We start from the raw sequence: 144,179 nt of genomic DNA, 5'->3' as shown, positions 1-144,179 counted from the left end.
AAGTCTTTTATGGGCTAAGTGTGTTTAACTTGTAACATAAACACAACTAGATAGGCAATATATTTAACCCACTAGCTAGGCTTACTTAGTTAGCAGCTTGCCTTCTTGTAGATGGCTAGGTGTTATTTCAGGCTTACATGCAGTAAGTCCAATGGGCAGCGTTTTAAATCACTAGCTAGCCTTGATTATTTAGCTTGCCCTTTATTTTAAGAGCTAACTGTGTTTAAAAAGTATATTTGTGTTTCTAGCCACAAAGCTGGGTGGAGTTGGGAGAGTGAGTGCTAAAGAAGAGCCTACACTGGCAGGTTGTTCCTAATGTGTGCTCTCAGTAGTATTTCAGTGAGTGGTGTGGAGAAAATAAAGGGGGAGTTGCGAAAGTGCAACAGAGAGAGAGACGAGAGCTTCACAGCGAGGGATGAGCTGAACTCGGTGTGTAGTGTGTGTGTGTGTTGGTACATGTGTCTGTGCAAGAGTGCTGAAAAGTGCTTGTTTTTGAGCATTCCTCATTTTGGTTCTCATTACCTAAGAACATTCCACAATCAGGTGATGAAAACTGAACAGCACACAAGTAAAACAACAAACAGCCAGCTAACAATCAGGGGAAATTTGTGTGCGCCATCGATATTTCTTCATGGATATAAAGCTCATATCTCTATAGTTAATTTCCATGGACTTGTTTAACATGGTGAAATTCCACAGTGGAACTCAGGTTATCATCTACATGATTAAATTTTAATAATGTTCTTGACTCACCTCTTCATATTTTCGGTCGGCCTCTTCAGCGATGTGCTTGGCTTCCTTTAGCTGCATCTCCTGTATCTCCATTTTCTCCTCATCCTTCATTGCACGGTTCTCAATCACCTTCATGCCTCTGGTGGACACAGAAAACCAATGATGATGTCACTGACCTCAGAGCTAATGCCTTTACGTATCTTCCAAAGAGCCACTGACTTCCAACCTTCAGTAATGTAAGGCTGGAATCTTCTGTAAAACTGTAAAGGTTATTCCAATATATCAAACCCAAAAAATAGTTTCTTCAGGGATATAGATCCAAAGGAATTTTTCTGAAATCTTTTTATATGAAATGCTACAATACAGGGTTTCCTATTTCAAAAAGTGGAACCCAATAACTAAGCAAGATGTGTAAACTATTCAAAGAACAAACAAGGGATCCATGTAAGAAGGTACACTGTCTATGCAAGAAGCCACCAGCTTATTTTGTTGCAATATTTTCAGCAATATAATAAAATGCGAATGCAAAATTGATTCTATGTCGAGACGACAACAACAACAACAACAGAATAAATGCATGCAGCTCATCATGCCATGGGGCACTTCTCAATCTTTTCACCTCTCGCTCTCATCTGCTGCTTTCTCAGCTTCCTCCAGTTTTTGCAGTGCAGTGCCCAGCCTCTCCTGCGCCCGGTCCAACTCCTCCTCCACCAGCTGGATCCTGCGGTTCAGAGCTGCCACATCGGCTTCAGCCTGAAAACATAGAATCAGAGGTCAGGACTTTGATAGATCACAATGTGATGAGAGCAAATAGACAATAGTGTGCCTATTCCCTTCTAAGAGAACATTTTACCTTACTAATACTAAGTGAAACCATTCTGCTGAAATGGCAGCAACAGTTTTATATGAAAATTTTAGTGTATCTTTGTTAAATAGCCACAATTTTCAGAATCCTTCCCTAGCAAGCAACAGATGAAAGCTAGAGTTGAGTTGAGTTTAGTCCATGGCTAGGGGTTGTGCTGTAAAACATGCTCCGGTGGAATAGTGGCTTCAAACAAAGGAAGGCTGATTGATACATAAGTGTAAAAACTTATTTTTAGCTAGTTTGAAGCTAGAAAGGGTTACACAAATAGTCTTACATTTATCTGGGGATATTCAGGCTGTTGTCAAAAATAAATGCACAAAGCAGTCAGTTAGCTAGCTACCCTACTTATACAGCCCAATATTAATTATTAACATCATAAAATGTTAATGTTTCATTGCACCTTTAATTTTCACATTTTATACCAGTGATGTGTCATTTTAGCAATTGAGAATACAGTCAATATCAGTCCTGTCACACTTTAGTGACGCTGTAGTGAAAATGTCACTCCTCTTTAAACTGAGATTTGGTATTGGCTGATGTTTCCTCAATTCTCTTCACCTTCAGTTCCTACCTTCATTTACTTCCCATTTAACACTGTTTGGTGTGGAATAATAAACAAATGAACTGAAAAAAAGGTAAACAGGCCACACCCACAGGAGCCAAATTGGTTCTTGTTTGTGTGAATACACTGTAAAGCAGTGTCCTTCAAATCCTCCTCCTTCATATCCTATAGTATCATCAATAAACAAAAGACAAACAAGGCACTCTGCCTCTATTTTATGTATAGTAAAAAGCAAACAAAAGAAATATTTACTCTCTCAATGAGCCCCGCTCTCAGAGAGCCTGTCAAACAAAGCTTCTCCTAGAGAAAAGGACACAACGGAGCCTCTGTGGCAATTTTCTGTCTGCAGGCAGCCCCAAGCCAACGTAAACAATCAGACACTTCCTACTCTAATCATTAGCATATAATTACACACAGAATGGTTCAGCATGGTTGAATTGTGCATGCACACTGCTACACTGTCAGAAAGATATGACAATTTGACAGCCGGATTATTGCCAGCCGTTGAAAAAGCAATAAAGAGCCAAAGAAATCAGATATCCCATGGAATCCCATCTTCAAGCTCCTCACAAGTTCCCTCAACTTTTCAATGTTAGCTTATTTTTTGTAGATGTTACATAAATCTATCATTAAACTAACTCTGTTTTCCAAATGGAGCAGCACCACCATTGTTTTGCTGTCAGTTTGTTAGCATACCTAAATATAGTGTTACATTGTGTACCATAAAAAAAGTTTTCACATATCATGATATGGTCATTTTTGTCATATTGCTCACTTATATTGAAAAGTCAGACTCATTGTGTCTGCATGTAATCTTGCAAGCCAGATTTCCAAATTTCACTAAAGAGTCTGGTACTTTTTGTCACTAAATATGGCCTAGGGTCACCTACTTTAACAAAAAAGGTGTTCAACCAATAAACATTCAACCAAGGCTCTGAAAAACTCATCATGCTATAGTGCTTGAGAGTTTGTTTTATCCATTCCAGTGTAATGAAATACAGAACCAGATTATTAAAACTTTGACTTCCCCTAAAGGCAGAGCCCACAAATTTGGCAGGTGTCTTCAGTATTCTCTTCAAAACAGATACTTTAGCTAAAAACACTTGCAAAAATGCAAAAAAACAAAACTGTGTTGGTTTTACATTTTATCTGGACGCACAGTCAGAATACTTATGGGTGATTCACAGTGGAAGGCTGGAAATAATTTGAAATGTGTATAACAATCATTCAGAATGAACATGAACACACAAGGTGGGGAAGATGAGGAAGCTGGTGACAAAGAGAGGTGGAGAAAAAAAGGCACACAGGAAATCGACGCACTCTACATCCTCTACCCTCTACATCCATGTCCCGCCCTTCTTCCCTCTCAGGGTCAGAACACTCCTTTCCTTAGTCACTGCGTTCCCCTGATGTCTGGGAATGCATGCCTTATATGGTAAAACACACACACACTGGTGAATGACCGCAGTGGAGGGCCAGGAAGACATGAGTGCAATCGGTAGGGAAAAAAACCTGCTAAATGGAGCCATGTGTGTCCGACACAATATGAGCAGAAGAGATGAGATTGGGGAATAGTGATCGGGTTGCGGCACACAGCAGAGCTTTTTTCCCACATGCCCACAGTGACAGGGTGAGATGGACTCGCTGAACTCTTCAGCTATGATATTATTATAATATACTCTCATTTATACCACAGCAGCTCTGCCAGTATTGCCTTCAGCAAATTATAGGTTTATATTAATGTGCTTAAGGCCTTTCACAGATGTTCCACAACATGAAATGTACCTATAAGCACACAAAAATACTATGTGTCATTCTTTGATGAATTAAAATTGTAACCATTGGCAAGTTGCTGTGGCATAAGAAGAATATAACACTGATATACAACACTGTATGAAAACATATCAACTTTGTGATGGTAATAATATCTCACACTGTATATAACTGCCCCAATTCTTTTCCTATAACAACACGGCCAAATGTGTTTTTTTTTTCCTTACTTAGCCTAGCTTAACTTGACATTAAAGCCTGCCTCAAAGTGAATTTATTTTATTTTTGCTGTGAGGTTCGCACACATTAATCACTTGTTCCTGCAGGTTATTTAATATGTGATATTAATCCCAAAATGGTGATTTTGGAACAATTTCAAAGCCAAATACATTTTAAGACAACAGTCTATACACTTTAAATGGATTGTGTCACAATATAATATTTCAGTACACCAAAAATCACAAAATCACGTATTTAGACTAATATTTTTTCTTTCAACCCCAAAATTAATTTATTTATCCTATAACTGTTTGGAAAACATCCAATGATTTCTAACATACAACTCAGCCTATAAACTTTAGGCCCCTCCTACTATCTGATTCTGATGCTGATGTAAATTAACACCAACCTGTTCTGAGGAAGACAATGGTTGGATATATGTCTGTTTTTTTAGCTCTGTGACCTCCATTTTTCCATGTTTATAGACAACATTTTATCAGAAGCCACTTCAGCAAGTCCAAGAACACCTCAGCATGATCCAAGGTGACACATGTGTATGTATGGTTTAGACATGCACCACAATGTTATACTGGAGGCTGCTATTTTGCACACAGTGCATCTCCATGATGGTAGGATTGTTTCTGAAGCTTTGGGGGTCCTCAATGACGTCCCAAATTTAAAAAATAAATCCTGCATTTTTACAGGGCCCCCTGGTGGTTTGGAGGTCTTACACAACTACTTATAGAACTTACACTAGCTTCTACAACTACAAACAGCCTTGGGTAATGTAAATGCTTACACAAGCTTATGAAAGATTAGCCATATCCTCACAGGTCACAAGTCACAAGAGGAGAAGTTCTGATGAAGTGAATGTCAAAACTGTGAAGTCAGCAATTATTTATACTTTGGTATTTTGTGTCTAATAACAGCAACCTAATTAAATTGGAACATAACCTAGCAATATTCACAAAACTCACATCTCCATCCATGTAAATGAACCTTCATTTAAGTTCAGGCCAACTTCCTGCCTATCTGTGTGCTGATCTGGGTGCACAGGAAGCGCAGATGTGGAACAGGAATGACATCCTGAATCAGCTCCTGAGGGAACACCACTGTCCAAAATGGGACAAAGGCAGCTCAGTGGTGTGATATTCACCTTTAAAAGCCTTTAATCATACCATAACCCTTAGACCTTACCTTTCAGACTTTTAGCCAGATTTAGTTTTCAGAGTAGAAGTTTTAATAACCTCAAATGTTTTCTATATATCCTGTCAAATTAGTGAGGACTGTGAACATTTAGGAATATGCCAAATCATTCTGAACTTCCATATATGGACATACACGGACACACCCACTCTGAGCTTCTGTCATTTCTATATAAGGACTCTTGACACATCTACATTTCATATGCAGTCAAATTCAGTGTTCAAATTGTGTGAATATAGTTAACATACAATAGACAATATAGTTAAAGTCATGTATGTGGACAGTGGTAAGACAGAATGATAACGATGGTCAGAAATATCAACACAAACCACATAAAAACACACTGTAAATACACTCAGCATCATCATTGTTTCACAACTTACGAACTCTGAAATATCAGATTATTTTTATTGAAGCGTCACACCTGGATCACATATCACACTGCACAGTGATAGCCTGACATCGTAACTCCAACAAACATTTACAGATGTGATTTGGGAGACGATTTGAACAAGGAGACAATACTTTTCTACTTCCTATGCAAGTCCTGTGCCTACTCCGTATGTCTAACATGTCCATTTCTATTTCTTTTATGTAAGTCCTTTAACTGAGGCACACTCTTTGTAGTGTCCAACAGGTAGCCGTTTGCAACTAGCATCCTTCTCCCTATGCAAGAGACAGGACACAACTCAGCAGTTGAGAGATTAAAGGCCTTGTACTAGGACCCAACAGTGGCAGCTTGTTGATGCTGGGATTTATACTCGTTATGTTCCACTAATCACTAATTTCAAGTGCCTCAACAACTGGTCTCCCACACCCTATATCCTGAAGAACTGCTGATCAAGGGAGAGATCTACAAGATGACTAGTACTATGGCACTGACAGCCTCATTAGCATGATACTTGAGTTCCGTATGGTTCTCTAGGAACCACCAAACCTAGGAAATAACGCCTTATCGCAATATAAATGTTTCTACGATGCTGTGATAAAGTTAAAACCAACCAGCAGCTTTTTTGGAAAGTCACAAGTGCTATCATGAAGAATAGTATCTAGATGTGGGAGTGGAGGAGGGTGCATCCTGTCTTCCCTTTGCTCTGTTTAAATATTTTAATGGAATTCTTGGACATTTTTTAAAGGAACAAAAACTGCCACTGAATAGAAGGAAATGATTTTAAGATTATTTAATCCATTGAACACCATCAGCTCTTTGTCTCTACCCTGCAGGACAGAAGTCGTAGTGGACATCCTGTCTGCACCCTTCACAGGAAATAATGATACGTGCACACCACTCATTCACGCTTACTTCCTATAAACACAACTTCAGCAAGCTCTGGGAAGTTTTGCATTCTTTCAACATGAATCATGGTTATACAGTTATAAAATATCAGATTTGGAGTACAGTGAGGAAGTACACGAAAAAACTAGAACTCCTTTCAAAGATGCAGAAACCTAACAGTGGTTCGTTCGAGTCCAAAAGGGTGGTTCCTAGTAGAACCTACAACACTAGAACCACTAATGCCCCAAAGAACCTTTGAGGAACCATTTGTACAGACCTGAAACTGGAAATAAAGAAGAAAACAGTGTAAAGGAGCTCAGAAGAAGGAAAAGGACGCGAATCGCGTATTCATCGCTCACGTTTTCACGTTGCTGCCGTTCCAGCTCGAGCTCTCTCTGTAAACTCAGCGCGCGCTCCTCCGCGCCGTCCGCCTGCGCGTGAAGAGCCTGGATTTTTCTCTTTACCGCGTCCAAAGACATTGCACCTGCCATTTTGTGTTTTTTAATATGTTTTGATACAAAAAAACGAATAATAAAAACGAACCTAACTAATAAATAAATAATTCACAGTCTATTAAAAAAATACAACCCTGAAAAAGTCTATTAAACTGAACTTGGATGCGCGTGCAAGTGATAGCTAATGGGTAAAACTTGACAGGAATGAGACTTCTTCTTATGTCCTTCCAGATTCCGTGCGAAGTACAAAAAGCACAAAAATATAAAAGGGTAGGAGTCTGTTAGGACACAGTTCCTGTCTCTCTGGGTTTTTAGGAATGTAACGGGTGACTACGCACTGAATCCAGCCATAAAAAACGGCTGGAAACGGAAAGCCTGCTTCCAAACGTCACCGCGAAGGTCCAATAGAAACCTTGCATTAGTGAATACATTAAGCATGGGCGGGGCTAACACGTGGGCTAGTAACTGATGTCCGTCCAGTAGGGATTTAAACACCAGGCTATAATGTAATTTATCGACCGTATAATGATCTCAAGTCAACCTTTAGCACATTTGTAATGTATTCAGAACAGTATCTATAATTTAAAAGTAAAATAATAGTGCAGAGAAAAAGAATGTATGGCAGAGCATCACAGACTTTAACCTAAAGGTGCAGCTTTTCCTCTTACTTTTAGAACTCTGATACAGAAGTCTCCATCTAAAAATGTTTATCATATCAACAATCACACACATTGTAATACACCAATAATGGATTACAATGAATTGAATGATATATTAGTTTAGTATTAGTTGATTTAATGATATATGTCTCCCTGAAACAAACCACACTGGGAGAAGATGTGATCCAGTGTTTTGTATACTGTGATGTTAACTCATAGTTTTAGAGATGTTTACCTCTCTGCTTAAGAGCAACCGGAGTCAGGGGGCATTGATTTGATTACACACAGGAGTGTGGCCTTTTTCGTTTGTTTTGGCTGGATTCTTGGAATTCCTGGGCTGCTGTGCTATACGTCCCCTCTCGCACCCCCTATTGCTCTTTACGCTTATCAGTAACAGGCATGCAAAAAAGCCCTGCTCATCCCCCCATGTCAAAAGGTTTGTTTGCTGTGGGGAATTTCTTTCCTCTTTCTTCCTCTTTTGCAGTTGGGAATTCAGATGTATAATTAGTTTATGGTTTTGCCTAATCCATGACATGTGGCATAGAGGACTGAAACAGACTTCTAGGGCCAAGTTACAAAGAAAGTACTGGAAACAGCAGTGATTTCTGACTCTTTAGGCTTCACTGCAAAGTGTTGTTTTTTTTTTAATAAAACACAAGAGTGTTATAGTTAGTAATATGGTTAGTATGCGCTAGAACACTGTGGCCACATACAAAAAATGCAGGATTTTTCTGTGAAAGGCACTTTACAGAAATTCCAGGCTTCTGTTAAAGCAATCTATTGCCTGCTGCAACCTTCAGCTAAACAGTGCACAATTAGACACTGAATATAAACAAGGCAAGTGAAATGGAACTGCATTATGCAAACTGTCCCTACACATGTTCTTAATCACTGAAGTGCATCTCATTTTACATATTTACATAATCAGACTCTTTAAAGAAGACTTACTGCTCACATCTATGTTAATATATCCAAACTTGCATGTGAGGATTAGCAGGAACACACTACAATGAGCTTCTGTAAACAGTCAGACTCATGATCAGGGCCAGCTGGAATAAATGTGCTAGCATGGCTAAGTCCTCTCGTTGTTTTAAGGGAATATTACAGTAAAATGAGACACTTATTTGCAGTTAAAAAAAACGTCACAGGATTGGTCTGAGAAATCGTTCAATTCAGTCATTTAGATTTCTCGCTTTACAGTGTCATACCTGTTTTTAAGTTTAGTAATTAGTAGATAATGTAAGATTTCATAGTACATTTCTGGCCATAGTTAGGAAAAAAAATAATTGTTCAAGATATAACAAACATTTTGACATTTTAACACTTTTGGACCCGTAGAATGATGTGACTCTACTGGTGAGTCGATCCAAAAGTGTCGAAATTCCTATCACACAAGTCCTCGGTTTTGTGATATTCGGAGCTCATCTATAGTGATTTGAGGACAGGAATGTATTACACACAGCGCTTTGCACGCTGACATACATCTGATCAAAGCCGGCTCACAGCTGGTAGTGCAGGAGCCATCACTGAATCATTCACTGAGCATGAAATCGGTGTTCATTTTAACCCACATCCATTACCAGCTGTGGAATCAAAGATGAGCAATGTGACGTGAGCTTTCAGTCATATGACTTGCCTCAACATGTATTTATAGATAGATAGATAGACAGACAGACAGACAGATAGACAGACAGACAGATAGATAGATAGATAGATAGATAGATAGATAGATAGATAGATAGATAGATAGATAGATAGATAGATAGATAGATAGATAGATAGATATTTTATTCAGCACATGTATTCTCAAACTGATGCTTCCTGGAAGTTTAAATATTGTGTAATATAACATAATACAGTGAACGGCCTCCAACTGGTTGCTTCCAGCTTTGATTTATTGATAGCCATTCCTTTAAGAGCCCAAATTCTCTGTACCACTGTAATCAAGACATTATTTAAAATATATTTCACACTTTATTGCAAAATGTGCCTAAACCTTTGGATTTTTTAAGTTTTGTCCTCTCAGTCGAAATAAGGATCTCACTCACATCAGCAGCTTTCTTCTCAGAAAGTTCCAGTTTGTCCTGGGCATCCTTCAAGGCCTCAGAATACTTGTCCAGTTCATCTTCAGTCTGCTTCAGCTTTTTCTGCAGGCTGATCAGCTCATCGTCTAACTGGAAGACAGACAACACAATAATATGGAGAATTATTAATATTTTTTAAAACTTGAATCCATGTTTAGTTAGTGCTTATAAGAAATTCCTCAGGAAAATAAATATTGTGATTCAAAAAATGCCATGTAAATGTCATGGAAAATCTGTGATATACAATTTTCAAAAACTTTCTTGCCCTTTAGAAAAATACTTCACATACTATAAAGATCATTGACTACGGTATGTACAAATATTCATATTTACCATGTGTCACCATGTCTGGGAAGTTTTATAATTAAATAAAAAAAAAAATAGGGAACCATCTATTGACAGATTTGGATTGTGCTATAAAATAGGGGTCCTGAAACTTTTAGCAGTCACTGACCCCTTTAACTGTAAAATACATTCCATAAATCACCTCAATACAGATTTATTTTATGAGCATGTCTTATTCTCTATGGCTCATTATTCACATGTGGAAGGCAGAATATATTCACAAATAAAATCTCAGAGCACTTTGCTCTCTGTATATAGTATAGCATTTCACAAATTATGTTCTTCTAAATCTTCAAATGAGTGCTTTTAAGATTTCAATATTATTCCTGACGTTCCAAACCCTGCATATTATTAGGAGCTGAACATGATGTTCACACATATGCACATATTTTTTAATACACTCCTACTCTCCCTGTGGCCTCTGAGACTCTGGCCCTTCTGTTTAGATCATTAGAGGTAAAATGAAGTTAATGGGGATCTCAGTGATCTTCTGGTAGGGTCATGGGCCAACTAATGATCTAGTAAACTGTAAAACCTTTTTTAATACATACTGAAAGGGAGGTTATGACAGATTAATAAGCAACACAAGTGAGAACATTCCACTGAAACACTCATTTCCATTCAACAGGAGAGCAAAAACAGGTCTAGCACATCTGTGAGCTGATAATATGCCTTATTTTTAGCCCAGGTTAACAACTGCTGGCATGCAGTGTTCACAAACACTCTTCGCTAATCTGAGTCTAATCAGTTCACTTGCGTTCCTGTGGCGCTGCACAAGAACCTGCCAAGATTCCAGGCAGCCAATGGAGTCGCTCACTCAGGGGTGCACTCAGTAGTCTGGAATGTTGAGTGGTTTATGTCCACCAATTTGTAAAGAAATTAGTGAATTTAGTGTGTTAGACTTCTTTATACCACAGCGCTGTTGAATTTGGTCAGAAAGTGTTGAAGAATTTCAGCTCTGATAGTACTGTAGTTCCAGCTCTAATTAAAATATGTTTATATGAATGAATTATAAACTTCAATAACAGCTTATTCACATGGATTGTATGGCAGACACTCCACATAAGCCCAGGCTGATAATATACTGATTATAATAAATAAACTGTTTTTTGTGAAAAGATGTTTATATTATATTTGTGGAAGAAGCTGGTGTGTTTATTATTTTGGAAATATTCATTGTAATTGGTATAAGAGGAATAAAACATACTGGGATGTGCTGTTCTAGGAAAACAGTACACTCTATCATGGATTATTTTCCTATAAGAGTACAATCCATCATGCTCTTATGGAGCATCCTTGCCTGGATTTTTCACTACAGTTTGTTTGCTCTTTTCACCATTGAAGAATATAGTGAATGTTTTTCATGTTGCTTTCTACCTGTTAAGTGCTACAGTTACACAGTGGAAATGTTTTTCAGGGTAATGCCACTATGGATTTATTCTACACCAAATATCCCACCTACACAAGTAGAATCCCCTCTATCCATACCTGCTTACACTTCTCCTCAGCAGCTTTCTGTTCAGTCTCGGCCTGCTCCGCCCTGTCAATGGCATTCTCCTTGTCCAGTTTCAGCATCTGCATCTTCTTCTTGATGGCTTCCATGATGATGATCTGACTTCAGCTTAGCCCAGCGATAAATAAAAAAGTCAAAGCAGATCCTCAGGTACAGAGCGAGGAGAGAGGAGGATAGCTGCAGACTCGGTGCTGAAGCAGACCACAATGCCTGATCTTGCCGTCCTGAATCTTACCAGACACAGTGTTAAGCCCCCTCCCTTTTCCAGCTCCCTGACTCCATATCAGCCCACTTGGATGGAGGAATGACTTGGACCAGAATCATTCACAGCAGCTCAAATCCCTTCTCCTTATTTGGAGCTGTTGTATTTGCCTTAAAAAAAGTGATAGAGTGTGTGTGTGTGTGTGCGAGAAAGGACCTGCTTCCAAATTTAACCCTGTGCAAGAACACAGTGTGGCTGTGAAGGTTACAACACACATCAGTAAGATAATATGATTTGGAACATTTGGTTCAGCAGATAATTGAAGGTATAGATTGTTGAGCTGGACAGCTTTGGTTACTGTTAATCTCTCAAAGGTTGCTATAATGTAATGTTATGAATTCTCAGAAAAGTTTAATGAAGCTGTCCTTTTCAGTAATTGAAGTATTTTCTTTAATGGACACACTAAAATTACTTCATTATACAAGTCCAGACTCAAGTTTTTATTAGATTGCTTCAATACAAGATATCAGTAATTAATATTTAGTTGGAGAAATTCTAGTTCTAGATATTCACTCATTCATTCATTCATTCATTCATTCATTCATTCATTCATTCATTCATTCATCTTCAGTAATCGATTTATCCTGGTCATTGTCATCTGGTCATCTGTCCCATGAACAATGAGAGTAATGACACTTAATCTCAAACCACCAAGCAAGCAAAACCTTGTTGTAAACAAATATGAATAAATACATTTGAATACTTTCCACCTGTTAAAAATTTGTTCTAAACTAATGCAATATAGATACAAACAGTACTTATTCTTATTCTTTCCTTCTTTTAAGAAGTTTGTCATAAAGGTTTACAAGGAATCTGGTTGAGGCTACAGGTGTACTTCAGAACTGTTGCAGAACACCAAAAGGTCGCACAAGTACAAGGTTTTTATTTTCATGTAGGCACTATTGAATGGTCAGTTATGAAGTTTGCAGGATCATCAAGATCACACTTGTTGATGCAGCAGGTTTTTTTCTGCATTCAGTTATGACATGTTGACATTTCTAACCAATCTTTTTTTCCAGAGGTTTCCAGTGTTGGTGGTATAGTATTAAAGTTTAATAGTTTAAATAAACCTTCCAGTTTAGACTAAGCCCAATGCAGGGGTTAAATCCATATCTGCAATCTAAAATAAACAAATGGCTAGATAAAAACAGAGTTCATATACAAACACAGAGGTGAAGTTGCAAAGCAGTTCAGCTTTCTGCCTGATTTTGGCCTTAAACTACTTTATCAACAACAGCGGCAAAGACAGAGCACACTTCCATAACTGCCTGTATATGCACTTTCTTATCTTCAGTCAGAACAAAATTTGACCAATTCTTTCCACAGCTGAGAGTGTAGCAGGTGATTTATTACATTTCTTTACATGAATAGCAAAACTGACGGTTCACATCTGTAAGTGCAAGTGACCCATATCTGTCTGTATTGAGAGCACTGTCCCCCAAACTGCCCCACATGCACGCATTGATTTCTTAGGCAATTGTTTTAAACATTATTTGATTGTAGAATCAAGACAGTGGCTCGTGTCTTATTTAAAAGGACCAGCTTTTGTTTTCGACAAAAGCCTTATACTTATACTTCTTATTTACATTTCACATTTTTTAGATAAAGAAGCAGGCATGTAAGCACCCAGAAGCTGCTTTGACCTTAAGCACTGAGACTAATTCACTTTATGATGTTGACAGTGCCTTGCAGACAAAAACTATCTGTCCTCACTTGTCCTCTCCGAGTGGTGAATGAGCTCATCTTACACCTAGGAATGTCATGACGTCGTCTCAGCTGAACACCTGAAGTTTGACCACACCTCCGTTAGTCACACATGACAAACTCACAGCCCTCAGGCATGTACAGGTGTGTGGGAGCATTGTTTTTTCCTATACTGTGCAAAGGAGGGCAAAAGTCTAATGATGTATTCTGATATTTGTGCTAGTCATTAATGTAGTAAGGAAACTGGTAAGCAGGCATGTGGGTGCTGTCTCAGTAATTAGCACAAATAGTCACAATGGGCTGTACTGTTAGGCTGAGTTAGAGACTTAAGTTAAACGGTTGTGTTAGTGTGTGAATCTCAGTCAGCTTCCTAGTTCAGTAGTCAGGGCACTAATCAAAGAGTCAGTCATTTTAAAGGCTGTCTCAATTGCAAAATCTTCCTGTTTACATTATATACTGATTCACCATTTAGGGAGCTACACATGTAGTTCACACCTGCAAGTTGCCAGATTTATCTTGAGTAGAAGTTTCGGGTTTGTCACTAACATCTAGACTGCAGCCTTCATATTCATTCTAGTTTTGAATAAGTTATCAGCTGTTCAACTATTGCAGTCCTGAGCCTATTGCAGCAATTCCAGTTCTAAGCCATCATAGCAAAACTAAATGGATAAACAATTACAATCCTAGTTGTAATGATCACATTAAACCATGCAAATGTTTAACACTCTGTTTACATGTCACATGGTTGGCAAATTATTTGCACTAGTCTTTAGAAAGGCTTAGGGGTTAAATACCAAGAATGCCAGAAGACCACAGATGGATTCTTGATTAAGGCTTTTTTAACAATTTTGGATAAAAAAGTCTGCAAAATAGACATTTATAAATTAAAAAATAAAAACCCATAAACAAACCATAATGCTCTGAGTCTTCAGCATATAATCAGTGAGTGACCAGAAAATTTTAAACAAGAACCCTGGCATCACCACATGATCTTTCAGCTATGTAGCTATACCTTTTACTGTGTGTACTGTGGCTGTTTTTTAATCACTGGTCTCATAACACTGACACGTCGACATGTCAGCATCTAAAGCACTTAATACACAAATATTAATATTGCAAATATTAACGCTGTGTCACTTTAGAATAACAATAAATACACAGTAGATTCTGTTGGTTTAAGAAATGTGGCTTAGTGAAATGCTGGAGATAAGAGAAAAGAGAGAGGGGGAGAGAGAGATAGAGAGAGAGACAGAGAGAGAGAGAGAGAGAGAGAGAGAGCAAAGTGAGGAAAAAAAGAAGATAGTAGTAAAGAAAAAAGGGATAGTAGAAACAGTAGAGAGAGAGAGAGAGAGAGAGAGAGAGAGAGAGAGAGATGGTTCCTCCCACAGGAAACACAGTGTTGGTTCACTCTGGCCTTTTATGGTAATAAAAACACTCTCCTGGAAAAGCATGCCGGTGTGAGACAAGAGCTGACTGACAGAGCTCTCTCTCTCTCTCTCTCTCTCTCTCTCACAGACACACACACACACACACCTATACCTATTAATTTTCCTCTGCTGTAGTGCCAGTCACAGGGTCCTTTATGTGTGATTCATAAGTGTAGTTAATCCTGTTCAGCAACTGAGCAGAAAACAAATTATTATTTTAAAATAAAGATTACAGATTACTATACACTATTTCTAGATCACTAATATCACAATTATTCACCAGCTTATTTAGGAGCAAAAAATTTTTATTACATTCCAGCATTTCAACTAATTTTTCACACATTTATTTGTACTCCTGTACAATGACAATAAAGCGTTCTATTCTGTTCTATTCATTTTAAATTAACAGATTAGACAATACATAACTATAACACTGTAATATCAGCCAAAGTGATGGTTAAAACATATAAAGACACTGATACGTATTTAAACTAGCTTGCAAACTAGTACAAATAGACTAACAAGCAATCATACTACCATTACTAATGCAGTATCATGTCTGCTGTAAACACACAAACAAATGGACATACTACCGTAAATACTAGAGTAGCATGAGCCATGTGAATACACTCACAATTAGACCAACTACTGCAACTGCTGGAGTAGCTAACAAACGTTATATTTACAAGTGGAGCTTTGGCAACAATTTTCATAACTACGCTTCTAACTTTCTATCATGACAGGAGGAACACTTATTGATTTTATTGATTAATGATTGGTAATGTTATTCATTTTCTAACTACATTTTTGTCAATCAGGCCACTAGCTTATATGTAGAAGTCCAGGAATGTAACAAAAAAAAAACCCTGACGTGTGTAACCAGTTGACATTAGAGACAACCTTTTAAATTTAAGGAGATCATGAGTTTGTATCTAGAAGATTCTGTAGCCATCCATGGCCAATACCCCAGGAGCTAAACCATGCTCTGTTGGTAGGAGGGGCATGCTCTCTCTCCACTGTCCTACTGTGTTACACTGCACTGTAACACAACATGAGCAGCAGTTTCAACTCATGTGGTGGTTTGGTTCACATGTCTTGAAGGCAGCACATGTTTGCTCCATTGGCAGGTAACCAATTTGGTGAGAAAATTTGGAAGCATTATTATCACAATTAAAACACAATTAATCTAACTGCTGATTAATGACACCGGTAGGCTATTGGTTATATCTGTGGGTGTTTGTGTGTGTGTGTGTGTGTGTGTGTGTGTGTGTGTGTGTGCGCGCACATGTGTGCTGAAGCAGCAGAACTCCACCATCTAACAACAAAGCAAAGGCTCCCAAATGTAGAAGTAAAAGCCCAGCCTAATATTTAAACAAACAAGTATCCTCTTTATTAAAAACAGGTTTTCTTTTGCTTGTATGAGTGAGAGTAATTTTCGGCACACAGCATAAATTAAAATAATATAAAACAAGCTGAAATAATAGAAAATGAAATATAGTGCAGCCTACAAGCCACGTCTGCTCCGAGTCAGACAGTCCTGCTGAGCTATATAGACAGACACAAATAACATGTTCCTTCAGTTCACCACTTGAGAAATCCAACAAACTCAACCCAGTAAGGAGACAAGAGAGTGAATGAAGAAACCATTCGACATGCTAGTTCCAGTGGGCAGCTTTATTAAAAAAAGAAATACTCTGGTTTGGGATGTGAACTCAATAGTTAGACTCATAACTCCCATAATGATACATAATTAGTGTATTAAAATATCCGGTTGACATTTTGTGTAAAATTGACTCCATTGAATCCATTTTTCTGGATGTTCTGCCTGTCTGTGTGGATTTCCTCTGGGTTCTGCAGTCTACTCCCACCTCCCAGAAGCATGCTGATAGATGGATGAGCTATGCTAGATGACCTCTTGGTGTGAATGTGTGTGTGGATTGTGTCCTCTGCAACCCTGATCAGGATAAAGCATTTACTGAAGATGAATAAATCACATTCACAAAGGGAAATCTAAACTTCATTCACTATAACGTTTAGTACCTTATGTTATACATTGTTGTTATTACTTCATAATGCATTGTTATGCTAGATTATTTGACCATTTGTGTTAGTTGTGTTAATGTCTAATGTCTATGAAATGCAACATACTAAAGCTTTGACTTACTAAAGGTTTATGTGTGAAAAAATTTAGTAGCAACTCAAATGCATCAAAACATGTAATCTGATTATAAATCGTATGAAACTAAACGTTGTTTCATTTCACTATGTACTGCGTCAGCTATATGTGGTTGAAATGACAATAAAGCTTCTTGAATCTTGAATCTTGAATTATGGTGGATTGCACATCTTTCACATATGAGGAATACAACTCAACAAGGCATGCTATAGGAAAATTAGCAACACAGTGTACATGGAGTAAATGTTACCACATTGAAGTTGATTATTTTTTGAAGACAGGACAACTTTTTTTTCATTACATATGTTTATTTAGTTTTTTTAACCATATGTGGATCATCAGAACATGTTTCTAAACATTGTTTCTAAGCACAGTTTAATTAGTGTGTAAAAAAATTGCAAAACCCACCAAATATTTGTTCTCTACTCCACCAGTTAAGGTTTTGAAGACTTTCACAATACTTTCTGATGGTTGACATGGGGCATTGTGTCTTAGCTGTTATCACGTTTGCCTTGTGCCTCTGGTGGATGGGGGTTTGATTGCTATGTATTTCCCATTCACTGTGTACTCCAGATTTCCTCACCTAGTCCAAGGACATGTGTTTTAGGCTGATTGGCAGCTCTAAATTTTCCATAGTGTGTGCGTGTGCCCTGTGGTGGATTGGCAGCCCTTCCAGGGTCTACCCTGCCATGATGTATTAAAGCAGAAGTATACAACTTTGAAGCTTTGTAAATTAAGAGACCTCTCTGGTAGAAACATGTTACTGCAACTACTAAAGAGAACAATTTGCAGAGAGGATTAATCTAATTATCACAAGAACAAAATCAACACATACTAAAAGAGTATTAAAGTATTCAGATTCATGAACAAAGTTTCTTTTGTGGATATAATTATCTGCATCCATTATTGGCATCTACTCAACATTTACAGATACATTGCAGATATGGCAATCATGCTGCACAGCAGGTGAAAGTTTTATCCTAAGGTTAATACTCAGATATTTACAGCATTTGGCAGACGCCATTATCCAGAGCAACTTTTATCCAAAGCAACTTTTATCAGAGTAACAGAAAAAATGTCATGTTTAGCAAACTAGCAGAATGGACTTACAGTTCTTGTACATTTATAACAGTAATATTTTGTTTTTGTCTAGTTAAAAAAATTAAGTGTGACCAGTGTTTTAGGAACATTGCTAAGCAAACCATCACATGTTCAGGCATTGCAGAAACATTATATTACTATATGTCATAGTTCTTAGACCTTTACAAACACCTGCCCAAACACATACTGTTAGCAAACTAGCTGCCTAATGTTGGCTAGCTAGTTAAAAAATACAGACACACAAACTGGAGAGATAAACATAGACAAAGAAAGTGAGCTGGATTTAATAGGCTGACACTTGCCATAGTACAATATTAAACAGTTTAATGAATATCAGAAACACAAAACACCAGTTAAAACATCAGGAGCAATTAAAGAGTTGCTGTGTTGTGATGTGTGACATCTACAGCTACCAACAGCACCATCTTGTGATTAGTGCTGTGACTTTACACATGCAGTATTGGCTTTTATAGCATGGTGCTGTTGAAGTGGTGATCCTGATAGGTCAGAAGGTGTAAGATTCATCGTCTATAACAGCAGCTGGGACAATTATGTAGCACACAGGTTTATATTAATGTGCTCTTTATGCATCATCATTTCTGTACTCACTTACACAGTAACTTGTATGTTGGACATTCTACATAAATTAAGGCTAATAAACTTTTTTTAAAAAAAAAAAAGAAGAAGAAAGAAAAACATAAAATTGTTTATGGAAGGATTCTCTAGTGTCAGTGCTTTTTTACATTCAGAGTTAAATGCAAGAAGAATTAAGGTTTTTAAATGCAAGAAGAATTAATGGTTATTTGGTTTTCCATTAAAGTTTCAGCCCTTTTTAGATGCTAACAAGCTTTAATTTTTCAACAAACCATTAATGAACTTGTGCATTACATCAACTCATCAATTTTTTGGCAGACACACTGATGAAAGGAGATTACTTGTGTCTAAACGCTTGGATATAATTATTATTATTATTTAATATTATATTGGATATAATTATTTATTATATAATAATTATTATTTTTAATGTTTTGCTCTTAAACTGAAAGTTTCTCATAGGTTTTTGGTAAGTTAGATTAGTTTTATACATAACCCCTGGTCTGAACCTAAAATAGTATTTAGTATTGTATAATATGACCAGCAGATGGCACAGTGACATGGATGATAAAAATCTCAGCCACACTGCTTGTCCAGACAGGCACTGTCTAAATAAAATAAGCAAGAACAGCTTTGACAAACAAAGTGAAACAATCAAAGTGACAGAGAAACTAATGAATTCATCCAGTTAAAGGTGCATCATAAATAAATCAGTGTATAATGTTTGATATTTTTTATATAAATAAAGATACACCTTTACACTGGAGAAGACTAGAACAGTGTGGTCCTGTGTTTTAGTGATTAAGAAGAACACTTTAAGAAATCAAGAATGCTTAACTACCCATCTCCCTTTTTCCCTTAAGAGCATTCTTATAAATGTAAGTGTAAATCCTGAAATCTCATTCTTTTTCACTATTTTCTGTTGTTCTCGTGTAAGTATCACACATGCATGTGTTTTTGTGTACACCTTTGAAGGAAACCCTGATGTTCAGTTGTAATAGTTTGAGTTTTAGGGTTCACAACAACTTCTTACATCCAGATTTTATCAACAAAAGAATATAAATGCAATCATCAATCAAAAGTAATGATGTACTGAAGGATTATGGGTAAAACAACTGAAATTTTGTAGAAAGGCCACATCTGAAAGTCCACCTACTTCCTGATTATTTAACATACTGACATCTTCTAACCAGAATGGAGAATTCGACAGCGCTGTGGTATAAGGCAAAAAAAGATATCTTTACGATACATGATTTTACTGAGGTTTTGTGCTTGCAAAGTTAAATTATTTCACCAAACATGTGCTATATGTTTATCTGGAGAGGGCGGTGCATCAGTTTCTTGGTAAGTAAATTGCTTATCTTTTGGTTCCAAATGCATGCGATTCTCTGCTTGGTGACTGAAATGTACGATGCATATGATAAGATTACTAAAAAGTAAGCTCCTTCTGCCATTTGAATTTGTTTCAAATACACTACCAGTCAGAAGTTTGGACACACCTTTTAATTCAATGTTTTTTGTTTAGGGATTTATTTTCTACATTCTAGAACAATACTGGAGATTTCAAAACTATGAAATAACACACATGGACTTAAGTAATCCATATGTAATGACAACAAAAAACAGTCAGTTGTTATTTTAACACACGAAGGTCAGGTGTTCTGGAATAGTTCTTGCAAGAACAGTATTGTCAAGTGCATTTGCAAAACCCATCAAGCACCATGATGAAACTGGCTCACATGAAGACCATCCCAGGAAAGCAAGACCAAAATTTACCTCTGCTGCAGAGGAGAAGTTCATTTAGAGTTACCAGCCTCAGAAATCACCAAGTAACAGCACCTCAGATTAGAGCCGTTATGAAGGCTTTACAGAGCATCAGTAGCAGACATATCTCAATATCAACTGTTCAAACGACATTATTGTGTATTTCTGCCGCCTTCAGCATTGTTTTACAATGTAGAAAGAAATAAACATCAGGAAAGACCATGGAATTAGAAGGTGTGTCCAAACTTTTGACTGGTAGTGTATATGCTAGTATATGTATATGTAGTGTATAGTGTATATTATCTGTTTGCAAAGTAACCTGCAGGAACTGTTGCACACCTCCACCTCTGATGTCAGAGCAAGTGCTACTGTGGGTCAAAGAACTCAGGCTGACCGGAGAAGTGGCATGAAAAAAAAAATTAATAGGATCTTCCCACCATGTGTTCATATTAAGTGGAGAATGTAAGTGAGATCTCTAGCGTGTCAGAGAGGTTAAAATGAAGGACTGGACTCCATAACAATCCAGCTCCCAGGGTGCCAACATAAAGAAAACAAAGCTATGCAAACATCCTGATTGGATTTCCAAAGAATCCATGCACTTGAAGACATTGGCTGTGGGAAATGAGGGAACAATACAGAAGCCGGAGCTGGACTGCGATGGGGGGGGTAGATGTTTGTAAAGAGGCCATTTACCAGCAACAATAGGAATTATGAACCATCCGATGGATGGCATTGTGAAACGGAAGGAGGGGAAGGTGAACTTGTGGTCCCCTGTGTGTTGCTACCAAGGATGATGAAGTTGGGCAACAGATCATGCAGAACAAGATTCCAGCTCCTTCACACAATGGCTCACGCATGATCAGTGTATGATTTTATCACTACATGCATACTAAGCATTTTTTTTTTTGCTTGTTTAACTGATTTATTTTGCACAGCTCTATGCAGAGTCACTGTTACCACCCTGAAATCATATACTCAGGTTATTTTCTTATAACAGCACACCATGAAGTGTTTAATAGATCTTATTTTTTTTAACTTGTTTTAACTAAATAATGTTGTGGAATGTCTGTAGAAATAATCTCCACAGGTAGCAGGCCTATGTATCAATATTATTTTTGGAATTTCTTGTTTGCATTTACAGTTTTAACAATGACATTTCTACACCTTCCTTCCTTTGTTGTGGGTTATTTTTGACACTTTTGTAGACCTTGTATGACCCCCTAACTTCAAAAACATTCATTGTTGAAAAATGTGGCCGCATTTCAATTCTATTTGATGTATTTTGTGATTTTTAACAGTAGGCATTGCTACAAATAGCTATAAAGAAATCCGGACATAGATTTAAATCTATAATTAACAAGCCAGAGACCACAGTGGCGAGCAGATTTCCTCTGAAACAACATAAGAAGGAACCATGAAAAGAACCAGACTTTGGGTATTGGTTCTCTTCTGAGTGACACAACACAGAACTTACTTTGGCCAAAATGAATATTTTAAGTTTTAAAAAAGAGGACATGTCTGCTGAAAACTTGCTCTCTTGCATGTCACTGTATATTTATAAGCCTCATTTTGATGCTTAAAATAAATTTTTCTGGAAAAAAGCAAGGGGATTTTCTAACATGGCTGCTGCTGGACCAGGGCCTGTAAGAAGCCTGTCTTTGTGTGTGTAACGTCAGGCCGTGAGAAACATGTGGCTGAGCAGATGTGGCATTTCTAACAGAGGGGGTTCTGCTGTGAAGAGTAGAACAAGTGTGGGGCACAAAAAGGGAATTTCTCAAACACACACATATATGCATGCATACACATACACACACACACACAGTACATAAATCATAGACCTCATGGACAGGCGTGTGATGAGGTGATTCTCGAGGCCTGTGTCCTTTCTCTTTGTGACTCTCTCTCTCTCTGATACTTTTACATCCCTAAAGATTTTTGATTATTTTAAAATGGTTGAATAGTCAGGACAGCTGGATTTGAGTTGTAAACCTGAAGACTATTATTACAAAAGATTATAAAACAGGCACTGGATCTGAGCCTGAAAGACACCGTCAGCACCAGAAGGTTCATAAATTATCCCATTTTAAACACCCTAAAACGCAGTGTCTATTTACCACCAGGTAAAATGATAATTTATCCACAAACAAATATTTAGATCCTAAAAACATAAAAAACAAAAAGTGTGAAATGAAATATCATTATACATTTAAACTTATTACATCCACACAATTTTTTTTTCTTATTAGCATAAAATCCTGGTTTTGTTTAAACAATATTATATTTATGCAAAAATTTTTGAATGCTAATATTATTTGAATGATAATATTAACCAGTCTGCTAATATTATCCCTCTAACATCAGCCATTTCACAAGCAACCTAGCTAACATAAGAGTGGCTAGTATATTTTCTAATGAAAGCCAGTAGAAATGGGAAGAAAATTTAAAGTTAGCTCAATAAGTTAGCTCATTTAGATGAACAAATGTATTGTTTTATTAAATGGTTAGACACGTTTGCTAGCAGGCTAGCTAACATTTGGAGTTGTAGAGCATTGTGTAATTGAAGCCTGTAGCCTTTTTACCAAACCATTTTAGTAAAATAATTAATTATTTTATTAAAATTGATGGCCAAGTTTTCAAGTAAACATTGGGGTTATTGTGTTTCAGTAGCCATATTTGTCAGTAAGCTAGCTAATTTTTAAAACTATTTTATTGCATATTGAAAACAGATAAACACATTTGTTAGCAAGCTAGATGATATTACGTAACCTATTAGCACATTAAAAACAGCTACCTGGCTATCTAACTAGCTTTAATTTGTCCCAGCCTGACATGAGTGTTGATTAAGATGTTCATATCCTCAGTTATTTATTTAACATAGTCACACATTTAAATATAACATTCTCATAACTGCCATTTTGGTTAATGCTAACATTTGTGAAGTAGCTAGCTTAGCATACAGTCAAAAAGTTTCTGTGACATATTTTGCTTAAATATCAACACATACTATCAGACTCAGTATCTGAGTGGAGGTAACCATTTTTAGGATTATTTTCTGAAGGAATACTTTAAACTGCTAATCATTACCACAGGTACCACATGTTGCAATCCTCTTGGGTGTGTCGTCCTGCAATAGCTGCTTCAGGTTTAAAAGTTTAAAGGTTTCCCACCATGCCTGATTAAAGTAATGACCCCAACATACAGAAAGCTGTGCACTACAGAGACTGGACAAGTGTTTCTGATTATGCTGTCCAACAGCTTTCCACAGAAATGACAGAGGAGTCGATTGCCTTCAAAGTCGAGCAGCTGTTTCTTAAAATGGCACCCTATTGTTTAGCTACAAATTCTAGGCAGTTGCATGCACATTTCTGTGAGATGATATTCAGAGACTAGTTTCTTACTTCACCTATCAAAATGAGGTTTATCTTCTAACCAAAAATGTAGCAAATCAGATATATTTGTAAGAAAGGTATAAAATTTTATTAAACGTTAAATTTGTTTAGCTAGCTTATTATCAAGCCTATATTCTGGTTTTAATTACAATTTAATATACTAGCGACTCTTACGTTATTTTCTTATGTATATGTGCACACTGTTTCAGCTAACATTGCCAACACCTCCTTGTGTAATGGTTATAGATTTGTGGTAATAGATTTGTGATGGTTTGCTTTACCACACTGTGGGCCCATTTTATATCTATTTTAGAGCAGTGTAAATGAAATATGAAGTTTTAGGGAATGGTCAATCGTGGCATCATTCAGCTACAAGGACCTGAATTCCCAACAAATCTAAACTTGAACAGATAAGACAGCAGGAATGAGACTTAATAAGCATCGCTGTTATCGTCATCGTCTGTTGCTATATTCACTTTATATATATATGTCATATCAATTTGTAATGAGACAGCTAGCTAACAGCATTCAGCTACTTTGTATTGTTAGAATTATTAGCATGCTAGGGAATAAAGCTGATGAATTGAATTCTTAAATCTTGAGGGTTTCTCAGGTAACATAACAAGCTCCATTTGTTGTCTTATTAACCTAACGAAAAAGAACAAAATGTGTCTAACTGTATTACATAACATAGCATCAAAGCTGCAGTGCAGAGATAAAGAAGCAACTGTCACACAAATGTAGCCAGGTTTGCTAGCGAGCAAGTTAACATTAGGACTACTAATACTGTATATTGTGAAATAAATCTAGAGACACATATGTGAAATGAATATTCATTTTATTAAATTAATTTTTTAGGGAGCTGTGTTCATGAACAGTGATAAATTGCATGTGGCCAGTGCCACGTTGTTTTAAACACTAAAGTGGTGGGTTTTGGTTTCAGTAAACAAAGCTAATTAACATCCTACTATATATATATATATCAGCAGATACCTCTGTAGTACATAATTACTGTCATGTTCCTTTGCTGAGTGTGCACTTTGTATACGACTGGTCATCAGAGCAATCACTGAGGAAGAATTGCTCACTCCGGGACTCTGGGGTTTTGCAGCCAGACGCAGTTACGCCACTCACAGTTGCCAACGACTGTACATCTCATATCCACAGGGAAGTATTGCAATGCTAATGTTTCAAAATAGCATTGCCTTCCTAGTAAGTCAGTCTCTCTCTCTCTCTCTCTCTCTCTCTCTCACACACACACACACACACACACACCTGCCAGACATCTCAGGGGAATTACATACAGTATCCAGGGTTAGTGATTTCCCCAATCTGTTAAGTCTTAACTGTGAACCATGTGGACTGCCGAAAAGGTTCAAACAGATGTTTTTTATTTGCCCCACTTAAAAATGTTAGTTTCGGCTAGGCTGTGTTTAAAAAAAATAAAAGTCTTTTATTACCAAACCAATGCTGGTGTTTATGGTGTTGTTTATAGATCATGCTGTTTAGATCAGTAGCATTAATATGTAATGAAGCTTGATTATGAATGTTTACTGTCAATAAACGATAGCCGTAAATCTGACTGAATGGATGGTCTGGCTATATTGGGTACAGTTTAAAGATGCTGATCAGGCTGAAACTGTTCCTGTGATCCTGCTTGTGTTGGCTGGAAACCATGACTACTTTTCTTACTCTCTTGAACGTGATGTCTCATTATTAGAAAGAGAGAATTCTTGCTGTTTGCTACATGCTGGCTAAGAAAGTGTGTGGTTAGTATTTGTGGTCATAGTTGCTTGCCCAAACTATGTTTAGCTTAGACCTTACAAGCCTGAAGAGGAGTAATGCATAGGGTAGAAACTGCAATGAGCAAATATACAGGGTTTTTCTCTAACCACCAGGCATTTGCAGAAAAAGATGTCACTTGTATTTTTAGTTAAGATGTGGACACTAGATTAGGAAAGTTTACTCTCTAATTTAGTAGGGACTTTCTCCTTAATTTAGGAGAATTAAAGACTTAATTTCACAAGTTAGAGCTCCCCTCTCATATGAAAGCTGGCTGCCCACCTTTGAGAGACAAGGCTATCCAAAGTAGCCTCAGAGTCATGTGAAGTCACTCAACCATATCTTTTTGAACTGCTGATCATGCTGTGTCATGTTGCAGCATAGCACAATTGGGGGTAAGTGCTATCTACACGTGAATACAGTTGCTCATGTCTGGCTAATGTCACTGTGATTGACAGCAGAGAGAGAATGAGCCACTACTCCCACCCAGAGAGCACAGACTCACAGCCAATGATGGCTGCAGCATCACTGCAATTTGATCTCGCAACCTCCTGAGAATAAAGCAAACACTTTTCATATAATTGATTGTTAAAATGAGTTTAATTGAAAATTAAAATTAAAAATTGTTAAAATGAGTTAAAATTGAGTACCTGGGTGGTATAGTCCACTCTTAAAAACATTTCTTCCTTCTACAGAAGAACCCTTAAAGCTTCTGTGTAGAAGCCTACACCAGAGGAAGCCTACACACTTTCAAAAGCCTCAATTATCCAAAACCAACCATTAAAATTCCCTAAAGAACTAATGTATTTTGAGGACATTCCAAAATATTGAATGTAACAGTAGAGAGATAAAAATGTATGATTTGCCATTGTTAAATAAATAAGAAAAATTGTAATTGTTGGCAAATGGCTTTGGTGTAAGAGAATTAAAACATTCTGGGAAATGTTGTTTTATGTAAGCAATGAAGGATAGTGATTTCAATGCTTAAAGCTCAATGGTTAAGTCTCTGGGTTACTGATTGGAAGGTCAGGGGTTCAAGTCTCAGCACTGCTAAGCTGCCACTGTTTGGCCTTTGAGCAAGGCTCTTAAACCTGTCTGCTCCAGTGGTGCTGTATCATGTCTGACCCTGTGCTCTGACCCCAGCTGGGATAGGCAAAGAAAAAAAATCACTGTGCTGTTATGTATATGTAACAAAAAAGCTATTTATTCTATTAAACTAAGGAGTGGTAACACTTTAACTTACACTGGGACCAATCAAATGCCAGAGCATTGATTAATTTATGTTATTTTATACATAATATGCCTCAAGTGTGTTATTCATTAATTAATGAATAATGGTAAGATGTACCAAAGTGCAATTCATAAAACATGAGTCATGATATGTACTTGGAGGGTGTCACTCAAAATGTAAGTAGTTAAAGCAGTGAAAATGTTTTGGATTTTTATGGGGATGTACATGAGAATGTGTTCCTTTTCAAATTTTTTACAAGTACCCAGAAATTATAATATAACATTACATATAAAATAACAAAATACAATACTGTAGTTACTTTCCAGTTTGACTGAGTACAATGCAAACTAAAATAAGTCCTCTCTCATTAATCTGAGACTTCAGTACAACAATATTAAGCTTTTTAGTGCATATTTCAGGCATTGTATTTGCACACACAGTCTATTCAAACATATGGCTCTGATCAAACTTTCCCCAGTGTCTAAGTGTATGTGTGCACGCATGTTCAGTTACATAATACCTCTCGTGGTATGCAGTCAAACTGGTGAATGGTCAGAGTAGAAAACCCCCACATGCTCATATAACAACCCCTATAACCCCCACCTCTCACAGGGCCTTGATCAGGGTGGGGTTAAAATGTCTTGACGGTGCAGTGTTCCTATGCTCTGCTCACCACTGTCTGACCAATCAGCTTCAGTGTCTTCTCACACACCCATTGACCTGCTCCCCAAACTCAGAAACTGAGCTCTATGACATTCTTCTTTCTCAGTGCCAAGATTTGGACATGCTCCTCACTACAGATCAGCATTCACACTGCAGTCACCGCCACTTTCTCTGCTCCTGCTGGGAGATGGTGCTTTTCTTTTTTCGCACAAGCCAAACTGTGACATGATCACTTCAGTAAAGAGCGTAAAACCAAGCAAAAAATCTGGTATGAGAGGTTTTTTAGATTATTTAGATTTAGAGTATCCATTTAGCAGGATAAACAGGATAAACTAGACAAACAGGGCTGATTTTATCTCATGCTGATTCACCTTAGATGCATATGCTAATGTTTGTGAAGCACAAATTAATGAATCACAGTAAATAAGCTATTTAACTATATTATTGCAATGTAATAATGTAGCACACACACACACACAAAATGAGTCACAAATGCGAGTCTCTCTTTCTCGATGTGTGTGTGCGCGTGTGTGTCGAACAGATTGCTTCATATAAATACTCCACCTCTGTATTTATTTATTTATTTATTTATTTATTTAAACGAATAAGTTTCAATCATTACACGCCTCCTAATAGTGAATTTATTAAAAGACTGGTAGGGGTGGGCGTCGTGGTTTTTGTTGCTTATACTCCGCCCATCCCCGCCAGTAGGGCCAATAATGTAACAGCTAATTTGCATACGGACCAATAGAAAGAGAATGTTTTGCATACGAGATCCCGCTTGAAGCATAAAGACGCGCTAATAGCGGTGACTCTTTCAAACTAGTGGAAGTCCTCAAAGCGCACGAGACATCCACGCTCAGTCCTTCCACCCGGACCAAAGTAACTTTAATTTGCAATTTTCATTTTTAAAAATAAAATCCGAGTAAATATTTAGCACTTATCTTGAAGGGAATATGGGAAAAGAAAACCTTGTTTTGCACATCATCTGGATGTATTTTTTGAGTCTTTCTTCCAGTCTTTCAACCACAGTTACTCCAACAGTGGAAACAAGCACATTCAGTAAGTATTAATGACTCTGATTTTATTGTTGCATTTTATTATTGATCATTTCCTTCAGATTGAAGCAACACTGGTTTAGAGAAAAGGTGCCACCTCTTGCTGGCTGTTGTTAATGTAAACTGAGTGAAATGAAGGGAGGTGCTCAGATTAAATGAAAAGGCTGTGGAGCCCACAGTGCTGAGACAGTGTGCTGGGCCTCTGCACAGACTCTATGAGTTTACAGAAATGCAAGCAAGAATATAAATCGAAACATTATGAATCTGCTTAAAAGAAGTAGATTCACAATCACAGATTCTTAGAAGGTAATGCAACCCGATGTTCTATTTTTATTTTTGCTTTATTGCATGATTTTTGTCACCTTTTTTGTATTGCTTCATTATCCAGGGTTATCTTAGGTGTTAAGCCATCACAAGTGTGTTTGTGCTATTATTGTTGCAGTTCTATTTTAAATTATTGGTAAACCAAATAATTTTGATGGCTGGAAGAACTCATATGCATCCAAGGAAAGTTTTTTTTTTTAAAAATGTTTATTTTGCCATTTGAAAGTGCATTGCATGACTAAACCATTTTAAAGTCTTTAAGCCTCTAAATATTGTTTATCAACTTGTATTTAAGTAGGCAACATCACAACCAACTCTACAGACTGGATGGTGGAATTCAGTGACATTGAGTCCAAATTTGCTTTGAGAACAATCGAAGAACCGGAAGATGATCTATGCTACATCGTTCCTGGCCAGCGGGACACCATTAAAGAGTGCAATTTCAATCCAGACACCAAGACATTTATAGTTATTCATGGTTGGACGGTAAGTGCATTAATTCATTAAGTGCTTTAAAGCAAAGTGAATATGAAGGTGTTTCCCATACGCTGATCACCTTATCTTTGTTCAGGTCACTGGTATGTATGAGAGTTGGGTTTCCAAACTGGTGACAGCTCTTTATGAACGTGAGCCAACGGCCAACGTCGTTGTGGTGGACTGGCTTGTCCGGGCACAGCAACATTACCCAACCTCGGCTGCCTACACCAAGCTTGTGGGCCGCGATGTGGCCAAGTTTGTCAACTGGATGCAGGTCAGAGACTAAGCTCAGACTCTAAATATCAGTACAAAAGTTTGCATCTCCCTGCATATCTCTGAATGTTGCATAAATCTTCATAAATAACATGTATGTCCTTACTTCTGCCCTTATAGCCACCTACAAACACTTCCTGCTTTTATTTCTTCTCAGTTGTAATATCTGCTATCCATATTTTAAAATCAAATTCTGATGGTTGTGCTAGGATGTATGTGTATATATGTATGTTTAAGATGTATATATTAAATGTTGATATGTTTATTAAATTTGATATATTTTATAAAAGAAAAAAATGAGCTGGAAAGGTGAAAAATATTTATTAAAATAAAATATTTTGTAATTTTAAAAAACAAATTTTAAAATTTTACAATTTTAAAGTATGAAAATTTAAATATCAATTCAGATACTGTCTCGAATTTTGTAATTAATTTGAAAAGATAATCACTCAGCCCTAGATGTTTTGAATTGTGCATATTGTTCAGAATTACCATATATTGTTCATTTTAGCATGTTTTTTTGTATAGTGTACACTCACTTAAAAAAAGATACTAAACCTTACCTTTTCTTAACACTTGGCCAACGGTAAACGGTACATCTTTTATGTCTTTTGCATGTATCATTTACAAAGAAAGATGCTAAAAGGTACTCTAAAAGGCAATTATGGTCCAATTAAATCTGTTTGAATGGTACACTATAGCCACATTATCAAGTGAAAGATACTGTAGGTATTAAAGTTACAATAGAAAAGGGTGCAACCCTAGCAACAAGAACAGGTATCATTTTTTTTTTCTGAAAGTGTAGAGACAATTTTCTATTTTTCTATTCAAAAGATAGACAGCACAAATATGTGCATAATATACTGTAAGGTACACCCATATATATCATTTGTGATTAAAGCATCTTTCTTTTCAATAAAACTCTTGATTTGGTCATTTCTTGCTGACAGGCTGAGCTGGAGTATCCATGGGAAAATATTCACCTGCTGGGTTACAGTTTGGGTGCTCATGTAGCCGGGATTGCAGGACTCCTTACAAGAGACAAAGTCAGCAGGATCACAGGTAATTCCTCAACATGCATCTGTCCTGCTGGCTTAAACTGAGGTTTTAATTCTGCTGGGTTGTTTACACCTTTCTTAAAGTCATTATTAGACTAGAAACAGCTCATTGTTGGTTGTAGGAGGATATATTAACAAGAGTGAAGTCCTGAGGGGACTTAAACACCCAGAAGCAGTTAATAGGATCAAATGTAAAATCCTCATTTTCATTAGTGCTTACATTTTCTGTTAATTTCACTGCAGTTAACATTATGTTTTATGATGAATATTTGTATATATATATTATATTACATTTTATTACACATTGTTGTTTTGATAAATCATCACAAAAAAGTGAAAGTCATGCATGCTGATGTAATTTAGCCTGTTTTATTATGACAGTTATGCGCATGGTATTACTATTATTAATTTCCAAGCTTTTTTTGTTTCTGTTTGTCCAGGCATGGATCCAGCCGGCCCAAGCTTTGAGTATGCTGATGCCCAGAGCACTCTTTCCCCAGATGATGCCCAGTTTGTTGACGTGCTCCACACCAACACACGCGGCTCTCCGGACCGCAGCATTGGCATCCAGAGACCTGTGGGCCATGTGGACTTCTACCCCAATGGAGGGACATTCCAGCCTGGATGTGATCTGCAGAACACCATGATGATGGTGGCTACCACAGGGTTGAGAAGTGCGTTCCCTTATTTATACAACAAATAATTTACAGAAGCCAAACATGATAATTATGTAATCCTAAAATGCATTCTTTGACCCAAATTAGAGTGTTAAATACAAAAGCTGCAAATAGTCACACACAGATATTTTGGCATAAATAGAATGTCAGCATTACAGTACATTGTGTAGATTTATGGGTGTAAATTTTTGTGAGAGTGGGTAGGATTGGTCAAACTTTCTGTGTGAGTGGGACGAATTGATCAAATTCTCTGAAGGATTTGGGAGGATTGGTAAACGTTTTTTGTGTGAGTGGGAGGAATTGGTCATAATTTCTGTGGGAGTGAGTGAGATTGGTCAGGTTTGTGAAAATCTAAATTCTAGTCCCAATTTTTAGGCCAGTATTGCTCAAATTATACAATACATAGTGTATAGTAGTGGCTAACATGCAACACCTTGCCACTGCCACATTTTAACAGAAAAATGAAGTAATGAACTAATTTCTGTTTGTTGTATTCACTAGACATGGACCAGATTGTGAAATGTTCCCATGAGCGCTCCATTCACCTCTTCATCGACTCCCTGGTCAACATGAAGCAGCAAAGCATGGCGTATCGCTGCAGCTCCAAGGAGAGCTTCAACAAGGGTGTGTGTCTGAGCTGCCGTAAGAACCGCTGCAACAAGGTGGGCTACGAGATCAACAAGGTGCGCAGCCGCCGGAGCAGCAAGATGTACATGAAGACCAGAGAGATGATGCCTTACAAAGGTAAAACATTAGCCATGTCACTTTAGTTAAAACAAAAAAACCATATCTTTAGTACAAGAGGAAATCATTGCTTTATTCATTTTAATGTGCTATTACAAAATGAAAAAAGTTAAAAATCTAGCTTTAAAAAAAACAGGAGGCTATATCCTGAGCAGATTAGGTCATTTTTAGAACTTTGTTTTGTGCTGTTATTAGTATTATTACAAAGGACTGGTTGGAATGAGGATCAGTAGTATGTCTTATGATAATAAAAGGATTGTTTTACAACAGTAGCACCTGTGTCACTACAATAATGGCTGCAGGCCAGCAGACATTTCCTTTCAAGATAAAGCTGATTACTCTCCGTCCCTGACGGAATTTTCCATGCCTATTTTATTTTTCTCAGAAATTCTATTTTAATCCCATACAGTTTTCCACTACCAAGTTAAAGTCCATTTCTTCAGCAAGAGCCAGATAAGCTATACAGATCAGCCCATGAAGATTTCCCTCTATGGCTACTCTGGAGAGAAGGAGAACATCCCTTACATTATGTAAGTTGGATTCATCAGATCAGATGCAGCGCGTGGATGTTTGTTGATGGTGGTTTCATGGTGTGTGTGTGATTGTGTGTGTTTGATGTGTCCATGCAGGCCTGCTTTGAAAACCAACACCACCATCTCCTTCTTACTCACCACGGATGTGGACATTGGCGAGCTACTGATGGTGAAGCTGATCTGGGAGAAGGACACCATTATCAGCTGGCCCTGGTGGAACCCGGACACTTTCCACATTCGCAAGATGCGCATCAAATCTGGGGAAACACAGTCCAGGTGATTAAAATGGGAATAGTAGGGGTGGAGCATAATTAATATTTATGATATGGTTATATGTATGATATAGCATGTACTAGGTAAAATTTTGAGAACAATCAGGACTTAAAAGGAGCAAGTGTTAGTTCCAGCAGAGGTGTGGCCTCTGTGACTGTCAGTCCATATAAAGAAGGTGTGGCCTCTGTGCACAGAGGCAAAACCTCTGTGCTTATCAGTTACAGTGAAGGAGTCATGGCTTCCTTCTTAGTCAGTCTTGCTGAAATGGCATGGCTTCTGTTTTGGTTAATCCCACAGAAGGGGACAGTTTGTTTGGTACGGAAATATGATGTAATGCCTCATATTGTATTGTTAATTAGAGAACTTCTTTTCCCTGATCGCCTGTGGATTTCTGAAAATCCCATTGTGTAGATGTTCCCTTGTATAGCTGTACACACCCCTAATATATTGCAATATGTTTTCACAATTTCAGAGTGCTCTTCACTGCCAAGGAAGGTGAGTTCTCCTACCTCACCCGTGGAGGGGAAGCTGCCGTGTTTGTGAAAGACAAAGAAGCTCAGTCAAGCCGCAAAAGTGAAAGGTAACCTTTTGTGATTTATTTCCAAACTTACTGTAATGCAGCAGCATCACGACGGATGCATTTACTACCAGAAATGTTTCATTATGTAATGAAGCTTATATAAAATATTAATCAGTTGAAACTTTATAGTATAATATGATGTCTTTGACTTTGACAGATTGCACAAGTTGAAGATGCATGGCAGCTCATTCAAAAATGATGCCTTAGACGCTTAAAGGGACCCTCGCTCATCCACCATTTTGCCAGAAACTGAGGGAAACCTGCTGAAACAAGACTGGGAGAGAGACGGCGCAGTTTCTGTACATTCTGAACCGAGCGAGATGCTGAATTGTAGCAATTATGTGACCTTCACCCATAAGCACATCCTGTAAGGAATTTTTTACTTATGATAACCTTTAACTGCTGAGCAGTTTAAAAGAAAAGCCTAATTTCTGATTACCGCTCAGTATTATTGATTAGCTAATCTGGCCACTGGAGCTCAGAGTAGAGCCAGAACCTGGACCCTGACCACTTCTTATTGGCTGTAAATAGGCATGTGCATGTTCAACAAACATGAATGAAATGCTGCTTGAGGTTTGTTTGTGGTAGAAAACTCTGACCAATGAGACCAGCAATGATGTTGTGATTTAGTGATGGGAAAATCATGCACATGCCTAGATGCTAAATATTTCTTTAAATGAAAGATAAGGAGTCCTTTATTGTTATGCAATATATATGTACGTACATGTAAGTAAACTGTTACACTGTTATAATGTGTGTATTGAATTTCTGTCAGCTTTGGTCAAACTGAAGCGAAAGTAATAAACAACATAGGGCAAAATGGGCATCATGCAGGGCTATACTCAGCTCACAGGGGCTTTGTAAGTCACTCATTGACTGACGGACTCACTGAGTCACTTACTGACTGATTGACTTATTAACTGACTGACTGGTTTCCTTTTCCTGGGTCACTGACTGACTCAGGACTAAATGATTGACTCACTAATTCACTGCCTGATTGACTCAACTGTCATTGACAGACTGACTCACTGACCAGCTCTAAAGGTGATTTCCTCGATGAACTAGCTCCCTTCATCAGGAAAATCAAGCAGGATGTTTATGTCTTATTATCTGCCTACATAGAAATCAAACACTGCGTGTCCTTGTTCACTGTCAAGTACTTGATAGTGCCATGTTGAGGTAGTTTATAATGATGTAACGCTAGGCTATGTGTATATCGTGGTAAAATTTTTATAGAATAGACGTACAGCACTCAAAAATTCAGAGAAGCACTGTAAAAGCCTTTATTCTACCTAGCAGATTAATGCTGTAGATTTAAAAATCTTCATGGCAGGAATTAAGCAGTCCAATTTTTACCATAGTATTTAAACAGTCATAATATGCTGACCACTTGCTAGCACGGGACCAAATACTCTGTTGGCTGAATCTATATACAGAACTAATCAGTGTAAATATGTGTAATTGTTCTGTATTTGGAAATGTGTAAATTTAAGTTGTTTTTGTGTCTGTCTTTAAGTTACTGTGTTTGGCACAGGTCACTTTATAGGCTTAGATTATTTTCCTGTTCGATCCATTCATCACTTAATGTTCACTCAGTGATCACTCAAGACCTAAAATCTATTTCTGTATATAAGTGTTGAAGCATGCAAAAGTATAGGTTTTGATTCATTTTCAGTATTCAATCGTACACTTAATCTTGCCTTATAATGTGATCATCTGCCAGATTGTTGTGAATTAAAGGAATTCTGAACATCTTTCTGAACACTTCATGATTGTGGATAAAATAGTTAAATCTACACAATTCAGCTGTGCTGTTATAGTTTCCAACATGCACCAGAAACCTAGCCCAGAGGAAATCAAAAATGAAATAGGTCGTGTGAAAAACAATTCCCCCACAGGAGCCATTAATACAACAGGATTATTTATTAACTGTATATATTTGTATATTAGCTTTGTATAAACAATGTATACTCTTGGGATTATTCATCATTTTAATATGCAATGCACTGCATAAATATATTTTAATAAAGAGTATGTTGCATTATAACTGTCTAAATCTCTGTCTTTATGAGTTTTGAGATGAAATTTTAAAGCAATTTATGATTTAGTCTGAATTGATGACAAAAATAAACTGAAGGAAGTTTATAGGATTAAAAAGATGGCTAATATAACATATATAAGACTGAAGATTGCTGATAAATGTGGGAATGAGTTCAAATGTAGGAAAATACACAGACATAACTTAAATGTTCAATGACTGTTTAACCCTCTGAGGTAAATTTTTAGATACCTGTATTGCTAGTGTCACTGTGACTTACAGGGGAGAGATGTCCTGCCCATTCAGTGTCACTACGTACCCTGGGCTTGTTTGCTCTCTTGGACACACTGTCAGAAATGGTTGTGCTATTAACAGAATTTGAACTCCAATATCTCAATGATAAGGCAAGCACATTATTTGTTTAACCATTCTGATGCCCCCAGATTTTTTTTTAAACAAATGCCATGAAACAAATGCCTTGAAATTCTCTGCTTTATCCAGATGTCTCGTCTGTTCAGAGTCTGTAATGTTAGTTAAAATGGTTATTTGAAGCACCATTCAAGTGCATCCACACTTCAAATTGTCTTTGGAAACAAGGGGCTGGGGGGGGTGAATATCCTTACTTTACGTTTTTCAGATTTCAGTTTTTTTAAACAGGTGTTTGTTTACTGCAATTGTGGGAACATTTAGTCTCAGATTAATCTGAAACTGTAAACAAACCACACATGCATATGGTGTTGTAAAATTTGCCTTTTATTTATCCCCAATCCTTCAGTCTTGTTGGTGGAAAAACAGATTTCCTCAAAAAACAGGAGGTAATTCTTGGCATGAATCCATGGCACATGTCTTTTATTAGGCTCTCTTAATGGAATTCCTGGAAATCCTGGCAAGTTAAGGAGTATTCTGGACTCTTCTCAGGCCCTGGCAAGACTTGATGTTCGAGTTAGAAACAAAAGCTCTAAAAAGGCCACTTGCTCTATGTCTGATTATACACACACACACACACACCAGTGCACAGCCACCTAACAACAATAGCATCAACAGTGTGACTCAACTGCATGTGATATAAACACAGTTGAAATTACATAGTGATTCCTCTGAGCTTGTTTTTCCGTGCTCTGGGCTGCTTTTCAAGGAAAAGAGGAAACTTGCTTTGGTAATGAAATGAGTCTATTGAAGCATTTTAATTCAGAGAGCACCTCCATTGATATGTGCATGTTTAAAAATGGAAATTTGAAAAAGGGAAATTGTTATATAATATTTAGAATTACTGCTAATTTCAAGGCAATTTGATCTAATTTTGATTTGATCTGATCATATTATTTTTTTCACTCTTAGTTCTGTGCTTGGCCCCTTTTTTATTATGGAGCATGTAGTATTATTTTGGCAGGTTACACTATCCTCCATCCTCAAAACAATGTACTTAGTCCAAAAAGTATTTAAATGATGAAATAATTCTTGTTATAGCAATACAGCATGCCATTATAGATCCATCTGGCACTGGCATCCTGACTCAGAGGATTTGTATTACTAAAAACCTTTTATTTTGTATTTTAAGTCTTCTAAAATCACTTCTATACTTTTAAGCCTGTTAGGCTGTAGAGAAGCACACATGCTCCCCAGGTCAAGAGTGTGTGCTTCTCTGGCACTTTGAAGTGTCTGATTTATTGTCTTCTTCAGGTCATATTATAGATCCAGATTTCTGAACCGCAGCTGAGTGTGCATGACATCACAGGTCATGCAAGGACCAAAAACAAGCACTTTCCAGGCTGTTCTTTGAGGTGCAGGATGTCCCCTTGAAAGGTTATTTAATCACTTCAAAGTATTTATTGTAAAATGTCATGAAACAGGCAGAGGGCAATAACTCTGCTGACCAAAGCAAGTGTTTTACTAGCACTAAAGGCTGTGTTTGAATCTTTTATGGATGGATTATACCTGAGTGGACATGCATTTTTTTCTGGCTCTGGCTTGCTCTGTGGTTTATTTATACATTTCTAAGAAGATGTGACAGAGCTAATGAATCCTAAAATTGCCTTTATAAAAACAATTAGCATGTGGATATAAGAAGTGGTCAAAAGTATCTTACATCAAAATTAATTATGAAAGGAATAAAACCTGTGGAGGTCATGTGTTCCAGGAAAATAATGAAGAACATAGTGGTGTGATAAAGCAGTGTTACTGTTACCACCCCAAAACAGGGTTTTACTCCTCTTATACCCCAGCAATTTTTCTGTTTAAACACATTTGTGTTTGTTAAACACATTATCTCACTTGTGAATGAAGTGAATGGAAAAAAACAGCTTCTCATTTTACTGAAAAACTACAGATTATAAACTCCTCTGTCCTAGTGACTTTTCTGTGTCTGAAAACTTAAAATTCTAGCTTTACATTTGACTGTTACAAAACCCTGATGATAGAGACTCATTCCAACGATGCTAAATAAACATCCCTCCACAGGAAACAATTAACCCAAGGAGTAAACAACACACCAGTGCTACCCTCTCTATCACCAAGCTGTTCAGATATTCTTTCAATTAATCTGAAATGTGTGTCCATATGCCTTTATAACTCATTCATCAGCAAGGGCATATCCAAACATGTTGAGGCGCAGAAGGGGGCAGAATAACACTGTGGCACAGTATGCCGTGTTTATTTACAGAAAAAAAGAGCTGAATTTTTCATAATATATTTTTTGTGGTGCAAATTGAATGGTCACATAATAATTTAAATAACTGATCTCATAGCTGGTGTTACATTAAATCTGCGAAATTGTACAAAAACAATTGGTGGGTTGATGGGTAAATTTGATTGACTTTATTCACTAAGTTGGGTTTAAGGTTGCACTGTAACTCTATAACTAGCAAACCTAGTAGTTTTACTGGCTAAGATAAATTACCCCTAGTAGTGAGTAAGCATCTGAACATGTGTGTACATGGTGTCCTGCAGTGAACTAGCATTATTCCCATCCAGGGTTTATTCTCACCTCATGACTAGGGTTCATGGGAAAGCCACAGATCTACCATGACCTTTATCAGGATACTTACTGAAGTGTTTTTCATATAAAATAAAAGTGACTCATTATATATCTTAGTCAATGCTGTGTTGATAGATAGATAGATAGATAGATAGATAGATAGATAGATAGATAGATAGATAGATAGATAGACAGACAGACAGACAGACAGCTAGATAGATAGATAGATAGATAGATAGATAGATAGATAGATAGATAGACAGACAGACAGACAGACAGCTAGATAGATAGATAGATAGATAGATAGATAGATAGACAGACAGACAGACAGACAGCTAGATAGATAGATAGATAGATAGATAGATAGATAGATAGATAGATAGATAGATAGATAGATAGATAGATAGATAGATAGATAGATAGATAGATAGATAGATAGATAGATAGATAGATAGATAGATAGATACTATCACAGTATATACAAAAAAAAAGCCGAGAAACATATTCAGACTCAGACTCGATCGCAAAGCTGACCTGGGATCAGCGTGAAGTAACACACAGGCTACAGTACAGTCTTGTTGAGCCACGCCCACCACCTGTACGACAGCCAATAGGATCCAAGAACAGTCAGGTAGCTGTCAAGCCCGCGACTCATTACTGTGGTTACTATTTCCTCGTTTACTTTCGTCTTATTCATTCAGTCTGTGGAGGAACTCCAGGAGGAATAATAATTTAAAAAATCACATATCCAAATGCGCAAAAATTAAGAAATGAATTAAGAAATGTTTCGCCCATTCAAATGTCTCTTCTGTGTCTTCTGCCTCGCAGCTCTGGAGGGACAATCATACACTCTCAGTCTCCAGGGTAAGTGCACAACACACTATGGTCATATTTATTAATGCAGTCTCTCCATTCCAGTCAAATAAATTCTTTCCATATCTGGAATGTAATAAAATGCATTTATCTCCTACATTTTGAACTGTAATACCTTGTGAAATTCATAACAGGACTGGAGCAGTGTATCGTTTTTAATCTTTACATGTGCAGAAATGTAAACATAAACTCACATACTCGGGTGTTCTCATGCGACTTACATCCGAGGAAACCCCTTCCAGAGTAACACCATTATCAAAACTCTCTCATAATCAGGAACAAATTGAATTTCATTAACAGAGCAAACCTGTACCATCATATTTATTTATTATTATCTATTATATCTATTAGAGCCTTTTAGGTTTCTAGAATTATTCCTGTAATTATTCTGATATAGATTGTGTATCATATTAACATCATTTGGTTTTAAAATTGGAGCTGGATTATTTGAGTGACCAGTCAATTAGGATTATGTTAGTATTAGACAATTAAATAATAACCGAAACATAACATCAGGTACTCCTGTGATATATATCATGGACCCCAGGGATGGCAGTTCATCACAGGGCATCATGCTCTCCTAGGAGTTTGTCACCATTTAGTGTTACCAATTTACCTACCGTCATGTTTTGGGAGGTGTAAAGAAACCCCCCTGGGGAGAATATTAAAATCTAAGGACCCTGGAGCTCTAAGCCAGCAATGCTGCCCTCTGCACCAAAGCCCTTTTTCTGAACTTCTTCCCAAATAGCTTCTTATCTGAAAGATAAACCTTCAGCATTCCAACACATTTATGACCTACCTTTTTCCCATTCTTTCACAGATAACATCTTGGAGCCCCTCAAGAGCCTTCTTCTCCAAAGAAAGCCTGGCAAAGCCTATTCCAAATTTTCCCTAAGGATACCATCGTTGCCTGATGAAGACATCTGTTACATTGTGCCAGGAAAATCTGAAACCTTGCACAACTGCAATTTCAACAGTACAACAAAAACCTTTCTGGTCATACATGGATGGACGGTAACTGCTTTTGAAACCAGTCTAATGTTAATCCTTTATTTAAACTTGAGCAGTTCTAATTGATGTGTAATCTCACACTTGCTAGGTGAGTGGGTTGTTTGAGAGCTGGGTGGCCAAACTGGTAGCCGCACTATATGACAGAGAGAAAGATGCCAACGTGGTAGTGGTGGACTGGCTGGACATAGCTCAGAATCACTATGCTGTAGCGGCACATAAAACTCAAGAGGTGGGACAAGAGGTTGGTCGCTTCATTGAATGGATAGAGGTATGATTTCATAAAGCGCTCAGTACGCTTTCCAAAAACACTTTCATAGGAACACACAAGTTTGATATGGAGCATTAAATAAAACGAAATGGATTAGACAGACAGAAGTTGTAAAAAAAAAAAAGCAGGATACTTTGTCATGCCAGAGTAGTTTGTTATTCAGTGAGGATAAATTGAATGTACATTAAGGGGATATTGAGAGAATATTGAGAATACATTTAAGATTCATGGAGGGCACATTGAAGGTACATTAAGAGTAAACTGAGAGTGCACTGATGGTTTATTGAGAGTACATTGAGAGCGCATTGAGGGTACATTGATGGTGCATTGACAGTATGTTGAGAGTGCATTGCAGATGCTCATGAGATACATTTGGACATAAGAGTTACTCTCATTTACTGAAGGCTATAGTCATGTCACATGAATCTGTCACAAGACCAAACTTGATTTTTGTTACAGCTGACTTCTAAAAAGGCACACCTTTATGTAATAATGCGCACACACCCTTTAAATAAGCCTTTACTTCCTTATATTAAGTATGTGCATGTCATTTCTCTGCTGTTTATATTCCCTGTCTAGTTGATTTGACCTTTGTTCATTTCCGTATTGTCCGTACTTCCTGTTCCTTGCTGATTAGCTGAATTTCTGCCTGTTCCTCTTTTGATAATTGCCTTGTTGCTTTGGTTTGTCTACTTTGGAGGGCTGAATCTGCACCTGTGTCCTTTTGCCTGCCTTCACATGGTGGCACATCTTTCACTATATTCAGGTTCATCACTGTGTCTAGCACCTTTCTAACTATGATTCTCCTACAGCAACCTGCATGATTCTGAGTGTCTGGTTTCACTGTTTGTTTCACTTGACTCTTCCTGTTGATTTTTACAAGAACAAATGAGAAGTTCATTCTTAGATTGTCAAGATGCATCTTCCCCATTTCTTTCAACAGTGGTTAAATCCAATTCTATATTACAAATTCAAAAAATTAATAATCTATCATCATATTTGTCATTCTTTCACTTCACTGTCCACTATGTATCCCGTGTTTGTCCTTTGTACTCTTTTCAATTGTCTTAGACATTCCATAGTAACAACATCAGATATTGTCTAGCTTGTTTGTGTGTGTGTTTGAGTGAGGGTGGCAGGTTGGAGTGGTGTTAGTCATTTGTTTTCCGATATTTAAAATTATACCTGTTGCTATAAAACATAAATAAAATGATAAAATGACTAACTTCAGTTAATGCAAGAGACTTATTTGTCCTCACCCAAATGTTAATGCTGGATTTTCATCTCCATTTTCCATTGTCTTATTTTCCACCGTCCAATTAGAGGAGACTGGGAGAGAATAATCATACTTCTAAAACAGAAAAATATAATACAGAATAGTAGTAAAATTAGTCTTATAATTACAGATAAGATTTTACAAATCTAGTGCAAAAGCTTTAAATATAAAAAGTAATCATTGCAATTGTTTATTTTAAATATTTCTTAAAACCAAAAAGTATGAATGTAGAGTAAGGATGGATGATGTCAGTTCTGTGTTAACTATGCCCGTATCCCAAAAACAAGGAGACAGCCAGTGTTCCTCTGGAGAAGATTCATCTAATTGGCTACAACCTTGGTGCTCACATTGCTGGAATCGCAGGCAGTAGTGGCACCAAAAAAGTTGGAAGAATAACAGGTAGATGTTTATCTCAATTCTATAAACAAGGAACAGCATTGGAAATGTATTAGTTATGATCCCAAACCAGCTAATTTATATAAGATCCAGAAGATGTCGTTTGGGATTTTTGCAGGTCTTGATCCAGCAGGACCAGATTTTGAAGGAGTCCATGCACACCGCCGGCTTTCTCCAGATGATGCCCATTTTGTGGACGTTCTTCACACTTTCTCAGGAGGAACTCTGGGCCTCAGCATTGGTATCGAACAACCAGTTGGCCATGTGGACATCTACCCCAATGGAGGAAGCTTCCAACCTGGCTGTAACCTGCGAGGAGCCCACGAGAACCTGGCGTATTATGGATTGCTTGGTAAGAATTCAAATTGCGATGTTGAAAAACAAAAGGGCTTGCTCTCAGTTCCTGTTCATCTCAGTGAAGTAGGTTTTATTCGTGACATTTTATGTGGATCCTCAGTCTGTACTTTATTCCATTTCTCCCCAGCAATGAATGATGTCATCAAGTGTGAGCATGAGAGATCAGTTCACCTGTTTATTGACTCACTCCTAAATGGTGCAGAGGCCAGTAAAGCTTACAGCTGTGGGAGTAACACGATGTTTGAGCGTGGAGTGTGTCTCAGATGTCATAAGAACCGATGCAATACGGTGGGCTATGATGCCAGGATGGTTCACAAACCCCACAGCATGAAAATGTTCACCAAGACCCGAGCTTCTATGCCATATAGAGGTCAGTAACCAAAATTCCTCAGGTTATATTTATTTGTTTGGCAAATTGAAGTCAATCCAAGCCAAATATGGCATCCCTAGGTTTCAGTATAATTGGAGCATTTCAACCAGAAATTATTATCAAACATAGCATAAGCCCACAACATAAGCCGTCTAGTTGACTGTCTTAACATTGACATAAATGTTACTGTTTCTTTAGAAGCAGCTATGTAAATTTACATTAAAATCAGATTACTTTTTTTGTCTTTACTTAGGATATGCATGCTTAAATCTATTGTTAGTGGTTGCATTATGTAAATTTTCTTGTTAGCAGGACACTAGCTAACAGTCTAACATTAGCATTGGACACAAATACTGTTCTTTAAGAATTAGCTAGGTTTGTTGTCCAATTCTGTTGTCTTGAAAAGAGCCTTGCGGAATCTTTTGTAAACCAGCGTAGCTAAGCTTCTTGAATTGGTTACGGTTATTTTTCTTTGCACAGTTCATCATTATCAGCTGAAGATACACTTCACAACAAAGACAAATCAATCTGTGACAGAATTCATGGTAGCTGTTTCCCTTTATGGCAGCAATGGCAATGCAGAAAATCTCCATCTTAATGTGTAGGTAACTTCTATTATCATCCATTAAATCATTTTTATACAGCCATGATTAGCTTGTTAGTAACTACTCAGCTTCCTGTTTCTTATGTAGAAATGGAGAAATTGGCACAAGCACAACACATTCCTTCCTCTTGGTTACAGAGGAAGATATCGGTGAACTGCTGATGCTTAAGTTAAAAGTGGAGGACTCGTCCTCGCTGCTCAACATGATGTGGCCCTGGTGGAATCGAGATTCTCCTGAACTTCATGTCCAAAAAATTAGCATTTGGATCGGGGAGATGCAAAAAAAGTATGCTTGCTCACTTTTATAAATACATAATATTCACAATACACTGGTTTATAGCTAATATTAACAATGCTGCTTCTTCTATGCTTTTAATGCTAAGTGTAATGCAGTATAATTTTAGCAATACATATTATTTTTTTTGTAATTTTACAACTCATCTCTTGATGTTACTGATAAGTCTGTTTTGTTATTCACATTTTGCCTTTTTGTCAAAGCTAAGTCATAGCATGTTCTAGTTCATGCTTTGCATTCATATTTGCTAGTGCTCTCAGGGTGATCATCAATAAGTTTGTGATGTGATTTTTGCTGAAACTTTGCTTTTTTTTTCTCACCAGAATGATATTTTGCTCAAAAGATCTCCGAAATACAAATCTGCAAACATCTGAGGTGATTTTTGTAAAGTGCAAAAGCACATGGACTAGATCGTCTCTGAGGTAAGATTACCACCAGCATTTTATACACAATCTGCAGCACTGATGATTTTTTTCATTCAGTACTGTAATAAATCTTTAAATCATTTTTTTTCTCTGCAGACACAAGTATAGCAGCCAATGAGATGACAAAATGTAACCCCTTGGGATGAAGCACTTGAATTATTATTTATTCTGATCTTATTTATTTACTTCTGTATTTGCAGTTAAACCTGCTGTTATGTAATCTTTTATATTATTGTACTGAATTATTGTAATATATTTAAAGCAACATTTTTTTTTTACAAGCGCTTCAGTTTTAACACGTGGTTGTTTGATGCATAATAAAACGGTACAAATTTCTGTGCTGGAGTTTTAGTAAAGGCCAAAGACAGGAAGCTTCATATTACACAGCATTGCTGTGCTCTGCTCCTGAACACAGAGAAGCTTCAGCTCAAACCAGATGTACCAGAGATGACGTGGTCCAAAGACCTCAGATATTACACTAAGATAGATATTAGGTTCAATTATATTAGATTAATCATTGGATATGGCATTCGGATAAATTCGATTATATATTATTCATTCATTATATATTACATTAGGTTTATATTAGATCAGATATTAGATTATGTTAAATGAGATATTACATAATATTAAATTGTATTTGATGTTAAATTTGATATTAGAATTAGAATATAGTGTAATATCTAACTAAGCTAATATTGAATTGAATCAAATTGATAATCTGTCCCAATGTCAATTTTAATACCAGATTAAACATCACATATAATTTAATTTATTATAAATTATACGTATTTAGATTCAATTAGATTTCTATTTTTGCTTCAGTATTAGATTTGATCAGGAGTGTCCAATCTTATACGCAAAGGGCCAGTGTGGGTGCAGGTTTTCATTCCATCCAAGTGCCCCTTTGCGGATAAGAGCAGACACTCCTGGATTAGGTTAGATATTAGGGTAGATTATGCATATGATTAGATTCGTTATTAAATTTGATATTAGGTTACATTAGATTAGATTAGGGTGGTGTAGTAAATCTGGGGGAGCAGCAGCTGTGAATGGGTGCTTTATTGTACAATTCATTGAACATGTAGCTAAGTTTATATTGATTTTTACATAGTGAAATCTTTAAAAATGAGATCTTATGTAGTTTAAAGCTTTGCATTTTAGGTACTTAATGTTTTTACTGCATTCAAAATGGCATCTCAGATTGTACTAAATGCCTTTGTTCCAATATTTAATGTAAAATGTACATGTTTATAAGGCCCATGGGAGCAAAATTAGATTACGGGTGTAGACTCCATGAGCAGTTCTTTGAAAAGTTTTTTAACTTCCTAATATAATTTTGGTACTCTGATCGTTTCTGGAGGTGACTGTAGAACCCTAAACCACTCCCAGATGTCTTTCTTGTTTCCGTTTCTTGTCTTATCTTTACTTGAAGGCACAGAATGTATTGAACTATTTTGAAATATTACTTTAACCATAAATAACCTAATAAATAACCATAATAAAGTAATCTGACCCTAGCTGATAGTGTAGAACTCTGCTAACCCTGCAAGAAGCTCAACTGAATGTTAAATGTGTGATGTTTTCCACTTTTAAACTATGAACTACTTTCTAGTTCATATTTTTTTTAGTATAATGTTGTAAGCAATGCTTGTATAAAATGAAGCATTGTAATATGTAAAAAAAAAAAAAAAAAAGCAACTCAACCAATCACCAAATAAATCACATCTCTTTAATGACATATATTGCAATTATTTAATCAGCCATAATCAATTTAACAAAAAATTGTATAAAAAATTTTATGTATAAAAACTGCACAGTTTAAAATCGATGTGGAATACAGAATTGTCAGTGTTCATGCAGAATGCACATACAGCTCTGAATGCTACTCTGTCTTTGAAATACTGAGTTATTTATAAAGCTGTACTCTGTATTTTGCTGTGATAACCTCAGAAGGGCGATACGATCCACAGGCTGCTGAATACAGCACAAAGTCCACAAACTCCACAAAAGTACAAATTACTTACTTTTCCATTACTACAATTTACAATTTGAAGAGTTTATATTACTAAAATTAAGAAGGGGATTTCACGTCTGATATTTCTTAGCTCTTGGACCCCCCCACCCTCCCACCCCCCTCTGTGTACAACGTTATCAAAAGCAATCAAAAGCTATTCAAATGAACCGTGGCAAAAATAAGAGTTCACAGTTCAGAATATCACAGAATAAAACATGAAGTTTTATGAATAATCAATTGATCATTATGCTAAACTACTTAGCAAACATTAGCTACCTAGCTTTATACGTGCCATTTTAAATTTTCAATAAAAAAAATGTCTATTCTGTGTCTGTTTCCTCTTGCTTTTAGCTGCGTAAAGTACTTTGAATTGTGTTTGTGTATGTAATGTGCTATATAAATAAACCTGCTATGGTTGCCTAGCTAGGCTGTCGTTACTTAGCACTGCCTGAAGTAAACTACCTCTGGTTTAAACTTTTTGCAGTTTGAATTCTGATTGGTCAAAAGGTAACTAAGTGAAATGCAAATGTGAGAGAGTTAGATACAAAATTAAACATCAGTGCTTATAATGAGCATGAGCAGAGAAACTCAAATATACTGTCAACTGTATAACAGCAGTGTGCTTGTATTAGCATTTTTATTGTCCAGCATGTTTCTAGCTCGGTTATTGCGTCGTCTCTTTTTCATCGGCTCTCTTAGGAGTGCGTCCAAACAAACAGACAGTGCCACCCATTAGTGCTGAGACTCCCAGGATACCCAGCAGGATCGCCCACCAGTAGGCCTGTCAAACACAGCACAGCAAATACAGATTAATATCAAACAATGATGATTGTCTAATCTTAGTGACTAAAAGTGAAGCAATTCTAGTGATCTGAAATGGCCACCTGCATAATGTACAACTACACTGTAAATTGTTTCCCTGTTTTTAGATAACTCAGGGTCCTACTGTCTGCCAAAACACACATCAGAAAATACTGTGGATTTGGTTCGGGGCAGATATTTATTAATATTGTCTGGTTCCTCTCAAGGTTTCTTCCTCATATCATCTCAGGGAGATTTTCCTTGCCACTGTTACCTCAGTCACGCTCATTAGGGATAAATAATATCAATAATTGAATTTTAAATTTTTATTCTGTATTTTTATATTTCTGTGAAACTACTTTGAGACAATTTCCATTGTTAAAAGCACTATACATATATAAAATTGAACTGAATTTATTTAGAATTTTATTTTGGCTCTATTGTAGCTCTATTGCAAAGCTTTGTGTTTTGGCTCATCAACTACATTTATACCTACAAATTGTGTAAATTGTAGTTCTTATGGATAATAATACAAAACAATGCTTTGTAGTGCGATACACTTCTAAAGCAAATCAAACCTTCATCCAGTCTGCAAGGTCATCATACTCGTGCAGTTTGAGGTGGAAATTTTTCAGTCTGGCGATGGGGCCGTCTGCGTCCAACAGACGACATGTCTGAAAGTGATCGCAGTAGCCCTGGCTTTTGTAGCATGGAGATCCAGGCAACAATGCCACCTGCTTTCCCTTAAAGTACGTTGAGAGCACAGAGGAACTGGTGCTTTCGCATGTGTTGGGGTTTCCTAATCACAAAAGATGAGTGATAAGTAATAACATTAAGACATTAAGACTATTATTAATGATCAGGGGTGGAAAATACTTGAGTAAATGTACTTCACTATACTTAAGTAGTATTTTATGTAAGAATTCTACTTAAGTATTATCCAATTTGAATACCAAATACCAAATTTTGCATATTTACCTGAGAAAAGCATACTTTTCACTCAAAATGTCCAAAATGGCATGATATTTCTTTTCATTTTCTCTTGCCTGGCTGCTATTTTGTCTGATTATTATTGTTTTTCCTTTAAATTTTTTTTAAAAATTTTAAAAAAGAAATCCAATTAACATAATTTTTGTCAAAAAACAAGCCCTTTCCACAAAAGAATCCAAAAATGTAAATGCTGGTTAAATAACTTCCAGTGAGCAGATGTAACTTCGAGTGACGAACACCTCCATTATTAATACCTTTGCTCACAGTGGAAAGATTTTTCACATCTTCCCATTTTTAGCAATAAGACAAACCTTCAAGGATGTGTGCAGAATTGTTGGAGAGCCGCTCAACCACACAATTACATTTTGTTAATTTTTGATCATTTAATATTTACTTTACTCCCAAGTTAGTTGAAATGTCAAAAGGTCACACCTTTTGACTTTTAAATTTTGACTTTATACCTATACTTTAATTGAGTATGATATTTATATAGCCCAAGCTTTTACTTAAGTTAACTTACTATCCCCATGCCTGTTATATGGAAATTAATAACCTTTTCTGTATGCAGCCAGTGAACATGCTGAATTTGTCTAAAAGCGGTATAAGAAGCTTGTTTAAAAAAATGGGTGAAGTTTTCAAAATGCATTTTTTAGAAATATGTACAGCGCAAACTTGTAATACTTGACAGAAGTTGCACTTTGACTTTTAGGAGCTTATTTTACTGTCCAGTGTCAAAACTTCAAGTGTCTGTACATAGCACCTAGACATCAATTACAAGCAAGATGAGAGTAACTATTCCACAACAAAAAACAGATGCTTCTCGTCTTATTCTGCTTGAAGCATTAAACAGGGTTCATAGTGTTTACCTCTCTGCTGGCAGCACATATGACATTTTTCTTTCTTGTTCTCCCCTGGACAGTCGCACTGTTCCAGGCCATGTAGCACACACAGAGAGCGTGAACATTCCTATGCAACACAAGCAAAAACAACAATATAAACTCACAAATGCCAGACTAGCTATAACTTTTTCATCAATCCAAACAGTTCTCCATGTTCTATAATTCCCATTTTCCAGACCATTAGACCCCCTCTAAAAAGCCATATATTCCAAATTCACACTCTGTATTTCTTGAATAGTCAATATTTACAACCTTCCTTTGCACTCTACTGGATTTTACTGAAAACCACAATAAAACAAAACAGGATAATGGTGGTTTAAGGACGCATTTGGTCTATCAAACATATTTAGAGTCTGGACACAGACTAAGACGTGACATAATGCTGGACACACCCCGTTATGACAAACCCGTGTGCCCAGACTGCACATTGTCATATTTGGCTTGGCATCAGGTTGAGGACATGTGGCAGAGGTTCCTGTACACATGCTCTTCATCCGACACTCTGAGTCCTCCTCACACAGCAGTCCAGAGGTTTTGAAGGCACATCCAGAGCTGCAGCACATACCCTGACTAGGACTGAAGGGAAGGAAAAAACATAATAATAATAATATAACAACATAATACAACACAAAATAAGAGTTTAATGGAAATCAGAAGCATTTCTTAGTTCACATAGATTTCTTTCTTGCTCAGATTTTCTTATGCTACAATATTAATCCAAAACCAAAATGGTAGTTTTGACTAGTAGTCAACTCTAGCTAGCGTTGCTCAGATATCCAATGTAAAGCAGGTAGGAATAAAACCTGAGGGTTAAGTGATGAACTGTTTAAAAGAAATGCTGAACAAAATGCTACATGAAGGTTATGTGTGAATCAGCCGATGAGACGGAAGGAATACCAGCCTGCATTGTTTGTTAGGTTTCAGATGACACTGAATTCCTATTGGCTCCTTTGAACTGTAGCAACACGGATCACTTGCATTGAGTCCTACATCACATTCCTCTCCTTTCTCCAAAATCCGGTTTCCACAGATTGGCTGATCACTGACTGGTGAGTGATAACACGCGCACACACACACACACACACACACACACACACACACACATACACACACACACAGTTTAGGCAACTTCTTTTTAAGCTGATAATTTGTAGACATTTAAAAAAAAAAGTTTTGTGGATCAAAATAGTACGTCCTTGCTCATTTGCATTCTGGACATAGCCTATGAGTATCACAAGAAAAAAAACAGTTGGTTATGTAGTTATCTAGAAAAGATTGAATGCAATCTTAATATCTTAATTATGTTATAATAGTGAGGAGTAATTATTTCTTCTGACTAACACGGCTTCCTTTTTTTGGTTTTGTTGTTGCATTTACTGTCCTGTTTCCTAATTTGTTGTGGATTTTCTGAATTTTTTTTCTGAATTTTTCTGAAATTTCAAAATTTGCTGTTATGATTTAGAATATAAATTTATTTTTGCATTTCCAAATTTGTTAATTTGCTGTCGTATTTCTGAATTGGTTTTCATGAGCCAGAGTTTGAGTTTGTATTCACTATCACATTTTTGCAGTTATATTTCCAGATTTTATGTCATTGCTCTGAATTTGCTGTTTTGAATTTTCTGATTGTGTTTCATGTTTCATCTGGTGGAATTTCTGATTTTGCGCTTGTGTTTTTGGTTTGTCTTTTTTTTTTCTTCACATAAAGGCCAACAGATTCAGATTGTAAACTAAGACATGTGCAGACAAATCATCAAGATCCAGAATGGGCCCTATAAACGTTTGACTCATTGTTTAATTGTCAGACACGTAACAAGTTGAATCAAGTGTGTCAGAGTAATGAATGATACACAGAAATATGCAGAGATGTGGCCCTCCAGGTGTTAGAGAGCCCATCCCTGATCTAGCCACTTCTCCTGACGTGTTGAGTTTCATATCTCACCTACAAAACAATTGTCCTTCTTGATCTTCAACAAACGGCTCATGTGCCGAAGGCTACACGGCGAGAAACGATCGCTGTTCTCTTTCACCTCGTCTGTAGCTTGTGGGAACATCAGGAAATATCCTTTCCCTTCAGTGATTGCCAGATCACCACAATCTGAGCCTTCATCATGCTAACATGCAAATGCAGAGACAGTGAATGTGACTGAAGCATGACGGAGAGCGGGTAGATACAGTGCAGCTGCAAATCACAGGGTTATATTAATGTTCAAATATGTTATATAGCTATATGTGTATATATATATATATATATATATATATATATATATATATATATTATTTAATATTATAGGCTACTTTGTCTAGATTTATTATATGAAATCCCAGTTAATTCCAGTAAATATATATATATATATATATATATATATATATATATATATATATATATATATATATATATATATATATATATATACACATATAGCTATATAACATATTTGAACATTAATATAACCCTGTGATTTGCAGCTGCACTGTATCTACCCGCTCTCCGAAATTATCAGTTATGAAATTAACTGGGATTTCATATAATAAATTGTCTAATAGTGTTAGTCTTATATATATATATATATATATATATATATATATATATATATATATATATATATATATATATATATATAAGACTAACACTATTAGACAATTTATTATATGAAATCCCAGTTAATTCCAGTAAATATATATATATATATATATATATATTTACTGGAATTAACTGGGATTTCATATAATAAATCTAGACAAAGTAGCCTATAATATTAAAGTGAAATTATAAATGAGTATAGTTTGCATTTTATTATTATTATTATTATTATTATTATCATCATTATTATTATTGCTGTTGCCATTTTTTTTTTTATTATTTATGTATATGGTGTTGACCTTCATGTAAGTGAAGTGATCTTAGTATAAATACACCGGTTCCTGGACCGAGTGTTTTTTTTTTAAAACAATAAACCATCAGCATAATGACAAGGGGTTGATGACCAATGAGATATCAAAACAAAATTCTGGAAAAGTACCAATCATTTAGGGTTAGGAGTTAATTATATTTATACTGAGACAAGACCTCACAGGGAGGAATAAGAGAACTGGGTCACAGAGAAACATCCTCATATAAATCATAGGTGAAATCTTCTGATCCTCTCCACACTTAGAAGTCATGTCTGGAAACAGTTACACATCAGTTCTGCATGCTGTCTAACTACTGACATAAGTACCTTAATTTATATGGACCCTGAGACAGCAGGGTAAGATTTAGCAAAGAAGGCATAGAAAGAATCTGAGGCCTGCTCAGAAGCGTGAACAGCACAGGGGTTGATGACGCAGGTACAGTTGAAAAGCATTTCAGCAGCTGGGGAAAAAGGTCACATCACAGAACAGTGGACACACAAAGGGCACATGACAAAGCACCTAAATGGCCTTTAACCCAGCACCTCATTCCAGGTCCTTTTCCTACACCCTGAAAGTACCAGATATTCAGGCGACATTAACATGGAACTGCATTACCCCAATCTGCGGACTCCTGCTCTGTTTTTAAACATAGAAGGCTTAGAAAAGGCATAGAGAAGGCATAGAAAATGGAAAAGTTCTACTTAAGCTCATGGTTCTCAAAGTGGGATCCAAGAGGCATAGAGTCATACTTCTTATAATTATAGATCACTTGAATGAGTTTAATCTGACTCTCAATAAATCACAAACAACTCAACTCAAAAATAATGTCTAGTTGAACCTTTAATTAAATTACAGACCTGTTCTGTTGCACACATTTCAGTAATGAACTAATTTAATCTGTAACAGCATGACTGCACTAGATTGGAAACCCCCATCCTGAAGAACCGTAAAGTTCTGGTCATTCACTGATTGATGGTGAGAAGGTTTTGAACTCACAGGAGCTCCCACGCTGTGGCCAAGCTCATGAGCAAAGGTCAGCTGGACGAACTTGGGCAGAAGGTAACGTCCAAAGTTCTTCAGTGTTATCAGACCAGTGTTCAAGCTGGATGTCTGACCATCCTGTGTTTGTATGGGTTTGGAACAGATCCCACCCCAGTTATCTACAGAAAACAGAGAAGAAGAAAGGAGGAATGAAGCTGCTGAATAGCAATCCCCATTCCTTCACGCATGACACAATTATATTTAAACGCTGGATGATACAGCCTACTGTACTGTACAAAAGCAATAACTCAGTTTGCAGAACTCAGGAGGGAGCTTCGACTTGGATTTTTTTTTTATGATTGTTCTTTCTCTCATCATTTTTGGCAATGTTCTTGGCAAAACAATTTTATTTTAGTGCAATGCAGTTGGAGATTTAGGACTTTCTGTCAAAGAAACAGATCAGGTGACAGGTCCAGGAAGAACTGAGAAGGACATAGATCCAGCAATTCTTCTCTCACAAGCATTTCCTTTGTATATGAAATAAAACCAAATATATAAAGCCATCCAGAAATCTACCACAGATCACTAACAAATGGCCTTTAATATTTTACACAGCACCATTCAGTGATGTCATCCCTCCTGAAGGGGCTTCGAGGGGGTCTAATGTGTGATTTATCACAAGTTGGAGTCACAGTTATTGATCTGGTTTTATGATAATGAATGCTAACTGATTCACTAATTTATATATGTTGGGGGTCAGGTAGTCTGTAATCCAGGATTACTTCCATTATTATTTTACAGACTTGAGCCACCCAAATAAGGCAGTCAGTCAGGATTACCAGGGCTTCATGGCCATAGCTCCTCATAAGCCTGACAATCCTAACAAACCCCCACTCCAATTTCAACACAATTTTTTTATTCAGTATTTATTTTTTTATTCTACTCCACAATACCATTGAATTGGTTTGTAAGTGATAACATAAGCTATCTTGTTTCACAGACCTTCCACAGCATTAAATCTAATGCTAAGAGCACAAAACATATTAGTTTAATCTGTAATTAAATTAATATGGAAATATAATCATTAGAATTTTTTCCTGGAACTATAATCATGGGAAAATTGCTTGGTTATCATAAGAGGAATGATCACTGATAGAGCTTAAATATAAAGCCAGGTGTGTTGGACCTAAACTCTGTTGGATGGAATATCTACTGCAATGTAGTTAGGCTTTCATGAGCTGATGAAAAAATATGTTTTACTCATGCTTTGCAGAAAACAAATAGAAATTAAAATATCCTTAGTTACAATATAATATTACAATAACATCTGGACTAAACGTTAGCATGATGTACTTTATTAGACATTAGACTTCATTCAGCATAATTGTTTCCCTCTGTACTGTAAATCGATCATAATGTTTTGATAAACAAGTGCATATTAGTCACAGGTTTGGAAAGCATACCTACTTAATAATATAATATATATATATATATATATATATATATATATATATATATATATATATATATATATATATATATATATATATATATATATATATATATATATATAGTTTTATTTTGGTTTGTTTGAACTCTACCAGTGTATTAAAAATTAATACTTGTACAGCTACTTAATCATATTTCCACAAAATATATATTTTAAATTATTACTTATTACCTATTAAAACTTATTACTTATTACTTATTAAAAAATATTATTATTAAAAATAATAATAATAATATTATTATTTAAAAAAACAAAACAAAAAAAACAAACCCTGCACTATTGCTAGTTCCAAATCTCATAGGTTTTCTCTTGTCTTATTCAGCCAGTGACAGTATACTATTTATCAATCATATGAGCTCAGAATGAGATCCCTAGATGGTATGGACTCTGTCTAATTTAGGAAAAAAAAATAGATGAAATTTTTGCTAATTTGCTTGTTTTCTTTGCTAATGCCATGTTAGACTAGCAGCAATTCTAATAACCAATGTGATCAGCTAGGCAGCAAGTGAAACTCTAACTACTGATAAATATTGGTGACTTACAGGATATTTGACTTCTGACTAATTCATTGGCAAACAATTTAGGGTTAGTCATGCATATGAGACAGCAAACTTACAAAGACTGAATCATGCTTTCAGATAATATTATAGATCAGGCGTAGTTCCTTTAAAATTATTTTTATATAAGTATTATAAGAATTTAGTTCCTGCATTAAAAAAATACATTATCTTTCAATAAAAGAAATGTTAACATTTTACTATTTAATACTTGAGTACATTTTAAAGTAGCAAACTTTTGAATTTATTTTAATTCTAATTATTTATAGTATAATTTCTCTGTACTTTTCCCATACATTGTTATCAAATAGTTATCTTGCTCAATGTGTATGATATTTTATATTATGCTACTCATCTCAGAAGACCTTGCTGACTATTTTGAACCAATAACTATTGGGATATACATAAAAATAAAAATAAAAACATTTATATAACCAAAGAATAATAAGAACAACAACTATGAAGCAGTTTATATGAGACACTGAAGGTCGAATGCATCTGTCACATTGCCTGGTTTACCCCCTTTCTATACCCCCTTGGCCACTTCTTCAAAAGCATTCATACGACTCTGTACCAGTTGCCTAAGAGGGACAGCTGGGCAGCTTGTGAATGCTCTTCTGTACCAACACTATTCCTGGAAAGTACAGAATCTGGTCTGCTCCATGTTCCATGCTCTTTAACAAGCCAGAGTAGACATAAACAAGATGATGGATTGCATCACTTTCATGTAAAACTTGTACAGATTCACAGAAATGTGTGCTCATAAGACAGGGAGCTGATGGCAGGCTGACAGTATTGGAAGTGGTACAAATTCAGGAGAGTTTTCTGTATTCCTGCCCAATTGACTATTTCTCTGTTATAAATGTGACCTCAATTCATTAATGAAGCAAATTTAACATGAGATGACAGGAGAACAGTGTGAGGCCTGAGTAAGGGTTTTGGCAAGGCCACTTTCCTCCCACAGAGGTCACATCTCTTTGCTCTGTTATATCTAGCTCTGTTTCTTACACAAAGATATGTTTGACTAAAAACAAACAACCAACCCTAGTGAGGGACATGTAGACCTTATACATATGATCCCATCATGTGTAGTATAGCAACAAGCATTGGTGTAACTTAAGCTGAGAATGTGATCCAACACTGCTTGAAAAAGTGTCTGAAAACATTACTGCCGTTAGTATAATAGTTAGAAAACGAAACTGAACCATTCCTAAAAATACCAGTTTAGCCCTCTACCCGACTGTTTTAATGTTTTATTTCTCACATACCACAACAAAAAGTCATTTATTAAAGAACAGCATGTCAAATGTTTTACATGCTTTTAGCTAAATTTATTGTTGTGCAACATCCGTAAATATGGGTTTTCACAGACATTTTAGCAGCTGTGCACATCATATATATCATTCCCTGGGCAACCTCTCTGCAAATTCTCTCAAAGTTTATAGGACAGCTTTAACTTTAAACCACAAAGTATAGCTCCTTTATCCTGAAGACTTTTCCTAAAGTTACAGCTTTAAGTCTGACTGTTACAATGGAGACTCCTTCTGTCAATGTTAAGTGAACGTCCCTTTACAGAAAACTTCACCAAGGATTACACATGTTGTTTCTGTGGAGCATCTGTCATACAAGTCCATGTGTAAACCGTTAGCTGTGAAGGGTCACACTAGGACAAGTTTTGTGATCTCTGATGACATAAATATGCTCTAGTGTCTTAAAGGAACTGTCCCAGTTACTGCCTGCTTTGGAAACCAAAAGAACCAACCATATATTGCATCAGATTTAAAATAAAATCACCTTAACTGGTCTCCAACAAATTACCTACATAATGTCTATAAGCTATTTTGAAAATTCAACAATGTTTCTGCAATCTGCCTGGTGAGAGGAAACGAAATCCTCAAAGATGTTTGCGATTCAGTGACTTTTCAAAGCCATTGCCACAGCAGGAGGGAACTTTACAACAGTTTCATCTAAGGATATCATCATGCTGGGATAAAAAAAAAAAAAATCTAAAAATTGCCACATTCCACTTATATGAGTCAATGATGTGTGAATAATAGCTGCTTAAAAACTGTTGGAAGAAAAACAGAGTGTTTCTACTGAGACTCAGATTTATATCTCAGTGAACTATACGGTATTTAGGTAATGTTGCAAGGCAGTTTGCAGAGAAGTAAGTGTGTTCATTTGTCTGCATATATCTTAAACTTGCATTCTCAAACCGATATTATATAATTATAAAAAGATATCTAATTGAATATGGAGCACAACAAAAACATAGAGATAACTCAGACAAACTTCTGTTCCTGATTGTGGTCATAAGCTCTTTGTAAGTCAGCATGAAACGGCAAAGCGTAAATAAGTCCCAATGCTCATACCAAAGCCATGAGGGGCTTTTGTTGTGGTGTAGGCATTGTTCATGGGAGGTCGACGAGTTTACATTCCAGTGCCAACCCAGATTAGTTCAGTTTATTTATCCACAACACAAAATCCAACAGTTCTTCCATGTGATGTGTGGATCATATGTTTGATTACTGAACCAAGAAAAAGTAATGACAAAATCTCTGGATGAAAAATAAGGTTATTACACATTTTGTGCATAACCTGTCCATGTCAGTCTATCACCATGGAGACTAATCCGACATGAGGAATGCGCTCATTCCATTGTTTTTTGTTTCTGGTTTAAATTTGGGAAAGGGGGAGGCAGAGATGGTGGGTCAGGTCGCATACTTTTCTCAACACGTCACCATTTGTGATGGCTCACGCCCCTGTTTTCATCCAATCTCGTCTCACGCAGCTGACAACAACAATGATTGCCTGAGTTGATTATCACCTCCTGCTAAGACGAAACACAGCAGGCATTGTCATTGATCTGTACAGCAGAACAACGGAACAAAATCTGAAACACCACAGGAACGTGATCAGGGTCAAAATTTTTTACGCCTTTCACACTGCAGAAATGGGTAATGCTTAAAATATCAGAGTGTATACAACACCTGCTCATTTTTAATCTCCATTATATTATGTTTCCTTTCTTATATAAACTACTCACTAACTGACATCATATTAAACGTGCACATGTACATTATGAGATCCTTAGCAAGAATTTTGTCTACTTATTGAAAAATTGCTTTTTATTTTTTTACCAGCCTCAAAACAGAAGATATCTCTATTCCATAATTTATTTTTCCTGTTTTTCCTTGCATATTTCTTACATATTTCTTTTCACATTTAATACAATGTCTATCCTATTCTCATTATTTTATATGTTGCTGACTATTTACATAAAAATTGTATTTCTAAAAAAGAATTCTAGGATATTATATATAGTAATTAAGAAGACAGTAATTCATATTATATATACTGTAATTAATTAACAGCCAAATGTGAAATGAAACCTTAAATTAGCATAATTTACCCAAATACATAAATAAAGACCATGAGATATCAAAGCTTTGGTCTTAATCTAATTCCCAAAAGACAAATCAGTAAATGAAAAAAGCAAAACCTTTTCCCCATTTTTGGTAACCTATTACAAGTTAATTGCTGCAGAATGTCCCATCCCTGACAGCACAGATACCCTAACTGCAGATGAAAAAATGCTCAAAATTCACAGTGCAAATCATAACTCAAAGCTTAAACGAACTCATTGACTTGGATGGAACTGCCATTCTCTGTTGTTGAGTTATATTACAACATTTAATTTCGTTTCTATCACTGTTATAATAAGTTTATGTCACATTCATTCATTCTTCAGGATCTAATGGACAGATCAGATGATATGTGGATGCATGAAATAAGGTATGAGATGAGTAGATAAACATAAATAAGAACACAAAGGATTTTCTGACAAAGGCTCGACTTCAGAAGTAGGAGTGGAAAATGAACTGAGGATGTCAAGACTTGGCATGCTGATAATGGTCTCCCAAATACCAAAATAACCCCCAAGGAAGGCTCAAAAAGACTTTAGAGAAAGTAGACAGTGATCCCAACACAGTGAATGTAGACAAACCAGGGTTTATACAGAGCATCTGGCTAACATGTTTAATAATGTTGCATGAATAGGATATTTCCGTAATCAGCTAAGTAGGAAGTCTATATGGGCCGTTTATCTGAACTTTACATCATGCCTGCTGTTTTGCCTAGAACGCCCCTTGTCACACCAGTTTGCAGGAGGAAATGTGTTATGATGGTGGATGATGTTATCAGCTCGCACTGTTTTTTATATGAAGTCACCTCAGGAACAGCTATAGACAAAAGGAACATTCCAGAAACTTTTCCACATTGAACCCTAATCAGCATCTGCAAGCAAAGGCATACTATATAGTGTGGAATTCTCCCACGATCCATTATCTTAAATCAGAATGCTATTGTAATGCAGTAGAGGATCAGACACCACAGAAAATATAATTTCTTAGATTTAATATTTACAATCAATCTCTGCATTGAATATTGAAGTTAAATATTTGGACTAGTCACGATCGTATGCATATTAAGTTAAGTAAGTAGCCTTTATTTGTCACATATACATTACTGCACAGTGAAATTCTTTCTTTGCATATCCCATTCTTGGAGGTTTGGGGTCAGAGTGCAGGGTCAGCCATGATGCAGCGCCCCTGGAGTTAAGGGGGGTTTGGGGGCTTTGCTCAAGGGCCCAGCGGTGGCAGCTTGGCGGTGCAGGGGCCAACTATATTCATATAGTTATTAGTAAGAATGCAGGAGCATGTGATGTTATGGGGACTGGAGTAATGAATAAGGAATGCGATTATGTGAGGATGAGTTTTATGTTTGACCAATTTAATCTGAATGTCCAGAAATTTTAATCTGACTGGTAACTCTGTCAGAATCTATCATCAGAGGTCATTAAAAAAATATATTACTCATTTGTAATCAAACAGGGTGGATAATTATTTTAACTATATCTGGTGAGAAAAATAATAACTGTATAAAACTTTGTGTCTATTTTTTACTGTCTGTGCAGACAATGACATATAATGTTGATAGAAAATGAGTAAATGTATTACACCAGTGGATAAGGTGTGCATTGTATGTTATCTTCAGCAACTAAAGCATCCTTGCACAGGCAAATGTAAAATTGTTGATCAACTTTCTTGTACTCACAAACCATTCTTCTCACTGTCAATTCAATTTTTTAACCAGAAAAGTTAAATCTTGTTAATTAAAATCTGCTATGGTAAGTCGTTGTTGCTATGGTAACACTGACACTAAACCTCGCTCCCTGTATGCACATATGCATTCTGCCCAGTTTAGGATCCATATAAACCATGGGGCTTTGCATTTAAAGTGCCAGTGTGGCTGGAGGTGTTCATGCTAGCCGAAAAGGAGATGCAAGTGATGCTTGAATGGAGACCAAGCTAAAATAACTAAACAGGTTGAATCAGATGTGGTTCCTGGATGAAATAAAAGGCTGCAGCCACACCAGTGCCTTTGTGGATAAGACTGTTGACCCCTGATATCAACAATTTATTTGGAATCTGCAACAGGAATGAATTCATTCAGATCGGTAAAAAAAATCTTTGCATGTAAATACACTATGTTTCAAATCCTGTTGGAGATTATCAAACAAAAATTGAAAAGTTAATTTGCTAATTGAGAGTGCGGAGAATCTTTCCTATTCTAAGACCAAATGCTAAATAAATAGCCTTTGTGAAAATTTGCATCATGAGCTCCTGATACTTGGATCATTTGGATCATGAGTTCCTGATACTTTTAAGTAACTGAACAAATCTCACCAGGCTTTCCCTCCCAGGCCAGACCGAGGATGCCATTGAAGTCACGGTTGGTCAGCAGGTAGGACAGGCAGTAGTTTCCCCAGTTCATTTCTGAATAAAGACTCAGCAGCTTCTCAGGGCCAATGAAAGTCTCCTGGAGTGGGTCATCTGGGTTTTTTTCTAAAACAAACTTAAAAATAATACTTTTATGCTTTTATCCATGGCTATGACTAGTGGAATCGTTTACGTTTGTTGTTAAAGGAACTGAACAAAGCAGCTTATGTAGATTTTTGTGAAATAAACATGAGAAGAAATCTTACCTTCATCGATTTCACTTTGAAGTTAATTACGTCAATCCCATCAAACTCAGCCTTCTGAAATATATTGTTTACTTCTTTCATGTATGATGCAACCTGTGAAAAGTGTGAAATGTTCAAGTATAGGCACAGAACTATAGAAATACACAGTAAGCCCTAATATCACTAAAGACCTGAAAAACAATATAACCTCTTATTTATTTATTTATACGGTCATACAGATGGTCAGAAAGTGTCATACAATATAGAGGTTTCCAAATATGTGGGCAGGTGTCCTTAATAAACTGAGTTAAATCAGATTTAGAAAATTGACTTGATTTAGTAAATTGAATTGATTTAGTAAATTATTAATAAGCCTGGAGTCATACGTATAAGGTCAACTGTAAAGAGTAAAATGTTAACTGTAAGAGTAATAATATGAATGAAGGCTATGTTATTGTTGTACCAGACCAGTGACAGAGGTAAACAAACTACTGTAATACAGACTGAGCCAGTGATCGGGCACGGAGCCCATAAATGAGCTTTGATCTGATATTATTAGAATAGAAATAGACTTACATAATGTCCAAACCAAAAATAATACACGGATAAGTGACCTCATGTGGTGTGAAAACAGTTAAAGGGATCCAAATGCAACATTCCCAGTCACAACGGAGTGTACCGGTCTTATCTTTAGCATACAAACATCACCTGACGTCCGATTTTTGTGTGATTTAGTTGAGAGAACACTGAGTTCCCAGAATCCCGAGGAAGTGGGGGGTAATGAACTTGGCAGAACTTGAGAGAGCTTTATGTTCTCCACCCACCAATTCTAAGAGCCTCTTCATGTAATCAATAAAGAAAGCACTATACAGTGCAAGGTGAGGAGAAATGTACACAGAAATATATAAAATACCATAAAATATTCAGTTTTAACTGGAAGAACAGTTTATCTTTAGCACCCTATAAAGGTTGAATTTGGGTTGAATGACCTGTGTGTATTGGATTTCTGGATTCACCTGGGCAACGACGGCCTCGATGCTGCCAAACCGCTGATAGAACAAATAGTCCACATGCAGATGGAGAAGACAGCTAGTTTTGGACTGGTCTACTGTACGTTTTGACCTGGGCACTGGTTCATCCTGCAGGGTTGACAGAGGGGTTAATATAAAACAAGCAGGACAAGGGAACTGTCCACATCTGTTTATACAATATCCAAAAATGATCAAAAAATACAGTGGAATGTACAGGCCACCTGATGAGAGGGTTTGTTTTTGTCATTAAAATACTCCAGAAACAATGGCTTTTATACATTGGAATGACCGCATAGCCCATTCATGAACAATAACTGCTGTTAACATCATTAGCATCTGACAAAACCATACCTTTAGTTCAAGGTATGACAATATATTATGATTAAAACCTGGAAATTTATCAATTAAATGTAAAGAATGAATTCCAAAGGCTAAGGAAACAAATTTCTAATTCTCCCTAATGCTATATATAGATGTTTTGCCAGGCAAGTGATCAAGCACAGATTATCATGGAGGGAAAAGTGATTTTAAAAATTGTTCCTGCACACAGCAAATTGAGACACAGTGTAGCTTGACTCTCACAAACCAGATGTTAAAAGCACTTGAGGCTAAGACTAGGACCAATCATTGTTATTTTGATGGTTGGCTAAAATATCTAGGTTGAGTTTAAGGGTGCGTTCTGCATGACACTAAAAACTTAAACATTAACTAAGGTGCAGTTTTTGAGCCTAGGTGATGTAAGAAATGTTTGGAGAGGAAACAGGTTTTGTAGAATTTTAGTCTAATAATAATAATTTACAGGATTGTCCAGAATAGATAAAGTTTTCATTTTACACGAAAAAGCAGTTATGACCATGTAGAGTTAGATTTAAACTTAAAGATTATTACTAAATATATTTTTTTATCTGTTTTTGTTTTTTTCCTTTTTGGCTGACATGTAATTGTTGTTCAACAAAAATGTCATGGCAATGTGAAAAAAGATTGATCAGACAAAAAGTGTGCATACAGAAGGACAGCACATTTATAGCTAGTCTACAAAGAACCCCGAACATTCCCAAGGTTCATGGGTGGAGATATTGAGGTTAAGTCTATGTCCTGATTTCTTGATGAAGCTGATTAAACTTGGCTATGAAAACACCCAGGATGGGAGTGGAGTCAGTGGAGTGAAACAGTCTGAATATAGTGTGTGTTTATATGTGTGTGTGACGGTGACATCATGTCTGACCTGTCTGAGGCGCTGGAAAAGACTCTGCAGCCGGTCTGTACCACAGAATCCAGCACGGCCACCTACCATCGGTACGTCATCTGCAGACACACACACACACACTTAAACTGTTAAACTGCAAAGTAACCATGGACTTAAAATAAGTCAAAATGGGTCTCTGAGGCAGGAGGACAACTTGGTCTTGGACATTTTTTACTACTGAAAAGGAAAATGATCCAGTATTATGAGATTTTTGTTGAAAGTTGGGTGTGAAGTAGATTTACTGCTTAACTATTTTGGTGTAAAAAGATGGTACCAAGGTAGTTAGGTTTAGAAACTAATATTACTGATAGGTTCTTTAAAGCAAGAAGAAATGCATAAAACAAATTCTACACTATGGGTGTAACACCTCACTATCTGCATCTGTGTCTGTTTACTGCTCCACATATCTGTATCTTTAATAGGATTTTAAACGGAAGTAGGTATGCGTGAAGTTTTTGAGCTCTACCAGATGTCATCTGAAACTTTCTTACAAGCTCATAAAGGTAGAAATAAAATAGAAAAACATTAGACATTGTATTAAAACGTTATAGTGTTATGATTGGGCTTATATGCAGACAGAAGATAATCCCATGCCAAATATACTTAGAGACATCAGGGTTATTATGGAATCTGCAGTTGTATTGTCAGCTGAACATGGCTCAATTTTAAGCAAACACATTTATGGCTTTCAGGACATTTTGAACTCCAATAAATTGCCAACACGTAACCAACCATATCTAATAATTGATTCATTTTTGGACCTTCACTAACCCATCTGTAACCTCGTCCTACATCATGCCTAAGAGTTTGATAAAGCAGCTTTGTTTTGGCAGAAAGATTGTGCTGGATGAAAGCGGAAAATGTGAGCCAGCGTTCATTTGCTATCTGCAGTTTCTCAACTGTATCACAGTCTTTGGGCTTTCTGAGGAATGTTTCAGCTCGGAGCATACAGACACTGATTGCAGTGATCCAGAATGAACTTCAGTCCTGGAATGTTGCTTTGTTGGAAATTGTTGCTTTAAAGAATGTCGCTTTTAACTAAAACAGATCATAGACTTTGTAGATAATAGATCAATTGACATTGGCCCTAATGTACACTGATGACAGACATTTTAATGGACTTTCAGCAACCTGTTATGTATTATCTAATACTACATCAGTGCTTACACACACTGAGAAATGAATCATTATATGTATATGAATAACCCTTTTACAAAACTAAAGACAAATCCAAATCTTTTGTCGTGATCTGGTTAAGGATTTTACACAAAGTGTATAAGAGACAATATTGTGCATGTAAATAAAGTCAAAAAGCATGATTAAGCTTGTTTTTTGTTTGCACACAATTAAAAATATTTTAATTTGATTGATATTTTGCTTGTTTTATTCACTAGCAGTTATTTAATTCATTTAACTGTCTATTTCAGTCACATCCTCACAATCCCATTCTGACTACATAAATGACATCAGCTCCTCCTGAAGGCCCACGACAATAAAGTTCCAAATAAGCAGATGGCAATACCGCATATCGTCCACCCCAGTGTTGTGGTCTTCAGTCACAAATTTGCAGACTTGACATAATTTTAAAAAATACTTGCAACTTGGCATTGACATTTGAAACAATGATTTAAGACTCCATTTGGACTCAAGCCCTTTGACCTGGAAAGTGTTGATACATTTTCAAAACCAAAAATGAAAAATTCTACGTCATATAAATGTGTACTAAATCAAATCACTCATTCCCTGATGATTGAGGCACTTGCAGTAACGATACTCACAAAGATTGTGTTGTTTGCAAAACATGTAGAACCTGTGGTTCAAGAATATTAGAGGCAAAAGCAACAACTTAAAAAAAAAACAACAACAAAAATCAGCATTTTCTTCACAAAGCTGATCCCAAAGCAAAGCCAAATAAAACTCAGATTGATGGATACCCTTAATGAAGGTAATCTACACCTCATTTAATTTCAAGTAAAATATTACATTTTTATAGCCAATGTTATTCATTTTGTGATGAACATTAAAGATTTGTATAAATATAGTACAATAATTATTACTCTGGCCTTAAATTTGGTAAAGAGCACATTAAAACTTGAAACCTGTAATTCGGAAGTTGAATTGGATTTATCAGTCTTGACTTGGGACTTGACCTCAGACTTAAATAGCAAGTCATCTCCCAATCCCTGCTATCCAAATGACAGCACCCCATTCTGAATACCCAAACAATGCTGTCCCATGCTGATTGCCCCAAATGACAATGAGCCATCCTGATTACCTAATCAGCAAGAACACATCCTGAGCAGACAACAATAACCTATTCTTAATACCCAAATGACAATGTCCCATTTTTACTACTCAATCGGCAACATGTGATCCCCATTAGCAATATTCTGATAATGCTATACTGTTATATACTATACTGATTACCCAGTCAGCAATGCACCATCCCAACAACCCAAATCTCCCGATCCTGACTACCCAAATGACAAAACCTATCCCAATGACCCAAATAGCAAACCCCATTATGAATTTCAACATGACTCCACAGTACAGAACTCCCAGTCTTGACCAAAATGATAGTAATTAATTCTGACAACCTGACATCCCTCTCGACAATGGCTCACTTGCCCAAAGATTTTAAATTTTAAATACATTATTAAAATAATAAAAAATATTATTTAAATATTAAATACATGCTGTTCCTCTCCCAGCTGACCGTGATGCAATAGAGAGTCTGTGTGATCAGATCACACCACCCAAATGTACAGCAACCAGCCAGAAGAAATTTCACTATACTAACGAGGCAGGAGTGTGAGTAAATGGCGCAGAAGGATCTGTCCCTTTGATCTGGAAAGTGGGACACAGCATGAGAGGGTAACTCTCAGCCACTGACCCATTTATAGAAATGACTTCCAGACCATGGCTTAAGGCTGCAGGCCTCTGCATGAGGGGATCAAGACACACAATCAGTGAAAACTGGAAAACCTAGAAAATAACCCCAGCTTTTCCCTGTGCAGAGGAACAGTGGAAATGAAAACAGCATACAGTATATCCATCATCAGAATCTTAAATTGTTGGCTAGAAAAGTTGGCCCTTAGATTTTCAGTACTGACAACATAGTTGCAGGATTTAAACCAAAAATGCTAATGTGGCTATTATTGATCCAAAACTATTATGGTATTGTGTTTAAAGTAAATCCAAGAAGTCTTGATTGAAAGAAAGAAAGAAAGAAAGAAAGAAAGAAAGAAAGAAAGAAAGAACAGTAGTAACCAAATTTAACCAAATGAGAAAAGACTATGATGAATTATGACATGAATCTTTCTCAAAATAATGTGAGCTAATTCTAGCATTAAACCTGGGTCTGCGAAAACCGACTGACTCAGAGAAGAAAAACGCAGCGATCTGTGTAATTTAATTAACCCCATGTGAAGTAGTAAAGGAATGGAACATGATTAGAGTTTGTCTCAGTGAACATGTTGAATCTGGTGTTCCAGAGGCAGCACTGTGTGAAAGCTAAATGACTCCTTGCAGGCCTCGTGATCAAGTTGTATTCCTTCCGTACATGCCAGAAACCTTGCAAGTTTTTCCATCTGGAGATTTCAAGGATGTGTATACATTAATGCTGGTCTGTTCAAGGACACTTGGAGATTCATTTCAGCATCATGTGCTCTTCAAGTGAACAGGTTCATAAAGTTATACATTAAACTATAGGCTTTATAGGGTCTCTTAATGAACATGCAAAAACGGAGATGATTAAAAGTGTTTAATGTGTACATGTTTTATGTAATGTATAAGTAACTAGCCGGAGCCTGGGAAATGCCCGAGGGTAACCTTCATGCAGTGCTGGTGTAACTGCAATCACATGACTGAGTATGACCATGACGGCTCACACGCTCAAGTCATTGTTTACCTTCAGATATACAGTATTACAGAGTTACATTTCAGCACACGCAACATGGAAGGTGAATCTAACATAAATCCACACACACACACACACACACACACACACAGACTCAATTATTTCCCTTGGGAGGCTCTTACACTGATGTACTGTAATAATTATTAATTAAACAACAACATTCTGCATATATTAACTATAAACTTTATATAATCAATTTAACATGTAGGATCTTTACAGAACATTTACAGAACTTGCTTTGATAATATCCCCGATAACACTGTTATAGAGTTTAGCACTGATATAAGAAAAACACCATCAATGGCTGAGCTGCAATTTATTCTAGGAATTAACAGTAAACCTTCTGATCAAAGCTGAACAAAGTGCTCAAGATTAGTTAGAGAAGATCAGTACACCATGCCAAGCAGCTACTTAAAGCTAAACTACATCTAAATCAAACCCAAATGTCCAGGCCAGGTCAAAAGTGTTTGAAATACGTATACATATCCCTGTGGGAACATTTAGCCCCCCACCAACATCTACAAGCATAACAGCCCCCAAATCCCCCCAACCCACAGCCAATGTCTTGAAACTCTAAACCTGTATTGTAAAAATATACAATATTCTGACACAATACAATATATATAATTATATATATAAGCTAAAAATCACTGAATTTGTATAAAGTAACTGATTTTGTCTTTTGGTTTTAAACATTTCCGAACGTAAAATCATATTTTATGTTTATTCATTTGAACGATTGTTTTATCCAAAGATCTGAGCAGCTGAGAGGTGAAGGTCTTGCTCATGGGGAACATGTGTGTTGGCTCTGTGATAGTAATTACATTTGAACAACAGATCAATAAAGCAAACTCTAAACTGCTGAGCTACAATGCTCTTGGATGCAAAGTAATAAAATCGACACAATTATTCATTTACACTTGATGCAGTTAATCAGCCAAAATGTTTGTCTGAAGTCTTTTTCTTCAGTTTTGGAATGGAGCTATGAGAGTGATAAGTACACTATATTGCCAAAAGTATTCGCTCACCTGCCTTGACTCGCATATGAACTTAAGTGACATCCCATTCCTAATCCATAGGGTTCAGTATGACGTCGGTCCACCCTTTGCAGCTATAACAGCTTCAACTCTTCTGGGAAGGCTGTCCACAAGGTTTAGGAGTGTGTTTATGGGAATTTTTGATCATTCTTCCAGAAGCGCATTTGTGAGGTCACACACTGATGTTGGACGAGAAGGCCTGGCTCTCAGTCTCCGTTCTAATTCATCCCAAAGGTGTTCTATCGGGTTGAGGTCAGGACTCTGTGCAGGCCAGTCAAGTTCATCCACACCAGACTCTGTCATCCATGTCTTTATGGACCTTGCTTTGTGCACTGGTGCACAGTCATGTTGGAAGAGGAAGGGGCCAGCTCCAAACTGTTCCCACAAAGTTGGGAGCATGGAATTGTCCAAACTGTCTTGGTATGCTGAAGCATTCAGAGTTCCTTTCACTGGAACTAAGGGGCCAAGCCCAGCTCCTGAAAAACAACCCCACACCATAATCTCCCCTCCACCAAACTTTACACTTGGCACAATGCACTCAGACAAGTACCGTTCTCCTGGCAACCGCCAAACCCAGACTCGTCCATCAGATTGCCAAATGGAGAAGCGCGATTCGTCACTCCAGAGAACGCGTCTCCACTGCTCTAGAGTCCAGTGGCGGCGTGCTTTACACCACTGCATCCAACGCTTTGCATTGCACTTGGTGATGTATGGCTTGGATGCAGCTGCTCGGCCATGGAAACCCATTCCATGAAGCTCTCTGCACACTGTTCTTGAGCTAATCTGAAGGCCACATGAAGTTTGGAGGTCTGTAGCGATTGACTCTGCAGAAAGTTGGCGACCTCTTCGCACTATGCGCCTCAGCATCCGCTGACCCCGCTCCGTCAGTTTACGTGGCCTACCACTTCGTGGCTGAGTTGCTGTCGTTCCCAAACACTTCCACGTTCTTATAATACAGCTGACAGTTGACTGTAGAATATTTAGGAGCGAGGAAATTTCACGACTGGATTTGTTGCAAAGGTGGCATCCTATCACAGTTCCACGCTGGAATTCACTGAGCTCCTGAGAGCGACCCATTCTTTCACAAATGTTTGTAAAAACAGTCTGCATGCCTAGGTGCTTGATTTTATACACTTGTGACCATGGAAGTGATTGGAACACCTGATTCTGATTATTTGGATGGGTGCGCGAATACTTTTGGCAATATAGTGTATGTTTCAAAAGGAACAAACATGTATTAGAAGACACTAGATAGTGGCATAGACTAAGTCACTGAATCATTATGATCATTAACATATCAGAAAGATATTAGACCAGTTATTAGTCATTGGGTACAAAGGTGAACAGGGATTGGCCCTCAGGAACAATGAAGATGGAGGGTTGGGTTTTTTTTTTTTTAAACAGTGGTGATTAGTGATTGTCTTCAGGTATAACAGTGATCAGTAATTGGTCACTGGAATCAATGGACATACTGCACTTTTTTATATTACTAGCTAATAAATTCATGACGTCCACTTCTGTCCAGTACAAAACTCAAGCAAACAACACTAACAATATCTTGGCTCATCACAGTAACGGTTTCTAAACCAAGACAATAAACTAATAACTTACCGATATCATCCTCATGGTAGATGACAGAGTGATTATCTGTTGACTCAGATGTGTACCTCTGCATGGGTTCCACGTAGAAAGTCCCATTGGAGGTTTTGATGGAGCCTTCGAACTGGCCCTTGAGGATTGACCCCTGGCATGAAGATCCGACCTCGTCTTTGTGGTAGAGCACAATACAGAGTGTTTAGGACATTAGGATAATTACAGCATTTATAAAGTCAAACAAATTTAGGTCAAGCTTAGGGAAAAAAATGTAAAGAATCCCAGGAATCATTTAGTGAATGATCATATATGACAAGAAGGCTCACTGTGGGGAGAACTGAAATTGTGAGTGGGGAACTGAAGAAACACTGGACTACATGTGCCACAGAATTGTGAAAATATTCAAATTTCACTTGTTGCTAAAATTGTGGCTCCATGTCACACACCATTAATGGTCAGCTGTCGCTTTGCCAGTGTGAACCTTTACTGCAATCTTGACTGCTTATTTAATATAGAAAATGAGCATGTATCCTTTGCTGTACCTTCGAGCACTCCTGAATATATGTGAGACAGGTCGCCTTTCCGTGACTGGTTGCTGGACAGGACGTTGAAATCTTCAGCAAATCCATCAAAGTCTGGCTTTAGTTGTAATCGGAAAACCCTAAAATAAACCACAGATTTAAGAAACAGAATTCAGCAGGAGTTTTGGCAGTGTCAGAGGAAAAAGTACCTACCTATGAAAAGCTTCAAAGTCCAGATGCAGGACCTGGGTTTCTGGATCGAGATGACGTCTTACTCGCTGATGCTGCTGCAGTAGTGCTGTTCTGTCATAAGAGAGGCTCTCATAGTACTTTACATACCGCCGGATATCCCTGAAGTCCTCTGGAAATTGGGAATTATCATTGTATTCCCATTTAAAACAAGGTTGCATGTGAAAAAATATCTGAGGAGTTTCAGTGAAATTAACCAGCTGTTTTAAATAAACATCTCCTTAATGAAATCTTCACAATATCAATGAATTTGTGTTTTACTGTGTTAAATAATAACATTTTTAAAATGTATTTATATGTATATATTGCTATGGAAGTCTTGGTGTATGTTGGTAAGCATACACCTGCGATTTGATTTAGAGTGAGAACTAGAAAAGCAATCACATCCCAACCAGTCAGAATCAAGAATACAACAGCACTGTGGTGTCAATGTGTACTATATAATATAAAAATGATAGAAATAATATCAGACCATATTAGAACAGAAAGCATATCTGTGGAAGGCGTGCTCAGACAGGCCACCCAGTGCTAACCGCTCCAGTTTGTGCCGAGCCCCTTTCCAACCCTAACAGCTATGAAAAACATTATCACCTGAGAATATGAGACCAAAGGCAGCGGCCGTACCTGCACAGTATCCCTTTAGAGCCAGGCAAATGATAAACACACAGATCTTCAGAGTGTTCAGAGCTTCAGAGGCCATGTTGCTTCTCATATTCGAGTGATTGTCTGCAAATGCAATGGAAAAGAATGTATGTACTTCCACAAGCCTCAGCAACACACACACATTCACACACAGGCAGATTCAGACATGCTGATGACATCATGGCAGGGTTCAAAATATTTAATTATTCTATTTGTGTCACTTGAAACTTATAGTTAAAGAGAACAAATTCAATTAAAGCAATCAGATATTAAGTTCATAACAGGACAGGTTCAGACCTTTAATCTCTGAGCTACTAATAATTAGTTTATTATTCTATCAACATGCTGATATAGTGGATAGCATGTGAAGGTGAACTTCAGTATGTTATGCACTGAAATGAACATGTGAACTCCAGTCATGACTAATATGTAAATATTAAAATAACCTTGAACCCTACATGTTAAAAGAAACAGATAATGCATGAAAACATCATGTGGAAATAATACCTCATGGCCTACATGCCAGAAATAAACAGATGAGAAAAAACATGAAAAATTAAATTGTAAATAAAATGAATTGGGAAAAATTACATATGGATTTCAAGCCTCATGACCGTCAGGTCAAAAACGAACACGCAAAAAATAAACAAACCGTGGTAAAAAAAAAAAAAAAATTATATGGAAAATTTATAAAATAAATAAAAATAAATAAATAAATAAATAATTAAATAAGTCATGGCTCATCAAAAAAAATTATTGCTGAGAATTATTTATGATATTGTGGTAGCATTTATGCACACCATGATATTTCTGACAAGCAGCAAATCTAGGTGAAAAATTTATACAGGTGTTATGTAGATAAATGGTCATGGTTCTGGATCATAACACTGTTATTTCATAACAATTACAATTTGAGCTTGAATGCCAAAATGTATAATATTCATCCTGTGTTTTCATATAAAACTCCTTGAGATGCTTGTTCCTGGGAAGCAAGCCAGCTTCTTATCTCCATAGTTTTTATTCGGGTTTTACTACAGGAAACGACTACAAGCTCAAGGCCGGAGAACAGGTGGGAGCCGATTTCTAACAGGGTCACGATGATCTCCAAACTGCATCCACCAGCATTTTCAAATTTCCCCAAATCAAACCCCATTTTTGTGAGAGATTTTCTTATTGTTATTTCAGGCATACCTTTGTAAAGGTTATGCAAACTGTTATATACAATTCAATTCAATGTTCTTTATATTGTCCATTTAAAAACAGATATTTTCACAATGCACCTTTACAGGAAATAAATAAATTCAGGATAAATATTATACATTTTATCCCTAATTGCCAAAGCAGAGGTGAGGGTACAAAGGGAAAAAAGTTTTTTTGAAAGATATCTGTAGAGGAACAAGACTCAAAAGGGAACCCATCCTCATCTGTGTGACACCAGATAGTGTGAAAAATTCTCTTCTATAACTTCTGTTTGTTCTATATCTTCTATGTGATCAAAAGTGTAATTATGTAACCAGGAAATTCATTCTAGTTTTAACATGAAGTTTCTCTTGTTAAAGTTATTAACTGTTCACTGATGGAGACTCGAGTGCAAAACTTTCCATAGCAATTGCAGTGCAAAGCCATGTATGTTTCAGTAATTCACATGCACGGTGTTAGGAGCTTCCTCACCCACTGAACCTTTGTCTAATTACAGATCTTTTCTTATATAGTGGGTCTCTGACTCTTAGATACTTTCCTTCCTGCACGTTTGTTAAGATGTAACACAACCTCTCACACATGAAAAAAAGAAAAGAAAAGATGGATGGGTTCACTAAATGGGAGCGTTTGGCAAAGCTCTTATAAAGTAATACAGACTATCACTTTAGGAAGAATTATAGCTTGATTCTGCATTACAGCTGTTTAATGTCACAGACTGTATATTTCCTTTCCATCATAATGACAGAAAAATGAGTGTGCAAGTGGAAGTGTCCTGTAAACCCCACAGTGAGAATATAATTATATACAGTCATAGGAATGTAAACCTGATCTCAGCTCCACCCCACTAATATCCTGCACCACTCTGATTGGCTCACAAGAAACAGCCTGATCTCGAAGCATGACATAATCAGAGAGCCCCTCCTATGCTACTCGAGGTTACTCGAGCATTCCACACGGCCAGCTGGATAATGAGTTCCATTCGGAGGGTCAGGAAGACACGACCTGAAAACATTTAGAGCTGAAATCACATCTCGGTCTTGAGCAACAGCAGCCATCAGAACCCTTACTCAACTAACTTTGCAACAGGATCATTTTTCAGTTTTAATCTAAGAACTTGTGTCAGATTACTGCAAAGCTGACCCTAGTCACATATTGCCAAAAGTGGAGGAAAGAGTCAACAAAGGCTTCTAACTTCTAAATCCTTCTTACCTTTAATCTGTTTAAGAATTAAAAATTAAAAGAAATTAAAAGTGGAATTAGAATTATAACACATTGTGTTCATTCTTTCATCTGAAATAAGTGCTTTATCCTATAGGGGTCACAGAGAGCCCAAAGACAGTCCCAGGAAGAGTGAGTATACACTCTGAATGACACACACACACACACACACACACACACGTACATTCATAACTTATGGCAGTTTAGAGTCACCAATTCCCCATGGGAGAAAACCCCCAAAGCAGACCCACCTGGCCATAATACAACCCACTACATCACTCCAGTAGCACAGATCCTGTTCAAATCTACATATCGTTAAAGATGTCTTTATAATCTCTGAGAAAATAGGTTTTGTGGTATTTTTTAAGTATAAAGGCGGTACAGGAAACCTTATATAAGTTTTCTGCATCAAAATCAGCTCAGGTACCTTAAAACAGACTGTTCTGTCATGAACTGAAAAAACACACACTCTAAAATAGAGTTTAAAATGCAAAACATCAAAACAGACAACATATATTCACAGTGATTAAATTTGTAGCACAGGTAAAGACCACAGACATCTCATGGTCATGTTGACCTACTAATGACAAGACACAAACAAGCTCTACAGCAAGTCCAAAGAACCAGTGGCAGTAAAATGAGGCTTGCACAGCTCTCATGAGTCATGGAATTGTGATGAGCTCGTGTCCATCATGAAGACAGTCCCCATCTTTATAGCATGGTGAATAGATTGATTACTTCCAAAATCATATCCTGTCACAATGCTAGTTATAACTGTGCTGTAAATAATTCAAACCAGTGATAACCAAGTGCTTAAGGCGCAAAGAAAAAAAAAACCTTTAGTAAGACATGTTCATTGTGTCTCACTTGAATAGAAATGTTTACTAAATAAAGAAATTATTTCCTGAAGTACTGCTGTTGAAAATAGAATTCCATGTTATAAACAATTAAAGATGCAACAGTGATTTTAGTGAATTAAGCCGATAAGCATCTTTTCTAAGGTGGCAGATAAAGACAAGTGCAGCTACATCTGCATTTTGAAGGTCATTTGAGACTTTTTCTGTTTGCCTTGCACAAAGTGCGTCACTCCAGAGAGGGCAGCTAATCAAAAGACGGAGCTCAAGGTCACAAAATAAAGCAGGGGGGGGGGGGATTTGTGTGGTTATGTACACACAAAAAAGTCCGGACATCCTGAATCAGTTATCTGTTTACTCCGTTTCAAAATAATGACATTTTAAGAGATTCTCTGGGATAAACTGACTGCTTTTTGAGCCAGAGAAGTGACAGATAAGCAGTTGCTATTACTATTATTGGTGAAAGCTCTGAGACTCTTCATTAAAACGCCACACAAGCTATTCAAGCAAAAATAATAAGAAATCTATTCATCATTTCATATGTATACAAACACATACCAAACCAGCCAAAGCATGTTTTATGAAACAACTTTATTCACTCATCAAACCAAAGAGACAAAAACTGAGCATGCACACACAATCACGACTGTAAGAAGAAGTGTTACTGGAGTTGTCCTGAGGAAATAAGAACAACACAACAGCGCCATCTGTCAACACAACAAATGAAATTCACTTCACTACAAGGGGTTGAGGAATAATTCCACACAATCTGAACTAAAAGAAAAATCATGTCTGGAACCATTTAAATAAAACAAAAACGTGAAGACTTCACTGAAACTTGCCTTATCTGAGCACGATTTCAGCTTTACACAACATTCCTGAGCATTAGAAAAAGCAAGACATTCTAAAAAATTGTGAACCTGAAAGGGGGGGAGGGGAAGAAAAACCATAAAACATGACACTGTACTTTGTAATAGTTTAGTCTGTCTTTATATGGCAAACAAAAAGCATCTTTAAAAAGCTGAACAAATTTACAAAGCTTTAGAAGCTATATACAAGCTGTGAGATCACAATTAAGTACAAAAAAGGCTGATAAAGGAGGGAAAGTGGATCAGTAACGACGACCGAAGGCTCCAGCCCCCTGCATGCCGCCGCCGCCGCCCTGCATCATCTGGTTCTGTCGGTTCATGGTTCCGGATAGAGACTGGGACGTCCCCGTCTGCATGTATCCACCCCGGCTGAGTATAGATACAGAAGTGTAAATATTTTCACTGCTAGCAAACAAATACAAGGTACTATTTTGATAATTTGTGCAAGGCCTAAGCATTACAACCAACCTGGGCATACCAACCATAAACAGGAGTACTGTCTAGTCCTACCAAAGTCAGAGCCTTTCACAAATGGCTGGTCTAAGCTTGAAACTGTGTGAGTGTATATGCAGGGTTTTATGTTAACCACCACCAGCTTGAGGAAAGCTGCTGCTTGTCTGTTTTACACTAGAAGAAACATTTACATATTTTACATAAGCACATGCATGTGTCTATATACAAACTTCACATGCATGTACACACTTTCCTTCCAGAAAAAAAGTGTGCGTGTGCACAAAACACTTTTCTAGTGTTTATATTTCAACCAAACAGATAAGCAGCAGCCACGTTCCCTTCAAGCATCTGATGGTTAACGTAAACAACTGCAGCCCTGCATCAAATTCACACACTCCAGTTTCTTTCATCAGGCTGTTTGAAAGCATCTGTACGCTGCTATTCAAGCTGTTTTGTCAAAATTCTACACAAAAGCATGTTGAAAGGCACATTCTATACAAAATGTGTAAATATAAGCACATCTGTTAAGTCCAAACAAAACTTAAAAAAAAAAAAAAAAAAAAGGTTTTTCCTCACCTGGCCATTCCTCCTCGGGTCATGTGACTCTGGCCTGGCATGCCCCGGTCTGCTCCTGGAAGAAACAAGACATTACATCAAATTGGTCATGCATCTCTACAGGTACAGGTTTAGAGTGTAAAATGAAGCTGTATGTACCCTGCCAGGGTCTGTCTCCATCCACCTTACGCCCGGGCTCCCAGTCTCGGCCATCTCTGTGCCAACAAGAAAGCGATTTAGGACGGGCTCTAATCTGAATCTAGCAGTTAAAATCTAACATTCATCAGTCACTGTATTCATAATTAACATTTCTAAAAAAAAATATTCCTATATAGTCATATAGGCTACTTCTCTATAGCCCTGTGCATTAAATGAACGTTTTTTTTTTTTTTTTTACCTGCCAGGTACTGGCCTTGCGGCATTCATTGGCCGCTTGTCATAACCACCTCCACTCCAGTTATCCCGAGAGTCTCTGTTGTGCCTGTCCCGATCAGAGAAGTGCTGCGGAGAGTCAGAGTGAGAGATGAGAACTCGTAATTAAAGTCTAAATGCATTTTATAAAGCAATTTGTCAGGCCTGCAGTGCCACCTACAGTTTGGGCTAGGTTAAATTTGTAAATTATATTTAATAGGACATTTTTACCGTGCCGTCTCTGTCTGCAGGCATGCCTCCTCTAGCACCATCTCTCCTAAACCAAAAACAAAGGCATCCAGATCAACAACAACATGATCAAAATGTCACTGATGTTTATAGTAAGTATATATTATAAGTGCTGTTATTAATAAAAAAATAAAAAATAAAAAAAAAACCCTGCCTGTCCATAAATATGTCGTCCTGGTAGCGGCTGCGATCTCTGTGGTCAAAATCTTGGTAGCGATCCTGACGACCAAAATCTGAGCGCCCGTATCGGTCATCCATGGGCATCCTCTTTACCGGCCAATCATCTTTCCTATGAGCAGCACAACAAACCAAAAGACCATTTATTTCTTCAGATATTAGTATTAAACATTAATAGATATACATATTCTGTTTTTTCTCCATGTCAAACATGCTTTGCTATAATGTAGCTACTCAAAGCATTAACTGCCTTGTAATCAGAGTACCTGCTGTCCATGTCATAGGGTCTCTTGAGTGGACGGCGGTCCTGTTCGTAGCGAAGCTGCTCCTGCTGTCTACGCAGCTCCTCACGCTCCCTGTGAATTCGCTCCTGTTCACGTCGCCGCTCATACTCCACTCTCATGCGCTCACGCTCCAGGAACTCACGCTCCATACGATCTGCATCCAGCCTCTGTTTTTCCAACTCCAGCCAATTACGCTTACGCATCAGTCTCTCCCGCTCCTCACGTTCACGGAAAAGACGGATGCGTTCACGTTCGCTGCGGCTGTCACGGTCACCGCTATGTGAAAACAATATGCAAAACGTTAGAGACCACCAACTTTACATACTCAAAAGTGGGCATACCTAGATACCTACCCAGAGTGCCTGCGTCTCTCCACCTCTCGGATCTCTCTCTCACGTTGCCTCTGCCTCTCGCGCTCTCGCTGCTCTTTAATTTGATCAAATGACAGGATGTCCTTCCTCTCTCGGCTTGACGACTTGCGGTCACGACTCTTAGTGCTCTACAAAATGCACAAATATTGTCATGTGGACACACCAAACACAATCGGCTCAGAGCAAAATTTTGTACCAAAGCTTTGGTTTTCCTCCTTTGCCGAATCCACATTTCCATTAGCTTTGATTTCTTTTTTTTCTGCATTCTTTTAGCAACGGATCAAAAATCATAAACGGTATATAGATAAACCATAAATGACTAACATTAATAATGCTGATTTCTGTTAGCATAGATGTTAATGCAATGTTAATGCTATAAATAGTCACATGCTCTAAAAATAAAAAACAAAAAAGGCAATTGTACTTTTTTTAGTGATTTGTGAAAAACCTGACTAAAAACTGTATGCAACAAGAAAAAGTTTAAATCAATAAATAAATAATAACATTAAAAAAAAGAAAGAAAGAAAAAAAATAACACACACACATTTCAAATAAATCCAAGATCCAAATGGACAGTTAGTTAATAATTGTCCTAAATCTGCTGACACTTCCAAGGTTATGGATAAAGTTCACCTAGATTAATGTATAAAGTGACATGAACCTTTTTCATTTCCTCAATATTTACTATTTTATCTGTTTCCCCCCCGACAAACTGCAGTGTCACTGTAAAACATTATTGGCTAACACAAATCTATAGTAACATATATATATATATATATATATAGTGTGTGTGTGTGTGTATGTATATAAAAAACCTGCTGTGGAGCTTATAGCCTAGCAATCACAGAAAAGTCTTTACCCGCTCCTTGCTCTTGGTTTTGACGCTGATAACAGGCTCTCCTTTTGATTTGTCCATGACAACAGTCCTCTCTCCAGCAGCTATGACACAAAAACAGCCAATATTATACCTAAATACATTACTTACACCTTACATCTTTGGAGAGGCAATACATAACCTGGCACAATTAGCTGACTTTTCTAACTCACCTTTATCATCTGAGCCTTCGGTTTTCTCATCCTTGCTGTCAGATCTACAAAAAACAAAGACATCATTGTAAAACTCTGCTTACTTATCCTATATGACTTCAACAAAAAAACAAATGTCTCACTTTTCAGTCTTGGAGTCTGAGGAGTGTCTCCTGTCACTGCTTGACTTTTTAGGGTCGCCTTTGTCTGTAGGTTTCTTCCCAGCTGGCTCATTCTTGGCCTATGGGGGTGGGTGGGGTAAACAATCTTTATTGAAGTAGACTATGGATTTAAAATGCAGTTTTTAAAAAAAAAAGAAAAAAAGAAAGAAACACGTAGCCACAAGGAAATAGTAAAGAAGGCTCATAAAAACGCAATAAATACCACCAGCAGCATAAAGTTAAAAAACAAATAAAATAAACTTTTTTTTACAAATTATATCAAATAAAATGTAGGGAAAAGCATAATACAGAAAGAAATAGATAAATAGATAGATAAATAATAAGAAAATAAGAAGAAAATAAGAAAAAAAATAGATAAATAATAGATAATAGCTAAAATAAATTATAACCATTTCTTCTCATTGCAAAAATTTGTTTTAAAATCATAGATAGTCGTGTTCTCAAAAGGTTTACTGAAAATGTGTTCTATATCATCGGCAAAAATATGTGAAAACAAATAAAAAGCTGCCTTGCCTTATTTTAAGCTTCATATTTGACACTAGATAAATCACAAGACAATTTATATTGACATCTTACAAAAGTCATCAAATGTATTCAACGCAACACAATAAGTATGTGTCCAAGATGCTGTAAAAGTGCCCTCACCCTCTCTACAGAGATCATGCGGCCATGCAGCTCGGTCCGGTGCAGGTGATCGATGCACTTGGTGGCCTCCTCTGTAGAGCACATGGTCACAAAACCGTAACAGCGAGCTCCTGGACTCCGAGCGTTCGTTACCACTTTAGCGCCCACCACCTACAAATTCACAAGAAAATCAAATCAGTGCAGAGGACTTCAACACCAATCATTTGTGATCATTAATAAAACATCCACAATTCTCCACTCTTACTAACACTAACTAAAAAAAATAGTTGGGTGTTGAAATATACTATTTTACATCACAGAGCAGTCGAATTCTGATTGGTTGATTAATTTTTATAAGTGCATCTCTGACAGTAATGCAGCTGCAAATAATAGGTTTATATTTGCACACTCCTTCTAATACTTATTATTTTAGTAATAATTTGAAACTTGCTGTAAAGAGACATTTATTTAGCATTTAATGGGAGTCTTAAGTCTCCTAAGATTGAGTGATAAAATGCAATATTTTGCTCCCAGGTTGTCAGAATAACACAAACCTTGCCGTATTTGCTGAACAGATTCTTCAGATCAGTCGCTCGAGTGGTTGACGAGAGGCCACTGACCCACAGGTTCTTTCCACTACTCGCAGCACCACCTGCTCATGTTTTATCAAACACACCATCGTTTTATCAAATATAATATAGTTTGCTTTTATTAAGGGATGCATTTCTGCAAATCCAACTTATTTACCTTTGTCATCTTTTGAGTCAGGCTTACTTGATTTTTCATCACTGCTAGAGGAAAAAGAAAAAGCAATAAGTTGAAACATTTCAAACAGGTAAATCACGTGAAGACAATGGAGCTTAACAAAAATACCTACCTGGCAAGGACACAGAACTCGTAGTGAACAAAATACTTAAATGTGGACTCTACGACTTGAGAAAATTTCTCTAAGCATGCCACTAAGGCGTCTTAGATGGCAATCAAACCGTTAAAATAGTTAACAAGAGGGAGAAGGGGGAAATGGGGGGGTGACAAAAACAAAATGAAGGACGAAATGCGCAGTCCATTAGACCTCCCCAAGAGCACCCAAACTTGTTAACAAAGGAGCCAAAGTAACAAGATTCTAACAGCCATTTTTTTCTAGTAGACAGAAAACAACAAACCTCTTTTTCTGATCACCACCCTCTACTGAGGACTCTTTCACTTCTGAAGATTCTGCAGCACTCTCTTCAGTCTTCGTGTCTTCCTTGGTCCCCTCGGCCTTCGCCACGCTTTCTGAATCGGCGCTTTCGATTTTGTGCAAGTCCGTTTCATTTGCGTTAGCAGCCTGAACGGAGGCGCTCTCGGCACCCGGCGAATTGTCCTTAACGCCTTGTTGGTCCTCACATGGCGGTTGGACTTTGCTTTGCTCTGAGGCGTCAATGTCTCCTTCCACATTGCCGGCCTCCTCAGCTTTACCGAGGTCGGACACATTGTCCTCTTCCTTGCGAAAACCATCCCACAGTGAAGCGTTCTCCTCTTCAGTCAGCTCCTCGTTAAGTGGCTCTGATATACAACACCCGGCTACTTTCTCACTTTCTACGGATGTAACAGGAATAGAATGGCACAGAGTTTAATCACTTCTGAGACATTGCATTGGTTAGCGTGGAACTGGACTAGGACGCCACCCACTGCTTCACATAAGACAGTTAGTTAAGCCTAGAAAGAGACTGGAAAAACCAGAGTCAAAAAGCAACCCGTTTCCTGGCTAAAAGTCGACTCTTGTTAAGATTCACCTGATGCCAAGCGTGTGGAACGCCACATGGGCAGCACACAGATCCCGAGTGTCCATCGCTGGTGATTTGTTTTGCAGTTCAAGTGTCCGTGATAGAGAAGATGGAGACTTTTTGGCTGCCTTTAAAAAGCCTTTTTTTTTTCTCTTTTGAATCAAGCAATTGGTCCATAAAGCGAATATCCATAAAACAAACATTGAGTCCTATATGTGATTTTGCTTCAAAGTGATCCATTTCTTCGTTTTCTCTTCTGAAGTCTTCTTTAGGCAGAAACTGAACTGCACCTGCAAAAGCTAGCAAGACAATGGCTGACTGACTAACCACTAACCGTTACTGGCTCTGCGCATAAGCTTGTTTAGCAAAAAGCATTTCTGAATACTCAGGGCTTTTTTTGTCCTAACACACTTTGAATAGTGTCAACTTGCACACAAAGCCAGTAACCTCTGGATTTCCAGTCTCTTTGTCAGAATTAGGAGGAATTATTAACTGCTAATCGAGCTTTAAAATTCACCCTGAAATGATTAAGGTGTTAAACACCTCCATACAGTCAGTACCTGTCATGTCTTCATGTTCCTCCAGTGGCTCAGAACCCTGCAGAATAAAACAGAATCGATAAGAATCCAGCAGTAACAAAACACACACAGCTTTCACTCGTGTTTGTATAGAAACCCTGTTGTGTTCTATATGTGGAGTTCTTTGGGCAAATGACAGCACAGCAATAACACTCAGTAGGGGAAAAAAGCTGGACTGATTGAGGTGGTCTCTGTCTGCTACCAAGGGACTAATGGATGTAAAGCACCCTTAGAGTTGATCCGCCACATCTTTAGTACCTGAATATTCTGTTTCTGCCGATCTTCTGAGTCTGCATCTTTAGTTTCCATTTCCTAAAACAAACACATCAAGTCAGTCAATGTTTATTTCTAATTTATAAGCATCTATGATGACATCTTCCTCACAGCTTTATTCTAAAACACTCACCTCCTCTGAATCAGACTTTAGTGCATCAGAATCTGCAAAGTCATCTGCATTAGCCTGATTCGAAAACGTGTTCAGAAGATCGCTCTCGTAATATTCGTCATCTCCAGCCATCATGTTGTTATCGATATCGGCTTCATCCAGAACATTCATGTCCATGATGTCCATATCATGAACGCTCTCTCCGTGTGCATCACCATCGTCCTGGAGAACAGAAAGACAACTTGTTAGTCATGCTGTAAAGTGCATGAGTTTTTGACTTTTGTTCAGTTATATGGACAATTTGTGCATGACAAAGCACCTGGCCATCGACAGACTCCTCTTCCAGTGCACAATCCTCCGATTCATCTGCTTCTGCTCTCTTACCTATTTAAAAAAAAAAAAGGGTGGGGGGGGGATAAGTCACCACTACTCTCAGCCAAAATCAACCTGTTATTACGACAAACAAAAACTGAGAATTTTACCTTTTGGAGTTCTCCTGGGAGTTTTCTTAGGAGTAATTTCAAGCTGAACCACTATTTCATCAGGATTGCCTCCTTCCTCCTCAATGGCCTGCAACAAAAAATGTATAAAAAAAATTATTATATAATTTCCAGTCAGCTTATAAAAACATCATGACATTTCTGAAATAGATGCAGTACCAACGCAAACATAAATGCAAAGTATATCGTTTAAAAGGTATCTTCAATAAAGAGCATGAAGACAGCCGAGCTGAACATGTCAGTGAACTATCACGTGTGAGACCAGATTTCTGTGAGAAATGAACACACTACCCTTCCACTAACTCACCAGGGTCGACACGCTGAACACAATTCACGTTTTGAGACTTCCATGAGCATGTGTGAGAGAGACATGGCTATGATTAGGTGCTTGCAAATCTCCTAGAAACACAGACCCTGATCTCATTCAATATAAAATTCCTAAAATGGCTTTTTAAAGATACTGATTAAACTTCACAGTATGGTCTTGCTAATGACAGCAAGTGGATTACATGCTGTTTAAACTGCAAAATAAACAGAACAATCCAAAGCAATAAAAGATAGTTTACCTAAAAAAATAATCATGTTTAGGGATAGCAATTTTTACTGAGGAACTACCGTGTTTTCATTTATTTAACGCAAGCCACGAAAGTAATATATTTTTTAAAAGGCTGTGCTTGTTAAAGTGGTCATTTTTCTTTTTTATTTAAAACAGACTTCTGAATAAAAGTATTTAAGGAAGCATTAGCAATATCAGTAACTAAGCACCACTGCCTGAATCAATCACTGTGGATCTGGCAAATTACTGATAAACAATAACAACAGAACTTGTATCATCTGTTGTATTGTGTGCTTTCAGTTTCTGTTCATGGCTGACTAGTTTGTTATTTCCTCTCTTTTCAAAGCAACAACAAAGACCACTAAAAGCATGCAACATTAGAAATACAGATTATTTTTTATTATGATTAAATTTGGATGATGAAATGTGTGTGTGTGTGTGTGTGAGAGAGAGAGAGAGACAGCTCACGATAGTAATAACATGCCACTTGCCATGACATGCTCAGATTTAATGTGAGGAAATTAGTAGGAAGTGTTCATAGCCTTTTGTAGTCAAACGCCGACAAGAAAATACTACGCCGATTTAATTTCCCAAATTAGATAGAGCAATGCTGTGTTATTCCAGTGTTTTAACAAAGTGCGTGAGACATTAGGAAATAAACAAGTTTAACGAAGAAAAGTAAACCCTGAAGCTCAATTTGATTTGTATTTATTACCTCAAAGAAAACAGGAAGTTAGCACGCTAAGCTACACTGTGTGGCTAACATTAGCTACCAATATCAAAGCATTCATATTCTGGATCAGTGGTGCTGTTACAACATATACACATTTTGCGCAATCTATGTTGTTACTTTTTTTTATATCTTTGATAAAGATAACAGGTGCACTTATAATAATGCCGGTAAAGTAGAAACCAAAAAACCAAACGGGCCTTTGCTAACTCTGGAAGCGCGGAGACGTGTTAGCACATCTAGCTAACACTGTAGCTTGCTAGCAAGCATTCAAACGTGCATGGCAAGTTAAACCCCCACCCACAAAAACAGAGAAACAGAAACATTACATCATGAAAAATAAACTCGTTTAAAAATATGAAACTAGCAAAATGAATAGCACTGGCCACGCAAGCGCTGAGAAGAAATCCCGTTTAACTAAACAAAGATTTAGAATCGTTAATGGTTAATAAAGATAAATTCCAGTGTATATATATATATATATATATATATATATATATATATATATATATATATATATACACATATACACACACACACACACACACACACACACACATGTATATGTATATGTATATTAAATAAGTTATAATCTGCCATGCAGAGCCTACACCCTGAGCTCTGATCTTCACCTTCTTCAGCCTCTCTGACAGCACGCTCTTATTCCCACTGATGTCCAGGTTTCGTTTCTTCAGCTCGGCCTTCAGATCGATGACTCGCAGCTCCGATAATTTTCGAACCCCAGCGCCTTCAAGAGCCTCTCCGGCCCCCGAATCTACTGCCGACGTGTTTTCAGACATTACTGAAAAAAAAAATCCACGGATAAACTAAATTGTCTAATTTTGCGTTTTACCGACTCGGACCGGTCTTTGCGCCAGCGCTCAGCCTCCTCTCCAAAATCTCTTGCACGCGACAAAATGGCGATAGAGACCAGAACTGCGCATGCGTGACTGGTCGAGCGCTAGAAATTCCCTCCAATCCTCTATAGGAGAACTGAAATGTAATGTCAATATTCACTCTCTATTCACTTTTTTCACTCTTATCATAGGCGTCGCTATGGTGGGCTTTAGCTCCCCTAACATTTCTACTCAGCCCCCGCTAAACATTCTGCGATTCTCCATAAACTCTACACAAATCTGTGATTGTCTCAGTCCCCTTTAAAATTCAGACTTCGGCTCCTCCCCGTCTTTCAGACCGTGTCAAACCTTTATTTTATTTAATTAATTAATTTATTTATTTTTTACCCTCACTGGGGGCTGAGCCCCCTTAAATGGAAATCCTAGAATCTCCCCTGACTCTTATCACTAAAGATGCTTATTATATCCAGTCTCTAGTGCAGAAAAAATACTTTTACTTAACCCCTATTCACAATCAAAAACTGTGCCAATGCATGCCCCCTCCACTCTCCCCAACTAGTTATTGTACTAGTACTATGTACCAGTTATTGCAAACAAGGGATATGCAACCAAATATTAAGTGTTAATTTACTATTACATTAATTAAAACTTTAATTTACTATTTGAATTAATGACATTAATTAATTAAATAGCTATTTTTTTTTAAATTAATTACATTTTACCCTACTCCACACAACCACTATTCATTAATGACTTATCACACTTCCAGCATTCAGTCCCTGTCTTCTATTACTCAAATTAGGTCCAAATCTTGCCATCTTGCCCAAAAGGAATGCCTACACACTTCATCTTCTAATCAGTCAAGCTCTACAAACACGTCCCTAAAAATGCTTTCTCTCATCACTGAATGATTCCTGCACTCAGTCCCGACCTTCTGTATTCAAAGTATGCTCAAAAACTCAACTTCTACCAGTTAATCTTTAAATACATTTTGTCTATGCAAAGCCTTACTAACAAAACCCTAAATACACTCCCCTCACGCAACCCCTATCTACAAATCTCTAAATAATCCCCTCAAACCCGACCCCATACTCACTAATCCCAAAAGAAATCTCTTGCCACTCAACCCTTACCTACAATCCCTATACAGTTAAATACTCTCACTTCAGTCCACTTCCCCTCAACTACACTACTGATCCCTAAACACACTTTGTACCCAATTATCTTTAAATAATTCCCCCAATCCAACCCCATACCTACATACACTAATCCCTAAATAAATCTCCTTCCACTCATCCCCTACCTTCAATCCCTATACACTGCCTCCAAGCAACCCTTACCTATGGATTCCCAAATACGCTCCCTCCATTCAATCCCTATATCCTTTCTTCTGCTGTCCTCCTGACTCCAACACACTTAACTCCATACCATTTATTGCTTCCCCATATAATTTAATTTAATTTCAAGCTAAATGTTAAAAAACTAAGTATCACAAATCCGTAAAAGTCACAATTTTAATTACCTTAAAAAATGTAAAAAAAAAAAATTTTTTATAAATATGTGATCAATGGTTTTTACCTGCATACGACTCATAGAAATGCAATCAGTCTATGGTATAAAATTCCTTATGCAGATCATTAATACAACATATTACATATTGCATAGCCTGACAGTATTACAACTGAAAATTAATAATAAAAAAAATAGGCAGTTCTTTGTGACGATTCATTCCATGTCCATGGTGTATTTAAAGGTAAAACAGAGTTTTAGCTTTTTTGGATATTAAGATTTTTGTTTATATCCAAAAACAAATATATTAATAACTCTATTGTAACAATATACAGCATTTTGTATATTAAGATATGTATATTAAGATATCATTCTTAAGACCTCTTCAGCTACTTATCATCTCAAGTATTTCATGTTTTTCACCTGTCTCTAATACAATTTCCTGTTAGAACAGAGGAAATAAACATTTTACAATTTTCAAAAACATCTCTAAGATATCATTATTTCAAAATATGATATAAGTTAAACTGATCTTTTACCGATAGACTCTGTATGTCCGTCATGTTCATGGGAGACATTTATACACATAACTTTTAAGTTCTTTTGAAAAATTGATTATTAAACAATATACTATATAATATACATTCAGCACCCTAAATGTATGAATTATGTTTTTTAAAATGCCTTGTGGCCATACAAGGAATCCACCACTGGACAGCTGACACCATTTTGAGTTAAACATCAACAGAAAATAAGGTCACCTAGCACACGTTTACACTAGAAGGAATGAAAGTTGCTGAATTTGAAAGGTTTGTCAGCACTAGTGTGAGTGAAACTTTTGGACTCTCTGGCTTCCTCTGACGTGAGGAACTCAGGGCTGATGTTCTCCTCGGGTTCATTTCTCCTCTTCAGATCAGAAGCAGAAGAGAATCCAGCTTGTGGGTAAAAGCAGGAATCGGCTGATTCAGTGTAGGAAACATCTAAGGAAGGCAAACTGGTTTGCAGATCCTGAGCAAAAGACGAGTACGTTGGCATGTTTACAGACTGAAGATCAGACGAGAATGATGCCAATGAAGTGGGGAATCTCTGTGGTTCGTGCAGGTTCAGTTTGGAAACCAGGGGTTTGCCCACAGTTATTATTCGCCGTTCCTGAACCTCCTCATCAAGATGAATGTACTGATAGTGCAGACAAACAGTGAACGACAGCTCGCTCTGTACGGAAAATAAACACACACATATTAAATCAGTAGCTATGTTTAAATGCAGTTCAATAATCTGACTAAAGAGCTCATTTGGTATAAAGAAAAACACCTCATGAAGGACAGAGTAAACCAATCCAAAAATAGAATAATTAAGAAAAGAATTCAAAAAGAAATGGATTTCAAATGATAAATTAAAAAATGTGGTTGAATGTAGTTAAATAATTGTGAGGTTTTTTTGGATGGTAGACTGGGTGTCAATTTAACATGAGGCACATGCAGGCTGTAAACTGACCTTAATAAATTTGTCTCAGTATGTATGAGTAAGTAAAAACATCATGATAGATAATGTGTGCATTTTTATCAATTTCAATTGTCAATTTTAAGCAGTGCATCCTTATTTCTGAATGCCTTGCAATTGTGGACACAAACTCTTCTTCTTACTGTCTATTCAATAATAACACCTTAGGTGACATTTTGCTATGTTTTTAACTATTTTAAAAAGCATAATCAAAAAGCTTAGACTAATATCTCTATAGAGTTGGCATTTTAGCATCCATATAAATAGTTAATTGGAAATCTGAAATTGGAAAGAATATGTACAGAATGCTAAAACTCTGCATGTAAGCACAGCCACTGAAGCCACCAGATACATCTTATTATTCTTGAGAAGGGAAACCAGTAATGACCTTGAGTCTTTGCAGTGCACAAAGACGAGTGAAGAGTCGCGGCTGTTCTTGTGGTAGAAGATCGTCCATGACTAACAGCAAACTCCCAGCATCTCTGAGACTCGCTTGATTGGTATGCTTAAGGTCGATCTCTGGGCCCTAAAACAATATACCATGCAATATAAGTCAATATCAAATGTCTATATAATGTAGGGGTGTTTCTTTTTGTTAACTGCAGGTGAGATGTCCCCATTGCAGGTGAAATGCAGGTGAAATGTCCCCATTTTTTCTTTTGTGATTCTCCAAATTTCATGTCTGAATTTTCCATTGCATGTTGTTGCATAAAAGCTACATTGCTAGTGCTAATGGTAACAACTCTTCCTCTGAACAGCTGAATAAGCAGAAAATCTGACAAACTCTTTTAAAAATCACAATTAAAATAAAGCAAGAGTGGTATTTATGCAAGGAATAAAATAAGATGGGGTGTGCTGTTTTAGGAAAATAATGAATGGCCGGGTCCTAAACACCACAACTAAGGTGATTATTTTCCTACAAAACATCCTGAAGTGTTTTGCTACTTTTATACCACAGCAACTGGCTGAATGATTTTTGATCATTGAGGACCATCCATGAAGCTAATGCTTGTTATCATTATGCTGTAGCAGCTTTAAACAGTCATTCCCTCACCAGCATTTCCCTTTCTAACTCTCTTGAAATGTAAATAGTGTGTCCATCAGATGAATAGAACTTTCTGTTTTAGTTGGCAAGGTTTTTAGAAACTGAATGTACCTCAGTGAAATCAGACAGCTGGGCGGAGCAGGTACTGATGTCTGGGGGTGTCTCCAGTATCCGAGTGTAGATGATCATGATATTAGAAAATTCAGCGGCGAAACCCAGCTGTACCTTCACGCCGCAGTCAAACTGAAGCACACGACTCTCTGGCAGAGCTGTCACACCAAAAAAGACAGCATTTCAGCAGTGTCAGTGCTTTTTTTGAGGTATTTCAATAAATTTTTGTCAAATCTTGAAGAAATGTGTGACCACCTTCCTAATTCACAGATGCAGAAACATTTATATTCTTGTAAATCTTTTAATCTGTAGTGTGTTATACACTATAGGACCAGAAGTATGTGGACACTTGACCATCACACCCATATATGGGCCTTCTCCAAATATAAACACAGATTTTGAAGCATGTAAATGTCCAGAATGTCTTTATATGCTGTTAAGATTTTCCATTCACTGGAACTAAGAAGCCCAAACCTGTTCCAGCATGACAATACCCCTGTGCACAGCAAGCACCATAAAGACATAGTGTGTCAGGGTTGGAGTGAGAGATTTCAAGTGTTCTGCACAGAATTCTGACCTCAACCCCACTGAACACCTTTGGGGTGAACTGGAACTGCATGCAAAGAACTCAGAATCAGTATCTGACCTCAATAAATGAGCAAAATCCCCACAGCTACACCCCTATATCAAGTGAAAGACCTTTACAGAATAGTGGATATTATTATAAAAGCAAAAGGAGAGTAAGAGTGCGGTCTTTCTTGGATAGCCTGAGAATTGTCTACTTGTGAAGTGCCTCGAAAACCTGATACCTCTGATTGCTTTCAGAGTGTCCATTCCATAGACTTTATTCAAACAAACACATTTTTGGAGAACCAGACCACAGAAGCATTTGTCAACAAATGCTCATGTACCAGTACTTGTGACATATGTGTATAGTTGCATAGAACTAAATCATATATGCATATACATTTTTTTACTCTATAGCTACTGTATACAGCACTGGCTATTCTACATATACTGCAATAAGTTAATGTTTCCTCTTTTGGAGGCCATATTGATAAAACCAGGGTGGCCTGAATTGTGTAATATTGAACTGTACAAATGTGCCCTCTCTATCTTTTAACACTATGGGAATCATATGAGAAACTCAGATGATCTCACCATGTGCTATAGACCACTGCAAGTTACGTGTTGATGCCATGACTGGACAATCTGGTGCCTGAATGCGATCCGTTAAAGTCCGGCGCTCAGAAAGGTTACTGCGCAGCTCCAGGGCCTGCCGTCCACGAGTCAACTCATACCTCCCCATATCTGTAATCATAATCAGAGCATGTCCAAATCACTCTTAAGCAGACACAGGAAATACTCTGTGATCTGCAGTTGAAACAAGACTAAAAATAACCAGTTTCAGGTTATTATTCAGTGTCAGAACAGAGCTCAAACCTCAAAAGTGTGAAAATTCTAAATAACCGCTACTGCTAATGCCCTGTTTAGAACTGTCTTATATGCCCAGCTTAAATGTGTACAGTGTGCAGCAACATAACTGCTCTTACATCCAGCTAATTAAATTAAACCTTTTGGGAGAGAGCTGCTATCCTGCATGTTACCATCATGAAGTTGATTATTTCATTGAACAGCAATATGCCCAAGATTGCAATTATTTCTTTCTTTTTAATTTGTAATGTATCTGTATATATTTACATTTATTGTCGTGAAACATCTTGAGAACAAGATAGTTCCTGCTATCATGTAGATTATAAGCAGCTATAAACAGTAATATCCTCATTAGCATCTATTTTTTCTCTACATTCAATGTAATAAGACAAATGAACTTGGAAATTGGAATGCTCAAAAGAATATCCCATGTTTGAGAACTTGACTGTTATGAAATTAGTGATAATGAATACTAAATAAATGCCCTATAGCAGAACTCACTATATCATCAATTAGACACAAGCTCATTTGGACTAATAATAAATGATATAAGGTGAAGCCCAGAACCTTCTGCTACTCGGTCCAGCATGACGGTGACCTTCTCCTGCTCCATCAGTCTCTTCTTCAGGAAGCTCATGAATATACCATTGGACAGGTCATCTTTGTTTACCTCAAAAGCCTCAGCATCAACACATCTACATGCAGAGAGACAAACACTCACCTTCATGATCTTCATGATTTAACAACCAGCATATAAACAAAGTCTGTAAGACTCACGTGGCATAGCCGAACACAATGTTTGCTGTGACTTTCAGCGGTCCAGGCTGCTGGATGATGTCATCGTTCAAGTTTCTGTAACAGTAATACACATACGCAAAGACTGAACAGACTGGAAAAGGAAGTTTATTTCACAGAATGGTTTAACAAGATGAAACTGATATGTTAATTGACATTATGTAATGTTATTGTTATATTAATTATCGAGTCTGATCAAGAGGTGTTTCTATAACAGCAGCTCTGACAGTAGTACAGGTTTATTTTTAAGCACTTATTCTAATATGTGATCGTATCTCAGGCAGCATACACAAGGACTTGTATGGAAGACACTCCACATTATCAAAGATTAAAAAAGATGTATGAAAAATGTGCTGTTATTGAATAACAAATAACCATTGATACAGTGAGGTTTTGTGGAAGGAGTCTCCAGTGTCAGTGTTTCTTAACACTCAGCAAATATTCCAATGTGGGACAAGATGAAGGAGTATTTCTGTGCTATGTTGTTTCTTATTAACATGACAAGCTGCATTTTTCCGTCTTTTTAACTTCAAGAAAAAGAATAAATGAGAGGCTTGCTTTGTTTCATCATTGTTAATATGAAATGTAACTATAATTGAATAATATGTGATTTTTCATTCTTTAATGAATAAAAATTAATCATTGGCAAATTGCTGTGGTATAAGTCAAACACTTTGGGGTTTGCTTCACCACACCGTCCTGTCACTGATTATTTTCCTATTACACCATGTCCTAAAATGTTTTTTACATACTTAATAAATGCTTTCATTTAAAACCAGTATATCCTGATGTTCCTGATAATTACATTTCTTTGTGGATATTAGTCATATACACACTGCTCCAGCACAAACAGACAGTGTTAGAGGATGTTATAAACCTTACCGTTTGCGACACATGTCCAGCAAGAAGACGTTGAGGCCGGTCTGGCGCTCCTGCATGCGCTGTAAAACGTCCTGCACCCAGAGACAGTGATCCGAGGTGTACGAGGCCGGAGCATCTATAGGCACCATGAAGCTGTTTCCATAATTCTCATAGCCATGTCCAGCATAATAAAGCAGCCCTGCACCATAGAGGCATACAGACAGAATCAGCTGTGAAGACACATCAGTTACATCTAGAATAAAGTAAAACCCTGAGGTCATTAGATAAAATATAGATGCCTACAATTGGTATATAGGTATACAGTTGGGCACTGTTTACTGCCCTAAGATTAATGCAACTAACAAGTAACAAAAGTCTCTGTGAACAACATCCTGTCTGACTGGCATGTAGACTTTACTTTTTAGGATTTTGGTACTTACTGGCCTTCAGTGCCTAAAGGCAGAAAGCTGGAAATGATTCATGATGATAACACACTTGTACTGTGTTGGCATAGACTAGAGAAACTCACACTATTACCAACTCAGCCATTAATGCTGCTAAACACTGACCAGTTTCTCTGCAAAAGATGCAAAAACCCAAATACTAGGACAGTCCATACATTGTTTCACCACTTCCTGTTTTCAGTCTATATAAAGCACCTGCAATCATACACACACTGCAAAGTCTTTTGTTTATGATCGTTCTGAGCCTCTGTATTGCATTTACTTATATGATATTTAATATCTGTCCCTTGTCTGGATCTTTTAGCTTTGGATTTGATCTTTGATGTATTGGGCATGGATTTGCAAATGTTATTAAACCTCTTGCATATTAATTCACATAACTTTCCAGAGTCTTGTCCCTAAAAATCAAACTTCCCTAAAATATGCACTACATTTTCACCATGTTGTAAGAATGAGCAGAGGTGTACCGTAGACTCCACGGCCGAGCAGCAGCAGGAACTCGCAGACGGCTCGATGCATCTCATGCCGGTTGAGGTCGAGCAGAGAGACCACCTTGAAGTCGAGCTGCCGCAAGAGGTTGCTCAGCTCATATACGTCAGCCATGGGAGCTCTGAGCTCGCGGTGGTGTGCATAATTCATATTCCCCATCAGCAGTGCGACCTTGTCTGTGGCTAAAAACATACAAGAAATTTATGGTTAATGCTTTAAGAATGAAAGCATTAGTAATAAGAACTTCCTGATAATGTGAATGAATGAAATTGTACAGGTTTAATCTCTTTTTATGAAATGTAACTGTACCATACCATACAAATCCCCCATCTGTCGTGGAAGAGAACTGGCTTTATCTGAAAAGTAAGTGCACCCATGAGTGGATTAAGCGGATATAAATGCAAACCAATAACTCTAAGTAGATGTCATAAAAACTTATCATACGTCCATCATCTGTTTCCCAGTAGCCTCCAGTGCAGGACCCAGGACCTGAATTAAAACAGTGTCATTTGTTTATAGTAGAGTTTAGTGCTATTTCTTCCAAGTGACAAATTAAAGGAAAAACATACCACTGGCTATGCTGGGCAGTATTTATTTATTTTTGCTACGTGGTTTAACCCCACATATAGAATCTCTGTCAGGGGAACCATTGCTGCAAATCAATACAAAGTTCTTCTGATTGATCACTTTGTCCTAAGATGAACATCTTTTAGGATGATGCTTCCCCTCATCCATAGCACACAGGATTTATGAGGCTGAAAGTTACTCTCCACCACCACCACCACCACCACCACCATCATCATCATCACACCAAAGGGAAAAACTTTCAGCTGAACAGTGTTCATAGTTCTACTTCCAGGAAGTAGTAGAATCAATACCAAAGGAGCACTGTAGCCTTTTTTCCTTTATCACCTGTCTTTAATGTGTTTAACATTTCTTACCAATTTCTACTTGCACGTTTTCACTCCACATCTCATGATAAAGATTGTACACTCTGCAGCTATAGATGCCTCTGTCTGCTGTGGTTACACACGGAATCTAAAAACATCACACACACACACACATATTTATATATAAAGGATATAAAAAGTGTGAAATGGCCAGAAGTTTGTGATGTAAAAAGTGTAAGCAAAATAAATTAAATCAGAATTTTCCAACCTCAGTGTGGAATTACAACATGCAAAAATGAAGTGAATACATGAAAATATTACTGTTTACTCTGTTAAACAACACCTTTTTTTAACGCGTTGAGCATCTGTCTTACAAGTTCCTGTGTATGAGGTGTTACTATAGAAACCATATCGAATTAGCAAAAAGGCACTAATATTAATCTGTCGTTCATGTTACAGTTGGAACTACTGTCCAATCATATTTGAGAATCCAAGTCAATGTAAAGATATTTATATCACAGTGCGCTTGAGTTCTAAAATCAGGTGTTGATTAATTATCCATAACATTTCTCCAGTCTCTAGTGCTTTGTAACAGTCAATGTTTTGTGCCATGGGACAGTTTACTATTTATGCTTTCTCTGTAACATGACAAGCTGCATTTTTTTGTGTTTTATTAACGTCAAGAGAGAGAGAGAAAAAGGGACAAAAAAAGAGTTTATATACGTTCTAGTATAATACAAGTCATACCAGGAGCTAACACATTTTACTGATGTTTTTAGAACATTTGACAATAAATGGATTAAAGGTATTAGGTTCCATTCGTTAATAAATTAAAAATGTTAATCATTAGCAAAAATGCTAAAATATAACAGGAATAGATAGATAGATAGATAGTTGGAAGGTAGATAGATAGATAGATAGATAGATAGATAGATAGATAGATAGATAGATAGATAGATAGATAGATAGATAGATAGATAGATAGATAGATAGATAGATAGATAGATAGATACCTTTATGATCTGTCTGGTGGCATTCTGAAAAGGTTGCTTGTTGTGGTACCACTGAAACTGGGGAGGTGGGTTGCCCTGGGCAGAACATTCCAGATGTAAGGCATCACCCTCAGACAGCACATGAGCTTTGGGCTGCTGTGTTATACACAGTCCACTCACTGATGATGGAAAGTTGACAGAGCCTGCAATAAAATCAGAGACATTTTTAGTCTCACAGACATTTGTGGTATAAAACAAGCTCTGATTGGAGGATTAATCAGGTCACCTGAATCGGCAGAGCGCAGCAGTCGGACATGAGCCCACGCACTGAACGCGTACATCTCCCCAGCATTGACGCGACAAATGTAGGCACCTTCCTGAGCCGGGTTCAGAATCAGATCTGGCAAATTCGCACCAGGCAGCTACACAACAAACACATTATTTCATTTAGCATCATTTCAATTCAAACTCAGATAATTTCAAATTAAGTGTCTGAACATTTCTACACTACCAGTCAAAAGTTTGGATACATCTTCTAATTCCATGGTCATGTTTATTTCTTTCTACATTGTAAAACAATGCTGAAGGCAGCAGAAATACACAATAATGTCGTTTGAACAGTTGATATTGAGATATGTCTGCTACTGATGCTCTGTAAAGCCTTCATAACGGCTCTAATCTGAGGTGCTGTTAATTGGTGATTTCTGAGGCTGGTAACTCTAAATGAACTTCTCCTCTGCAGCAGAGGTCAGTTTTGGTCTTGCTTTCCTGGGATGGTCTTCATGTGAGCCAGTTTCATCATGGTGCTTGATGGGTTTTGCAAATGCACTTGACAATACTGTTCTTGCAAGAACTATTCCAGCACACCTGACCTTCGTGTGTTAAAATAACAACTGACTGTTTTTTGTTGTCATTACATATGGACTATTTAAGTCCATGTGTGTTATTTCATAGTTTTGAAATCTCCAGTATTGTTCTAGAATGTAGAAAATAAATGCCTAAACAAAAAACATTGAATTAAAAGGTGTGTCCAAACTTTTGACTGGTAGTGTACATGAGGAACATGTCTACACCTTCTGTTAGTCTGGTTAGCTTCAACAAAGAAAACTGGAGAGGTAACAACTTTTTTTTAGCTGCAAATTAAAAAGGACAGTTTTGTTTTGCATTTGTATATTCATAGTGTTGATATTTCGTGTGTGTGTGTGTTTGGGATGGGAACAAATCCTGCGTTGTTTTGCTCTTATTATAAAGAGACCTCCTGCAACTAAACTACCTGAACTATCCTACTTTCTTAACACATCCTGTTTGGCTTTTCAGTTCACACTGGGGATGTAACTCAATACCAATACATTATTTATAAAGAACAGATGACACAGATATGAACAGGAGGCACACTATATGTGTTTTGTGCAAACTGTGATCCTACAGCATGCAACAAAAGAAGTTGTGCAAGAGGGAGGTTTTAACTTTCATGTATGAAATTCTCGTCAGCACGATACCTCAAGAACAAGCAACAAAATGTTTGTAGGATTACAGATTTTGGAAATGATTCAACCAGGGTTGAGATCACAGCAAAATCAAATGTCTGAAATATCTTTTATCGATAGCTTCCTTTCTACTTTAAGTATATTTTAAGGACATTTTGGACAAACAAATTAGTACTAATGTAAGCAGTGGAGGCATACCTGCTATACTAAAAAAAAATTCATAGACTGATAAAATCTAAATGGTAATTGTGTGAGCAGGATAAAAAATTATCTTAAGTCACATAGCTGAGGTTGAGGAACTGAATATAACCAGAATTCACACAACATGCTGACACAAAGCACATTTCTACATCTGGGGGGTTTCCAGTGTTTCTGGGGGCATTGTGCAAGGGATTATATTTTATATATATATAAAGAAATATGTATATGCTGTACATATACTGATGCTTGGAGCACTATATGGATAAACAGATACAGATATAAATACAGATACACATACTTAGATCCCTAAACAAATAAAGACAGTAGCATTGTGTTACTACAGCCCTAGTTCAGACCTCGTCTTCCTTTCTGAACCACTGGTAGCTGAGTCCCGGTGGACCTTTGGCTATGCAGCTGAGGGTTACTGAGCTGCCCTTCGGCACTTGCACATTCTGAGGATTAGTCGTTATCTCTATTGGCAACACTGTAAGTAAAACAACACACACACACACACACATATATAAGTATACTGCAACAATAAATGATATGCTTCTGATAAGGCCTTGAGAAATCATGTGATATTTTTGTTGGTTATGTGTTAATACCAGTGAATATCTAAAATATTTTCAGAGACATTTAAAGCATGTCCTGCAAGTCTGCCTGTGAATTCCTTCTCTGATTTCACGGATGCCTCCGGTGTCATAAATAAATAACTTTTGGTTTCACTGAGGCTAGTGTAGTCCTCACAAACCTCTCAATCCAAAAAACACTGGAAAATTTTGTAACACAATTTTTTTTCTGAAAACATTTTCCTATTCTGTTACTGTGAAACAAAATTTTTTTTTTTTAAATGTTGTTAAATATTATTATTAAACTACTTTTGTGTGTGTGTGTGTGTGTGTGTGTGTGTGGCTATAGCTTTACTTTTTGCTGTTTAATTTAATGAGTTAAATTAAGGTTGAGCACAATGTTAATTAGCTGCATTAATAATTATGTCAGTGAAGGACAGCAAGACAAATGTGTGTATGTAAATACTATATGCCGTGAGGAAGTTGACAGCCCCATGGTGTTCGATCTTTCTAAGGCATTGCAGCAAGTAGGCCAGTGTGCACTTCCTGTCAGCAAGCAGAGTCAGCAGGTATCGGCCAGGACTGCCACGAGCGTTGAGCACCTGGAGAGAGCAGCTGGTCATCTCCTTCTCACTGCACACAGGGAGGAACATAGACACCAAAAAAACATGGACACCAAACAGCTGATCAACCATATATGGAGCAAGTGGAATACTGCAAACAGTATAAATTAGATTTTTCTTCAAACTATTCCTTTTCTTTTAATCACCATAGTAACTTCCATGCATCCATCCATTTTCTGTTCCACTTATCCTACACACAGTCATGTGAAACCTAGAGCGCAACCCATTTTATTTAGGTCTGTCCCTGCCTTGTCACCTGACACTACTGTGACTGTGGCCACATGAATAGAAATAAATCAGCTCTAGCTTTGCTAGACATGTGAGCAAACTGTAAACATACACGTAGCTTATCTATTATGAATCACCATTTCCTTAACTAGCACAGTTAATGTGAACAGCTTCTGCGATATAGATCCTTAATTTGAATCCAGTGTCAATGAGCCGCTATCGAGCCTTTGAACAAGTTCTTTAAGCCACAACTGTTTTGCTTTATACTTTTATCAATAGTAAGTTACTTTGGATAAATGCAGCTATTAATAATTACTACTTTATACTCATTACAATATCAAACAATCCTACACATAGTCATGTGAAACCTAGAGCGCAACCCATATTACTCAGGTCTGTCCCTGTCCCTGCCTTGTCACCTGACACTACTGTGCCTGCGGCCACATGAATAGAAATAAATTAGCTCTAGCTTTGCTTCTCACTTCTTCAAAAATTAAATAAAAAGAAATCCACCTTAAAACATTTGTTAACAGCAAATAATCTGATGTAGATGTAAAAAATGAAAGCTCATAATGATGTCTATTTATCTTTGAAACACCAGGGGTGGAGCTTGTGTGCCAGATGTGCTAGGACATTTAGTCCAATCAGCATTGAGTAAGCCTACAAGAGCTTCAGAAAAACAGGGATGAAAACAGGGACTAATAGTGTGACAGACCAGAAACAAGCAACAGAGAATATTCCTCAAGATCGTACCTGTAGCAGAATTGTGGCTGCTCTTTAACTGCTTCTGCCAATTGCCTCCAGCTGCAGTTTGAGTTGTCCAGCATCTCTGCGAGTTTGTTCAGCACGTCCTCGCTCAGGGTCTCCAAGCCCAATTTTCCATCAGCCATCTCAGCAACGCTCCCTCAGAGTCCCAGCAACTGTGGAATCAAAACTGCAATTTTTGTAACAAAGAAATTTGACATATATGGAAAAAATATACCATAACATATCATTCATACTACATATCTACAATAAAGAGTGAAATCTTTAAACATCAAAACTAGATCATAAAATTGTATTAAAGTGACTGGATGAATGTAACAAAACAAGTGGTAATTAGCATGGAAACATATTGTAAATTAAATTTGTTTTATTTTTCTAATAAAAAATAATTTTCCCATTCACAAGTGCAATATCCTCTCTCATGCAACTTTACTGATACTGGTAGTATTTTTGCTCTTAAATGAGTAAAAGGATTATGTTTTTTTAGCACAGAATTAGTTAACTAGGATCCAAGCTAATGACATCAAGGCCTTGTAATTACTTAAAATGTTATGATTTAAATAATGCTTTCTTTTCAATCTATAGTCAGAGTAAAAGGGTAAATTAGGGTCAAATCTGAATCTCATTATGATCAAATGTTAGATCTTTATTCAAGATATTTTCACTTGCCAAGATAAAAAAAAATTTTGAAGGATGTGAAAGCAGTTAACATCCCCCACCCACCCCACCGTATAGACACTGAGTCATTCTGAGTGAGTCACATCTTTGTAACATACACAGCAACAAACAGAAGTTAGCAGTATAGTGAGCAAACTGTAAACATACATGTAGCTTATCTATTATGAATCACCATTTCCTTAACTAGTACAGTCACCGTGAACGGCTTCTGCGATATAGATCCTTAATTTGAATCCAAACAATGTCAATGAGCCGCTATCGAGCCTTTGAACAAGTTCTTTAACCCACAGCTGTTTTGCTTTATACTTTTATCAATAGTTTATCAAAAGTAAGTTACTTTGGATAAATGCAGCTATCGATAATTACTACTTTATACTCGTTATGGTATCAAACAATCAAAAGCCAATAGTTTAATACAACATCCACCTACTATAGCTATGAACTCTGATATCTCATTGAAAAAACACAACAAAATTGAAGTATCCTAACGCTTCCTGACAGCCTGTGCTCAGTGCATCAGTTAAACAATGCACTGAAAGCAATTAGTCTGAAATCCAGGCTGTACACAGTTTCAGTGGCACCACATGCCACATAAGGTGGTTTTTAACTAGCACATCAAGAGATCAAAGATGAAAACTTGATCATACACAAGGTGACGTTTTCCTCCCAACTGCAGTCAAGCAGTAACACTCTCTGGAAACACATCAACAGGAAACACATGACATTAAGTGAAAACTCCACCCTAGAACACACTGAATATTTTTATATTGAAATGTTTGTGATGTGTTTAGTGATAATTCTGCTAATTCGATGGCTGTTGTTGTATATTCAATTTGCCTTTGAGAAGTTATATAAATATAGAGCTATATAATACCGCTTTATGGGACAGCAGAGATTTGACTCAGCTAGCATGAAAGTTGAAGCTGTGGAAGATGATCTGTTTGAGCAGAACGTATGGAAGAGGTGAGAGAGATGGGTAAACTTAAGGACTAAAGCACTGCTGCATCTCTCTCTTTAGCTAGAGATGAAGCAAGGACTACATGCCACTGGACCAACATCAGCAGGTATTCAAACAGCATTGTGGGTAATGTAAGAAACCAACATTTTCAGCTTTGACCACACTAACCCTCTCAGCTTTAGCCACACCAACCACAGCCATAACTACACCAACACTATCAGCTTTGACCTTACTAATCCCCAAGTTTGGTCACATCAACCACAGCCGTAACCACACCAACACTATCAGCTTTGACCTTACTAATCCCCAGCTTTGGCCACACCAACCACAGCCATAACCACACCAACACTATCAGCTTTGACCTTACTAATCCCCAGCTTTGGCCACACCAACCACAGTCATAACCACACCAACACTATCAGCTTTGACCTTACTAATCCCCAGCTTTGGCCACACCAACCACAGCCATAACCACACCAACACTATCAGCTTTGGCTACACCAACACTCTCAACACCAACACTCTCAGATTTGACCACACCAACATTCTTAGGTTCAACACCAATGCTCTCAACACCAATACCAACACGAACACTCCAACAAAACCAACAATCTCAGCTCCAATAACACCAAAACTCTTAACTCTAACACCACTAACACTCTAAAATGTTTGATATCATGTATAAGGTTACACCACACTAAGCTCCAACCACACCAGTAATCTCAGCTTTAGCTACACCAAATCAACCTCATTTACACCAATGATGTCAGCTTTAATCACACCAACCTGCTGAGCTCTAACCATAACAATATTCCCAGCTTTGATGGTTGTTATCTATACTCTTCGTAATGTATTCTAGAATTTTTAAACCAATTTGTCGTAATTTTTCAGGTGGTTTTTCACCACACTAAGATCCAGCCACACCAACATTTCTAGCGTCGAACACAGCCAACTCCTAAACTCCACCCATTCATATATTTCCAGTTCCAACCAACCCAACAGACAAACCACTTGCAATCTCACCCGGTTAGTTAACCTCATTGCCCTAGGGAATTTACATGTTATTCCCATTATCATATTCTTCCTCTATTAGAGGTACTTTCCAAATCATTGTTGCATTATGTTGCACAACTCATTCACTAGCAGTATTTTATCTAAAATCACAAAGAATTTTACTTTTTTTTTAATAGCTATCAAATACCATTGCAAACACCACTGCTTCTTTTGGCCTTGCTTTTGCTCATTTGTTGGAATAAAAACAAGCAGTCGAATACAAAGAAATACTTGCACTCATCTGTCCTATTCATATAAACCATTTACACATAAAAGTGAAATCGAACGAGACTTTATTTTTTTAACTCAGTTTCTCTTATGAACATAAAGATAATGTTTCACAGATTAGAAATTTGTAAAGTGAAAGGTTACTGAATACAGTGATGCCCCATTCTTTTCGGTGTCCACTTAAATCTGTCAGAACATGATATGGGATTTTAGGTGCTCTGTTTCCCTCAATATTAATCATTATTGAGCCTAAGAGAAATTTAGCTACACTATCATTAAAAGTTCTGATTTTTTTTTTATTCATATTAGGTCATATTCATGTTCTCTTTTTCATGCAAATGCACCTGTTAAAGCCTGGTATGTGCATATTTATATTAATTTAGTATGATTCTGCCAATAATATTTTATTTCTGAGACAATCCACCACAGTAGAGCAATAAGTGAATGTGCTAATAACCTAAGTCTGCATTGCAATTTGCTCTGGGGGCTGGCAAACACCTCATCAGCTGTACGTGATCAGGTTAAGAAAGTGAAAGAAATCTACATGGCTAGCTTTAGCTAATGTTGTGGTTGTGATGTTGTTGACCAGCAACATCAACATCTGGGTTTATCACCCAGACTGTGTTTGAGTTATTTAAAGAAAAAAGCATGCTTGCTGAAGAGGAAATAGTATTTCAGTTCCTTGTGGGAATTGACTTAATTGTTTGTATTCAACTTCTTCTTATCAGGAGATAATGGTTGTAATGGTTCCCAATAGTTTCCCTAATTTTTAATTCAGCTTCACAAAATGTAATTAGTGTGTTTTTAATTATACTGTTATACTGGTATGAAAAGTGTATTTAATTACACCATTAAATTTTATTAAACTGTTAAAAAACAGGAAACAATTGAAACTTCTTATAGTTATGATATTTTAATAATAATAATAATAATAATAATAATAATAATAATAATAATAATAATAATAATAATACACTATAGTTAGCTACTGTTATATACTTTTAGTAAAATAGAGTTCCTTGAGAGATCTTTTGATGGTTAATGGTTCTAGCCTTATTAAGGCGTTCTACCTGAGACTTTCTCTGAAAGGCAAACCATGTGTTGTTATGAGGTTCCACATAAAACTTTTTTTATGGATTCTCTAAAAAGAGACAAACTGAACCTACAGTTATAGTTTAATGCAATCATTTCTGAACTTATGGTTCTCTGAATTTTTGGGTCTAAGAATCTGCTAGATATACACCAAATCAGGCATAACATTATGACCACCTGCCTAATATTGTGTTGGTCCCCCTTTTGCCACCAAAACAGCTCTGACCTGTCGAGTCATGGACTCCACTAGATTCCTGGAGGTGTTCTGTGGCACCACGATGTTAGCAGCAGATCCAATAGGTCCTGAAAGTTCTGAGGTGCATCCTCCAAGGGCCTCACCTCACAACTTACAGGATCTAAAGGACTTACAGGACTTAAAGGATCCTTTGATAGATACTGACCACTGCAGACCGGGAACACCGCAAAAGAGCTGCAGTTTTGGAGATGCTCAAAGCCAGTCGTGTAGCCATCACAAAATGTTCACTTGCTGCCTAATATATCCACCCACTAACAGGTGCCATAATGATGTCACTGCTCATAATGTTATGCCTGCTCGGTGTATATATTAGTAGCACAGCTGCTGAATTCTCGTATATATGAATGGTCAGAAAGTGTTGATTAATTTTCTACAACAGCAGCTCAACAATAATGCGGCTGCAAATCACGGATTTGACCTAATGCACTGTACTAATATTATCATTTCTAACACAGGGACAATATAAGTTTAACAATAGATGGATTCATTAAAATGTGTTTTTTGAACACCTATGCCTTGATATGGACTATGGAGAAGTTTCCTGTGAGGAACACTGTGTTAACACTGTGCTGGTGAGGGAAGTGCTCACACAGTTAATCACTTTTTAAGTAACAGGAACTAACTTGTTCCACTGACGTTCCCACAACAATTAACTGCTCAGAAAATATTCTTTTATGAATAAAAAAATGTGTAATCAATGGAAAATTGTTGTGATAAACACTCCAGTATACACTATAGCAAAAGAATGTAGTTTGTGGTGGGTTTTTTTTTTTTTTTTAAATTATTATTTTTCTATGACAGCCCATCACAGCACACACACTAGTGTCTCAGGCATTTCATGTTAGAACCTGTCTCTACTCAACGATCTGCTCTCTATTCAGGTGAACAGTGTAGCGTTATCAGCATGGGGCTGTAATTCAAATGAGTCGATCCAAGGAAACATTGTTTTGCAAATGAAACGCTGAACTTTACGGTGAATTAAACAAACATAAACCAGTAAGCTGCCTTCACTATCACTCAGCTGTGTTCTTTATACAATTGCCTGGTGTGACGGGTGCCTAGATCAGTCTACGAATGAGACGATCATTCGTGCAATCGGTGTGAAAATTAAATACTAAATGAATCAGATTTCTCTATGATGGAGTAAAACAGCGTGATCGGTGTTTAAATGAACAGTACCTGTGGTGTCGTAGCGAGGTTTCCCGGAAGTGTGTCTTCACTCGCAGGCCTTTAAAGAGCTTTTTTTTGGTTGGTTTTTGTTTTATTTTAAAATAAATAAATAAATAAATAAAAACAGGGTTTTAAAAATCTCGCACCACGAACAGGAAGAGATCCATCAGTCTCCTGTCAGTCGGATTCAATCAGGTAAGTTTGATCATCAGCGCGAGGCTTTACTCTAATATATACAAGCTGAAGATCCTGAATCCTGAAGCTTCTGTAAAGAGCTTCTCTGTGCCTTCTGACCAGCAGTTCCTCTTTCTAACACGCATTTGCATGGAACCTTCACACTTGCACACACACAGAGAGTTGTGTGTGTGTGTGTGTGTGTGTGAGAGAGAGAGAGAGAGAGCGGGGGGGGTGCTTTCGCCTACTCCGCCTGTAACAGCGCAACCCAGTTCGGTCTCTCTCTCTCTCTCTCTCTCTCTCTCACACACACACACACACACACACACCGTTAATCACACGGAAAAGAGGAAGGACCGCATCATAGATCAGATAAATCATACTTTGTCCTAAATGGGACACAGCATGCACCTAAAGCGCTGGTGAATTCTGCATTCTGATTGGCCAGAAGATGTTGATTTATTTCATTCATGATCTGTAGCAGGAGCTCACACATTATTACTATCATTACATTAATGCATTCATTTTGTTATCGTTCCTATAACAACAGCTCATTCACAGAGACTTGTACAGCAGACACCCCACGGAAGCATTAAAAACGCGTGTAATCGTTCATAAGTTGACGTTTATGGTCCATTTAACGTTAATGGAAAGGAATTTCTAGTGCTTTGTTAAGTCAGTCTTCCGACACAGAAGAGTCTTCAGGATAGAGGGGTTCTCAGTACCATGACGTTATTTTAGAGAGAAATGAAGAGAGGCTGGTGAGAGAACAGCATAAGTGTAAACAGGAAATAACTTGTTTCCAGTAGATCTTAAATATAACTACAAATGAATAAACAAGAATATGACATCATTCTTGTAATAAGTGACAGGAATAAAACAACATAATTACAGGTCACTAATTATTTCCCCCCAAATGTCTATTCGAGTATATGAGTATGTCAGTTTCATTTTAGATAAAGTTTAAATGGGCTGCCTGAATGAGCTCTTCAGGAAGGAAACCAGGAAGTTTCTCTATCAAAGATTCCAAGCAGAACCATGGGATTCATTTGGGATTTTGAAGGTGTATTACAACATTATATGGTCATTACTGTGGCTTCAATTTCAATTTTCAATTTCCTTTTATTACTGGTACTGTTCTTGTTTATATATTCTATATACACTATATTGCCAAAAGTATTCGCTCACCCAACCAAATAATCAGAATCAGGTGTTCCAATCACTTCCATGGCCACAGGTGTATAAAATCAAGCACCTAGGCATGCAGACTGTTTTTACAAACATTTGTGAAAGAATGGGTCGCTCTCAGGAGCTCAGTGAATTCCAGCGTGGAACTGTGATAGGATGCCGCCTGTGCAACAAATCCAGTCGTGAAATTTCCTCGCTCCTAAATATTCCACAGTCAACTGTCAGCTGTATTATAAGAACGTGGAAGTGTTTGGGAACGACAGCAACTCAGCCACGAAGTGGTAGGCCATGTAAACTGACGGAGCGGGGTCAGCGGATGCTGAGGCGCATAGCGCGAAGAGGTCGCCAACTTTCTGCAGAGTCAATCGCTACAGACCTCCAAACTTCATGTGGCCTTCAGATTAGCTCAAGAACAGTGCGCAGAGAGCTTCATGGAATGGGTTTCCATGGCCGAGCAGCTGCATCCAAGCCATACATCACCAAGTGCAATGCAAAGCGTCGGATGCAGTGGTGTAAAGCATGTCGCCACTGGACTCTAGAGCAGTGGAGACGCGTTCTCTGCAGTGACGAATCGCGCTTCTCCATCTGGCAATCTGATGGACGAGTCTGGGTTTGGCGGTTGCCAGGAGAACAGTACTTGTCTGACTGCATTGTGCCAAGTGTAAAGTTTGGTGGAGGGGGGATTATGGTGTGGGGTTGTTTTTCAGGAGCTGGGCTTGGCCCCTTAGTTCCAGTGAAAGGAACTCTGAATGCTTCAGCATACCAAGACATTTTGGACAATTCCATGCTCCCAACTTTGTGGGAACAGTTTGGAGCTGGCCCCTTCCTCTTCCAACATGACTGTGCACCAGTGCACAAAGCAAGGTCCATAAAGACATGGATGACAGAGTCTGGTGTGGATGAACTTGAATGGCCTGCACAGAGTCCTGACCTCAACCCGATAGAACACCTTTGGGATGAATTAGAGCGGAGACTGAGAGCCAGGCCTTCTTGTCCAACATCAGTGTGTGACCTCACAAATGCGCTTCTGGAAGAATGGTCAAAAATTCCCATAAACACACTCCTAAACCTTGTGGAAAGCCTTCCCAGAAGAGTTGAAGCTGTTATAGTTGCAAAGGGTGGACCGACGTCATATTGAACCCTATGGATTAGGAATGGGATGTCACTTAAGTTCATATGCGAGTCAAGGCAGGTGAGCGAATACTTTTGGCAATATAGTGTATGTTTTTTATTGTATTTTTATTATTTTTATGCCTTTCATGCTGCTCACGTGCCTTTAATTGCCCCTTAGGGACAAAAAGTTTTTTTTAATTTGAATTTATAACAAGTTTTGAATTAATAAAACACAAAACATTCAAGTGCAACTTCAACTGAAGAAAAACACATGAAAGACTCGTTCATATGGGGAGCAGGGGTTCCTCTTTGCAAGAACAATCACTGTAAATCAGTACAAGGTTCTTTTGACTGATCGTCTTTTCCGTAAAAGAAACACATCGATCCTAGTGGGAGTGCTCTCTTCCAGGATCCATCCACATCACTGAATGGTTTGCTTACAATAAAAATGTAAATCACATTTATCAGATCTCAAGTGAATAGGCTGCTGCTGCCGCCACCACCACATCATCATCATCATCATCATCAAAAAAAAAAACTCATGGAAAATCTCTTAGGAAGATCAGTGTTCAGTTTATTTACATACAAAGCATTATGATGTTAAATAATGACATCTTTTTTTCCCCCCTCAAAGTGTCACTCCAACTATATTCCCGTGTACATTCTATAATAGTCGCTCCTGAGGCAACGTGATAAACACAGTACTTGGCATAGGTGCTGAGCGACACATGCGAGTCCCACTGAACCACACAGTTCAAGTGATTAACAGATCGACTGTACAGAAAGTTCATGGGCATGGGCTGTACTGCATCGATCTGATACCATCACTTTCTTACCACAGTGAGACTGTATCATAGCTCCTCACAGCTAAATAAACGTGTCAGAGTTGATCAGATTTTCTTTCCTTTATGCAGTTTATTGAAACGCCAGATGTGCTCCTTCCTCAAACGCTTCCAGTATTCGTAGCTCTCTGGATCCAGCTCATGAAGTTTTTTGGGGGGACCAAGATCCAACTCGAACAACCTGGAAACATCCAAAATTGTCACTTCAGGCAACAAGATAGCACCAGCTCTATATTTATTGCCACCCTTTGTTGGATATCTCTTACATTTTATTATATTATATCTATATCACATTGATATTTTCCCATATCTTTTCTAAAGGTGCCAACGATTCTGGAGCTGACTGTATAATATATAAAACCCTATGGATCATATAGACATTCTATTTCAATCCAATAATGCTGCAACTCTGCTATAAAATTCTAACTACTGAATGACTATTCTGGTATATGCAGCACGGGTTTCCATGAAGGAAGAAATTGCGAAGGTTGTTTGTAAAAGTGCAATTAAATTTTATTTAATTATTTAATAATTAATAAGTGCTTTCAGAACCTTTCTTTTAGCTGAATGACGTTAATAGAACCAATATATCCACTAATTTATGCAAGTTCATTTAAATCCACAGAAACGGACAGATTTCATTATGCCATGGCATGATTTACCATGCTGGATATTCCTCTCTGGGTTTCAGTGGTGGATCTTCTCCTTGTTTGTAGATGTTTACCCCAACAGCATGTGAGGTCAGCTTCACCGGGTCCTTACACACCTCTGGGCCCTTTTGCACATCCTTCACCATGCCTTTTCCTTTCCCTTTAGCAGCTGAGGAAACATGATCAAACATAAATGCATTAAAGTAGAACAACTGGAGAAAATGCGATGTGTTGCACCCAAATCTGAAATAATATCGCCCTCTCATTAACGTATTAACTTTATTACCAAATCAACAGTATGCACTTGTATGGTTCATATAACGTCTATTACTCAATGAGGTGCTTCTTATTCAGCCAAGGTCAGGTCTAGGCTAACGGTACCTTAGTTGCCTAGTTTCCTAGAAACACCTTTTAAAAAATTATTTTAAAAAACATACCGGCTTTTTTAGCATATCCTCGAGTCTGGACATAACTGTTCACTACAGAGCAAACACAAAGCCGTGTGTGGGAACTGAACACATTAACTCCGGATAAAGACTTCAGGACGTTACTGAGAGCCATTTTCAAGCACCATGCTGTAAAACATAAACACGTGACCAAAGCAGTTCCGGCATCAGTAGGAGCAATGCGCATGCGCACCGTTAAATTCGCTAAACTGGATTGACTAATATAACTGTTATATTAAATCATATTATTTTATTATCGTTTATAATCGTATTTTTAGAAACACAAGTTTGTATCTTTATGCATAGCATTATCTATACATAAATATATATTTTTAAAAATTATGACGCTACACTCCTTCAGCTGAGGATACAAAACTTCCGGTTTGATTTTTCCAGAAAATAACGTCAGCAAGATGGCGGAATACGGAGGTGTTCAGAAAGGATCATTAAAACTCAAAGGAACTGGAGATATTTCAGCTGGTAAAAAGTACGTATTTTGTTTCATTGTCTACCTAAATTAATTAGAAAGTAATTTGGCTTGTTTTAGTATAGTTAGCCCGGCTCTTGGCTTTATTGCTAACGAGTTACTGGTCCAGCTGATAGCTTAGCTCACCTAGCTAAAGCTTAAACATCCCTTATATTATTATAGTGTCTTAATTATAATGTATACATTCTGATGGCTTTTAGACTCTTATACACAATGTATTGCACTTTAAAAATAGAAGTCTTCCTGATACAGCCAGTTAACTTGGCTAACGCTGTGTTGTTTTTAGCCAGAATTAGCTAGACGTTACTGTTTATGTTAGAATTAAACAGTACAGTGTCGTGGTCTTAAAGAGAAAACATCAACACCAGGGTAATGTGATGAAGAGGAGTTGATTATTTATCCTCAGTCTCACGTCCTGAATTGTTTTATTAGACAAACACCCAAGGAATTTGCCAGCGATTATCATTTTTTAATTTATTTTAAAAAGTCATTTTATTCATTTATAATTATATATAGTGCTGTGCAATGCATTCGCGACAAGGTAATTCCTGTTATCATTTACATGATATAAAAATGTGTAAAAATAGCTATAAAAGTCGTCCCCTCTCTAGCGTCTAGTTCTGAAGACAAAAGATATACTGTATATTGCCAAAAGTTTTGGGACACCCCTCCAAATCATTGAATTCAGGGGTTGAGCTTGGCCCCTTAGCTCCAGTGAAAGGAACTCTTAATGCTTCAGCATACCAAGATATGCGAGCCAGGCCAAATCTGGGGTGTCTGCACATGAATTTAATGTTGTGTGGAGTGTGTTTATGGAAATTTTTGACCATTCCTCTAGAATTCTTCTCAAAGGTGTTCTATAGGGTTGAGGTCAGGACTCTGCAAGTTCCTCCACACCAAATTCACCCATCCATGTCTTTATGGACCTTGTTTTGCTAAAGTTGGGAGCATGCAATTGTCCAAAATGTCTTGCTATGCGCAAGAGTTCCTTTCACTGGAACTAAGGGGCCAAGAACAACCCCTGAAAAAACAACACCTATATTCAATGATTTGGAGGGGTGTCCCAAAACTTTTGGCAATATACTGTATCTGATCACCTTACTGAGAATCCCACCGAGTGTAAAATCCTGTGTCCTCAGTTATTTCTTTGGTGGAAAACAATAACTATAAGTTTCCTAACATCAGAAATTGTTCAGGACGGACACAGCTAATGTACAATTAATGTACAGTTAATGTTTCCATCTGCACTGACTGTAGCATTGGTAATTTAATTGTTTGCACTGGTACACTTTTTATACACTATACTATTGCACTATTACACGGTGTATATATTTATCTATATTTTCGACACAGTTAATCTTATTTAATTGTTCTTTATATTTTTACGTTTATATTTTTTCTTGTTGTGCACCAACACACCAAAGCAGATTCCTTGTACGTGTAAAACACACAGTATTTGGCAATAAAGCTGATTCTGATTCTGTGGAGTTTACACTTTGCAGTTTCTCACTTCAAACTAAATCATATGAAGAGACTAGTGAGAAGAATAATTTTTAGCTGCTACTTTCCTGGACACTATAGTCATATAAAAAGTAATGGCCTGTTCGTTAATAAATAAAGAACCTAATCATCAGTAATCATAATTTTTTAGACATTACTAATCATCTTTGGGCTGGTTATAGTAACTCTCCCTCATCACACCACCCTGCTGATAGATAGACAGACAGACAGCAGCAATATAGACAGTAACGCAAAGACAGGTCGTAGATTGCACACTGTATATCTTACATATAGTCAGTATGCACAGGGTAACGTGATAACCAGAAGTTACTAGTGCAATGCTAAAAACTACAAGATATATAAGAATTGTTGATTATCTTGCAAGTGTTCTATTCCTGACTTGATGTAATGTCATTTAAACAGGAAGAAGAAGAAGGACAAGGAGATGAAGCGTTTGGAAAAGCAGGTTCTGACCACTTCAACAGATGAGGAAACAACCAAGAAGGCTTATGTTGATAAAAGAACACCAGCTCAAATCGCCTTTGACAAAATCCAGGAGAAAAGAGTGAGTGCATTTTTGTATGGTCTTTTTATACAGTGTAATTAGGTGCATACTTGATCTTTATTATTATATTATTAAACATTATTATATTATTAAACCATCTAATGTGCACATCTTTGTCCTAGGGCTGCAACAGTGGGCAAATTTAATGTAATTCAGAAGTAAAAGTAGTTGCTCATAAAATTCTGTTAGTTACAGCAACATTTTTTCCACACTGTTTGGTGAAAAGCACTTCAAAAAGTCATGTCTGATTAGTTCAGTTAAAATATGTACTGGTCCTTTTAATGATGTTTGGACACCTTCCTTATTCCAAAAAGAAAAATGCCATTGTTTTGATATTGTGTACTTAATATAAAGAATGAGCTGTATTTTGATTCACTTTTCTCCTCTGCTCATTTTTAATAGCAAATGGAAAGAATTTTGAACAAAGCCTCCAAGACACACAAGCGCAGAGTTGAGGTAAGAGTGTGTTCTTATTGACTGTTTTGCTCTGTTACATCCAGTCTCCTGTATTTCTTTTGTTCACATGCGCTGATTGCTTTGAATTGCCTGCATGTCATAGTCACAGTGTTGCCCTCTCTGCTGCTAGATTTGGTTATTTCTTAGTGAGAAAGACACTGAGTAGATGATGGTACTTGGCCTGTGCTCAGTTTGGTGATGCAAGTAGAGAGAACAAGTTCACTAAATCACACAGTCACTGTTTCTCAATGACCAATCACTATTTGCCGTTGTTCTGAACGACCAATCACTGATTTCCTACATGGCAATTTCCTGACTCCTTGCTAGCACTGCTTGATTTTATCATTCTTGAGAGAATATATATATATATATATATTCTCTCAAGAATGATGATAAAATATATATATTTTATATATATTTATATATTTTATATATATATATATATATTACATACATACATACATACACACACACACACACACACACACACACACACACACACACACACACTATATTGCCAAAAGTATTCGCTCACCTGCCTTGACTCGCATATGAACTTAGGTTACATCCCATTCCTAATCCATAGGGTTCAATATGACGTCGGTCCACCCTTTGCAGCTATAACAGCTTCAACTCTTCTGGGAAGGCTGTCCACAAGGTTTAGGAGTGTGTTTATGGGAATTTTTGACCATTCTTCCAGAAGCGCATTTGTGAGGTCACACACTGATGTTGGACGAGAAGGCCTGGCTCTCAGTCTCCGCTCTAATTCATCCCAAAGGTGTTCTATCGGGTTGAGGTCAGGACTCTGTGCAGGCCAGTCAAGTTCATCCACACCAGACTCTGTCATCCATGTCTTTATGGACCTTGCTTTGTGCACTGGTGCACAGTCATGTTGGAAGAGGAAGGGGCCAGCTCCAAACTGTTCCCACAAAGTTGGGAGCATGGAATTGTCCAAAATGTCTTGGTATGCTCATTCAGAAGCATTCAGAGTTCCTTTCACTGGAACTAAGGGGCCAAGCCCAGCTCCTGAAAAACAACCCCACACCATAATCCCCCCTCCACCAAACTTTACACTTGGCACAATGCAGTCAGACAAGTACCGTTCTCCTGGCAACCGCCAAACCCAGACTCGTCCATCAGATTGCCAGATGGAGAAGCGCGATTCGTCACTGCAGAGAACGCGTCTCCACTGCTCTAGAGTCCAGTGGCGGCGTGCTTTACACCACTGCATCCGACGCTTTGCATTGCACTTGGTGATGTATGGCTTGGATGCAGCTGCTCGGCCATGGAAACCCATTCCATGAAGCTCTCTGCGCACTGTTCTTGAGCTAATCTGAAGGCCACATGAAGTTTGGAGGTCTGTAGCGATTGACTGCAGAAAGTTGGCGACCTCTTCGCACTATGCGCCTCAGCATCCGCTGACCCCGCTCCGTCAGTTTACGTGGCCTACCACTTCGTGGCTGAGTTGCTGTCGTTCCCAAACACTTCCACATTCTTATAATACAGCTGACAGTTGACTGTGGAATATTTAGGAGCGAGGAAATTTCACGGCTGGATTTGTTGCACAGGTGGCATCCTATCACAGTTCCACGCTGGAATTCACTGAGCTCCTGAGAGCGACCCATTCTTTCACAAATGTTTGTAAAAACAGTCTGCATGCCTAGGTGCTTGATTTTATACACCTGTGGCCATGGAAGTGATTGGAACACCTGATTCTGATTATTTGGATGGGTGCGCGAATACTTTTGGCAATATAGTGTATATATATACACGTGTATATATACAGCTCTGGAAAAGAGATTTGAAAAGAGATCTCCAGATTTGAACACTATTGAAAACCTCTGGAATGTCATCAAGAGGAAGATGGATGGTCGCAAATCATCAAGCAAAGCTGAGCTGTTTGCTTTTTTGCAAAAAGAGTGGTATAAAGTTACTCAACAGCAATGTGAAAAACTGGTGGAGAGCATGGAGCCAAAACACATGCACATCAGGGTTATTCCACCAAATATAATGTTATTAAGCCAAAGCATTAGTACAATTTGTTTATAAATTATTTGCATTTTGTTTTATTGGAGTTATTAAAGCTCTGCAGATGCTCCATGATCTTGGGTTATTTTGATGTGTTGTCATTTCCTTTAAATATACACTCTAAATAACAATAGTTATATTTTGAATTTAGGAGAAATATTGTCAGCAGTTCACAAAAAAATGAAACAAAACTGTTCATCTCACCAATACATGCACCTGTAAGAAAAAAAACATAAGAAACTGATTATTTTGCAGTGGTCTCATGTTTTTTTTCCAGAGGTGTAAATATATATTGAGTTAAGCATATTAGGTCACTGTAGCTAAATTTGATTCTGTCTTTTTCCTCAAGGAGTTCAACAGACATCTGGACACACTGACTGAGCATTACGATATTCCTAAAGTCAGCTGGACCAAGTAACGCAGAACTTCTATGGACCATCGGCAGGGTGATAACATTCAGTTGTTGAGGATTTGACATTTTCTCTGACCTACCATTTACATCGCCTGATATTTAAAGCTCTACAGATCGTCAAAGTCTACAGATGCTAAATAAATTGTGCAGATTTGTTGTCCTCTATTCACTCAGAAGTCATCTGGGGCTCTTTTTTTGCAAGAGAAACATTTTATTTCATATCTACCTTTTTAAAATGCAGTTTTCGTGTTTAGAAATGATTACGTTGTAAAATCCAATGTTTGTATATGACCACTGGTTTTAGTTCAGTGTTAATTGATATGTTCTTACATTATTATTACTAGTTTCTTTTGGAACTTGATACAATTAAAGTGGCATATAACTGATTCTGCTTCTCTTTAATGTGTAGAAATCTATAAAAGTAGAGGCTACATTTTCACATACACTGAACACACAGCTGTTAGGGTAGATTTGGAAATGTGAATTAATAATAATAATAAGGGAACCAACTTGTTTTTGAGGATGCTCCTCGATGTTAAATGTAACTATAAAAGGAAAAAGGTGTAATTTGTCGTTGTTGAATAAATGAGAACTTGTAGGCTAACAAGTTATTGCTGATATATAAGAGGAATAAAATACTGAGATGTGCTGTTACAGGAAAAGAATCAAATTTGGGATGGTAACTAACTGCACTACAACACTGAGTATTATTTTCCTATAGCAGCAAAGCACCCAGTGTTTCATTCCTTACGTATATACACAGCTGCCCTGGTGTGAAAGAAAGAAATCACTATATATTCGACTGCAACAATGGTGCACTGTCTGGCGAATAGGAAGCGAATTCAGACACAGCTCAGGACTGGAAAGTGTCATGGCTGCAAGTGAACACCAGGTGGTGCTGCTAGATCTTTGCTTTAAAAAAAATTCAGCTTTACATCAGCACCAACGTGTGGTAATGCCTGTTTTATGTTCAGAGAACAGCTGGTTTTCATCATCTCTGTGCTTATACAGTTATGAAGCTGTAATTAGGGATGGGTTTTATGACAAACATCACATCATGAAGTCATTATTACACTCCACAATCTATCACTTATAGATTTGATAACCAGCTGCCATTAAAAATGTTAATGCTTTGATGGAAAATAACATGAGTAAAGGAATTAGTCAAGAACAATTTAGTCAAGTAATGATGAAGCTAGAAAGTAGTCTAACTTCGCAGCTAAAGATGGTCCACAAGTTCAGAGATGAGCTGGTCAGGCCAAGCTGGACTATTCACCACATTGCAAACTTTAGCAAAAAAGTGATAAAAGCATCCTACTAGTAATGTATAAAAATTGTTTTTGGTCTGTGGCTTAATTGTTCAGATGTCAAAGGCATGTGTGAAAGCAAGCTAAGAATAGTTGTTTGAAGGATCATGTCTCATACATGGAGCAACTGAAACTCTTTGGCCCTAGTCAGTAGATTGCAATTAAAGTCCTGCCAATATAGTTGTGAGCCAAGAGAGCAAAAAGGTGATACTCTCTCCCTTCTGTCAATCAGAGCAACACCAGGGAATCACTGGAGTCTGTGAATCATGTATGCAAAAGAAGGCAGATAGCGATTTTCTCTTCTGCTATAGATGAAAGCTAAAGATATAGTTAGCTGACTTCACTTGTTTCCGAAGGAAGTGTGTGTGAGCCTTCACCCATCCCAACTGCAGTCATATGATAGGGGAGATTTCGAAGAACTGGTTGCAGTCATATGATACGGGAGAGTTGGATGGTGGGTGGGAATTGGCATATGACCAAATCAAATTCCAAAAAATACGAATAGAAAGACTTTTTTTTGTTTACAAGCATCTCAAACTATTTCCATGAACATATTAAAGTTCACTAAGGTAAGTGAACTTTAATAGCCTCTCCAGCCTCAAGACCTGAATCCAGTATAATCGATTTGGGTTGTGGTCAACGGGAGATTCACAGCATGAACCTGCAGTTTGACCAGGTCGGATTGTGAGCTGCTGAAAAATCTGCATTAATTATGTGATGCAATCTCATGTGGAGATTGTGTGGAGCAGAATCTCAAAGGAAAGGAATGTTGCAAACATGTTACAGAACCCATGCCATTAAGAACTGATGCTGTTGTAAGAACAAAGGAGTATTGGTATGGTATTCCTAATAAAGTTGATGGTGAGCGTATATGCGTATCTCATTACCTCTGTGTTGTTTTAAACTTTCAGACCATTCAGAAGGAAGTAAGGAGCCTGAACATGCTGTGACCCCCAGCACAGTGATTTAATAAGTCCACTGAAATCCAGAGAGCGATTCATGATCATTCGACCAGGTATTCGTGTCTCTCGTGTCTTCCGTCGTCCCATATGGCTATGCACCTGGCCTGAGTGATATCCTCAAAGTTCTGTTCCTTTAATTATGGCCTGGCTATAAATTATTTCAGAGCAGTTTGCCCTGAATCTGACTCACGGTTGTTTTTGCCATATGGTTTTAATGAAGACAGTGATTTCGTGATGTTATCAGAATTGCAGAACTACTCATTCATGCATATTTGCGTTATCTCAAAGATTTATGGCACAAGTCGCAATTTAATCTTTCGAAGAACAACATCAGTGTCAGTATCTGTATTCAAATTCAAGGCAGTTTGGCGATGGTCAAGAGACCTGAGAACTATCATTTAGCTACATTTCTCCTTTTTTTTGACAAGAAAAAGCATAGACATGCTTTAATCTTTCAAGTGTCCCCATATTTTGTAGTGGTACTAAAATTATTTAAGATTATATCAAACAAATCTACCTTAAAATGACCATTCATATTGAGCTTGATGAAATATGATAGGTCAGTATAACCCATATAACATAAATTATAAAATATTTGATTATCCTGTAATGTAATAATGTTTTATAGAAATGTATGCTTTTTGGCAAGCTCAAATCTAGTTTATATTAAAGAATACGAATGAAAAAGAGCTGGAAATACAGCATTTTATCATTATTTTATATACCTAAATACTATTCACTCATTAATGTGAAGAATAAAACACACCATTGTTATTGTTATCACCCCAAAGTTGATTAATTCTAGCACATCATGTAATGGCATGTCATTTTTGATTTTTTCTTTAATGATTTTTTTGTCCTTTATAAAAGAACAACACATCATACATTATATCTGTTCATAGTTACATTTAATTGATACATTAATGGTGTGAAACAAAGAAAGCAAATCAAAAAGCAAATCACTTCTGCTTATCAGTTCCATTAAGAAGAAGCATTTACTTGTAACATATACATTATAGCAGAATTCCTTCCCTGCATATCCCAGCTTAGGTCAGAGCACAGGGTCAGCCATGATACAGCACCACTGGAGCAGACCAGGTTCCAACAGTAACCATTGCTGAGGGTTCCAACAGTGACAGTGCTGGGGTTTGACCCAATCAGTAACCCAGAGCCTTAACTATTGAGCCACCATTTTTTTCACTTGCATTAAAGCAGCTAAACATTAGTTTCATAATCAGCCTCTTTGCTTCCTCTTTACTGAAGTTAAGTTCTTGTAAAGTCCTTCACTACAATGCGGTGACACTGGGCATTCCTTCCAAAAATGTCGAATAAACACCTTCTGTATTATCTTTAATGATTATATATTTTTGCTTTGTTAATTAACACAATTTTTGTCCAATTTGTATTAGACTATATAATGTGAAAAGATGTTTCTATAGAAACAATGAACTATTAATTCATTAAGACAGAATTAATCCCCATTACTGTGGCCAGTAAGATTTCTGTCACTCTTTTCTCTCTCTCTCTCTCTCTCTCTCTCTCTCTTTCACTCTATACTCTAAAGGTCTACATGTCCCTCCTAAACATGACGTCTGACCTCCCACCAACAGGGATGTATCACTGCTTACGCACGGCCTCTAATCAGCAGCTCTGAGCCACAGACATAAAACAAATGTAACTGCAATCACAGAACAGTGGCTGGTGAAAGACATGGTTTTGTCTACAACAACGTCTTCGGGTCAGGAGCTTTATCATATCTGTTTCTGTGATGCTGCGTCCTGATAAAACTGTCCATGTTGACTAGATTTAACAGATCAGATCAGTACGAACATCGAGAGCTGTGCCAAACGAAAAGCATTGCACTGAAGAAACACACTATTAAAGGGATAGTTTGTCAAAAAATCAACTTCAAACAATTTTCCACATCCATCAGATGAAGTGAGTTAACAGTAAATAAGACTTTACCTTCTTTAGTTTTGCACTGGAAATACACAGTTACTGTAGCTAACAAGTAATAGGACTCAAAGCCACTCGAAAGTTTTATGTGTAACTCACTGCCTCAAACCGCAACCTGATTTTCACTGACGTCACACACTGATGACTTAGGGCACTTTGTTTTCAAAGTGTCCTACACATTGCCTTTGTTTTCGAATGAATTCCACATGCCCAGCATTTTTAAGAACATCTCTGCCAAACTAAACCTGTGGATGCAGACACAAAACTGTTTTGGGTTTTTTTTAAACAAATAAGAACAAATCTTCACAGTGTAGAATGCTGTTTGGTGGCCATCTTGGATTCTTCCTCAGAGCAGTCCTCCATGACTCTTCCCTCACTCTCCCGCCTCCCAAAGTTTGCAGTGATATGATAACATATTTGCTTTTTAAAACTAAATCAATTATTTAAAATTGTGATTTTGTTGCATAATGTTGATTAACTGAAGTACATGAAGATTTGGGCTTGCATTTAGAATGTGGGAAAAATAGTGGGTGAGTCTTACCCGATAATTTACCTACAGTGGCAATGGAGCTGCAGTGCAAAAGTGCTAAAAAATTCTATGCCAAATATGTCTTGATTGAGTACACTTGAAATAAGTGAGAAATTATTATTGTATATTTAAAAATTTTTGTCAATACTGTCCTTTAAAGCTTTGAAAATTTAAGCAAACTGAGATGAACAAAAAATGAGATGATACACGAGGCCTATGTTATGCATGGAAAGACCTTCACTTCTAGACACGTGCCTCTCATTACTGCCTGCTGATAAAACTAATTTGTGTGGAATTCCCCCCACATGATAAACATTGATTTAACAGACCAGACAGGAAGTCGTAATGAAATCCGGATATAATTTATGACCACACTGTGGTTGACATTGACCCTGTAAGATGGCGGGAGAGGGCAGGTTCAGATTACAAATTAGACCAGAGGAGTTTCGCTTTGGTAGAAAAGTAAACAGACTGAAAGACGTAAGGTAGACGTCTAAATGCACGAATGCCGATGTTATCTCTAACAGGGAGCGTGAAGTTAAGAGAACAATAGAGGGAAACAGAGAAAGTGCAGAGGAACACTGAGAGATCTGGTGTCAACCTGACTCTGTGAAGGGAAGGGACACAGTGCCGCCTGCCAACAACTCTGACCTGTATAGCACTGGGTCAGAGGGCATGGGTTCAGCTGATGACGAATGTGCATCAGCCAGTGGGCCTCTGAACCTGCCTCGGCACCTCACACTGTTTATGTTTCAGTTTTATGCCTTTGGGTCTTTGCCATTACCATAATGTTTGACAAATTATCCATTACAGCCATAGTAAGTACGCAAGTATATTGTAATTCGAATTCAACACAATAGAGAATACATTTCTGAGTGCTACACATAACACAGATACATGAGAAACATGAGAATACTGTGGATTGTTCCACTTAGAAACCATGAAGATGCATTTGGACTGCAGTTGATTAGAACAGTTTTAAATTCAAGTCTCCTTTAGTTTATTCCTTTAATATAGACATTATATTAAAACTAAAATGAGTTTCCTCGTTACATAATTTCCTCGTTGCACTTTTTAGACCATAAAGAACACAGTTATAGAAGAGAAATGATTACTAATCACACTGTCTGGTGTCACCCAGATGATGATGGATTCCCTTTTTAGGTCCGGGTTCCTCTCCATGTTTCTTGATCATGTCGTCTCACAGAGTTTTTCCTCACCAATGTCACCTCTGACTTGCTTATTAAGACTAACTGAGAAATATTTCTGTAAAGCTGATTTGTGACAATATTGCTAAAAGCACTACACAAATAAATGTAAACTGAATTGAATTGAGGGGGGCATGGTGGCTTCATGGTTAACATGTTTGTTAACATGTTGCCTTACGTTTGGCTGAAGGTTTGCTTCCTGACTCCACTGTGTGTCTATGTGTGTAGTTTTCATGTTCTCCTTGTGCCTCAGGGGTTTCCTCTGGGTACTCTGGTTTCCTCCCTAAGTTAAACAGACATGTGTTGTAGGCAGATTGGCATCTCTAAATTGTCCGTAGTGTTGAAATGGGTATGTGAGTGTGTGTGATGGTGCCCTGAAATAGACTGGCAACCTGTCCAGGGTGTACCCTGCCTTGAACCCCAAATTTACCTGGGATAGGCTCCTAGTTCCCTGCAACCAAGTAGGATAAGCATTGCGATGGATGGATGGATGGATTAAATTAAACTGTTTAAAAAGTTTTTAAAAAGAGAGGAGTAAGATCTGTTTAGAAGTCACATAGCTTTAGTATACTGATTACTCCAAAGATTTTTATGTCCAAATGATGTTTAAATGATTAACTCCTCTTCTGCTTCTGAGTCTGATTAGACAGATTTAAAATTCAGAATATATTTAAATAATTCACTAAATATCATCAGAGATTGAGGACAAACAGTGATAACTGGATGTCATGTGCTACAGCTCCTGTGTGCTAAGCTAGCTAGCTAAATAACAGCTAATTTTAATGATTAGCAGCGGTTTTGTTTGTTCTGGCAGATATGAACATGTTTGGCTGCTGTTTAATAAATCAGTAAGTTAATAAATTCAGAATTAATAAATTCAGCTTGCATGTTACATTTTCCACAAAATGATTTCCTTTATATCTATTGATCTGCTGTTGTTTTGTGCACTATTTCTTTCGCTCCCCAGCAACGTTCGCCTGGAGCCAGATTGCAGTAATGATGCGTCTCACTTACTTACACCTCTTTAATTACAGCTCGCCGTTTATCAAGGAACAGGAACGTTTACAACATCCAGATATCAAACACAGCCGGAAATCATAACAGCACTAATCGCCACCTACGACGAGCAGATCAAGACGGAGGAAAAAGTCATTACATGCTCTCTGATGTGTTTGACATATTTACCCACAGCGCAGGAAGGCGAGTGCTTTGATGATGCTGTCAGTCGATTGCATTTGCATTTCGGTCTAATCGCATATCAGCAGGGACTGTGGTTTGTAACTGGTCTGGGATCTCTGTAATCTTTTTCAGTCTCCGTTTATATAATGGTCTCGTAGTCTTAACACACAGAGACGCTGAGGTGTGATTATACAATTTAATAAAAAACCTTCTAATGTATGAGACGCAGCAGTTTCATTTGCATAAAATGCACAAAATATAGTAGTTGTGGTGTGTGTGTGTGTGTGGAATGGATGGATCTCTGATTCATCTCTTGGTGCGTATGATGAGTGGTGGAGGTGGTGATGGTGGTGGTGGTGGGGGGCACTAGACCAAATTATAGCCCTTCCACTGACAGCTAGTTAAAGCAGACAGACTATCAATTACTCACACACACACACACACACACACACACAAGCCTTAAACATTAAGCTCCTCTCTTTTTACCCTTTTAATGTTCCTGTCTAACAGCTCCCACCGGGAGCCTCATGTGCGTTTGATGCTTCAGAGGACGGTCATTTTACAGGATCCTTCAGCACACCGGAAACAGCTATTTAGATCCATTGTCTAGACTAGGGGCTGCCTGGAGCATGATAAAAATGTTAGGGTGAGTTTAAACATTTAATCTGAGCATCAGCCGCACGCTGAGGTGGATAAAGATGGTAACGAGTAAAGTAACAACCAAAATAAAACAATATCAACCTTTAAATGACAGAGAACTTTATCAGCCTGTAGTTTTCAGTTCTCCATCCTGATTAGTCCGAAGATGTTGAATATGTTTCTATAACAGCAGCTCTGGCAGTAGTGCTGTGGAACTAATCACATGAATTATACATTTGTATAGCGTTTCTATAGTCATTCACAAGGTGATGTTTCTGTGACATGTTTATCTAACATTTATGGAAGGAGTCTCCAGTGTTAGCATTTTGTAACAGTTTTCCAGCACAGGGAAGTCTTCAGGACATCTTATTACCATCAGGAGAAAGTGAGGGAAAGACTTCTATAGTATAAGAGATTACAGGAACTAGTGTGTTTTACAGATGTTCCACAAAATCAATTAAAACTTTTAATTAATTTTATGACTTTAATAATTAAGTAGTAACTGTGGTATAAGAGAAATAAAACTCCTTCTGGATTATAAACTCATCACACCACATTGATTATGTTCCTATAACTGCACAACACAGAGAGGTTTATTCCTTAGTTTGTCCTCGCAATTATATAAAAACATCTACAAGAAGAATGTTTCGCTTCACAAGTCGTTCGCTGATGTTAGACAAAAACTAACCTTCTGAAATCTGCTAAAGCAAAAATTACGGCTTCGCTAAACACATTTTTAGAAATGTAATTTTAATAGAATAGTAAAAGTGTCTCTCTTTTCACCTTTCATAACATCTTGTTTCATGACTAGCTAAATGCCACACATTAGTGATGGAATGAACTGCCAAAAAATCTGTTTTTCTCTTTACCCCAGATGTTGTCAACTTATCCAGTAAGGAATAAAGCACTCAACAACAGTGAAGTCTGAAGTAGTGGAATTATTGTTACCTCCCTGACGCTGATTACTTTCCTGTAACTGCTTGTCCCAAAGCTTTTTATTCCTCTTTTACCACAGCGTTTTTTTGTTTTTTATCCATTTATAGTTACATTTAATGATGTGAAAACAATTCAAGTGACTCATTCTTGCTCTCTCGTTCTTTAGCTTTCTACTGGAGTGTTGATGTTTTAGACTTTATTCTAGATGGATAATCACTTTTTAAATGCTGTAAAATAGCAGGAATATAGTATAGTATTTGCACACACAGCTAGGACTAGATTTATAAGCGTATTGTTGCGCTGTAAATTGATATCAAGCCCTAAATACCAAACATAACCACTGCTGAAACTCTCTGTCCCAATGCTAATCTAACCACAAACGTTATTCATCATAGTTTTACCAGATGGAGCTGACGTTTTGGACAAATGTGTGGAGGCAAATGAACCTCAGACTAAAATCTCAGAGAAAATCTCCCAGTATCCTGGCAAGCTGTTTGCATGTCTGATACAGGTATTACGACTGTTTGAACTGAATGCAGTCTCGCGGACATTTCCCCTTAGTATTATGGTATTATCTAATCTCTGTTGCTCACTGTGGTATGTGTGTTGTGTTGCTCATGGTCTGGGTAGCTACACACACACACAAACACACACACACACAAACACACACATACACACAGTGAATAAATGATAAAAGTGTTTTTCCAAACAGGAAAGATGGTCCGGGCTGTTGGCAAACATTTCACCTGAGAGATATCACTGAATCAGAATAGCATGTGAGGTTTATGATAACATGCAGAACATTAGGCAGGAAATCCTCACGAAACAAAAACAGGCATAAGCATGGAATAACCTAATGGCTTATAGTATAATATGAGTGTATAGACAGACTTTCTGTATATTGAAATTTTTTTCTGAGTTTGCTTTAATAATTGTTCGTGAAAACATATTTTTTCAATTCACATCTGTTAAATGTTGTTAAACTTTAATTTCTAATTGGTCAGAAGGTATTTTCTATAACAGCAGCTCTGACAATAGTGCAGCTGCAAATTCCAGGTGTATATTAAGGTTTTATATTCAATATTAATCTTCTATAATAACACTTCACATTCGATGATTCAGAAAAGTTTCTCTAAGGTGATGTTTCTTGAATGTTTCTCAGATATTCATATACTGTATATGAACATTCACATTTAAATCCGTAGCTTGAAGTTTTCCGACATCTTCAGGACACAGGAGAATAAATGTTGGTAAATACAGACATAACATGATAGAGGGCGCTGTTCCTTTCCTCTCTCTGGGTCCCTTTTTATTAGAAGTCTAGGAAGAATATAATTCGATCAAACATTAAACAATCGACTTAATCTCATAAACTCCAGATTTAAATTCCTACTCATGTAATTGTACACAATGAATCTCACTGTAGTTAATGAATAATATACTTGAAGATAAATAAATGAATAATAATAAGACAGGACATTAAAAGGTTAAGATTCTTAACCTTTTAATGGTTAAGGTCTTCTTTTTCTTCTTCTTCTTTCTATACATACCTAAAAGCCATATTTTGTTATTGTAGTCATATGTCTCTGGCTTATTTCATCCTGAATGGGCACTGATGATGTGATGTTATTCATTGACAGAGCTGAGAGGTGCCTGCACTCACAATTACTCCATAAATCATCCCACAATCTATATTTTCACGCTGTATGCTGCCTGAAGCTGAATCGGCCTCATTAAAGACCAATGTTTTTCTCCGCTGTCACACACTATGTAGACTTTTCATTAGTCAAGCAGAAGCAATTGTTTAAACAAGCTTCGACATCTAATATTAACTCGGCCAAAGTTGTGCATGCACGTCCACGTATGTCAGGCTTGGAATCTGGATAACGTGCAAGGCCGAGCCAAAAGATGTACTTAAAATCAATGAATCGAAGTTAATATTTGCTTTGTTGTTGACTGCGTTGTTTCTATATTCAGACATCTGAGGATGTGATGGCATGCATAGATAGAAGATCTAAATCTTGGCCTCTTTTGTATCAAATTTGCAAAGGTCACTAGCGAAAGTGATGAGCCAAGATAAGTAACCAGGAATGAACCCTGAAATGCCTGCACAACAAGAAGCCTGACTTTGATGTGGCGTGATTATGAAGGCTGTACCACACTGCACGAGACTGCACCTAGCACAGAGTGCTGGAGGCAGGAACACACGTCAGGAACATTTTTGTTTGTTTTCTTTGTCAGCGTTGCATAGCAACTGTTGATCTGTGAGGGAAACCCTCGCGTGTGAGCATACCTGGGCTTGTGACATTCGCCGTCTTTCCTTCTCGGGATCAGCTAAGGACACTGATCTCGCTCTCTTTCTCTGTCAGGACAGATCTGCGTCATCGACGCCGCTGCTGATTGCAGGCCGTTGATGATTTCAATCACAGCATCAACATTTCACCAAAATTACAAGGTATAGCTGTATGCTAGTGATGTTATTAGAAAACACTTGACTTGGAAACCTTAACGTAAAACATCTAACCTTAAATAAAAGTGCATGTAATAAAACAGAATTTAATTGCATGTGAAAAAAGGTAGAAATGAGTAAAATATAAATTGCACTCTGACAGTAAAGCCTGAAGCTCAGGATGATTACAGATGAGTATATGTTGATGAGCCTAAAGTGCCTGAACCTCAGGGCTATAGAGGAATGCCCATGCTTGCACTCTCACACACATTTGCAGTTCAATGCGGTTGTAGAAAGCATAATAATAAAGCAGTGAGACTCTTTGAGAGTGCGACTGCTCTCTGCACGCTAGCAGGACTGTCTGTAAGGCTCCTGCGTGTTAATTTAATTTTATTGTCATGCTCTTTTTTGTCATGAGACATGGTTACTTTGATCACAAGCTTGCACAACTTTAACCCTATCAGGTCAGGGTAAATTTATACATTGAATTAATCCATTGTGAGATGAAATGCACTATATAGTGAGGATTTAGATGTGGAAGTGAAATATAATTATAATAATAATACATTTTATTTATAGGCGCCTTTCTCAACACCCAAGGACACCGAACAATGAGTTACAAAACAAAGCACATAGAAACAATACGACAAAAAACAAGCAACAATAACAAAAAATACAGAAGACTGTGACTGTGTGAGAGGGCAAGTAAGATTTGGGAAGAGTAAGCAAGCTTAAACAGGTGAGACTTGAGTCTAGATTTAAAGATAGACAGAGAGTCAAGGTTACGGATGTCTGGAGGTAAAGAGTTCCAGAGCCGGGGAGCAGAGCAACAGAAAGCCCTCTGCTCCATGGTGGCGAGACGAGCAGAAGGCACAGAAAGTTGAACAGAAGAGACAGATCTAAGAGAACGAGAGGGAACATGAATATGGAGAAGATCAGACAAGTAAGAAGGGGAAAGATTGTGAATAGCTTTAAAAGTGAGAAGAATCTTAAAGTCTATGCGAAGCTTGACCGGAAGCCAGTGAAGCTGCTGCAGAACCGGAGTGATGTGGTGAAATGAAGGAGTTTTAGTGATGATACGAGCTGCTGAGTTTTGAACCAGTTGAAGTTTAAGAAGAGAATTATGAGAGAGACCAAAAAGAAGGGAGTTACAATAGTCAATACGTGAGGTAACAAGATTGTGAACAAGAATAGCAGTAGCATTCTGTGTAAGGGAAGGGCGAAGACGGTTGATATTACGTAGATGGAAATACGCAGACCGGGTAATGTTATTAATATGTGATTGAAATGAGAGTGTACTGTCCAGGAGGACACCCAATCTCTTAACCTGAGTAGAAGGGGAAACAATAGAATTGTCAATAGAGAGGGAGAAGCTATTTATTTTAGATAAAGTTGATTTAGTACGAATTAAAAGAAATTCAGTTTTCTCACTATTTAATTTGAGGAAGTTGGTAGAGAACCAGGATTTGAGTTCATTAAAGCAGTCAAGAAGAGAGGTAGGAGGGAGGGTAGTATTAGGAAGGGAGGGTAGCATTCGCTAGAGTAATAGATTTGGGTGTCATCCGCATAAAAGTGGAATAGAATACCGTATTTTCGAAAGATATTGCCAAGAGGAAGAAGGTAGATGATGAAAAGAAGAGGTCCAAGGACAGAACCTTGCGGGACTCCAGTGTTAACAGGGGAAGATTTGGAACTAAAAGAGTGTAATTTGATGAACTGCGTGCGTTCTGATAGATATGATTTAAACCAGTCAAGGGGAGTGTTAGTAATGCCAATTGAGATAAGTTGATTAAGAAGGATGGTATCCAGGCAGATAGACTTTAATCATGTCACTCTCATTTTTAATGATTCTGCTGCTGATTTGTTGTTTGGTGTTGTATTTTCAGTAATCTGATGAAAAGTTACTGGTTGTGCACCATACCAGTGTCACAGGGGGACACTGTGATTGCTAGTGCAGTTAGAACGGTGTTTGATAGCAAAACTGGACAATGAATTGCAAACATAAGGAATATCACTCGGGTTTTGTTGTGCTTCTTTCTCACTCACATTGTCCAGCGAGGTTCAAAATCATATTAATGAGAAATTCAGCATAGATGTAGTGCGAGATGCTGGTGCAGACATTGGACTCAAATTCCCAGCTAAATCCCACAGAAGTACTATCACCAGGTGGTTAAATGACATTGTGGGCAATGTTGGAAACCAGTAACCAAAACAGAAATAGAGCAACATGTCAATGAAATAAAAAAGTCAAATTGTTATATAAATATTTGTATGCCGTTGAAAATCAAGTGTTAATTATAAAGATTAAAGTTCTGAATCTGAATGGGTGAATCATCCTCTGGTGTACGTCTGAGTTTTGTACACACCAAAAAAAAAGGGAAACTATTACAAAAATTATGTCACATTTACGTCACGAGGTGTTTCCTTGCTGCAGCGATGCATGTACTACTGGATCCAGATGACAGACATGATAAGCAAACAGAAATGAAAGCTACATATGCCTTTCACCTTCCATGGACCTTACACATCCCATTTAGCTCAGGTTGCCATTCAGGTTTCATCATATCATATATCATATCATATCATGTTAAAACAGATGCTAAGCTGAAAACCACTAACGAAACACTGATTGAAAACAGATCAAATCAAATTTGGATGATATTATACAGGGGAGGACTGGTTGCAATTCTGTTTGAAGAAGACACTTTTTGTTTGTCTACATCGGTTTGTATTAGAGAGGACATCACGTCATTATGTCTCAATATTTGCCTTCAGCTAGAATGACAAACTGTATACATAATACAGGATGTATACACACGGACGTGGCTGATATTGCTGTAGGAAACGTTTCAGGATAAATTCACTTCCAATACAGCTGCTCAATTTATTCTGACCAAAATCAACAGGATTGATTTGGACATTTGGTGCTTTTGTAGTTGTTTTCCTGTGAAAATATCTTAAATATGTGCAATTTTATCTCATAGTTCTTATTATAATTATAATAAATCAAACGTAACATTATTCAGCCTGGGTTTCTTTTTAGATGCTTTACATTCTTATCTATTGGCTGATCATTTTGCCTCTTTGTGGAAATAAATGCTTAATATGAAAATGTTCATAAGTATGTAGCAACAGTATGTAGCTAGTGATGCAGAGAATGATATAAGAACAGTGAACAGTGATCAGTGGAAAAACAGACAAGATTCTTATATACATTTAGCTAGTTAGCACATAACGACTAAGGCTCTTTAATGAACAGTAAACCACAAGAAATTGCACCATTGTAACTAAAAGTATACTAATTGCACTTAGCATCAACTGCTAACATTTTCCTCAGATGTGTTGGTTAATTACTATATAAGTCTCAATACTAAAATTGCCTAAACTGTTAACTCAAGGCTCTGGTTAAAACATTATGTTATTAGCATGTATAGAGTAAATGCAGCCAGAGTAAAAATGTGACAGATCTTTTACTAATGTCCATATTTTCATCAGTGTTGTTGGTATAAGGCCAGTGATTTAGTTTGCTAGCACATACACGCTGTTTCTGGTATGTCTTGTATATGGACAGTATAAAGGCACAAAAAATGTGCCTTGACACAAAACCATGAATAATGTGTCACAAATTTCCACATTTTCCACAGAGATGTTTGGTGACTTATTAAGAAAAGACTTCAGGGAATTCACATAACACTGTAATTAAGATTAGCATCAGTTACTAGCTGAACTCCCATTTGTTCCGTCATACTGAGAAATGTATCCAGTTCATCACAACTTGTGAACTTTTGACTTTTTGAATACTAAGAAATGAATTTTGAATCATCTAGGAACCTGGTGTAAAGCCAAACCATTTTATATCACTGTAGTCTTCTTATATCTTTCTCTTAATCCTCAGCTACCTCAGGTGCTGCTGGGTGCTTTTCTACGTCGTTATCTTTTCTGTCCCCACGTCCCCACCTGCTCCTCCTGAAACACATCCTTCTCCGAGCAGAGGAAAAACCTCCTTTCCCGCAATCTTGCACAATGAAGTGGTTTTTAACCCTAACATCTTTAAAGTGGAGTAAAAATAAACTCGGGTGAGACATGTGCTTTTCATCTGCGAGCAGGAGAGGGGGGGAGATCAGCAAAGAAGCCCTCATTGTGTCCCATTTACTCAGTTATTATGATTAAGTCTAAAGCAGCATGCAATTTATAGATGATACTGTTCAAATAAGAGAGTACGCTGTATGGACGAAAGGAGCGGGTGAGGTGGTGGAGAGGGCCCTTTATGGGGGAAAAGACGAGTTAAAAATAAACTACATGTCCCACATAAAGGTCTCTAAAGATAGGATGTTAAAAACCAAGGACACTCTGGAGTGATGACTGAGGCAGTAAATAGTTAGCCGCTAAAGACAGGGAAGTGTCTTAATACTTAATTTATGGCAGTGAGCATCTGTGTGTGTGTGTGTGTGTGTGTGTGTGAGAGAGAGCGAGAGAGAGAGAGAGAGAGAGAGAAAAAAAGATAGAGAGAGTGAATATCTTATATTATCAAGGCCCAGGTGTAATTTTAGCTTCATAAATCATTTCAAGCACACAGTGCATCACCCAGAAGAGGTGCTCTGAATTTATCTTGCACCAAATTGACATTTGATGATTACGTTTTTTTAAAAAACCAAACATCGATTAAAAAATGCCAGCGGACATTGCTTATGGATTAATCTTCCCCAACAGTGTTATCGTGAGTCCAAGTTAAACAGTGCATTGGCTTTAAACATTTATTTCGTTCACAGATGAGTCAGTCTTCAAATAAAGTGCACAAGTGTTTGATCAATATCCACAGACAAAGACTTAGGTAGGAGCTAAAGTCTTACGGAGGGCACATGCCAAACAGGAGACGGAGGATCATATAACAGGAGGTATGACTCCAAAACTTCTGAATGATTAATCTTTACAATGTCAGCGCAGACTGTCTGTCTGTTTCCCAGCATATATGTGTTCAGATCACATTCTCCTTATAATAAATGTAGTCTATGAAAAGCTAGTGGCAGTGGTGGCTCAAGTGGGTAAAGCTCTGGGTTGTTGATTGGAAGATTGGGGTTTAAGCCTCAGCACCGCTAAGGTGCCACTGTTGGGCCCCTGATCAAGGCCCTTAACCCTCCCTCTTCCAGGGGTACTGCATCATGGCTGACCCTGCGCTCTGACCCCAACCTCCAAAGATGGGATATGTGAAGAAAGAATTTCACTGTGCAGTAATGTATGTGTGACAAATAAAAGATTCTACTCTATTCAATGATTTCTTAACTACATTAGCCTTGTACATGTGCAAAATTAAAGAAGTAAACCTTAGACACCAAGCCTGCCTTGGGGAATTGGTAAGAAATAAAAGACTTGTGCTGTTGTAGTAAAATAATCGACAACACATTTGTGTCATGCATCCTGTTTAGGCTCTTAGGTTACTTTTTACCTTAGGTTAATTATTTTTCTGATCTCAGCATGTAGCAACATATTTTATTCCTCTTATACCACAGAAATTTGCCGGCATTAACTACTTTAATGTATTAAAGGGCGTCACATCACATGTTGTGGCACGTGTGTGAAACAATTAGTTCCCATTGTAACTTGTTTTATTGCATCTAATATTATCTGTTCCTTCACCAGCTTCTCTTTGTAAGTTAACAAAACTAACAAAAAAAAAAACCCTGCAGCTTATCATGTTACAGAGAAATTAAAACACACAAATTACCATTACTGACTCTTGCCATAAATGTCACTTTAAAATCCTCACTAGTCTTCTATTTTAAATAAAAGCATGTTTCTTTATCCATTTTTCTCAGTTTATTATGTTGTTACTATAGAAGCGATAATGTAGTAGAACATTAAAATGAACCTGTGTTTATGATGTACAGTTCTGACCAATCAGATTTGAGAATTTAGCAGATCTGTGTATCAGGGGTAATATTGTGTAGATCTTATATGCTATATAAAATCACAGATTCAATCCCCATTTCCTCAAAAATTCTCTCATAAAAAAAAAAAAAAAAAATTACGAGAAGCAGTGAGATATGAAAGTCTGCATGTCATTCTGTACCCTTTTACAGCGACTACACAAACGAAACACGGAGTCACAGCAACATCCGAAGTGATATTTAGTGACGTCTCTCTGTGCTATGACATTGAACATCTTCCTGCCTGAGTGCTCTGTGAATAAAATGTCCCCATTCTGCAATGTGTATTTAATTTACACTACACTTCATAGCACATTTGCTCAGGAGAGAGCTGCGAAGTAACACATGAAACCAGTGTCACTACTAGTGTTATTACCTGCCGGAGGTCAAAAGTACAGTCTCACTTTCAGGGGACCTGTTTCTGAGACCTCTGTGAACCAGATGTGTTTCTGTAAACATTACAAGGCTTATTATATTACAGCAGAAAGGTAATATGGACAAGCACATATGAGAGTGCTTTTCCTTCCTCAGGGGTGAGCAGCTGTCAGAGCCTCAAGGTGAACAGAACAGCTGACCCGAACTCTGTGGACGCTGTGATTGTGGAGATTTTTACTGAAGGCATACTGATACAAAATGTAAAAAAATAAAAAATAAAAAAAAATACTTAATATAAAAATTGTTAATAAAAAATTACAACCCCACTGTAAAATTGTGATCCATTTTTTCCTTTAATTTTTTTTTAAAAGAAGGTTTTTATAACACTAATGAAGATTATGAAATATGAGAGATTCCATAGACCTCAGATCGACATCCATTTGTTGTTACAATAAATGTAATAGAATGTCTGCAAAACATAGTACTTATGTAGTACTTATATAGCAGTTATAAACAGCTGTTCTCTTACTGGTCACTTGTTTTCTCTCTCTCTCTCTCTCTCTCTCTCTCTCTCTCTCTGTTAAAGCTAATAAAGACAAAAACCTCTGTCCTGAAACTTTCCTTTGGTGGATCAGTTACAGCTTTATCTCTAACTGTTATAAAGTGCTGACACTGAAGACTCCTTCCATCATGTTATAGCACATTTTGCTTTGCGTTTTAACAACACAGTATACATTGCGTTGTTACTATAGAAATAAAAACATAACAAAAGCTACTGAATCAACACCTTCTGACCAATCAGATTCAAGAATTCAGCAGGTATAATACATTATAAGCTAGTTGTAAGCCATGAAAAGCCGAAAACCTTTGTGTCAGACAGGTTGATGTAACACACCAGCAGAGTTGCCAGTTTCTGATAGAAAGCATCAACACATGTAATGTTTGTCCCTGAACAGACTCTTAGACATTGACTTAAATTCCATCTCTCTATTGTGCATTATACCTTTGGTATGTTTTCTTGATTTTTTTTCCTCCATATGTGACTCATGCTGGAATGCGATGCCTATGATGAGTGCAATCAGCCACAGACATCTCAATGATATGATCTGACATCTTTTCACAACCATCATGCAAGACGACGGTTCCTCTTTTACACTACTTCCATTCACGTTTACCCTAAAATAGATAGAGAAAAGACTAGGAGTGTGTATAGAAAGGGGTTCCTGCCTCGGGATAAGAGTCTGTCAGAGCTTACTACTGAAAAATCTTCTATTATCCTTCTAAAAAAATATGTTTCTTGTTTTGTTCCTTTATAAGCATTGGAGGAAATTAACACGCCAGTTAAAGCCATGAAAACACAAACAAACTGAACATGGGAATATACTCAGGAACATAGTGTACATTCTAAAAACAGCTCACAATCATTTATAATATGTGTCAGGATTCATCTCAGGTGTGTCTTATTTGTTTTTGTAAAGCCAGTGACTCAGTCTGGTATGAGACATAATGAAACGTTCTGATCTATTATTGTGCATGTTGTCAACCACAGGACACCAGAGTGATAGATGTGCCCTTTTTTTAGGTCAGTCTGGGAAAGTGAAACGCTGAATTTATGTTGCATGCATTCACTTAGCAGATGCTATCATCCAAAATGACTTACAAGTAAGGCACAAATCCAAAGCAAGCATAAAGCTGAACAAAAGAGTCTTACTCAAGGGTCCAAGAGTGGCAGATTTGGCATTTGATTTCAGTTAAGATAGAAGTTTATGGGGGGTTGGCTCAGCTCAGTGGTAAAGCGGGTAGTGTTGCTGCTGCCTCACGGGTTGCAGGTTCAATCCTGAGCTTGGGTTATTGTCTGTTAGGAGTTTCAGAAAAGCTTAGAAAAGATATCTGAGGCTACAGCATTGTTTACTATATTGTAGTTTTTAACAAACATTAATTAACACGAGCATTTAGTTGTTTTTATGCAGCACGGCAAATGTTATAGAACTGGAGTCAATGGATGCAAGCTGAAATGGATACTTTTTTTTGTTCATGTCACCAGTTGCTTCAGTTATTTCTCAGTTCTGAGAAATAAGGGCCATCTGAAATACTTCAGCTAACATGTCAGCTTGAATTTAAAGATTTTGAGTCAGAGGTCATAATTACAATTATATGCAATTAGTGTGAAGTATAATGCTGCAGGAGCTGTTCAGTTCCAACTTCTCCTTGGTCTTCCTAAATTACCACTGCTGGCTTTTAAATATTAAAAGTAGGAATATGGAACAAAATATATCTATATTTCAGAAAACCTATGAGAGAATTCATAATAATAATGCAATATTGTCTTTCTCAGTTCGGTATACGACGCAATGAGTGACCAAGGACTGCTACCAAGGACAAAACGTTTAGACTCGAGCATCTCCAAAGCATGTTTGCTTTTGTCCCAAATCCCATTGTAATCCTGAGCTGTGAATTTGTTCTAGTTTGATCTGCACATGAGCTCTCTGCACGATCATCAAACAACCGACTGAGCGCCGTGAGGAACATTCCTCACCAGTTGAATTTGACTTCAAATAATCAGAGGCCCTTCAAAGAGTTCCTGCAATATAATCTGACCAGGGTTCGGGAGAATTATGCACCTTACATCACTAAAACAGCGCAGATCCCCCCACTGCGTCGGCTTTGAATGGGTCAAGAATAATATTAGCCCACAGACAAGACCTCATAAATCTATTAGGAAAATATTCAAGTGGTTAAAAAGCTGTAGATTTGTTTCATGTTTATTTCACAGCACTTATCACAGGTCATGGACATAGGGTGAACTGCTCAGAGTGGAATGTACTGAGCTGCATCTGCGTTCTTCAAGACATTCCAGTGCACTCCATTTCCCACGAGAAGCTGTTATGAATGCTGCGGGATGACATATTTTCATACCTGTTTGTTTGTTTTTTACTTTTTGTCTTGAATAGCAACGCTTCATGCGTCAAACCTCGATGATGAATCCTGCATAGCTCGCTCTTCTGTCTTTAAACACACAATGCAAATACTCACACTGTGAATGGAAAATTTTTACTCAAAGCTCTACATGCATGATTTGGTGCAACTCTGTGTAACGAATGAACAAGAACGTCCAACTAATTACAATTTTAAAAATTAGTTTATGGAACCAAGCAAAGAACCCTGCCAAAAATAGAGAAAAATGCTGAATAGTGTCCTTCATTCTCCTCCAAAAAATGTAATAAAAACCTTGTGTTGTTTTTTGCGAGGAAGAACATTCAGGCAGATTTCATTTAAAACTGGTGAGAAATAAGGAAATAATCTTTACAAAACATAGTAAAAGAAATATCCTTAATTGTAGAATAAAATACTTACTGACAAATATATGGAGACTGAATCTATTATTTAACACCTGTGAAAATAATTTCTCAAAAAAACAATATTCACCTAATATAACAGATTTATTTTAAAACAAACCTGGACATTATGCTGTATTCCAATTCCAAACTCCTAAGCGGGAATACTGATCTCGGAATTATGCAGTTTTCAAGCCCTGTGTGTTCAAGCTACGAAGTGAAGAAAAACCTGGATGTGATTTGTTAGCAACAAGCTAGATAAGAGTAATTGTGAGTTTTTGGTGTATTTGTTTTCATATGACAGTGAACTATACAGTCAGGGTTCAGTTCAGTACTAATGTCAGTGTTTAGCATTCAGATTTCAAGCTTTTCCATTTCCAAATAGATTTAATTGAATTGATACTGAACACATTTAGACATTTCTGAACTTTTTGTCTGTAAAGCTGATTAATTTCTGGAAAAAAAAAAAAATGATATGGTATCTTTGTTGGATCACTAGAATTTGGATTGAATCTGATTTTTTGTGATTTATTTGAATATTGTTTATCAAGCTGGATGAGGTAAAAATGGACTAATTTGTGAAACTCAAATTTTTAACTAATCAGATGTACACAGAGCATGTGCATGTAAAAAAGAGTCTGCTTAACTTGGCAATCAAAACAAAGGCATAATCCAAAAACAACGTCAAGGTGCAGGCAACAGTCAGGTGATCAACAAACAGCATGGACTAGGGAAGTCTATGGACAAAAGCCAGAAAACCAGAAACAGGATCAAAACCAGAAAAGCAATGGAAATACAATGGCTTTGTAACGACTCGAACAGAGTGAACTTAGAGTGTTTACTACATACTGTGTGTGTGTGTGTGTGTGCGTGTGTGTGTGTGGGTGTGTGTGTGTGTTTGTGTGTGTGATGTGATGTGTGTGAGTTCAGGTGAATGTGAACGTGAACATGACCATGATGGCTGTGTTGTAGTCTATGGCAGTCATGTTTGTAGGAGTTTCCAGCATGGACATTCCAGCACTGATTTTATAAAACAAATTCTGAAAACGTCAGATTCACTGGTTACAAAATAGAAAAACAATATATAACACTATAACACTGAGCATATTGTCTCTGTGGTCTTTCATTCTGTGCTGTGATGAGCAACTGATGGTGTGTGTTCATTCCGCGGAGGAAAATCAGGAAGCTTATGAGAGCAGACACACACAGGATCAGCCGAACGCTCCGTCTAGACGAAGATGCTGCACCTGCATTCCTCAGCCTGCAACTCATAGCAGCCTGCTTAATGCCACTGTTGAGAAACACTCGTGGGCATGTGGTGGGCCAGCAGGACACAACACACACACACACATACTGAATTGTGGTACCCGTGTGATGACCTTCCACTAACATGATTACTTTCTAACCAAATGTTTACATTTTCCTGTTGTTATTATTATTATTATTATTATTATTATTATTATTATTGTTGTTGTTGTTGTTGTTGTTGTTGTTGTGGTTGTGAAACCTCTCAAGGTCACAACTGGCAGATCAGTCCTATCTGTGTAGGGATATTTGGTCCAGATCAACATATAAGAACATGCTCATGCTCTCACACACACACACACACACACACAAGCTGGTTGGTCTGCTGCTTTGCTTCATGTAAGTGCCACATGCCTGCATAGGCCTCCTGCAGCCCCCACACCCAGACGTTCAACCCACTGCCCCTCAACATATCCACACACACACAAACACACAGACACATACAAACTTTCAAAGGCCATGCGCTACACATTTGCAAGCCTCCAATCACGTAATTACACCAGCCACAGGAACCATGTCATTTTCGGTTAGTAACTAACCATTGAAACGTCGACTAACTGCAATTTTGAGGCGAAAATCACAGACGCACTTCGCTGTTGGTGCGTTTAGACCCGGCTGAAATAAAGACGGCGGCTGATGTCACTGTTAACGGCTTTCTCAAGAGTCGTTTAGGTGAAGGAAATTAAAGAGCTGGATCTCTGTGGAGGATCTCCCTGTGTTCATGGTGAGGTTTAAGCCACTCGAGTGCTGTTTCATAACTCATGTGTAACATTTAAAAATGTGTGTCACAGTGTTCCATGCCAATAAGCACCCCAAACCTGCCAAAAGGTATTGCAATTGTTGAAGGAGACACATATGAAAAGGTTAAACACTGATATAACTCACCTTGGCACTTCGTTCCTGCCAACTCTCTTTTAACACACACCAGCCAAATGGATAGCTTGCTGTTTTTTTAGGAAAGCGCGTCCCACTGAGAGCACCGACATGATATACTGCAGAGCGCCTGACCTTTACGAATTGCACATCACTGAGTCATGAGGGGAGTAAATCAAAGCGAATTAATTGGAAAAATCTGTTTCATGAACGTTTACAGTAATTGCAAATATCTTGGGACTGAACTCCAAACGATGAAAACTTTAACCACTCATTTTAATAAATCTAAAGCAGACACCTGAATTTCAGCATTTCAGAATGTTTTGCTTCTCCACATCTGCACAAGTTCGAGAATTATGTGCGACAACAAAAAGCTAAATTAATATTTGAAAACAATGTGGTGGCTTGTTTGAATTCTACGTGAAGGTCTTGGCACGTTGTAAAGCTGTAACATTGTAAAGGTGTTACATCATGCATTAAGAATTAGGAAAGAAATCCATATACTGAAACGATCCTGTTTAACAAACACTGACTGTTATTTATTAAAATGGACATGAATAAATGTATTCATAAATCCTTTACGGGAAGATTTACACGATATGTGCTAGTCATGAAAATCCAGTTAATTGGGAAAAGCATTTATATCCTACATCTTTGTTCCTGAGTTTCACTCACTGCTGCTGAGGATGACCCTTTAGCTTCAACAAGCTAAAGATTGATTGCAGTTGCTGCCAACAGCTTTGGACTTTCCATCAGTTGATAGGTTTAACAAAATAGACTTCATATTTTAACTAGAATTCATTTCCTGGTGATATAATTGCACTTACACACTAATATATTCACATTTCTGGCATTTGGCAGACGCCCTTATCCAGAGCAACTTACATTTTAGCTTATTTTAGACAACTGAGCAATTGAGGGTTAAGGGCCTTGCTCAGTGACAGCTTGGTGGACCTGAACTCACAACCTTCTGAGCAGTAGTCCAACACTTTAACCGCAAAGCTTCCACATCGATTACAATACACTGTTATAAAAAGTATATTATTTTATAATCCCACCATCTGCTATCACCCAGGTGAGGATGGCTTCTTTTAGAAGGCTTCTTCCTCATTTTGTCTGAAGGAGTTTTTCCTCACCACTGGTCACCTCTGGCTTGATGATTAGGGATAAACTGATACATTTCAAATGTATAACTGGAATCTATAAACTGCAGTAAAATTTAGTACCATAGAAATGAAATTAAACTGAATTAATGTGAAAATTAATGAAGTGGTGGTGAGTTACACAAATTTATAAAGCATTTAGCAAAACGTAGTCATTTTATATTAATGACTTTCCAAGAAAGCAATCCAAAATAAATCCATAAATAGCTAGACAATTAGGGCAAACCTAATGGTGCACTACAAAAGGAGGAGTTAGTGTGTGTTTTTGGTAACTGACATGCTACAATGGCTGAGATGCATTACTGGTAGATTCGGCATACATTTTATATAGTGCTTATTCATCTTTTTGTCATTTTAGAAGAAGAACTGAGGGCAAGAAGCCTTTATTATAGACACACATACAGTACAGCACAGGGGAATTCTTTTCTTCACAAATCCTAGCTGAGGAATTTGGGGTCTGAGCACAGGGGCAGCTATGATACAGTGCCCCTGGAGCAGAGAGGGTTAAGGCCTTGTTTAACTGCCCAACAATGGAGCTTGGTGGCGCTGTGGTTGAACCACTTGAACCACCACTTTCAGTTTGGATTCGGCTAAATGTAAATCAGCATTAACAAGCTTGGTAATTTACAGCTGATTGACATTGATCGTCAGTTCTTTCATTTTCTTTATCGCTCATCTTGCACAGGATGATGGGGAAAATGGAGCTTATCATTTCACTTCATACATTATGGAAAATTCTGAGATGCCTATCATCCTACAACCGTGTCTTTGGACAGGGGGAGGAAACCAGTGTACTCAGAGGAAACTTCCAAATCACTGGGAGAACATGCAAACACCACACTCAGGCACTGATCAACACATGCACCAAAGTACAAAGAAAAACTGTGGAACTGAAACGTTTGTAAACCAGATGTGAGTTTTTAATTCAGTTTGGCCTACAAAATAATTATGCACAACCTTACTAAAACACATAAAATAAGTCATTTATAAAGTGCTTATAAACAAAAAAAGTAACACACTCCATGTCCTGCATCCATGTGACCATCTGCAGCTCTTCAGTGTTATGGTCTGAAGTCATGACATTAGTCATTATCTAAACGAGCAAACAGAATAAAGAATGCAAAGGAGTGAAGGACCTTCGTTACTTGTCATTGTTATGCATGGTCAGAGCTTTGATTTGTCCTGATAAACATTCCTGCTTCAACAAAGAGCATGTTTGTTTAAGGCCAAACAAACACCTGAGGCAGGTTCACCACAGGGGGCTTGCAGACGTCGGGCCTCCAGATATCACTTTGTCACTTCATTGTAGAAGACAGGCAGTGAATCAGGCAGACAGAATCACTCCCAGACAAGAGATTTCTCTCTGTGTACAGAGGTGGACAACATTTCTTAAGCTGTCCACTGGGCAAGTAAAAACTCCAGTGTGCTGCCCAGTCCTATGTTTTAGATGCCTGGAAAGATGCCTGTTTTTCCAAATTGTCCAAAGTTTGTGCTCTCGATAGAAATCCAGAACACTGCTGGCCTTCGTTTCAGTGCTACAATGGTGTGTTCTCTCCTCTCATAAAATATATTCAAGTCTGGTTAGTGTCTTTATTTTCTCCTGCTACGCTTAACTGTGTAGTCACATACTGCACGTAGTAAACAGGAGATTTACACGATGGCTTTGTGTTCGATTTCATGATGCATGATCCTGATTCTGAAAAGATCATCTGCAATCTGTCTGCCAAGTTTTTAAAAAACATTCCACAGTCAGACACATTCTGTCTTGGATGATGTGTGTAGTGGAGTATCTATTAACAAAAAAATTGTTTTGCATGCCACTAGGAAGAGTGGGTAATTTTCTCTCTCTGGTTAATCAACCTACATGACAACTATGGATAAACAAGTAACATGAAATCTGATTGAGCCTGAGTTACTGATTTCACCACTGTGTGTGTGTGTGTGTGTAAGGGTCTGCTGATGTTTGAGTACATTTACAGCTTGCTGTCTTTGAAAATTAATGGCATGCACTCAAAATTAAAAAGGTGCACTTACTTTCTGCAGGAGAGTGAAATCACACACTGAGTCTCATGCTTTGTGTCTTAAATTGGAACGAAGATTGTCTTTGAAATGCAAAACAAACCAGGGAGTATGTACCTGTGGGATTATTAATTTTACAGTGACACATGCTTATTTAGCCTAATTAAAACGCTCATTACTAGTATTTTTCCACAATAGAAATCAGTTGGCCAACACCCAGTTTTGCCTTTGCTGAAATGTTCTATTGCAACACGCAATTATTAAATGATTAAAGCTTTTAAATACCGTAGAAGGCTCGAATGACCGGGTTGGTGTGAGGACATGCTGGCGCCAGTTATAAAAACTGCAGTGTCCTCTTTTATATCAGCCGGATCGACTGCATTATTGTACATCAAACAGACGTGCTTCGAGCCACCACACCAAACAACAGGTCCAGGTTGTACTGAGTGTTTGCTCAGCAGTAAAAAAGGGAAGGGACAGAAGTGTATTGTTCATTCACAAGAACTTGGGTTGGATGAAAAGAGAAACTCGGGCAATCCTGATTTTCCAGCAAGACTCGAAATGTCAATTTTGTCCATGTCAATATATTTTCATAACTGGATCTATAACATGATTTATTTTAAACTGAAGTTAAAATATCATACAAATAATATTGGAAAATGCTTATTTCACCGTTGTGGCTACTCCTGTACCTTACTGAATTATTGGAAACTGTCCTCACACTTCACAGAAGTAGCAGATGCCCTTATCTAAGGTGACTTACATTTTTTATCTCATTTTATACAACTGAGCAGTTGATGGTTAACGGCCTTGCTTAGGGGCCCAGCAGTGGCAGCTTGGTGGACCTGGGATTCAGACTCACAACCATGTGAGCAATAGCCCAACAGCTTAACCACTAAGCTACCACATTCCCCACAGAGTCAGGGGAATATATGTTGATATATGTTATAAATATTCTTAATCACAAATGCAGTAAACATGCTCATATGTAGAAAATGCAGAATAGACAAGCAAATGCGGGAAACACAAACAAGAAGCACGTGCAAAAGCAGAAAACACATACGAATCCTGAAAAATGGTGCGAAAGCAGAAAGAATATGCAAATTCAGTAAACTTGCAAATGCAGGAAACATGGGCAAATGCAAAAAAATGTGTGAATGAAAGAAACACATGCGAATGCAAGAAACAGATGAAACGCAGGAACACAGACAAATGCAGGAAAATTGTGCAAATACAGACAATACATGCAAATGAAGGAAAGTTGCAAATAAGAAAACACACACAAATGAAGGTGACATGTGCACCCTACAACTATACCTCTGGAAACACCAGAAAAAAGGTCGTTAGAAATGTGAGCGATACTTGCTTGTGATATTTTCTAAGAAATGTTTGTTCTATTTCCCCCAAAATGAACAAGCTAGTACCCTAATTTAAACTACCTTATCCTGGACCAGGCAGTTACTAAAGATGAATGAGTTTCAGGTCTGACCACTTGAACTGAGTCTGCATGAAAATAAAAAATAACTTCCTGCTTGCACAAGTTTATGTCACATGATGCCAGTTCTAATGCAGACCTTTTCGACCTGATAACCTTTCTGGCTAGAATAGTCCTTCTCATCTTCATATCTCTACATGTATCTGTTTAAAACACATTCATACCTCACAGTAAAATTTAGAGGAAGCATTTGTATAAATAATAATACAAAATTCCACTTTAAACATGTAAGAATATAAGCAATCTCCAGGTGAAGAGTGACTAATTTAAATTGACACTATTCATTGTCTTGCCTAAAGCCAAACAATCCACAGCACCACCAGGCCATGAGCTCCATCCACCATCAGTTTATGGTAAATGAGGCAAAGAGCGGGGTTTATCCTGGTTTTGTCACACAGTGCCCTGCTTCATCCATATTAAATCCCAATAATGTTTCTCTATAAACACACAAAGCAAATATGGCTATGGATATTTTACTCCAGGCTATTCATGCATGATCTTCTGTAAATATGCATAAAGAATAAACAAAGACATCCAGGTATTTACTATATGACCATGGGTTTTGTGGGAAAAAAAAATAAGTAAATCAATAATAATTCAATAAAAAATACTTGTTTAAAGATATAAAATAATTTCCTGAGTGCTGAGGGGTCATGCATGAGTTTCATATTATGAAGGATCATTATTCTGAACTTTCCACTAAAACGTCCTGCCACAGGTGTTTAAACCCCAAAGTGCACACTGTTCTCTTTAAATATGTGAAGCAAACACTATGTGTGTGAAGGGATCTTTTACCCGAGGCTCTGCATGCATGAACTGCTGTAACTCTGTGTTAAGAATAAACAAGAATGTCCAGGAAATTACCTTTTGCACTAATAAACCTAGCCAAAAAAATATGAAAACGTTATGCAATCCCAAAAGATTAATTCCCAAAATAAAAACTTAACATTAAATAAGTTGCTGAACTTTTTCATTGTTTCTGGGAAAATGAAAATAAGCCCAGTTTAAAGTTTGGATGTCTTCATGGTTTCTGGTTGGATCCTGAGCTCCAGTTACTGTAGAGTTTAGAACCCCTTATTTAGATACTAAATCTGTCCTAGGTGTAAATGTTCCCCAAAAGTGAAAACAGAGGAAATATAGTTGGTCTAGGAGGAACGTTGTTTCACTTCACTGTGTACTGCATATATGGTTGAAGTGACAATAAAGCTTCTTTGACTTTGACTTTGAATGATCAGCAGTCAGGTTTTACTACCATCCCACAGAATGAACAAGGGTGTCCAGGTAATTCCAATATGAACATTATTATTAGTAGTAGTAGTAGTTGTAGTAGTAATTGTCTAGTGTCTCCATGATTGACAGGGGAGAGAGTATTCCACTCCCACCCAGAGAGCACAGCCGAGTTACCTCAACTGGACTTCAGGCCAAAGAAGTGCTCTCACAAATATGCTTCTGTTGCACCTCTAGGGAGTGTAAAAATGAATATTGAATATATTATGGGGTTTTTTTTGATAGCGTAACTTTTCCGGTTAAATAAGGAAAAATATTCAAGCTGGAAAAATCTTTACTTCTACAGATAAAGCCTCTTCCCAACTATGTAAGAGCGTTTGTTTTAGATAAAATTAAAGCTAAACTCATTCTGCTATGAATAACAAAGGTTTGTACAGTCACCTGTCAGAAATGCATGTAGTCCTCACCAAATGAAGAACATTCAATATTCAAATATTTGAAACACTCTTCCTGTTTAACATCAACTAGTCATGTGACTATATAGACTAGCAGTCGTTCATTGTTCATTTAAATTGATTATACAATAAAGAGCAGTGGAATTTCAGCATTTTTCATTTT

The 144,179-nt window shown here is 37.4% G+C and overlaps 8 protein-coding genes across 22 annotated transcripts in view; 3 read left to right on the top strand and 5 right to left on the bottom strand.

Annotated features, from left to right (window-relative positions):
• tpm4a (tropomyosin 4a) overlaps positions 1 to 11,962 on the bottom strand; it is a 15,753-nt gene extending 3,791 nt beyond the window's left edge. Inside the window, exons 1-4 of one of the 4 annotated variants that reach the window (XM_058400864.1) lie at positions 11,662 to 11,962; positions 9,793 to 9,918; positions 1,352 to 1,485; positions 754 to 871 (exon numbers count right to left, since the gene is read on the bottom strand). In XM_058400864.1, coding sequence (XP_058256847.1) covers positions 754 to 871; positions 1,352 to 1,485; positions 9,793 to 9,918; positions 11,662 to 11,775 — 492 coding nt within the window. In that variant the 5' untranslated portion in view covers positions 11,776 to 11,962. Of the gene's footprint in view, positions 1 to 753; positions 872 to 1,351; positions 1,486 to 6,989; positions 7,412 to 9,792; positions 9,919 to 11,661 lie in introns of those variants that run through there. The other 3 variants (XM_058400863.1, XM_058400866.1, XM_058400865.1) reach the window with 3 other exon arrangements.
• Positions 11,963 to 28,587: 16,625 nt separating this feature from the next.
• Positions 28,588 to 35,820, top strand: lpla (lipoprotein lipase a). Of its 3 annotated transcripts, none has more exons than XM_058401190.1 (10): positions 28,588 to 28,841; positions 29,460 to 29,647; positions 29,733 to 29,912; positions 30,862 to 30,973; positions 31,410 to 31,643; positions 32,148 to 32,390; positions 32,800 to 32,920; positions 33,020 to 33,199; positions 33,669 to 33,776; positions 33,934 to 35,820. In XM_058401190.1, exons 1-10 carry the CDS (start codon positions 28,736 to 28,738, stop codon positions 33,989 to 33,991), a joined length of 1,530 nt encoding a protein of 509 aa, XP_058257173.1. In that variant the 5' UTR covers positions 28,588 to 28,735; the 3' UTR covers positions 33,992 to 35,820. The 3 variants fall into 3 exon arrangements, with proteins under 3 accessions (XP_058257173.1, XP_058257172.1, XP_058257174.1); XM_058401189.1 differs by having other exon boundaries at positions 29,457 to 29,647; XM_058401191.1 differs by lacking the exons at positions 33,669 to 33,776; positions 33,934 to 35,820 and having other exon boundaries at positions 29,457 to 29,647; positions 33,020 to 33,203.
• Positions 35,821 to 39,435: 3,615 nt separating this feature from the next.
• LOC131360553 (lipoprotein lipase) lies at positions 39,436 to 46,014 on the top strand. 2 transcript variants are annotated; one of them, XM_058401138.1, is made up of 10 exons: positions 39,436 to 39,652; positions 40,482 to 40,675; positions 40,761 to 40,940; positions 42,504 to 42,615; positions 42,731 to 42,964; positions 43,097 to 43,339; positions 43,820 to 43,940; positions 44,032 to 44,229; positions 44,562 to 44,660; positions 44,760 to 46,014. In XM_058401138.1, the coding sequence occupies exons 1-10, from the start codon at positions 39,571 to 39,573 to the stop codon at positions 44,779 to 44,781; spliced, it is 1,485 nt and encodes a 494-aa protein (XP_058257121.1). In that variant the 5' UTR covers positions 39,436 to 39,570; the 3' UTR covers positions 44,782 to 46,014. The 2 variants fall into 2 exon arrangements, with proteins under 2 accessions (XP_058257121.1, XP_058257123.1); XM_058401140.1 differs by lacking the exons at positions 44,562 to 44,660; positions 44,760 to 46,014 and having other exon boundaries at positions 44,082 to 44,228.
• A 367-nt stretch (positions 46,015 to 46,381) lies between these two features.
• si:ch1073-396h14.1 (disintegrin and metalloproteinase domain-containing protein 10) lies at positions 46,382 to 71,732 on the bottom strand. 2 transcript variants are annotated; one of them, XM_058401136.1, is made up of 15 exons: positions 71,559 to 71,730; positions 70,899 to 71,046; positions 70,707 to 70,825; positions 70,183 to 70,338; positions 63,595 to 63,674; positions 62,355 to 62,477; positions 61,360 to 61,452; positions 61,061 to 61,229; positions 53,262 to 53,425; positions 51,313 to 51,484; positions 50,272 to 50,416; positions 49,763 to 49,946; positions 49,338 to 49,437; positions 48,060 to 48,280; positions 46,382 to 47,461 (listed from the first exon to the last, which is right to left on the bottom strand). In XM_058401136.1, exons 1-15 carry the CDS (start codon positions 71,644 to 71,646, stop codon positions 47,345 to 47,347), a joined length of 2,079 nt encoding a protein of 692 aa, XP_058257119.1. In that variant the 5' UTR covers positions 71,647 to 71,730; the 3' UTR covers positions 46,382 to 47,344. The 2 variants fall into 2 exon arrangements, with proteins under 2 accessions (XP_058257119.1, XP_058257120.1); XM_058401137.1 differs by lacking the exons at positions 51,313 to 51,484; positions 53,262 to 53,425 and having other exon boundaries at positions 71,559 to 71,732.
• A 3,688-nt stretch (positions 71,733 to 75,420) lies between these two features.
• On the bottom strand, positions 75,421 to 85,503 carry safb (scaffold attachment factor B). 7 transcript variants are annotated; one of them, XM_058401088.1, is made up of 21 exons: positions 85,176 to 85,503; positions 83,261 to 83,348; positions 83,098 to 83,162; positions 82,800 to 83,000; positions 82,652 to 82,705; positions 82,376 to 82,412; positions 81,213 to 81,627; positions 80,797 to 80,840; positions 80,604 to 80,704; positions 80,071 to 80,220; positions 79,387 to 79,484; positions 79,265 to 79,308; positions 79,077 to 79,156; positions 78,200 to 78,345; positions 77,829 to 78,122; positions 77,535 to 77,674; positions 77,368 to 77,408; positions 77,123 to 77,226; positions 76,885 to 76,940; positions 76,747 to 76,801; positions 75,421 to 76,086 (listed from the first exon to the last, which is right to left on the bottom strand). In XM_058401088.1, the coding sequence occupies exons 1-21, from the start codon at positions 85,362 to 85,364 to the stop codon at positions 75,960 to 75,962; spliced, it is 2,529 nt and encodes an 842-aa protein (XP_058257071.1). In that variant the 5' UTR covers positions 85,365 to 85,503; the 3' UTR covers positions 75,421 to 75,959. The 7 variants fall into 7 exon arrangements, with proteins under 7 accessions (XP_058257071.1, XP_058257073.1, XP_058257072.1 ...); XM_058401090.1 differs by having other exon boundaries at positions 80,797 to 80,837; XM_058401089.1 differs by having other exon boundaries at positions 80,604 to 80,701; positions 85,176 to 85,502.
• Positions 85,504 to 86,934: 1,431 nt separating this feature from the next.
• On the bottom strand, positions 86,935 to 105,248 carry malt2 (MALT paracaspase 2). 2 transcript variants are annotated; one of them, XM_058401414.1, is made up of 17 exons: positions 104,829 to 105,248; positions 99,373 to 99,553; positions 98,235 to 98,401; positions 97,556 to 97,683; positions 95,798 to 95,933; positions 95,533 to 95,714; positions 94,571 to 94,667; positions 94,074 to 94,118; positions 93,944 to 93,985; positions 93,608 to 93,811; positions 92,698 to 92,875; positions 91,798 to 91,872; positions 91,588 to 91,715; positions 90,748 to 90,897; positions 89,587 to 89,744; positions 88,819 to 88,956; positions 86,935 to 88,142 (listed from the first exon to the last, which is right to left on the bottom strand). In XM_058401414.1, the coding sequence occupies exons 2-17, from the start codon at positions 99,507 to 99,509 to the stop codon at positions 87,708 to 87,710; spliced, it is 2,400 nt and encodes a 799-aa protein (XP_058257397.1). In that variant the 5' UTR covers positions 99,510 to 99,553; positions 104,829 to 105,248; the 3' UTR covers positions 86,935 to 87,707. The 2 variants fall into 2 exon arrangements, with proteins under 2 accessions (XP_058257397.1, XP_058257396.1); XM_058401413.1 differs by having other exon boundaries at positions 86,936 to 88,142; positions 99,373 to 99,539; positions 104,829 to 105,247.
• A 2,599-nt stretch (positions 105,249 to 107,847) lies between these two features.
• Positions 107,848 to 109,383, bottom strand: mrpl54 (mitochondrial ribosomal protein L54). The gene is made up of 3 exons (XM_058401822.1): positions 109,224 to 109,383; positions 108,799 to 108,955; positions 107,848 to 108,317 (listed from the first exon to the last, which is right to left on the bottom strand). The coding sequence occupies exons 1-3, from the start codon at positions 109,345 to 109,347 to the stop codon at positions 108,185 to 108,187; spliced, it is 414 nt and encodes a 137-aa protein (XP_058257805.1). The 5' UTR covers positions 109,348 to 109,383; the 3' UTR covers positions 107,848 to 108,184.
• Positions 109,384 to 109,565: 182 nt separating this feature from the next.
• On the top strand, positions 109,566 to 115,066 carry fam32a (family with sequence similarity 32 member A). Its single transcript, XM_058401823.1, has 4 exons — positions 109,566 to 109,719; positions 111,643 to 111,784; positions 112,187 to 112,240; positions 114,618 to 115,066. Exons 1-4 carry the CDS (start codon positions 109,646 to 109,648, stop codon positions 114,684 to 114,686), a joined length of 339 nt encoding a protein of 112 aa, XP_058257806.1. The 5' UTR covers positions 109,566 to 109,645; the 3' UTR covers positions 114,687 to 115,066.
• Positions 115,067 to 144,179: the final 29,113 nt, after the last annotated feature.

Source organism: Hemibagrus wyckioides, linkage group LG10 (genome assembly GCF_019097595.1).
Source record: "Hemibagrus wyckioides isolate EC202008001 linkage group LG10, SWU_Hwy_1.0, whole genome shotgun sequence".
NCBI classification, from domain to species: domain Eukaryota; kingdom Metazoa; phylum Chordata; class Actinopteri; order Siluriformes; family Bagridae; genus Hemibagrus; species Hemibagrus wyckioides.
Note: the sequence above shows the minus strand (reverse complement) of the source record. Positions and strands in the feature narration are given on the sequence as shown.

Bases quoted from the DNA above. Each gene is read 5' to 3' on its own strand.
- lpla (XM_058401189.1), top strand. From the start codon at position 28,736: ATGGGAAAAGAAAACCTTGTTTTGCACATCATCTGGATGTATTTTTTG. The intron at 30,974-31,409 runs GTAATTCCTCAA...CTGTTTGTCCAG, and splicing joins CAAAGTCAGCAGGATCACAG to GCATGGATCCAGCCGGCCCA. The intron at 32,391-32,799 runs GTAAAACATTAG...AATCCCATACAG, and splicing joins AGAGATGATGCCTTACAAAG to TTTTCCACTACCAAGTTAAA.
- safb (XM_058401088.1), bottom strand. From the start codon at position 85,364: ATGTCTGAAAACACGTCGGCAGTAGATTCGGGGGCCGGAGAGGCTCTT. The intron at 82,706-82,799 runs GTGAGTGTTTTA...TGTTTGTTTTAG, and splicing joins TAAAGTCTGATTCAGAGGAG to GAAATGGAAACTAAAGATGC. The intron at 78,123-78,199 runs GTAGGTATCTAG...GTTTTCACATAG, and splicing joins GAGAGACGCAGGCACTCTGG to CGGTGACCGTGACAGCCGCA.
- fam32a (XM_058401823.1), top strand. From the start codon at position 109,646: ATGGCGGAATACGGAGGTGTTCAGAAAGGATCATTAAAACTCAAAGGA. The intron at 111,785-112,186 runs GTGAGTGCATTT...CATTTTTAATAG, and splicing joins ACAAAATCCAGGAGAAAAGA to CAAATGGAAAGAATTTTGAA. The intron at 112,241-114,617 runs GTAAGAGTGTGT...TTTTTCCTCAAG, and splicing joins CACACAAGCGCAGAGTTGAG to GAGTTCAACAGACATCTGGA.
- LOC131360553 (XM_058401138.1), top strand. From the start codon at position 39,571: ATGTTTCGCCCATTCAAATGTCTCTTCTGTGTCTTCTGCCTCGCAGCT. The intron at 40,676-40,760 runs GTAACTGCTTTT...CACACTTGCTAG, and splicing joins TGGTCATACATGGATGGACG to GTGAGTGGGTTGTTTGAGAG. The intron at 40,941-42,503 runs GTATGATTTCAT...CCCAAAAACAAG, and splicing joins GCTTCATTGAATGGATAGAG to GAGACAGCCAGTGTTCCTCT.
- mrpl54 (XM_058401822.1), bottom strand. From the start codon at position 109,347: ATGGCTCTCAGTAACGTCCTGAAGTCTTTATCCGGAGTTAATGTGTTC. The intron at 108,956-109,223 runs GTATGTTTTTTA...ATGTTTCCTCAG, and splicing joins AGGATATGCTAAAAAAGCCG to CTGCTAAAGGGAAAGGAAAA. The intron at 108,318-108,798 runs GTAAATCATGCC...GGATGTTTCCAG, and splicing joins AGAGAGGAATATCCAGCATG to GTTGTTCGAGTTGGATCTTG.
- si:ch1073-396h14.1 (XM_058401136.1), bottom strand. From the start codon at position 71,646: ATGAGAAGCAACATGGCCTCTGAAGCTCTGAACACTCTGAAGATCTGT. The intron at 53,426-61,060 runs GTGAGATTTGTT...TGTTTTCTGTAG, and splicing joins GGCCTGGGAGGGAAAGCCTG to ATAACTGGGGTGGGATCTGT. The intron at 49,438-49,762 runs GTGTGTCCAGCA...TGTGTTGCATAG, and splicing joins CACGGGTTTGTCATAACGGG to GAATGTTCACGCTCTCTGTG.
- malt2 (XM_058401414.1), bottom strand. From the start codon at position 99,509: ATGGCTGATGGAAAATTGGGCTTGGAGACCCTGAGCGAGGACGTGCTG. The intron at 92,876-93,607 runs GTACACCTCTGC...TCTATGGTGCAG, and splicing joins GCTCGGCCGTGGAGTCTACG to GGCTGCTTTATTATGCTGGA. The intron at 88,957-89,586 runs GTACATTCAGTT...ATATTGTTTTAG, and splicing joins AGCTGTCTGATTTCACTGAG to GGCCCAGAGATCGACCTTAA.